This window comes from Ranitomeya variabilis, chromosome 6, assembly GCF_051348905.1.
Source record: "Ranitomeya variabilis isolate aRanVar5 chromosome 6, aRanVar5.hap1, whole genome shotgun sequence".
Classification (NCBI taxonomy): Eukaryota; Metazoa; Chordata; class Amphibia; order Anura; family Dendrobatidae; genus Ranitomeya; species Ranitomeya variabilis.
The window spans coordinates 425,440,639-425,584,817 of NC_135237.1; the positions used below are offsets into that span (position 1 = coordinate 425,440,639).

The window sequence follows — 144,179 nt, forward strand, 5'->3', positions numbered from 1 at the left end:
TTTGCTTGTTAGACATATTTTGAGCCTGTAATAGTTGGAGCACCATGCTATTTTACGGAAAAGATAAAGTTTATAACTCTTGTAAATTGTCTTTTGCCATTGTATACCCGTTTGCATCTTCCTCATTCACTTCGTTCCTTGCCTCCCAATAAATCTACCCTTTGTTGTTTGCACCTCATCTTGTGTACAGTAGTCTTCCTGCACCGTGGTGATCCCCTGGCCATCGCTTGACTGACGCAAGCTCCAATGGGACCCACAAACTGGTGCCTGAACACAGTATGAAAGCACCCTAAGGCGACAAAGTTCAGTTCTACAGTTTTGTGTTAGTTACATGTCTCACAGTGATAAAACCTCCTCTTATTAAAAATAACCTCTGTAAGCAGATTCTCACGCAGACCAGTGTCTGGCCCATAGAACTTAACCCCTTAATGACCACCGATACGTCTTTTAATGGCAGCAGTTAAGGGGTCTTATTCCTCAGCGTCGCTTTTTAATAGCGCTGAGAAATAAGTGTACAGCGCCCCCAGTGTCAGAAAATCTCCGGGGTCTCGGCTACCGGGAGTAGCTGAATCTCTGGAGAACATGATTCAGGTTGGATTTTACCATTCCCTGTCACGTGATTGCCATTATTCACCGAATAACAGCGATCACACAAAAAAGGCCAATTTTGAATAAATTTCTCTCTTCTCTGATATTGTCCAGCATATCAGAGGAGAGAGAAATGGGGTCTCCCCAGCCTACCTGGTACCTTCGCCATCCCCGGATCCTCCTGCTCCATCCCCCAGCCCTCCGCATCATCTTCCTGAAAGAAAATGGTGGACGCATGCGCAGTGCGCCCACAGAGATCTGCCGGCTGGTACTCGGCGACAATAGGAGATTTTTCCTATTGGTTCATTTTGATTACTGTGATAGACCCTATCACAGTGATCAAAATAAAAAAATAGTAAATCAAACCCTCCTTTGTCACCCCCTTAGATAAAAATAATAAAATAAAAAAAATTGTAATTTTTTCTCCATTCTTTGCAGTTAGGGTTAGGGTTGGGGTTAAAGCTATGGTTACGCTTGTGTTAGGGTTGTGTTAGGTTTAGGGTTGGGGTTATGTTGGGGTTAAGGTTGTGTTGGGGTTAGGGGTTAGGGTTGTGTTGGGGTTTAGGGGTTAGTTGGTGTTAGGGTTTTGTTGGGGTTGTGTTGGGGGTAGGGTGGTTTTGGGGTTAGGGTTAGGGTTGGGATTAGGTTTAGGGGTGTGTTGGGGGTAGGGTTGGGGTTAGGGCTGTGTTAAGGTTGAAGTTAGAATTGGGGATTCCACTGTTCAGGCACACCAGGGGGTCTCCAAATGTGACACGGTGCCCGCCATCAATTCCAGCCAATTTTGCATTTAAACAGTCAAACGGTGCTCCCTCCCTTTCGAGCCTTGCCATGCACCAAAACAGTGGCTTTTCCCCACATATTGGGTATTGGCATACTCAGGAGAAATTGCACAAAAAATTTTGTGGTCCACTTTATCCTGATAAAATAAAAAAGTTTGGGTCTAAAATAAATTTTGCGTGGAAAAAAGTTAAAAGTTAATTTTTTCCTTTCATATTGCTTTGGTTCTCGTTAAGCACCTGAAGGGTTAATAAACTTCTTGAATGTTCTGTCATATTGACCCCTCAAAGTCACTTCAAATGGGAGGTGGTCTCTAAAAAAATGGTTTTGTAAATTTTGTTGGAAAAATGAGAAATTGCTGATCAACTTTTAACCCTTATAACACCCTAACAAAAAATTATGTTTCAAAAATTATGCTGATGTAAAGTAGACATGTGGGAAATGTTATTTATGAACTATTTTGTGTGACATAACTCTCTGATTTAAGGGCATAAAAGTTAAAAGTTTGAAAATTGCAACATTTTCAAAATTTTTGCCAAAGTTCCATTTTTTTCATAAATAAACGCAAGTCTCATCGAAGAAAATTTACCACTAACATGAAGTACAGTATGTCATGAAAAAACGTTCTCATAATCAGTGGGATTCATTGAAGTATTCCAGAGCTATAGCTTCATAAAGTGACACTGGTCAGAATTGTAAAAATTGGCTTGGTCATTAAGGTCAAAATTGGCTTAGTAACTATGGGGTTGACAGCTCATTAACATATAAGAAAAATATGGATATCTCTGGGATAAGACATTAGATCACAGATATCAAGGTATCAGTTTATTCAGCTTCCTATGATCTACATCCCCATATAGATGGCTTAGGTGGGTTGATCCTACTGACAGATTCCCTTGAAAGAGCTGTAAAATGTTTCTTATCCTATCTTTTTTGTATACCGTATATTTGCAGATATAGGGCGATATCAGTGGGAAAATAACAGAAATACAAATGATAAACAATAATTTAAAACAAAAAATAATAGGAGGGAAAAATTGAAAAACATAAATCTTGCTCTGACACTGGTATTGACCCCCTTCACATTAAAGTAGTATGGAAACACATTTTGACTCACCTGTGGTAAATGACAAATGAGAATCTCCTGTGATTAATTGTCGGTGCCCATGTGACATGAATTAGCCAATGAATGATGACTTCAGTGCTTTAAATAGCCACATGGTAGGAGATGTTTCTTTGTCACAATGGTGAAGACAAAGAAGCTGCCTGAGGACATCAGAACTGATGAAAACACAGGACTGCCAAAGGATTTAAGGCCATCTCCATAGACCTTGGTATCCCAGCAATGTTATTAAGAAGTTTGCCAAGCATGATCAGTGAAGAATCTCCCTTGACGTAGGGGAAAGATGAAAATTGGCAAGAGATGTCTTTGAAGGTTGGTGCGAATGGTGGAAAAAACACCACATCCAAAGGCCTGAAGGCAAACCTAGAACAGTCTGCGGTCATGGTTTCAACAAGTATCATACGCCGCACACTAAACCAAGCAGAGCTTTATAGGCAAAGGCCAAGGAAGAACCCAATGCTGAAGAAATTACATAAAAAGGAACAACTGATCTTTGCCAAAGTATACCTTGACAAACCATAACCCTCCTGGGAAAATGTTCTGTGGACAGATAAAACAAAAGCAGAGCTATTTGGCAATGCAGAGCAAGTGTTAGGACTGGCGGAACGCAACAAATAATATTTAGAGAGGATATGAGGTGCGTTCGCAGTCCGGGGTCCACAGTGCTGAAAGGACACCTGCTGCTCGGTAATGGCAGACTAGATGGTGGTATAATGTGAATAAATACACGGGTTAGCTTCACCCGGTATGAAGTAAGCAAACCCTGTTACGTCACAGGGCTGCGATACCACACAGAGAGCGCAAGTAAAGGGTCACAGAACTCTGTCCGAAGACACAGGGAAAGAGTTCCTCAAGATCTCTTACGCTTGACATCGTTACTGTGGTGTCAGGGGTAGAACTGAACTAATAATAATAATTTATCTCACAAGAGTGCGTACAACGCCGCTCTGGTGGATGCCACTAACCACCCTAACCAGGGCCCGGAAAGCGCACTAAGCACAAGGCGCCGCACTCACGGTCACTGCTGAGAGACGCTGATTTGTGTGCTGGATGTGCAGAGTAGCATTGTCTGGCACTAGGTAGCTTCCACCATTCGTGAGCAGGCAACAACACTAGGGATGGGAATGATTTGGAGCTTTCATCCATCGACAAGCATTCATCTACACACACACAAGTAAATAAGTTTTACACTAGCGCATGGCCGAGCGGCCATGCAAACCTTTTATAGCAGTAGTACTCCAGGACCTTCCTGATGGTCCAATAGGAGCCGCAACAGGACCTGAGCATGTGACTCTCAACCTCCAATGGAAGGTCGTCCCGTGGGCATGCTCAGTATGGGAAAAGCAGGACTTAGTCCAAGAAAGGCCTGCTTGCTGCTGATCAGTGCTGGCTACAAAGGCAGGGCCTGGAAAGGCAGCAGTAACCATTCGCACAGTATCAGCTTGAGCCAGACGCTGGAACCGACGTCTCCGCCGAGCAGGTTCCACTGCGGCTGGAGGAGAATGGGAGACCGCAGCAGACATGGTTCGAAATTCCCCCTGTGCAGCGGCGGGAACTCGACACCTAGTAGCAAGTTTGTTTAAAGACAGCACAATGAGGCTTAGAAGGAAAAGAACACCCTACCAACAGTTAAGTATGGTAGAGGATCCATAATGCTGTGGGTTGCTTTGCTGTGACTGGTACTGGAAACCTTGACCATATAACAGGAATCATGAAGTCAGAGAATTATCAAGAGATTTTAGAGTGAAATGTCCTTATCAGTGTAAGAAAACTTGGTTTGAGTCAAAAATCATGGGTCCTCCAACAGGACAATGACCCAAAGCACACATCCAAAAGTACACAGGAATGGTCAAAAGAAAAAATGGACTGTTTTAAAATGTCCAGCAATGAGTCCTGACCTTAATCCCATTGTAAATCTTTGGGGTGAGCTGAAATCTGCCATTGGGAAAAAGAACCTTGCAAACTTTCAAGAGCGTGAACAAACTGTAAAGGAAGAGTGGGAGAATACACCAGCTGAGAAGTGCAAGGTAATTGATGGCTACAAGAAACGTTTGCAGTCTGTCATCAACGTCAAAAGGTGTGCAATGAAGTATTAATTAGGGGTGCCTTTATTGCTGTACATGCTGTTTATTCTTTGAAATTGCAACATGTAAGTTGAAAAACAATGTTTTTTTGTAGTATTACTTTGGACCACTAATTAAAAAATCCTGAGGATATAACTTTGGTACATTTCCATTTATTTCTGAGGCTATTGTGCAGGATTGAGGGCATCTCCAATAGTATAGTCACCACTGCTAGGGATATGCCAGGCACGTGTCCCTTCACAACGATGCACGTTTCACCTTACTTCTTCTGGGGACAATTTTTAATCCATTATTAAAATACAGTGCACCAGTTCAACTTTATGAAGTATTTAAATTAGAATTTGTTTTGTAATGTTTTTGTGTAAAGGTACCTGGAAAGTTGTCTGTGTGACAGCTCTCCAGCGACCACACAGCGACGCTGCAGCGATCGGCATCGTTGTCTAGATCGCTGCAGCGTCGCTAAATGTGACGGTACCTTAATGCAAAATAAACCTATAAAATGAAGAATGTCTGCAATGTTACAGTATATTTTCCAATAACGTCTATCAGTTTATGTCTTATTGACACAAGATTGCCACCACGACTTCCATCTCACTGTTAAATATGTCAGTAACACAACACCTGGATATCTATAAAGTTCTTTATTAAAAATGTCCTTTTGCATTTACCTTTTAGAGTCGTGTCACTTCCCTTTCTCTTTGTGAGGTTGGCAGCCACTCTGCCTTCTATAGCAAAGTACACACATGCATAATTACTTTATCTCTTATTATAAAGTAATGTGTTTGCCCATTTACTACAAGCTACAAGTGATTTCCTGAATCTTATCTTCATATCTTCATATCTCACACCAGCACTGTTTAGCTATGAGGAATTCTCAGGACTCTTGGAAGGGTGTGAAGATAGGCAATGCACTGTAATAGAGAGGAAACATTCACTTCTCAATGTAGAATAATTATTGCAGTCTTGCATGTGTGAAAAATAATTGTAAGCACCATCATATGTCAAATTTGCTTCCAAATATTTCAATTGTTTTGGGATATTTTTTTACCAATTATAATCCATATGTGTAAGACGTAAAAGGACTTACTTGGACCTTAGAACAGCTGTTTGGTTTTACACCACCAAATCTGTGCCAGTGACTATAGCATTATGCACATAAGTCGATGTTTTATATGCAAATATCTTTTGGGCTCAGTCAGATGATCCCCTTTTGTGGGTTGCCTATACTATTTAAATCAAAAGTAGTACAGCCCCTAGGAATTTTCACTGCATTATGTTAGGGGAAGAACCCTCAAAACTTCTGGAGCAAGGTAACTTGAAATGAGAACAAAATTGAACTTTTTGGCCACAACCATAAACATTACATTTGGAGAGAGGTCAACAAGGCCTATGATGAAAGGAACACCATTCCTACTGTAAAGCACGGAGGTGGATTGCTGATGTTTTAGGGATGTGTGAGCTACAAAGGCACAGGAAACTTGGTCAAAGTTGAAGGAAAGATGAATGCAGCACGTTATCAACAAAGATTGGAGGCATATTTGCACTTATCAGCCCAGAAGCTGCACATGAGATATACTTGGACATTCCAACATGACAAAAATCCAAAACACAAGGCCAAGTCAACCTGTCATTGGCTACAGCAGAAAAAAGTGAAGGTTCTGGAGTGGCCGTCTCAGTCTCGTGACCTCAATATCATTGAGCCACTCTGGGGAGATCTCAAATGCGCAGTTCATGCTAGACAGCCCATGAATTTACAGGAACTGGAGGCTTTTAATAAAGAACCTCATCCACAACTACCGCAAAAGACTTCAAGCTGTCATTGATGTTAGAGGGAATACACGGTATTAAGAAATGGGGTATGTGAACTTTTGATCAGGGTCATTTGGATGTTTTGGGTTGTCATTATGATTTAAAAAGAGAAAACACAGTAGTTTTACAATAAATGGCTTTGCCCAACCACTAAACATGAGTGGAGAAAAAGTTTTGGTGTTAACTTTCAAATTCTCTGAAAAAAGGCCAAGAAAGCAAAAATTCTGCCAGGGTATGTAAAATGTGGAGCACAACTGTACCATTGTGCAGACAGATTTTTTAAATTTAGGTCCCCCTACTGTCCTGTTGATTCTGTAGAGTGTTGCAGTGAGACTAGTTTTCTGCCAATCACATCTTTAGTTACCTGATCTTACCTGTACTTTGTTGCTGCCAATTACATTTTTTCTGAAGGACCAGCCCTTCTTACTACAAAAGTGTGGTCTCTGCAAAGTAAAGTGACATCTACAGTACCTATTCATTTCATTTAGTAATTTATGATTCTCAAATAGCCATTTCAGGTAACTAAAATAATGTGAGATACCCATGTTTTACCTTCTTGGACATATGAATATTTGATTATTTATATCATAATAATTATAATATTTGAAAAAAATGTTTTTTTTCTGTAAGTAAAGCTGGTTTCACATTTGCGTTTCCCTGATCTGCGGACGGCTGCGGACTTCCTCCGTGAAGCCCTGCCCTCGGCTGCACCTCCGCCGCTAGCTCCGCCTACTTCTGCATGCGGCCCGCATGCGGCCTGCGTACCTATCTTTATCATTAGGTACGCAGGTTGTGCGGCTGTATGCGGAGGCTGCCGCATGCGTCGTTTTGACGATGCGGCGACCAGCGTAGGACGCAGCCTGTAGCATTTTTTTTTTCCGCATCGTCAAAACGACACATGCGGCAGCCTCCGCATACAGCCGCACAACCTGCGTACCTAATGTTAAAGATAGGTAGGCAGGCCGCATGCGGGCTGCATGCAGAAGTAGGCGGAGCTAGCGGCGGAGGTGCGGCTGAGGGCGGGGCTTCACGGAGGAAGTCCGCAGCCGTCTGCAGATCAGGGAAACGCAAATGTGAAACTAGCCTAAAATCCACTTTTTGCAGTTAAATAGATTTATTAAATTCACATGGCACAATCGTACCATGTGGCCATAAAACTGGGGTCAGTTATCTCAATGTCTCAGTGCCTGAATAGACCCTGTATGACCCCTCCATTTATGGAAAAAAAGACTACTGTGACGTTACATTAGTTTAGGACCACATTAGCAGTGGCCTGTCAAACAGAAATCAAGAGCGGGTCAACAGGCAAACTTATAGTGAAAGACAAAGCCAAGCCCAATAAAGATGGATAGAATATGTTCAGGTTTTTTTTTTTTTTTTTTAAAAAGGGCATTCTCTGTATCTACCTGGAAGAACAATTAAATAATTTAATGCTCTTTAAACGTTGTGATGGTTAACGCAGTGAACAGGTTCAAGATGGACCTCGATGCTTTAATTGTAAAATCTTATATTACTAGTCAGCGGTAAAAGATTTCTGAAAATGGTCCATATTTTCTATCTTTGAATTCCACCTCGCTTTTTTCCCAACTCTCCACCCTCTTAATATAACAGGGTTTTCTATGGATCAACATCTTAGGCTTATAGCTTGAACATGATGGAGTTGTCTTTTTCAACCTTTTTTTATCTATGTAACTATACACAAGATCTCCTGTATCAACTGTTTATAGAGCTTTGTACTTTGGGCTATCTATTATTGTTTTTACTGCTTTCTGCTTAATGTAAAAAAATAAAGTTTTTAAATGTTTTGACAAGTAATAATTTTAAGCCCCTTCATCATTTTATCTGTACAAATACAGCTCGTTCTTGTAAGACCGATATGTCCTTCATTAACGCTAAGTAGGCCTAGCGTTTTATCATATGTTGTGGAAATCCAGTATTTACTTTATTGTTTCCTGACCTTCTGCTTTGGGTTATTTCTTTCTCATTTTTTATGCACACAAGTAGGTGACTTTTCCTTCTTTTAATAAGTGTCCTTTATGTGTAAATGGCACTGATAGATGGTTCATAAATGTGTCATTGGAATTTTGCTGAATTGTCCATGTACAGTACTAATGATTACCTATCATTAACACCCAGCACATGCCATCTGCCCAACCCCATTTATTTAGCGTTAGTGTCTAAAGTCTACAACCCTTTCCCTTGAAAACTGAAATAAATTACCAATGTCACTTGCACAGAAAGCTTTGTCCTGCAGACAAAATGTAACAAGGTCATGGAAGCCGGACGCTTCCGTATCTAATTAAATGCTTCCTGTAAGTCTTTGCTTCTTGTTGGGCTGGAATATGAACTGTAAGAAACCCTTTGCCTTAAAACCTGCTTCCTGTTTAACAAGATTTAACAAGTCCGACCAAATATACGCAACAACACAAAACCTTTCTAAATACGTCTGTGCGACGCTCATTCTGTCCCTTCTCAGTCTGCTAACATCAGTGATTAAGTGTGGCAATCCTTTTAACACAGGCCAAGGTGCAAACATTCTTTGCTCAGACTGAGTCAGTAGAGAAACCAGTGAAAGGTTTATTTAAGATGCAAACATTATAAAGTATTTATCAAGAGCAGGCGAATATGGACGTCTGGCAACCAACAAAGAAGTCATGGACCGAATCCTTAAATGCGGGTTTCTGGTTTTATGTTAATAAAGCTTATTTAGCATATGAATGAAAAGTTACACAGCTTTCCAATATACTTTGCCTTTCAATTCCAAACCTTTTCATGTCTGTTGTGAGTGATTGAGATCATTCACAGGCTTTAAGGAAAGTGGAGCCAAATGCTTATACGCCTAAACTAACAAACATGACAGGTGCTCAACATCCCTGGGTTCGGCGCCACCTCCCTGACACTGCTCGGGTCTCTGCGTTTTGGCTGCAGCATTGACATTGCATCGCCAACACTGCAGCCAATCACTGCCTGTTCTGAGGTAGATGGTCTTGAGCCTTGTATAGCCGCTGAGCTCATTGATTGACCGCAGTGGTGATGAGATCTGGCAATGTGAAGTTACTGCTGTAGCCAAAATGCAGAAATCAAAGCAGCAGGGAGCTGGCGCGGGACCTCGGGAGGGTGAATATCTCTTCCCTTTGTTATTTTAAGTAAATATAGTGCTGCTTAAAAGTTTGTGAACCCTTCTGAATAGTCCTTATTTCTGCCCACATTTGACCGATTTTCACATAATTCCTAAAAGTAAACAGAGAACTCAAACTAATCAGTAAAAAATATTAAACTTTGTAATTTTTTTATTGAGCAAAATGATCCAATATCACGTTTGTGTTTAGCAAAAGTATGTGAACCTTCGCTTTCAGAATCTGGTGGCACCCCATTGTGCAGCAATAACTGCATATAAGCTTTTCCAGTAATTGATGATTAGTGCTACACATCAGTTTGGAGGAATTTTAGCCATTTCTGCCTACAAAAAACCTTCATCTCTGTTATGTTAATTTATTTTCTTGTATAAACTGCTCGCTTCAGGACCTTCCACAACATTTCTATAGGATTAAGGTCAGGACTTTGACTAGGCCGTTCCAAAACTATAATTTTTTTTCTACTCTATCCAATCTTTTGCAGAATTTGGATTGTAGTCTTTACCCACTTTCTCTTGAGATTCTATTTATTCACAGATGTCCTGACATTTTTCTTCAGAAATTGCTGATTAAATTCAAAATGATTCTATCAATGCTAGCAACTAGTCCTGGCCCAGATGCAGCAAAATAGGTTCAAACCATGCTACCACTATGTTTCCCAGACAGTATGAGGTTTTTCTCATTTAAACCAAAAAGCTTTATTTTGGTCTCATCTATCCACAAAAGAATGTTTCAGTAGCCTACTGGCATTTCTAGATGATCGTTTGCAAATTTCAGCCAGGGAACAATGCTCTTTTTGGAGAGAAATGGCTTTCTTCTTGCAATACTGCTATGTACATTATTCTGGCAAAAATGGAAGCTGGTATGTTTAGGTGGTCTACACTGCAGGGATTAATGAATTAATAGCCTTGGGATTCCAAAACAGTTTTTACTAACACCAACAGGTTTCTGCCTTGGACCTGCGCCTTTCTCAAGGTATAAACAAACATTTTTGAAATTATACCTCTGGAAGAACTTTTTCTGGCAGCCACAGGGCAGCAGCAGCTTTCCATGCCTTCATAGGTGTTGTGCCTGTTGCACCTCTAGATGAGTGCTACCATTGATTATACCTATCCCTTACCAGACGATATTGCCCTATTTTGTGTGCACTTCTGTCCCTCTCCAGATCTTAACAATGTACATTATAATTCACTGTCCTCCTGATGAGACCTTTAGTTTCTTAGAGGGTACCTTAGGTTTCTTTGTCACCTATTGGACTAATAGATAATTTCCTTTTGGAATGGTCATTGTTAATTGATCAATTCTAAGAAGGGTTATAATGGTCTTGGTTTTCCTCCATTTGTATTCAATCTGTCTGACTCTGGAGTGGTGGCGGTCAAACTCTTTCGAGATGGTTTTGTAACATTTTCCAGCTTGATGATCATCAACAATTCTTCTTCTGAGCTCCACAGAAATCTTCATTGTTTGGGTCATGATACACTTCCACAAATGTATTGTGAAGATCAGACATTGATGCCTGTTTCTTAAATAAATCAGGCTGCCTGCTCGCCCATGGTTTTCATTTGATTGAAAATACTAGATTCTTATTTCACCTTCAAATTACCTGCTAACGCTAAAAGTTCACTAACAATATATTCACATAGCGCATAATATATGAAGATAAAGGGTTGTTATAAACAAGATAACTGATCAATTGACTTCTGTAAATCTGTGGTTAATCCACTGTTCTGTTGCCTTTAATGTAAGAAATATGTAAAAGTTTATGAAAGAAACATTACTAAAAAGCTATTTCACATAATTTGTCAGATTATCTGGCCATTCTTGTTTATTGTAAGCAAAAAAAATAATGCATCCTCAAAATTATTATTGTGATCCTGTTGGTTTTGTGTACAAGAATCGCATGTATATAGCCAAGGTAAGCCTTACTAGCTTTTCATTATAATAGTGTATATCTTATGACTATGCATACAGAAAGTGCATGTCAATGATTGATAAACTTGAGAGTATTGCTCTCTCATACATAACACAGTAAATATGTGCCAGCTCTGAACTTTTGTAACTGATGTCAACTGTGAGTACTATGGGAGCCCCTGCAGTCAAGAACTTCTAGTCATAATAAATAGAAGGACATTGTCTATTGAGAAAACTATTGTATGGTGATATCAGCCTGCATCATAGTCTAACCGTATCAAGGCCATAAATAACTACATTTCACATCAATTTGTTCCATCAGGTTGTGAAATAGAAAAGTATTATTTTTTTTTTCCTATAGAGTATTTGGCCAGACTGAACAGAGTTATCACGTAATTGTAGATACCCCAAATTTTTAAAATGATGTAAAACTCTTTTGATCTTCAACTTTTTTTGAACTTCAATGTGTTTTTGAGGACGTAATTAGTTTTGGTACAATACCACACACCTCTCCGGCCCTTCTACTCCTAATCATTGCCTGCCCAGTCCTTGTAAGTTGTAACATTTTCTGATCCCCGCAGCTCACGCTGAAATCCACAGACTTCTTATTAGAGCCGGAAGTTTTTGCTCAGTGTGAGAGGCCTGGGAATTTTAGCATTAGCTGCGGGAATCAGAAGATTCTATGGTGAAGAGCTAAGGGGCTGGGGAAATGAGTGGTGTGTGTAAGGATTTTTTTATGTATTTTTTTTACATATTACGTTTAACTTTATTATTATCACAATTCAAATTTTTGCACAAACAGGAAAATTTGAATTTTTTCTGATCCAATATTCTCTTGAACTGGCACATAACAATACTCTCCTCTACACAGTGGTTGCAGAGATAAGGAAGGAGAGCAAGGCTGTCTGTTATTACATGTCTCTCAGAAGCTTTGTTGATGGTGCATTTTTTTTCCAGGGGAAGAAGTGTATGCCCGGAGAGACAAAGCTCTTCTAATACTTTTTGGGCTAGAATAAATTAGAATCTAAACTTTTCCAAGTGAATACCTCTGCTACGGAAATGATAAATTAAAATATAAAAACTATATTTTACTCAACTCTACAACTACTATTCAATGATGTGGTCAGTTTACCTTGTTCATACTGGTGAACGATCCCCTTTAAACAAATCTTTCTTAGTAAAAAGTCCAAGTTTCATTGTAGATTGCAGAGGAGAGAGATTTACACTACAGATGAATTTGCATATCATTGAAACCAACTTTCTGTTGTAATTGATAAAATATGTTCACACTGACAAAAAGAAGAGATACTGCAAAATTTGAGAATTTTAATTGATATTGTTAACGTCAGTCTTAATGAACGGCTTGGTGTTGTATGATGCACCTAATTTATTTAAATGAGTTTTCCCACTAACAAAGTACATTTTAATCAATAAATCTTGGAGTAATAATAAGTTCCACAATTGTATGTGTTAAAAAATGTTATTGTGCTGAGATAATCTTATAAATGTGACAACCCCTTGAGAGAAAGTGATTGGAGCCATATAAAAGGGATGTTATGTGTTCCCCAGGATGTGTCTGGAAACATACTGAACCCGCTGGAGAGTGTTGTAATCACAGCCACAGCTGTGGTTACAACACAAAATAAAAGTAACTGTGGACTGGGTCAAATTATTTGACCAAGTCAGATTTAGGAAAACCTGATATGGCCTTTTATTTTTGGAAAGATCTGTAGGAAGGTAGTGGGATGGATCTTTCCCTCCAGTCCGGGCCTTGCAAGTGGCCCATGGCCACGATTCACATTTAAAAATGCAGATTAGGGTTGGATGTGTGATTGTTGTTTTCCCGTGCAGTAGAGCTGGAGATAATGTGTGTGTGCCTGGCTGTGTGAGGTTGAACACAGACCAGAGCCAGAAACTTGGGCAAAGCTATTACCACACCCAAGATTCCTACGATGGTGCAGGTGTCAGAGACTTGGGTAAAGCCATTACAACACCCGAGGCATCAAACTGGATACAGCTGTTACAGCTGCAAACTGGATGATAAATCTTTGAGTTTATTTTGTAATTTGGCAAATGAAGCCCTTCATGTTGAACTTACTTGGGTCACTGCCTCATTATAATGCTGGTGTGAAAGCTGGTGCCTTACACCCTTTAATATGAAACCCTTCATATTTCATGCTGTCAGCAATTGCACCACATGGGAGAGAAATGTCATAAGACCTGAGATAAAAAATAATTTATTTACACAAAAATAGTGAAGGCAACAAGAAGATCAGCAAAGCTTTACTTATCAATTAGAACACTGTAGCAAAAGGGATATTAAAATGTAACAAAGATGGAACTGCAACCATGTCACAGAGATTTCCAGGCCGACCAAGGAAGTTTTAACATCTAACCAGAAGCATCTTCTGATGAGAAGGGATTAAGAAAATTGACATGCAAATTTGCTGTAGTTAGATAAAGAAGTAGTAAGCTGGGTGTTTCCCATGACACAGTACAAAGTATACTGCAGAAGAATGGCATTCATGAGTGTCATTCACGAAGGAACTCTCTTCTAAAACACATGCCCATCTACAATTTGCCAGGTCTCATGCTGAAAAATATAAAGACAATTGGGACTCAATACTCTCGAGTGGTGACACCAAAATGTATGTCTTTGGAACTCATGGCTTCAAAGGTGAGGAGTACAAAGAAAAATGCATGGTGCTTACAGTGAAACATGGTGGTAGCAGTGTCCTTATGTGGGGCTGCATGAGTGCTGCTGGTATCGAGGAGCTACATTTCATTGATGGAATGATGAATTCTCAGATGTACTGTACTGCTCTATATTGAAAGAGAAGATGCTACCATCTGTCCATGCACTTGAGAGACGTGCAACTTTTCCAACGTGACAATAATCCAAGACACACATCGAAGGAGACTGTGGAATTTCTGAAAAAGAACAAGGTGAAAGTGATTCAGTTGCCAACTATGTCTCCTGATTTGAACCCAATTGAACACCTATGGGGAATTCAGAAGAGACAAGTTGAACATCACTCTCCATCCAGCATACAGCAGGGTTGGCAACTTTTTATTTTTTATGGACAGCTTATCAGAAAATCACGGACAGACAATATTTTTTACGGACACATTGAAAAACCATAATAAACATTTATGATTATACATAATACATATCTACAGCCCATAATTGTGATATGAAGATTCACTGTAAACAGTAAAATTACGATAATTACCGTAAAAAAAAAAATCTGTTTAAGTTTCTTCAGCCTCCAAAAAATCACGGACGCCCCAGAGTTTTTTTTTACTGACAGGGCAAAAAAATGCCCTATTTTTACGGACTGTCCAGGAATTTCAGGACAGTTGGCTACCCTGGCATTCAGTCTCTAAAAGAAGTCATTTTTGAAGAATGGAAAAATATAGATGCTGCAATATGTCGCCAACTTGTTCATCCCATGCCTAGAAGGTTTGGTGCTGTCCTTAAAAATCATGGAGGTCATACAAAATCCTAGATGCAGTTGTTGTTTTTTATGTGGGGTGTATTCATTTTTGAATCAACTAATTTAAGTAAATCTGAAAATTTTGCTATGAAAGGTATATTATTGACTTTACTTTCATGTTATGGGATAAAAACAATTTCTATGAAACTCGATCTTTCCCAAAATTAAAGAAATTGTCCCTTGCTCAGTAAGATACTGATTAAAATCTTCCATTTCAAAGGGGATATACTAATTTGTGTTGTGAACACTTTATATACTATATATATCCATAAATAAATATATATAAATAGATACCTCTTATGATATCAAATCATGGTTTCTTGTCTGTGACTGCTTAGAGGTATGCATTAGTCTCTTTTATTTGAAAAGCTTTTATAAGGTTGATAAAAATAAAAATAAAATAATCGTAGAGGGAAGTGTAAATTAGTGAACAGCTTCATAATAAATACTTAATAGGTGTTACAGCGCCAGTAACAGTGCTGGCATTGTTGGTTTGCTTGTTAAACTCGCTGTTTACTGTGGAAAGAAAAGCTGTAGCCTCTGTCAGCAGAGCCAGGAATAATACTACCAGAAACAACAGGTTTGTTGTCTTGAGTGAAACCTGCAGACCATATGATGTCACACAATGATATAATGTTCTTGGAAGAATAGCAAGCTTACGCCACACAGGACTGCTGACATTGAGAAGCCATGCTGTTCGAGGGGGGACATATCATTGGTGCAACCTGTGCAGGCGCACAGAGGCCCAAAAGGTAAGTGGGCCCATTTCTACACACAAAGCAGGTGCAATTTTGCATTTTTAGGAGCTTTTGGGCTGCAAAGGGCCCCTATATTATTCTTGCACAGGGGCCCTCTTCTTCCTGTGTCCGCCAGTGTGCTGTTCTGTGTTCTTCCCTTGTCACATAGAAATCCTTATTTAAAAAAAAACACCATATAACATCTAATGGGAAGGGGCCACTTTGAAATGGTCAGTTTGAAAATTTATGGAAAGATATTTATTTTTCTCAGTTGAAAGGAAATGTAATGTAGAATGAGGAAACGGATGTGTGAATGCAGGGCTGTCCTTACTGTAAGGAGATGGACAGATTGCCCACATTTACATTTCTCCTTGAAGAACATATGTATTGTTGTAGAAGTATTTTGATATGTAATGTGGACTGTGAAATGTGTTAATGGTGTGTGCTGTTTGACAGTAGGGAAGGTAAGAGTTAATGGTTGGGACTAGTCCAAAGTGGAAGGGGCTAAGCTGAAGGGTAAGAATTAATGTCCTGTTAGAATGTCAGAAAAGGCCCAGTGTGCATACAAAAAAGACCTAAGGTCTGATGTGAGCAGTGCCACATGACCTGGGTAACCCTAGCAAGAGTGGTAACAAGAGATAAAGGATAGCGATATCCTAGTGGAGAGCAACAGGGAGAAGGGACAGAAAGAACAGAGTGATAAATCGGAGACAGTTCGTGAGTCAGGACACCTAGCAGTACAGCTCAGAGGATAACTCACAGAGCTAACGGGCCTGGAAGGGACAGAGTACATAAAATGAAGAGAGTGACCTAGGCAAGAGTTCCAAGGCATCAGTGATGGAGAAGTTAAGTACCAACCATACTGGCAATATAGTTTCCTAGAGGGGAAAAAAGATGCAGAACTGCAGGTTGAGTAAAGAGTCTTGATAACTGAACTATTGGACAGGGTTGTGGTGAAGAATAAAGGAACATTGAAGTATAGGACAAATGAGCAAAGAGGAAGAAATTGAAACTGCGGGAAAATGCTCTGTATTGTAAAGCAATGTCCATCAAGTTGTGTGCCTTCTATTTACTGTATATAATCCCTTCCAAGTTATTGTTGAGTAAATAGTTTATGTTTGACTGGTGATCTCCCTCATTAAACTGTTAAACATCTGGTCCTGGTAATGCAAAGCCATCGGTTACATGCAGCCTACGAGAGATGTAGCGCCCCCACAGCACAAGCCCACACACCCAGCCAGGACACCCATCTTCATGTAACGTGCAAGAGACAAATACCTCGCCCACAACTAGCGCCCTGAACCGAGTTACAATTGGTGCAGTCAGCAAGATCGAGTCTTGCAGCTATAAGAGCAGAGTTATGCGGAGAAGACTTGAGTTATATAAAGGATAGCGACCATTACATGGTCTAAGATGCCACTGAGCACGAACTTTGTAATGGCGGTTAGTGTCCCCGTCCTATAGATTGAAGAGGTACCATAGACTCTGATGAAAAGGGCTACCCTTAAAGAGAAAAACTGTGTTGTTGGCTTGAGGGGAGCCAAATTAACCTGAAGGACTCATGTCAAGTTAGGAGGAAAATAAAAAGGACTCGGATGGTCATGATTCCAGAGTAATAGCCAAGTAGGACCGGCGCTGTGTCTCTCAAGTAAAAGAAAAATACTTATCTGGTCTGGTCTAAGTAATGTGCAAAAGTGTGTTGCTGTTTTGCAGGTCCTGGATGGCCAAAGAACGCCAACATTAAAAAAGGCGGAATGTAAGGAGATGGACTTATTGCCCGCATTTCTGCTTGAAGAACCTGTTTATTGTTATAAACGTATTTTGATGTGTAATGTGAACTGTGAAATGCTTTAATAGTGTTAATGGTGTGTGTTCTTTGACAGCACAGAAGGTAAAAGCTAATGGTTGGGACTAGCCCAGAGTGGGAGGGGTTAAGATGAAGGGACAGAGGTAATGTCAGAAATGGTCTAGTTTGCATATAAAGAAGACCTAAGGTCTGATGTTAGTATCTCCGCATGGTGTGGGTGTCCCTAATGAGAGAGGAGACAAAGACAAAGAATAGCGAGTGTTGTGAAATTGGATTTTGGGCTCCCCCGGTGGCCACTGGTGGAATTGAACTGGTGTGCATCATCCCCTCTGTTCACCTGTTTCCATCAGGATGTGGGAGTCGCTATTTAACCTTGCTCCTCTGTCACTTCCATGCCGGTCAACATTGTAATCAGAAGCCTTTCTGTGCATGTTCCTGCTGCTAGACAACTCCCAGCTAAGTTGGACTTTAGTCCTCGTTTGTTTTTGCATTTTGTTCCAGTTCACAGCTGTAGTTTCGTTTCTGTGTCTGGAAAGCTCTTGTGATCTGAAATTGCCACTCTGATGTTATGAGTTAATACTAGAGTCTTAAAGTAATTTCAGGATGGTATTTTGATAGGGTTTTCAGCTGACCATGAAAGTGCCCTTTCTGTCTTCCTGCTATCTAGTAAGCGGACCTCAATTTTGCTAAACCTATTTTCATACTACGTTTGTCATTTCATCTAAAATCACCGCCAATATATGTGGGGGCCTCTGTCTGCCTATCGGGGAAATTTCTCTAGAGGTGAGCCAGGACTATATTTTCCTCTGCCAGGATTAGTTAGTCCTCCGGCCGGCGCTGGGCATCTAGGGATAAAAACGTAGGCAACGCTACCCGGCTACTGTTAGTTGTGCGGCAGGTTTAGTTCATGGTCAGTTTAGTTTCCATCCTTCCAAGAGCTAGTACTTATGTTTGCTGGGCTATGTTCTCTTGCCATTGAGAACCATAACAGTTTGACCGGCCAAAAAGGGTTAAATTAATTGACAGAGAAAGGAGAGAAAAGAGAAGTCTGCTGAAGATTTTTTTTTTTTCCCTTCCCTTCAGTTCTGAGTGTGCTTGTAATTGTATCTCTTGCAAGTCTGCCTATATTGCAGCCTTTCTCTCTCTCTCTCTCTCCTTCTAATCCTGGAATGGCTCTGTGTTCACCTGTTTAAAATGGATATTCAGAGTTTAGCTGCAGGTTTGAATAATCTCACCACGAAGGTTCAAAATTTACAAGATTTTGTTGTTCATGTTCCTATATCTGAACCTAGAATTCCTTTGCCTGAATTTTTCTCGGGGAATAGATCTTGCTTTCAAAATTTCAAAAATAATTGCAAGTTGTTTTTGTCCCTGAAATCTCGCTCTGCTGGAGATCCTGCTCAGCAGGTCAGGATTGTGATTTCCTTGCTCCGGGGCGACCCTCAGGATTGGGCTTTTGCATTGGCTCCAGGGGATCCTGCGTTGCTCAATGTGGATGCGTTTTTTCTGGCCTTGGGGTTGCTTTATGAGGAACCTCAGTTAGAGCTTCAGGCGGAAAAGGCCTTGATGTCCCTATCTCAGGGGCAAGACGAAGCTGAAATATACTGCCAGAAATTCCGTAAATGGGCTGTGCTTACTCAGTGGAATGAGTGCGCCCTGGCGGCGAATTTCAGAGAGGGTCTCTCTGATGCCATTAAGGATGTTATGGTGGGGTTCCCTGTGCCCGCGGGTCTGAATGATTCCATGACAATGGCTATCCAGATCGATAGGCGTCTGCGGGAGCGCAAACCTGTGCACCATTTGGCGGTGTCTACTGAGAAGACGCCAGAGAATATGCAATGTGATAGAATTCTGTCCAGAAGTGAACGGCAGAATTTAAGACGAAAAAATGGGTTGTGCTTCTATTGCGGTGATTCAACTCATGTTATATCAGCATGCTCTAAGCGTACTAAGAAGCTTGATAAGTCTGTTTCAATTGGCACTTTACAGTCTAAGTTTATTCTATCTGTGACCCTGATTTGTTCTTTATCATCTATTACCGCGGATGCCTATGTCGACTCTGGCGCCGCTTTGAGTCTTATGGATTGGTCCTTTGCCAAACGCTGTGGGTATGATTTGGAGCCTCTTGAAACTCCTATACCCCTGAAGGGGATTGACTCCACCCCATTGGCTAGTAATAAACCACAATACTGGACACAAGTAACTATGCGGATTAATCCGGATCATCAGGAGATTATTCGCTTTCTTGTGCTGTATAACCTACATGATGTGTTGGTGCTTGGATTGCCATGGCTGCAATCTCATAACCCAGTCCTTGACTGGAAAGCTATGTCTGTGTTAAGCTGGGGATGTAAGGGGACGCATGGGGACGTACCTGTGGTTTCCATTTCATCATCTATTCCCTCTGAGATTCCTGAATTCTTGACTGAATATCGTGACGTTTTTGAAGAACCTAAGCTTGGTTCATTACCTCCGCACCGGGAGTGCGATTGTGCCATAGATTTGATTCCGGGTAGTAAATACCCTAAGGGTCGTTTATTTAATCTGTCTGTGCCTGAACATGCTGCTATGCGAGAATATATAAAGGAGTCCTTGGAAAAGGGACATATTCGTCCTTCGTCATCTCCCTTAGGAGCCGGTTTTTTCTTTGTGGCTAAGAAAGATGGCTCTTTGAGACCGTGTATTGATTATCGGCTTTTGAATAAAATCACGGTTAAATATCAATATCCGTTGCCACTGCTGACTGATTTGTTTGCTCGCATAAAGGGGGCCAAGTGGTTCTCTAAGATAGATCTCCGTGGGGCGTATAATTTGGTGCGAATTAAGCAGGGGGATGAGTGGAAGACCGCATTTAATACGCCCGAGGGCCACTTTGAGTATTTGGTGATGCCTTTTGGTCTTTCAAATGCCCCTTCAGTCTTTCAGTCCTTTATGCATGACATTTTCCGTGATTATTTGGATAAATTTATGATTGTGTATCTGGATGATATTTTGATTTTTTCGGATGACTGGGACTCTCATGTCCAGCAGGTCAGGAGGGTTTTTCAGGTTTTGCGGTCTAATTCCTTGTGTGTGAAGGGTTCTAAGTGCGTTTTTGGGGTTCAAAAGATTTCCTTTTTGGGATATATTTTTTCCCCCTCTTCCATCGAGATGGATCCTGTCAAGGTTCAGGCTATTTGTGATTGGACGCAACCCTCTTCTCTTAAGAGTCTTCAGAAATTTTTGGGCTTTGCTAACTTTTATCGTCGATTTATTGCTGGTTTTTCTGATGTTGTTAAACCATTGACTGATTTGACTAAGAAGGGTGCTGATGTTGCTGATTGGTCCCCTGCTGCTGTGGGGGCCTTTCGGGAGCTTAAGCGCCGCTTTTCTTCTGCCCCTGTGTTGCGTCAGCCTGATGTTGCTCTTCCTTTTCAGGTTGCGGTCGACGCTTCTGAAATCGGAGCTGGGGCAGTTTTGTCGCAGAGAAGTTCCGATTGTTCCGTGATGAGACCTTGTGCCTTTTTCTCGCGTAAATTTTCGCCCGCCGAGCAGAATTATGATGTTGGGAATCGGGAGCTTTTGGCCATGAAGTGGGCTTTTGAGGAGTGGCGTCATTGGCTTGAGGGGGCTAGACATCAGGTGGTGGTATTGACTGACCACAAAAATCTAATTTATCTTGAGTCCGCCAGACGCCTGAATCCTAGACAGGCGCGCTGGTCGTTGTTTTTCTCTCGGTTTAATTTTGTGGTGTCCTACCTGCCGGGTTCTAAGAATGTTAAGGCGGATGCCCTTTCTAGGAGTTTTGAGCCTGACTCCCCTGGTAACTCTGAACCTACAGGTATCCTTAAGGATGGAGTGATATTGTCTGCCGTTTCTCCAGACCTGCGGCGGGCCTTGCAGGAGTTTCAGGCGGATAGACCTGATCGTTGCCCACCTGGTAGACTGTTTGTTCCTGATGATTGGACCAGTAAAGTCATTTCTGAGGTTCATTCTTCTGCGTTGACAGGTCATCCTGGAATCTTTGGTACCAGGGATTTGGTGGCAAGGTCCTTCTGGTGGCCTTCCCTGTCTCGAGATGTGCGAGGCTTTGTGCAGTCTTGTGACGTTTGTGCTCGGGCCAAGCCTTGTTGTTCTCGGGCTAGTGGATTGTTGTTGCCCTTGCCTATCCCGAAGAGGCCCTGGACGCACATCTCGATGGATTTTATTTCGGATCTTCCTGTTTCTCAGAAGATGTCTGTCATCTGGGTGGTGTGTGACCGTTTCTCTAAGATGGTCCATTTGGTTCCCCTGCCTAAGTTGCCTTCTTCTTCCGAGTTGGTTCCTCTGTTTTTTCAAAATGTGGTCCGTTTGCATGGTATTCCGGAGAATATCGTTTCTGACAGAGGAACCCAATTCGTGTCTAGATTTTGGCGAGCATTCTGTGCTAGGATGGGCATAGATTTGTCTTTCTCGTCTGCTTTCCATCCTCAGACAAATGGCCAGACCGAGCGGACGAATCAGACCTTGGAGACATATTTGAGGTGTTTTGTGTCTGCAGATCAGGATGATTGGGTTGCTTTTTTGCCTTTAGCGGAGTTTGCCCTCAATAATCGGGCCAGCTCTGCCACCTTGGTGTCTCCTTTTTTCTGTAATTCGGGGTTTCATCCTCGATTTTCTTCTGGTCAGGTGGAATCTTCGGATTGTCCTGGAGTGGATGCTGTGGTGGAGAGGTTGCATCAGATTTGGGGGCAGGTAGTGGACAATTTGAAGTTGTCCCAGGAGAAGACTCAGCTTTTTGCCAACCGCCGGCGTCGGGTTGGTCCTCGGCTTTGTGTTGGGGACTTGGTGTGGTTGTCTTCTCGTTTTGTCCCTATGAGGGTTTCTTCTCCTAAGTTTAAGCCTCGGTTCATCGGCCCGTACAAGATATTGGAGATTCTTAACCCTGTGTCCTTCCGTTTGGACCTCCCTGCATCTTTTTCTATTCATAATGTTTTTCATCGGTCATTGTTGCGCAGGTATGAGGTACCGGTTGTGCCTTCCGTTGAGCCTCCTGCTCCGGTGTTGGTTGAGGGCGAGTTGGAGTACGTTGTGGAAAAAATCTTGGACTACCGTGTTTCCAGACGGAAACTCCAGTATTTGGTCAAATGGAAGGGATACGGTCAGGAGGATAATTCTTGGGTGACTGCCTCTGATGTTCATGCCTCCGATCTGGTCCGTGCCTTTCATAGGGCTCATCCTGATCGCCCTGGTGGTTCTGGTGAGGGTTCGGTGCCCCCTCCTTGAGGGGGGGGTACTGTTGTGAAATTGGATTTTGGGCTCCCCCGGTGGCCACTGGTGGAATTGAACTGGTGTGCATCATCCCCTCTGTTCACCTGTTTCCATCAGGATGTGGGAGTCGCTATTTAACCTTGCTCCTCTGTCACTTCCATGCCGGTCAACATTGTAATCAGAAGCCTTTCTGTGCATGTTCCTGCTGCTAGACAACTCCCAGCTAAGTTGGACTTTAGTCCTCGTTTGTTTTTGCATTTTGTTCCAGTTCACAGCTGTAGTTTCGTTTCTGTGTCTGGAAAGCTCTTGTGATCTGAAATTGCCACTCTGATGTTATGAGTTAATACTAGAGTCTTAAAGTAATTTCAGGATGGTATTTTGATAGGGTTTTCAGCTGACCATGAAAGTGCCCTTTCTGTCTTCCTGCTATCTAGTAAGCGGACCTCAATTTTGCTAAACCTATTTTCATACTACGTTTGTCATTTCATCTAAAATCACCGCCAATATATGTGGGGGCCTCTGTCTGCCTATCGGGGAAATTTCTCTAGAGGTGAGCCAGGACTATATTTTCCTCTGCCAGGATTAGTTAGTCCTCCGGCCGGCGCTGGGCGTCTAGGGATAAAAACGTAGGCAACGCTACCCGGCTACTGTTAGTTGTGCGGCAGGTTTAGTTCATGGTCAGTTTAGTTTCCATCCTTCCAAGAGCTAGTACTTATGTTTGCTGGGCTATGTTCTCTTGCCATTGAGAACCATAACAAGCGAGATTCTAGCGGAGGGCAAGAGGGAGAAGGGACTGAAAGAACAGTGATCATTTGGAGATGTGTCCTGGGTCATGATTACCAGAATTTAAAACTCACAGAACTATCGAGCTTGGATGGGACAGAGTACGTAAAACGAAGAGAGTGTCATGGATGGAGATTTCAAGGCGTCAGTGACAGAGAAGTTAAGTACCAGCCATACTGTCAATATAGTTCCCTAGAGGGGAAAGAAGACCCACAGGTTGAGTATAGGACTCTTGCTAACTGTACTGTAGCACTAAGATGGCCTGAGGTGAATTAGAAGGGAACTTTGTAGCATAGGACAAACGAGTACAGAGGAAGGAATTGAAACTGTCTGTGGGAATTTCGTATTGGAAAGGAAACGTTCATCAAGTTATGTGCCCGCTATTTAATGTATACAATCCCTTCCAAGTCATCTTTGAAAAAAAACTTTATTTTTGACTGGTGGACTCCCTCATTGAACTGTCAAACATCTGGTCCTGGCAAACAAAAGTAATCGGCTATATGCAGCCTGCAACGGCATAGCACCCCCAAAGCACACGTCCATACACCTAGCCAGGACTCCCACCCTCATGTAACGTGTCGGGGCACAAGAGATGAGTACCTCGCCCACGGCTACCCCCGTGCTATGTTACATAACTTTGCAGGATTCTCTGTGCAGTGCCTTATTTATCATTCTATATACGATTTATGGACAAATACAAATAATGGTGATAACCATTAATTTTTGGCATACCCCTAGATAGTTCCCAAAGAGCAGAACCATATGACAAATACCACTTCCTCACATGTGCTTAAGATGCAATGCTATTCAGTACCTTTTAACATAAACTATGTTTTGGGGTACATTTTAAACATGGGATCTTATAGGTGATGGATACCAGATATACATCCGTCATAAGCATTGATTAAAAAAGACGTCATAGAAAGTGTTTCAATAACTTTTTATAATGCATCAATTAGAAGGGTGGCATTATAACCTATAAATGATGGATGCCTATGACTAAAAGTGGCTTTTCATTGCCTAGCAGTTTTGAGGTTACAGACAGCCATGGAGACCGGTAATGTGTCCTTATCAAAATACTGACATATGTCTGGTGGGATTAGAAAAGATGGACTTAACATTACAGAACAGAAAGCAGCACTGCTGACCTCGGTGACTCTACAGTGATATGGACATGGCTAATTGGGGTGGTCTGACACACCTCAGACAGCAGTATAATAAATAACTGCAAGTCCTGCAGACTGTGTATTACAAGGAATTCATGGAGACAACCACAAGGGTGATGACATGGGAAATGTAGACTGGGATCACTCTCTTGTGGGACAATGCATCTTAAGTACCCTGCAATATCACACTCATTTGACATCCTATGAGTGACGCATATAATGTATATAGTGACAGACATTAAAGGAACTTCATCATCATCAACTTAAAAATGTTGATCTACATCCAACTCAATGCACTGATCTTTAACTTTTTGGTAATATTTATACTGAGGCACAAATAACACTATCCTTTCTTCTTAGAAATCTAGTTTTTCACCCTCAATTAAAATTTCCAAGATAAAAAGTAGACCGTGGTCATTAGACAAGTGTTGATGGGCTACATGTAAGCCAATTTTCAATCATCTAATGGACCGTTTAGACAGGACAACCCAAATTCTATCCACACAGAATTATTGTTGATATGATCATTCTGTGCTCATTGGTTAGCATCCTCATCGACGCCACATGTCCTGTACTGCTGAGAGTAATGATTTTTAACCCGGCTAAAAAATAATCACACTAAACAAACAGGAATTTTGCTTGTTTGTCCTGTAATTGCCGATCGGTTTAGAGGGGCCGATAGTTGGGAGTGAACATTTCTACAAATGCTTGTTCACCAATTCATCACATCAAAATGAGTCTTATCTCTGGAAGGCCAAGAACAATCCGATAATTTATTTGAGAATTGTGCAATACACTTTTTTTTCCTGAAAAAGGGACTCTAGAACACTTACTAATGAGTTCCACCACCGTTCACAGAGCATTGCCGGGGGCTTCAGCTTCTTGGCATGACAAACAGATTGATATTTATTTTGCCAAAATGTACAAACAGCTGTCTGATGATTTTTCTACAATTAATTACTTATCTATTTAAGATAAATGGACAGAGTTCTCAACTAATTAGAAAAAGTAAACCACAAGTGAAAAAAAATTATATGGAAAGGTAGGAAATGTTACTTGGAGCCAAGAAAAAGGAATGCAAAGAATTATGTTTGTGTTTATTTATTCCACCTGAATATAGAAGTGACACAAAAAAACTCCATGTCTATGGGTCCAAGACATCAGAGATAAGTGAAAGCTTCATATTTTTTTCATTCCATCCTGATGATTCTGAGAATGTTTTCTCGACATATTGTACTTCATGATAGTGGTAAAATTTCTTTGATATGACTTGCGTTTATTTGTGAAAAAAATGGAAATTTGGCGAAAGTTTGCCAATTTTCCAAATTTGAATTTTTCTGCCCTTAAATCACAGAGACATGTCACACAAAATAGTTAATAAGTAACATTTCCCACAGGTCTACTTTACATCAGCACAATTTTGGAACAATTTTTTTTTTGTTAGGAAGTTATAGGGGTTAAAATTTGACAAGGGATTTCTCATTTTCACAACAGAATTTACAAAACCATTTTTTAGGGTCTACATCATATTTGAAGTCACTTTGAGGGGTCTCTATAATAGAAGATACCCAAAAGTGACATCATTCGAAAAACTGCACCCCTCAAAGTGCTCAAAAACACATTTAAGAAGTTTATTAACCCTTCAGGTGCTTCACAGGAATTTTTGGAATGTAAAAAAAAATGAACATTAGATCCAAATGTTTTTATTTTGACAAGGGTAACAGGAAAAAATGGACTCAAAAATTTGTTGTGTAATTTCTCCTCAGTACTCCAATACCCATATGAGGGAGAAAACCACTGTTTGGGTGCATGGCAGAGCTCGGAAGTGAAGGAGTGCCATTTTGACTTGAATGTAAAATTTCCTAGAACAGTTGGCGAACGCCATGACGTGTTTCAAGAGCCTCTGATCCCCCACAAGTGACACCATTTTGGAAACTAGACACCTCAGGGAACTGATCTAGATGTGTGGTGAGCAAATTGAACCCTCAGGTGCTTCACAGAAGTTTATAACGTTGAGCCACGTGATCATTGCCATGGTGACCTGAAGTCATCATGACAACATCTGGGTCACCAGAGCTAGCAAAGTTGCTTGATCGTGCTCAGTGCATGTGCAGCACCCCAGGTGAAGGTAATGTCATGCGCAGAGGCAATGGAGTTCTCTTTACCAGGTAAGGCACACGCATGCAACACATTCTGAATCCAGGCCAGGAGGGGGAGCTCAGGACCCGGATTCAGGGGAGCTTCCCTAGGCTATGGTTCCTGACCTAGAGGAGGAGCGAGGGAGTTGGTCCTTGAAGACCAAGGAGAACAGACGTCCAGGAGAGACGCAGAGCAGACAGAGAGGCCTGGCAGCCACGAGGGAGCTGCAGCCTCTGGAAGGAGTGAGAGAACCTGAAGGGTTGTTGTATGTGGAGTAGCCGGAAGGGAAGGAGCATAGGAGAGGAACAGAGCTCAGAGGGGAACTGTGGCAGGGCAACCTCAGAGCTGAAGCGCAGTAGCCCGGAACCGGGAGCCCAAGGCTTTTGTGGTACTCTAGGACACAGAGCAGAACTGGAGGGCACGACACTACACGTTACCTGCCAGCACCATGCCTGAGACGCAGCAGCACCTGAGGAGCCCGGGGCATGTTATAGTCCCTGTAAAAAGGCTCAAGCTGCCCATCATGCAGGTACCTGTCCCAGGACAGGGGGAAACTGGAGGACCCTGTAGGAAGCTTCAGGCAGCAGGGACCTCACCTTTAATGGCATTAGTTGGAAAGGCTCATGGACCTCTATTGGAGAAGGGAACCCTCTGTTGCCACTGAACCGGCAGGACCACCATCATCCATGCCTGGTACTCTGGACTGTGGCCTGTCACCCATAGTAAACCAGGTAAGGACTTACAGCTTGTCTCCTCCATTTATTTACTGGCTATACCATCCACGCCCTACACCATAGGACCCCTGTGGACCCCGCTTCACCTGTGGGAAGTGTAACACCTGTGCTGCCGCAACATCCCCCAGGGGACCCCCTTTAATGCAGTGTCGGTCCTACTACTGACCAAACTCCACAGGTGGCGTTACGACAAACTTTGAACATTTTCCCCTTTAACGTTGAGGCCCAGGGCCACGGACTGGGTCGCAGCCACCATGACATCCCCCTTGCGACCGGACCCGGTACCGAGTACCCCACTGCCCTGGGGGCGACTCACATGATGCAGGCTATACAAGAGATTAGCCTGCAAAAAATTCAAATCCCATAGTGAGACATAGTAAAAAAGTAAAATAAAAAAGTGAAAAAAAAATTGTAAAAATATATTAAAAAATTATAAAAAAGTTATATATATATATATATATATATATATATATATATATATATATATATATATATATGTTTTACCCATAAATAAATATTTTTATGGAAAAAAAAATATAAACAATAAAAGTACACATATTTGGTATCACCGCATCCAAGATGACCCGACATATAAAACTGTCAAACCAGTTAAAACTTGCTTTATCATCAAAAGGGGAAACAAAAAGTGGAATTAAACGCGATAAAAAAGACGTATATAAATAAACATAATACCGCTGACAACGTCATCTTGTCCCGCAAAAAACAAGCCATCATAGAGCTCCATCAGCAGAAAAATATAAAAGTTATAGCTCTCAGAATAAAGCGATGCCAAAATAATTTTTTTCTATAAAATAGTTTTTATTCTCTAAAAAAATGGTAGCAATAAAAAACATCAACTCCTTCCGCAAAAGACAAGCCCTCACATGACCCTGTCGGCAGAAATATGAAAAAAGTTTAGCTGTCTAAATATGGCAATGCAAAAACTAATTTTTGCAGAAAAATGTGTCTTTTAGTGCATGACAGCAGCCAAACATAAAACCTGATGAAAACCTGGCATCATTGCAATTACACTGACCCAAAGAATAAAGTCGTCTAATCACTTATAACACACAAGGAATGATGTAAAAAATAAATTTAAAAAATTCTTCACCTACTGTTGATTTGTTCATTCTGCCACCCAAAGATCGCAGTAAGGCTCAGCTCACATTTACCTTGCGCTCAATGCTGAGCGCTTACACTGGGGTTTCCATGTAAGTCTCTAAAATACATGATTCAGACGGAACCCCCTGCAGAAGATTCCCAATAATGTGGCAGATGGAGACACTGTGGACGCTATCTGACCTGTGATGCAATGGTGTCCGTCTTTTAAGGCGTGCATAAAATTGCAGTCGGTCATAGTTTTGTGCACTTCTGAAAAGAACAACACTGCTGAACAGAGGCCAGAGTGACTCTGCTGCCTCATTATAGTGAATGGATCCCTCTGAGGTTTCATCTGAATCATATTAATCAGAGATTTTGGTGGAAACTCCAATGTAAGTGACCAGCGTAGAGCTCCGGATAAGTGTGATCCCAAACATTATGTAAAATGTTCCCAATAAAAGCTTCAACTCAATCCACAAAAAAGCAAGTCCCCACTCAGGTCTGTCATCTGTTAACAGAAGTATAGGGGTTTCCAAGTAACTAGTAGAACAAAGGCTCTGGAAAAGCTAAATGGCTTTTTACCCTCCAAAAGAAATTCAGCAAATTTTGTGCTCCCAAATCCCAATGCCCCCTCCCTTCTGAGCCCCAGTGTGCATAAACAACATATAGCATCCGCATATTTGGCATTTCTGTAGCAATGAGTGCCTGTCTAATTTATTGGTGTTTGTCTCCAGAAGCATGAGCTGGGCACTACAACGTACTGGTGACTACAGCATACTGATCACTACAATGGCAGTTGCAAATTTCACTCAGCAACATTCACTGCTGCTTGTTTCTGGAAAACACCCATGGAGTCAAAATCATCACTATACATGTAGATAAATTCCCAAAAGGGTATATTTTCCAAAATGGGGTCATTTTAGGGAGGGGATTCTGCTCTCCTAGCACTTGGTGGCTCTGTATATGGAGCCACAAACTATTATAGGAAAATCTGTGAATAGCTCTCAGTTCCTCCCGAGTCTCTCTGAATGGCTAAGCAGTAGTACTGTACAGCCATATATGAGGTATTGCCACATTCAGTAGAAATTGTGGGACAAATTATGGTGCAATTTTTACCCACTTCTTGTGTGAAAATGTAAAATCTTGGGCTAAAACTACCGTATATACTCGAGTATAAGCCGAGATTTTCAGCCCATTTTTGGGGGCTGAAAGTCCCCCTCTCAGCTTATACTCGAGTCATACCCAGGGGTCGGCAGGGGAGGGGAGCGGGGGCTGTCTAATTATACTCACCTGCTCCTGACGCGGTCCCTGTAGGTCCCTGCTTCCCCGGCGCTGCAGCTTCTTCCTGTACTGAGCGGTCACATGGTACCGCTCATTACAGTAATGAATATGCTGCTCCACCTCCCATAGGGGTGGATGTTATGATCCTGGTGGTAGGATCTCAAACTGACCTGACACATATACCCTGAATATATAGGACAAGTTCTGGGGATGTGGAAGCTATACTGACCGCAATCCTGATCCTATCCAAACACACTAAAGGCAGCTGTGGAGCGTTACCTGAAAACCTAGACACCTCGTCACAGCCTGAGAAACTGACTACCCCTAGAGAGAAAGCAAAGACCTCACTTGCCTCAGAGAAATATCCCCAAAGTTTTAGATAGCCCCCCACAAATAATAACGGTGAGTTAAGGGGAAAACACAAACGTAGAGATGAAACAGGTTTAGCAAATGAGGCCCGCTAATACTAGATAGGCAGATAAAGATAGGTGTCTGTGCGGTCAGTACAAAAACTATCAAAAGTAAACCACGCAGAGAATACAAGAACCCCCACACCGACTCACGATGTGAGGGGCGCACTCTGCACCCCAGAACTAACCAGCAAGCAAAAAATCACATGAAAGCAAGCTGGGCTGAACTCATAATATAATGAGAAACGTTTTCAAGGAAATAATGAGAAACTGAACAAGCAAACTTAGCTTCTCATAGCAGGAGACTGGTCACAAGAAATATTCTGGAGGGCACAGGATCAGGACTGAATACACCGACAGCAGGCGACAAATAAAGGTCCAGGTGAGTTAAATAGGCCCAGCCTAGCAGGAGATGAAACAGCTGAGCCCAGCCATATCGCTAAAGGCCACCAGAGGGAGCCCAAGAACAAACTCACACAGTACCACTCATGACCACAGGAGGGAGCCCGAGAACGGAATTCACAACAGTACCCCCCCCCCTTGAGGAGGGGTCACCGAACCCTCACCAGAGCTCCCAGGCCGATCAGGACGAGCCAAATGAAAGGCACGAACCAAATCGGCCGCATGGACATCGGAGGTGACAACCCAGGAATTATCTTACTGACCATAACCCTTCCATTTCACCAAGTACTGAAGTCTCCGTCTCGAAATACGAGAATCCAAGATCTTCTCCACCACATATTCCAACTCCCCCTCGACCAAGACCGGAGCAGGAGGATCAACAGAAGGGACCACAGGCACCACATATCTCCGCAACAATGACCTATGGAACACATTATGAATGGCAAACGATGTTGGGAGGTCCAAACGAAAAGACACAGGGTTGAGGATTTCCAAAATCTTATAAGGACCGATGAAATGAGGCTTGAACTTAGGAGAGGAAACTTTCATCGGGACATAACGAGAAGACAACCATACCAAATCCCCCACACGAAGTCGGGGACCCACACAGCGACGGCGGTTAGCAAAGCGCTGAGCCTTCTCTTGGGACAAAGTCAAATTGTTCACCACATGGTTCCAAATCTGCTGCAACCTATCCACCACAGAATCCACCCCAGGACAGTCAGAAGACTCAACCTGACCCGAGGAGAAACGAGGATGAAAACCAGAATTGCAAAAGAAAGGTGAAACCAAAGTAGCAGAACTAGCCCGATTATTGAGGGCGAACTCAGCCAATGGCAAAAAGGTCACCCAATCATCCTGGTCAGCAGAAACAAAACATCTCAAATAAGTTTCCAAGGTCTGATTAGTTCGTTCGGTTTGACCATTCGTCTGAGGATGGAAGGCTGACGAAAAAGACAATTCAATGCCCAACTTAGCACAAAAGGATCGCCAAAATCTGGACACAAACTGGGATCCTTGTTATGACCCCAGTGGACAGGGTTTCAGAGGAACGTGTAAGTCTGCAAGATACAAAAATCCAGCTCATAGGGCTGTGGTAACTGGGTTGACCAAATAGCTACTCCTAACGCCAACACTAGAAGTAGCCGGGGATCATGCCTACGGTGATCGCTAGATGACTCGCGCCAGCCGGAGAATCTAACTACCCCTAGGAGAAGAAAACAAAGACCTCTCTTGCCTCCAGAGAAAGGGACCCCAAAGCAAGATACAAGCCCCCCACAAATAATAACGGTGAGGTAAGAGGAAATGACAAACACAGAAATGAACCAGGTTCAGCAAAGAGAGGCCAGCTTACTAATAGCAGAATATAGCAAGATAACTTATCTGGTCAACAAAAACCCTATAAAAATCCACACTGGAGATTCAAGAACCCCCGAACCGTCTAACGGTCCGGGGGGAGAACACCAGCCCCCTAGAGCTTCCAGCAAAGGTCAGGATACAGATAGGAACAAGCTGGACAAAAATACCAAACAAAACAAAAGCAAAAAGCAAAGAAGCAGACTTAGCTTGAAAAACAGGAACCAGGATCAGAGGACAAGAGCACAACAGATTAGCTCTGATTTCAACGATGCCAGGCATTGAACTGAAGGTCCAGGGAGCTTATATAGCAACGCCCCTGAACTAACGGCCCAGGTGAGGATATAGAAAAAGACAGACGCTCCAGAGTCAAATCACTAATGACCACTAGAGGGAGCAAAAAGCAAAATCACAACAGTACCCCCCCCCTTAGTGAGGGGTCACCGAACCCTCACCACAACCACCAGGGCGATCAGGATGAGCGGCGTGAAAGGCACGAACTAAATCGGCCGCATGAACATCAGAGGCGACCACCCAGGAATTATCTTCCTGACCATAGCCCTTCCACTTGACCAGGTACTGAAGCCTCCGCCTGGAGAGACGAGAATCCAAGATCTTCTCCACCACGTACTCCAACTCGCCCTCAACCAACACCGGAGCAGGAGGCTCAGCAGAAGGAACCACAGGCACAACGTACCGCCGCAACAAGGACCTATGAAACACGTTGTGGATAGCAAACGACACAGGAAGATCCAGGCGAAAGGATACAGGATTAAGAATTTCCAATATCTTGTAAGGACCAATAAAACGAGGTTTAAATTTGGGAGAGGAAACCTTCATAGGAACAAAGCGGGAAGAAAGCCACACCAAATCCCCAACACGTAGTCGGGGACCCACACCGCGCACCGCGGCGGCGGTTGGCAAAGCGCTGAGCCCTCTCCTGTGACAACTTCAAGTTGTCCACCACAAGATTCCAGATCCGCTGCAACCTATCCACCACAGAATCCACCCCAGGGCAGTCAGAAGGTTCCACATGACCCGAAGAAAAACGAGGGTGGAAACCAGAGTTGCAGAAAAACGGCGAAACCAAGGTGGCGGAACTAGCCCGATTATTAAGGGCAAACTCAGCTAACGGCAAGAAGGTCACCCAATCGTCCTGATCAGCAGAGACAAAACACCTCAAATAAGCCTCCAAAGTCTGATTAGTTCGCTCCGTCTGTCCATTAGTCTGAGGATGGAAAGCAGACGAAAACGACAAGTCAATGCCCATCCTACTACAAAAGGATCGCCAGAATCTGGAAACGAACTGGGATCCTCTGTCTGACACAATATTCTCAGGGATGCCGTGCAAACGAACCACGTTCTGGAAAAACACAGGAACCAGATCGGAAGAGGAAGGCAGCTTAGGCAAAGGAACCAAATGGACCATCTTGGAGAAGCGATCACATATCACCCAGATAACAGACATGCCCTGAGACACCGGAAGATCAGAAATGAAATCCATGGAGATATGTGTCCAAGGTCTCTTAGGGACAGGCAAGGGCAAGAGCAACCCGCTGGCACGAGAACAGCAAGGCTTAGCTCGAGCACAAGTCCCACAGGACTGTACAAATGACCGCACATCCCTAGACAAGGAAGGCCACCAAAAGGATCTGGCCACCAGATCTCTGGTGCCAAAAATTCCTGGGTGACCTGCCAACACCGAGGAATGAACCTCGGAAATGACTCTGCTGGTCCACTTATCAGGCACAAACAGTCTGTCAGGTGGACAAGAATCAGGCCTATCAGCCTGAAATCTCTGCAACACACGTCGCAGATCTGGAGAAATAGCTGACAAGATAATACCATCCTTAAGAATACCAACAGGTTCAGCGACTCCAGGAGCATCAGGCACAAAGCTCCTGGAAAGAGCATCGGCCTTCACATTCTTTGAACCTGGTAAATACGAGACAACAAAGTCAAAACGGGAGAAAAACAATGACCAGCGGGCCTGTCTAGGATTCAGGCGTTTAGCAGACTCGAGATACATCAGATTTTTGTGATCAGTCAAGACCACCACACGATGCTTAGCACCCTCGAGCCAATGACGCCACTCCTCAAATGCCCATTTCATGGCCAACAACTCCCGATTGCCCACATCATAATTTCGCTCCGCAGGCAAAAACTTCCTAGAGAAAAAGGCGCAAGGTCTCATAACAGAGCAACCAGGGCCTCTCTGCGACAAAACGGCCCCTGCTCCAATCTCTGAAGCATCCACCTCAACTTGAAAGGGAAGCGAGACATCAGGCTGGCACAAAACAGGCGCCGAAGTAAACCGACGTTTCAACTCCTGGAAAGCCTCCACGGCAGCAGGAGCCCAATTAACCACATCGGAGCCCTTCTTGGTCATATCCGTCAAAGGTTTCACAATGCTAGAAAAGTTAGCGATAAAACGACGGTAGAAGTTAGCGAAACCCAAGAACTTCTGAAGACTCTTAACTGACGAGGGCTGAGTCCAATCAAGAATAGCTCGGACCTTGACTGGGTCCATCTCCACAGCAGAAGGGGAAAAAATGAACCCCAAAAAGGGAACCTTCTGTACACCAAAAAGACACTTTGAGCCCTTGACAAACAAAGAATTTTCACGCAAAATTTTAAAGACCATCCTGACCTGCTCCACATGCGAGTCCCAATTATCAGAAAAAACCAGAATATCATCCAGATAAACGATCAGAAATTTATCCAGATAGTTCCGGAAAATGTCATGCATAAAGGACTGAAAAACTGAAGGGGCATTAGAGAGCCCAAAAGGCATCACCAAGTACTCAAAATGACCTTCGGGCGTATTGAATGCGGTTTTCCATTCATCCCCTTGCTTAATGCGCACAAGGTTGTACGCACCACGAAGGTCTATCTTGGTAAACCACTTGGCACCTTTAATCCGGGCAAACAAGTCAGACAACAGCGGCAAAGGATACTGAAATTTGACAGTGATCTTATTTAAAAGCCGATAGTCAATACAAGGCCTCAAAGATCCGTCCTTTTTAGCCACAAAAAAGAATCCCGCACCAAGAGGGGAAGAAGACGGACGGATGTGTCCTTTCTCCAGAGACTCCTTGATATATGAACGCATAGCGGTATGTTCAGGTATCGACAGATTAAACAGTCTTCCCTTAGGAAATTTACTGCCTGGAATCAAATCTATTGCACAGTCACATTCCCTATGAGGAGGCAATGCACTGGACCTGGACTCGCTAAAGACATCCTGATAATCAGACAAGTACTCCGGAACTTCCGAAGGCGTAGAAGAAGCAATAGACACAGGCAGGGAATCCTCATGAATACCACGACAGCCCCAACTAGACACTGACATAGCCTTCCAGTCAAGGACTGGATTATGGGTCTGTAACCATGGCAGCCCCAAAACAACCAAATCATGCATTTTATGTAGAACGAGAAAACGTATCACCTCGCGGTGTTCAGGAGTCATGCACATGGTAACCTGTGTCCAATACTGCGGCTTATTTTCTGCCAATGGCGTAGCATCAATACCCCTAAGAGGGATAGGATTTTCTAATGGTTCAAGAATAAAACCACAGCGCTTAGCAAATGACAGATCCATAAGACTCAGGGCAGCACCTGAATCCACAAACGCCATGACAGGATAAGACGACAGTGAGCAAATCAAAGTTACAGACAGAATAAACTTAGGATGCAAATTACCAACGGTGACAGGACTAACAACCTTAGATATACGTTTAGAGCATGCTGAGATAACATGTGTAGAATCACCACAGTAGTAGCACAAGCCATTCCGGCGTCTATGAATTTTCCTCTCATTTCTAGTCAGGATTCTATCACATTGCATCAAATCAGGTGTCCGTTCAGACAACACCATGAGGGAATTTGCGGTTTTTCTATCACATTGCATCACATCAGGTGTCTGTTCAGACAACAACATGAGGGAATTTGCGGTTTTGCGCTCCCACAACCGCCGGTCAATTTGAATAGCCAGGGACATGGTATCATTCAGACCTGTGGGAATGGGAAAACCCACCATAACATTCTTAATGGCCTCCGAAAGGCCATTTCTAAAATTAGCGGCCAGTGCACACTCGTTCCAATGTGTCAGCACGGACCATTTCCGAAATTTTTGGCAATACACCTCAGCCTCGTCCTGGCCCTGAGACATAGCCAGCAAGGCTTTCTCTGCCTGAATCTCAAGATTGGGTTCCTCATAAAGTAAACCGAGCGCCAGAAAAAACGCATCAATATCAGCCAATGCCGGATCTCCTGGCGCCAACGAAAAAGCCCAATCCTGAGGGTCACCCCGTAAGAATGAAATAACAATTTTTACTTGTTGAGCAGAGTCTCCAGACGAACAAGGTTTCAGGGACAAAAATAATTTACAATTATTCCTGAAATTCCTAAACTTAAATCGGTCTCCTGAAAACAGTTCAGGAATCGGAATCTTGGGTTCAGACCTAGGATTTCTGGTAACATAATCTTGTATACCCTGCACACGAGCGGCAAGCTGGTCCACACTTGTAATCAAGGTCTGGACATTCATGTCTGCAGCAAGCTTAAGCCACTCTGAGGTAAAGGGGAAAAGAAAAGAAAAAAAAAAAAAAAAATGAGAGAGGGAAAAAAAAACTCAAAATTTTCTTTCTTATAATCCCACTTCTGCAATGCATTAAACATTTAATACTGGCCTGGCATACTGTTATGACCCCAGTGGACAGGGTCTCAGAGGAACGTGTAAGTCTGCAAGATACAAAAATCCAGCTCATAGGGCTGTGGTAACTGGGTTGACCAAATAGCTACTCCTAACGCCAACACTAGAAGTAGCCGGGGATCATGCCTACGGTGATCGCTAGATGACTCGCGCCAGCCGGAGAATCTAACTACCCCTAGGAGAAGAAAACAAAGACCTCTCTTGCCTCCAGAGAAAGGGACCCCAAAGCAAGATACAAGCCCCCCACAAATAATAACGGTGAGGTAAGAGGAAATGACAAACACAGAAATGAACCAGGTTCAGCAAAGAGAGGCCAGCTTACTAATAGCAGAATATAGCAAGATAACTTATCTGGTCAACAAAAACCCTATAAAAATCCACGCTGGAGATTCAAGAACCCCCGAACCGTCTAACGGTCCGGGGGGAGAACACCAGCCCCCTAGAGCTTCCAGCAAAGGTCAGGATGCAGATAGGAACAAGCTGGACAAAAATACCAAACAAAACAAAAGCAAAAAGCAAAAAAGCAGACTTAGCTTGAAAAACAGGAACCAGGATCAGAGGACAAGAGCACAACAGATTAGCTCTGATTTCAACGATGCCAGGCATTGAACTGAAGGTCCAGGGAGCTTATATAGCAACGCCCCTGAACTAACGGCCCAGGTGAGGATATAGAAAAAGACAGACGCTCCAGAGTCAAATCACTAATGACCACTAGAGGGAGCAAAAAGCAAAATCACAACAGATCCTCTGTCGGACACAATGTTCTCCGGAATACCATGTAAACGAACCACATTCTGAAAAAACAGTGGCACCAAATTGGAGGAAGAAGGCAACTTAGGCAAGGGTACCAAATGGACCATTTTGGAAAAACGATCACAAACCACCCAGATGACAGACATCTTCTGAGAGACAGGAAGATCCGAAATAAAATCCATGGAAATATGCGCCCAAGGCCTCTTCGGGACAGGCAAAGGCAAAAGCAATCCACTGGCACGAGAACACGAAGGCTTGGCCCGAGCACAAATCCCACAGGACTGCACAAAGGAACGCACATCCCGCGACAAGGAAGGCCACCAAAAGGATCTCGCCACCAAATCCCTGGTACCAAAAATCCCAGGATGACCTGCCAACACCAAAGAGTGAACCTCGGAAATAACTCTACTGGTCCATCTGTCTGGGACAAACAGTCTCTCCGGTGGGCAACGGTCAGGTCTATTGGCCTGAAACTCCTGCAACACCCGTCGCAGATCAGGAGAGATGGCAGACAAAATCACCCCCTCTTTGAGAACACCAGTCAGTTCAGAAACTTCCGGGGAGTCAGGTACAAAAACTATCAAAAGTAAACCACGCAGAGAATACAAGAACCCCCACACCGACTCACGATGTGAGGGGCGCACTCTGCACCCCAGAACTAACCAGCAAGCAAAAAATCACATGAAAGCAAGCTGGGCTGAACTCATAATATAATGAGAAACGTTTTCAAGGAAATAATGAGAAACTGAACAAGCAAACTTAGCTTCTCATAGCAGGAGACTGGTCACAAGGAATATTCAGGAGGGCACAGGATCAGGACTGAATACACCGACAGCAGGCGACAAATAAAGGTCCAGGTGAGTTAAATAAACCCAGCCTAGCAGGAGATGAAACAGCTGAGCCCAGCCATATCGCTAAAGGCCACCAGAGGGAGCCCAAGAACAAACTCACACAGTACCACTCATGACCACAGGAGGGAGCCCGAGAACGGAATTCACAACAGGTGGAGCCACATATTCATTACTGTAATGAGTGGTAACGGTGACCGCTCAGTACAGGAAGAAGCTGCGGCGTTGGGGAACCAGGGACTGCACAGCGCCAGGAGCAGGTGAGTATAACGGGGAGGGGAGCGCTGCGCGATATTCACCTGCTCCTCGTTCCGGGCGGCTGCTCCGTCTTCAGCATCTTCTGCAGTGACTTTCAGGTCAGAGGGTGCGGTGATGTGGTTAGTGCGCGCCCTCTGCCTGAACGTCAGTGCAGAAGACACTGAAGATGGAGCGGCGCCGGAACGAAGTCAGGTGAATATTGAAAGTGCCAGGGGCCTGAGCGACGGAGAGGTGAGTATGTGATTTATTTATTTTTTATCGCAGCAACAGCAAATGGGGCAAGTGTCTGTATGGAGCATCTTATGGGGCCATAACGTTTGTGCAGCACTATATGGGGCAAGTGTCTGTATGGGGCCATAATCAACGTTTGTGCAGCACTGTATGGGGCAAGTGTCTGTATAGAGCATCTTATGGGGCCATAACATTTGTGCAGCACTATAATGGGGCAAGTGTCTGTATGGGGCCATAATCAATGTTTGTGCAGCACTGTATGAGGCAAGTGTCTGTATGGAGTATCTTATGGGGCCATAATGTTTGTGTGCAGCATTATATGGGGCAAATATCTATATGGAGTATCTTATGGTGCCATAATTAACGTTTGTGCAGCATTATATGGGGCAAATGTCTGTATGGAGTATCTTATGGGGCCATAACGTTTGTGCAGCACTATATGGGGCAAATATCTTTATGGAGCATCTTATGGGGCCATAATTAACATTTGTGGAGCATTATATGGGGCAAGTGTCTGTATGGAGCATCTTATGGGGCCATAATCAAGGTTTGTGCAGCACTATATGGGGCAAATATCTATATGGAGTATCTTATGGTGCCATAATTAACGTTTGTGCAGCATTATATGGGGCAAATGTCTGTATGGAGTATCTTATGGGGCCATAACGTTTGTGCAGCACTATATGGGGCAAATATCTTTATGGAGCATCTTATGGGGCCATAATTAACATTTGTGGAGCATTATATGGGGCAAGTGTCTGTATGGAGCATCTTATGGGGCCATAATCAAGGTTTGTGCAGCACTATATGGGGCAAATATCTTTATGGAGCATCTTATGGGGCCATAATCAACATTTGTGCAGCATTATATTGGGAAAATGTGTCTATGGAGCATCTTATGGGGCCATTATTAACCTTTATGCAGGATTATATTGGGCATATTTTAATATGGAGCATCTTATGGGGTCATCGTAAACTTTATGGAGCATTATATGGGGCTCCTGATTCAATATGGATATTCAAAAACACTTAACCTACTGATGTCTCAATTAATTTTACTTTTATTGGTATCTATTTTTACTTTTGACATTTACCGGTAGCTGCTGCATTTCCCACCCTAGGCTTATACTCGAGTCATTAAGTTTTCCCAGTTTTTTGTGGCAAAATTAGGGGGGTCGGCTTATACTCGGGTCGGCTTATATTCGAGTATATACGGTAAATTTTGGTGGTAAAAACGTAATTATTTTTATTTCACTGCAAAACAGTATAAAATTCTGTGACACACTTATGGTGTAAATATGATCACTGCATCACTAGATGAATTCGTTGAGAGGTCTGGTTTGTAAAATGGGGTCACTTATGGGGATTCTGCTGTGCTGGCACTTCAGGGGCTCTCCTGGTGGGTCATGGCATCCGCAAGCCATAACAGTAAAATCTGCACTATAATATAGTGCTCCTTCCCTTCTGAGCTTTACACTCTGCCTGAAAAGTACTTCCTGACTACATGTAGGGTATAGGCGCACTCAGGAAAAGATGGAAAAATTTGTAAACATTTCTCCTATGAGCCCACAGAAAAATTAAAAACTTGGTGATAAAATAACATTTTAGTGGTAAAAATTATTTATTATTTCTTCACCGCTCAATGGTATAAAATTCTGTGAAGCACATATGGTGTTAATATAATCACTGCTCCCCTAGATGAATTCATTATGGAGTTTAGTTTGTAAAATGAGTTCACATATGGGGGGTTCATGTTGTTCTGGCACCTCAGGGGCTTTACCAATGTGACAGGGCACCATAAAACCATTCCAGCAAAATCTGAACTCCAATATAGCTCTTCTTCCCTTCTGAGCTTTGCATTGTGCCTAAAAAGTAGTTTTCCCACATATGGGGTATTGGCGTACTCAGGAGAAGTTGCACTACAAATTGTATGGTGCAATTTCTCCTGTTACCCTTGTGAAAATAAAAAAATTAGGGCTAAAATAACATTTGAGCGAATATGTCCGTAAAACGATCGCCAAACAAATTCTGCATGAATATGGCACATTCGGATTTGTGATCGGTAATACAAGCATTTTTCTTAAAATCAGAAAAAGTCGGTAATATTTGGTAAAAGATAGAGTAAAAGCCGGTAATTCATGTGCCGCGTTCAATAAAATAACATTGTTACAGGTTAGAATAGGATAGAATAGATACACACACATAGAATACATATACAGGTATATATAAATGTCAGTGACACACACACATATATATATATACAGTATGTATATAGTACATAGATAGAAGAAAAGCCAGCAATTCATCAGTCGCAGTAATGCAAAATCACAGCAGGAGCCGACAGGATAGAAGAGTTGGAATACACACAGTAAATACATATAGAATAGGTAGATATGCAGATGTCTGTGACAAATAAAATTAGTACAGTGTGTGTGTGTGCAGCTTACTGTACATGTAATAAAAGATTATTTTTCTAAAAAAATGGTGTGGGCTCCCACGTAATTTTCGTAACCAGCAGAGGGAAAGCTGACGGCTGACGGCTGGGGGCCGATGTTTATAGCCTGGGAAGGGGGTAATACCCATGAAGCTTCCCATTCCAGGCTATTAATATCAGCTCACAGCTGTATACTTAGCCTTTACTGGTTATTAAAATGGGGGACCCTACAAGAAATGACGTACAGTCCCCCTATAATTAACAACCAGCAAAGGCTATGCAGACAGCTGCGGGCTGAAATTAAGAGCCAAAAAAGCGGCCATGGATACTGCCCCCCCCAGACTGAAAACATCAGCTCTCAGCCACTCTAGAAAAGGCACATCTATAAGATGTGCCAATTTTGGCATTTAGCCTCCCTCTTCCCACTTGCTCTGTAGCGGTGGCAAGTGGGGTGACAGTTGGGAAGGTTGATATCACCTTTGTATTGTCAGGTGACATCAAGCCCCGAGATTAGCAATGGAGAGGCTTCAATAAGACGCCCCCATTACTAACCCCATAGTCACATTGTAAGAAGAAACAAACACCCAGAAAAAAAGTCCTTTAATTGAAAGAAAGACACAGACTACTTTAATAATCTTAATTAAACCATACTTTCAACCTCGCTTAATTCCACCAAAACCCTCATTCTCCTGTAATAAACCAAAAATAATACCATACCTGTCTGTCGTTCTGTCCCACGCCATAATCCATGCTTGGGGAGAAATAGCTTTCAGCCTGGATGTTGCCCAGATGCGACCATCCAGGCTGAGAACCACTGATGAATGAACTGCTGTGAGCGCAGCCTCAGTGATTAGCGGTGACATCACCGAGGCTCCGTTCCCAGCTGGGCTGAACTGCAGTGACCTCGGTGAGATCCCCACTAGCAATGTGAGAAAGTCGCGTGGTGCAGAGGCGAGTTTTCGGGAGAATTTCACTGCGGTAAATTTCAACTGCGATGAACTCGCCCCTGCACCGTGCGACTTTCTCATGGTGCTTGCGGGGATTTCATCTAATAAATGCGCCTTTTCTGGGCAGCTGTGGGATGCTATTTTTAGGCTGGGGGGTCAAAATCCATGGCCCCTTACCAGCCTAAGAATAAGAGCCCCCAGATGTCAGCTTTAGCAAGGCTGGTTGTTAAAAATGGAGGGGGGACCCCACGCCATTTTTTAAATTATTTAAATAATTAAAAAACAGTGTGGGGACCCCTCTATTCTTCACAAAAAACCTTGCTAACACTGACAGCTGAGAGTTGCAGCCCCCAGCTGTGAGTTTTGCCTGGCTAGTTTCCAAAAATAGGGGGGAGCCCAAGCAGGTATTTTTTTTAAAATTATATATTTACAGTGCAGGAGCATCTGATGAATATTCCCATCATCCGCTCCTGCTTTCGCTGTTATTAACGGCAGCAGGTGTCAGATGATGGGAACGGTTGTCTCATCAGCTGACACCAGTGACCGGAGGTAAACTGTATACCTCTGATCACAGCTGAGCATTCACGCTCTTTTGACAGTGTGGGAACTGCAATTCTTTGACCGGCGGGGATAGTTTCACCGCCGATCTGAAGCGGTGTTTGCTGCGCTGTCAGGCATATGACAGCATGTCAAACACTGTATTGTCGGGCCCCCCATTCAAGTGAATGGGGTTCGGGTCCGCTCTGCTGGTTGACAGGCTGTATGGAGGCATCCTGCAGCCTGCCATCTAGATGTAGCAGAGCTGACTGTGAGGTCACATCCTGCTGTCCTTGACTTTCCTGCAGCACATACGTTGCAAGAAAAGTCAACCTGCATATTTGCAGCATTTCTTCACCATCCATTCAAGTCAATGGCTGAAAAACCATGAAATAAGCTGAAAGAAGTGACATACTCAGTGTAAAAAAAGCGCTGCAAAGCACAAAATCCTGATGACAAAAAAAAAACGTGTGTGCATGAGATTTCTGAAATCTCATAGGCTTTTTATGGTACTGTAAAATAACAGCTGAAAATTAGCACAAAAAATGCAGCAAAAAATGCAGCAAAAACGCCCAGTGTGAACTTACCCTAACACTGGGCCGAGTGCTATGCAATGTTTTCTCGCATAGCACTCGCCCGTATCCTACGGTAGTGTGACGCCAGCCTTCATCAGCCGCTCCTGTGCTGTAAATAAATAATTTAAAAAATAAAATCCTGCGTGAGTTCCCCTGTATTTTTGATAACCAGCCAGGCAAAACTCACAGCTGGGGGCTGCAATCCTCAGCTGTCAGCTTCAGCAAGGCTGGCTAATAAGAATGGAGGGGTCCCCACACCATATTTTTTAATAAGTTAAATAAATCATTTTAAAAAATGGCATGAGGTCCCCCCATTTTGACAACCAGCCCTGCTAAAGCAGGGGCCATGGATATTGCCCCCCAGCCTAAAAATAGCAGACCACAGCCACCCAGAAAAGGCATATTGATTAGATGCACCAATTCTGGCGCTTTGCCCAGCTCTTCCCACTTGCACTGTAGCAGTGGCAAGTGGGGTTCATATTTGTGCGATTGATGTCACCTTTCAGATGACATCAAGCCCCAAAGTTAGTAATGGAGAGGCATCAATAAGACGCCCCCATTACTAATCCCATGGTCACATTGTATAAAAACACACACACCAAGAAAAAAAACCTTTAATTGAAATTACACAGACTCCTTTAATAATCTTGGTTAAGCCATACTTACAACCTAATTCCACCGAAGCCCTCGTTCTCTTGTACTAAACCTAAAATAAGATTAAAACAACACTATACCATACCTGTCTGTCGTTCTGTCCCACGCCGTAATCCATGTCTGGGGAATTAATAGTTTTCAACCTGGACGGTGCCAAGATGCGACCATCCACGCTGAAAACTATTAATCCCCAGACATGAATTATGGCATGGGACAGAACGACAGACAGGTATGGTGTATTGTTGTTTTTATTATTTTAGTTTTATTACAGGAGAACGAGTGCTTCTGTGGAATTAGGTGTTAGGTCGGTGAGTATGAGGCTGGGGTCACACATGCGTGTTTTACGGACGTAAGAGCGCAGAAACTACGTCCGTAAAACACGCATTACATACGGCACAATGATTCTCAATGGGTCTAGTCCTATCAGGCGTATATTACGGATCCGTAATATACGGCATTGTACGGGCGTAGAAAATCGCAGCATGCTGCGTTTGTCAGCGTATCGCGCAAAAAATACGCCAATGAAAGTCTATGGGAGAGCGTATAATACGGAATGCTTACGGACCATGCGTGTGCCTTGCGAGAAATACGCAACTTACTGGCAGATGTCCTGAAACGTCCAAAGGCCTCAATCAGGCAGGTGAGACATGCTAATTAGCTGAAAAAGCCAGACAGTGAACCCGGAAGTCTGCTGCACGCCTCCACGGAGTGATATTCAGCATGGCCAACATTGTGAACGCGGACATGCTTATCATTTTGGTACAAGAGAGGCCTGTCATCTGGGACCAAAGAGACCCAAATTATGCCAACAGGGCACTAAAAGAGGCAGCATGGAGGAGCGTTTGTGTGGCCCTCTTCCCACATTATGACCAGCAGCCACGTGCGGCACAGCGACAGATAAGTAAGTACACCCATGTTTGAAATGTAATTTTATTGGGAATCATCAGGCGCTTACTACTTTGATTTTCTCATCAAGAATGGCAGAAATCTTCATGAAGGAAATAGAAAGCCCACTAGTAGATACATGGTGTTGTACATGATAACCGGTTTTCATTAATAATTACAATCGGTGGCCCTTTTACTACACAGTGTTTCCCATTATTTGTCCTTTCTGTGATGGAGGTTATTGGACTCTGGCCTTGTGGCCTTGCTTGCTTTTTTTTTTTATTTTATATTAAATGTGCTCCCCAAATGCCTATTTGGATGCTCCACTTAAATCTGTCTAGTCAGTTACACCTTTTGTGAGCTCTCTGCTTAATGGGCTAATGAATGTGTGTATTTTTTGTGGTTTCAGTGGGTGATGTTACAACAAAGTGGCGGAGTATCCGCGATCAGTACAGGAGGGAGAGGCAGCAGCGGGAGAGAAGTGGAGCCGGGGCACCTCCCAAAAAAAAGAAATACATCTATTTTGACCGGCTCAACTTTCTGAATCCCAGCATGGACCTCAGGCCGTAAGTAACCACCTCAATTAATTTTTTGAATATCTTTTTTAGTGTAATTTTTTTGGGGCAAAATTTTGTACCTAAAACATTGTTCTTTTTCAGAACTCAGTCTAACCTCACTGACAGGGAGACAGGGTCTGACTCGGAACTGGTCATTGACCCAGTTGGTGAAGGTGAAGAGGTGGCTGGTCCATCTGCTGCTCCCTCTGGCTCCATCCCTCCTGGATCCTCCTCATCTGGTCAGGCAGCTCCATCTGCATCCATACCACACCAAGAGGACCCACAGTTTGCCTCTTCCGCCGCAGCATCATCAGCAGCACCACCACCTAGCCAGGATGACCCTGGAAATAGCAGCAGCCCGACTGTTGCCCTGGATCCATCCCCACAGGCTGCAGTAAGACCACAGCGTGCACGCCACAGAAGACAGCTGATCCAAAGCCGCCAAAACGTGGATGCTGGGGTCATGAGCTATTTGGCACGTGTCCGAGACGATGATGGGGAGGAGGGTTTTACCAGGAGCCTTGCCCAGTACTTAAGGTCCATAGAGCGGGAGTTAAGGCTTCGTGTGAGAGGCTGTTTTAAGATCCTTGTGGACGCATGCACCCCCCCAAATAACCCATACAATCTCATGCTGATGATTGAACAGTGGCAGATGTCACCTGAAAATGTTCTGCGGCCTCAGAGATTACAAGGCCTGGCAGCTCCACAAGGATCTGAAGCACCCCCTCCACGTCAGCCAACACCTCAGCCCCAACCCACAACAAACACACAATGGCCACCTCAGCAACATATGGCGGGATATCATCAAACATCCCAATATGGCCACTTGTCCACACCCAGTGCTGGAGGCTGGTCCCAACCTGGGTATGGACAATATGGTCATTTTGGTTTGGGTTATGATTCCCGGCCATATGGTCATCCCCAGCAGGGGTATCTCCAAAATCCACGCCCCACTCTTCCAAGTTCCCAGCATCATAGCTGGGCTAATGTCCCTCAGGCCACTACAACATCTGCACAGGGTGCTGGACAATTGGGCCTACAAGTGCCACCTGGTGCAGACACTGAGCAAGCTACTTCTCCTGCACCAACCTACCAGGACTTGTAATTTTTTTGTTTTTTTGTTTTTTTATGTTACTTTAAACTTTTTTTAAATTTTTTGTTAATATGATTTTTAGACACAACTTTCATTTGTATTGTCCCTACAGAGCATTGTTTATTGTGGATGTAGTACCAAGTTTTGGATGACAACAAAAATAGGCCTTTCTTAGGCTAAAAAAAAGGTTAGGACAAAATAATAACCTAGACATTTCAAAAAGTTATACAGTAAAACGTTTGATTATTACCAATCACCGTCTGGATGCGCTGTATTCATTCTTCAATCACACACACATGATATGCTGATAACCATATGTGAAAAAATAAATTACAACACACAGAGTTTTAAACTTGGTTAACACATACTTTATAGAGCTAATTAATTACACATGCAAAAAGGAATAGTCTTGCCAGGGAGTAGCACCTTCAGGAGTCAAAAAATAATTTGTAAAGATATCACGAACTTTAAGACCAGAAAGTGGACGACGCGGAGGAGGGACATATGGGGTAGGCCTACTAACATTGTTCATGAGGTTATCTTCAAAATTTGGCGAGGAACAATCATGTATTCTTGTGAAATTATGTAGAATTACACAGGCTTTTATCACTTTGTTGATTGAAGCCTCACTCAGCTGGATGGCAGACTGAAGAACACGCCATTTGGCAACAAGAATCCCAAAGGCGCACTCAACCAGTCTCCGTGCCCTGGCAAGTCTCAAATTAAACACCCTCCGCCGGTGGTCAAGGTTGCGCCTGGGGTAAGGCCTCATGACGTGCCTCGACAGTTGGAAGGCCTCATCTCCAACCAAAACAAAAGGCACTGCTTCCGCATTTGAGCCTGGGAGTTGTTGTGGTGGTGGGAGGTTCAACTGGTTGTCACGTAGCCGCCGACCCATTATGGACGAATTGAAGACCCTAGAGTCTCCAGTTCGCCCATAGGCCCCAATGTCTACAATTATAAACCTGTAGTTACTGTCAGCAACTGCTAACAGAACTACAGAGAAAAACTGCTTGTAATTGTAGAATTGGGAACCAGAGTTCGGCGGCTTACGCACCCTGATATGTTTCCCATCCACAGCTCCAATGCAATTAGGGAAGTCACAATTATTTCTGAAACCTGTGGCGATTTGAATCCAATCGTCCTGTTTTGGCTCAGGCAACACAGCTTCATGTAGTTTCTGCCAGATTTGGGAACAGGTTGTCCTAACAATGCCTGAAATGGTCGACCGCCCAATCAGAAACTCCAGGTGTAGACCCGCATAGGACAAGCCTGTGGCCAGGAAGCTGCAATACAATAAAAAGGGAAAAAAAAAAAACATGAGGACGACGAAAAAAGGAATAAGCACAAGTGTATATTTCATTTACTATTCAATTATTTACAGTATAAAAAGTTTCAATAGAAAATCTAAATCGACTTGAAGCTTGACAACATTCTTTTATATGTGCTTGTGGCTTCATGTCCAAGTGAAGTTAATGAAACCTAGTAGGACACCACACATTTTGAACCCCCAAAAAAACCAAAAACCGTATTTGCAAATGTGGAATACCTACCGTAAGGTTAGGAGCAGACGCTCCTCAGCAGAGATGGCTTTTCTCATCCAGGTGTCCTGAAAGGTGAGGCCAGGACGTAAGATCGCCAACAACATGTCAAAAGTCCGGATGGACATACGAGTATACTGGTAAAACTTGTCTGGATGTGCCCTCAAAGCTGAATATAGTCTCGGGAAATGGCCTTTACTCTGGCGTTGGGACAATATAGGATGTACCCACAATCTTTGTCTCCTCCTTCGCGGATCCACGTTGCCCTGATATGACTGGCCAAAGCGACGAGACAACACCCAGTGAAGCAACACCCGCTGAGTTGTGCTTAAATACACAGGGTCAGACATGTTTGTAATCTCAAAGCAACACAGCCAAAATATGCTAGAGAACATATAGGGCAGATGGGAGGGCTACACCTGTTGTAGAGGGCTTAAATAGTGTGGTTAATGATGGTTTAAATGATTTGCAGGCCTGAAAACCGTTAAATGTCCATTTTGTCATGGTGCGTGATAAATACGCCATACGGATCACATACGGATTACACACGCACAAGCACATGCGCAAAATACGCGACCACACCTAAGCAACGCAGTAACTACGGAAGTCGATTACGGAGACATTTTGGCGTATTGAACGCGTAGTACGGACGTATAATACGTGGCGTATTGTCTTACGCCATGTGTGACCCCAGCCTAACTGTGTTTGCTATTTATAAATAAAATGGAAAACTGTGCTTAGTCTTATTTTTAATAAAGAACTTTATTCTGGCTGTGTCTTTATTTACCATACAACTATAGGATTAGCAATGTATAAGTGTCTTATAGACGCCTCTCCATTACAAATCCATGGATGGATGTCACCGGACAATACAAAGGTGACATCAACCCCACAAATATGAGCTCCACTTGCCATGTCTACAGGGCAAGTGGGAAGAGCCGGGTAAAGCGCCAGAATTGGCGCATCTAATAGATGTGCTTTTTCTGGTCAGTTTTGGGCTGCTATTTTTAGGCTGAGGGGGACATAACCATGGCCCCTTACCAGCCTGAGAATACCAGCCCCCAGCTGTCAGCTTTAGCAAGAATGGTTGATAAAAATGGGGGGACCCCACTCTGTTTTTTAAATGATTTATTTAAATAATTAAAAATACAGTGTGGGGACCCCTCTATTCTTGATAACCAATCTGGCTGAAGCTGACAGCTGAGGGTTGCAACCCCTAGCTGTGAGTCTTGCCTGGCTGGTTATCAAAAATACAGGGAAGCCCACGCAGGTTTTAAAAAAAAAAATGTATTTACAGTGCAGAAGTGGCTGATGAATACTCCCATCCGCTGCTCCTGCTCTCACTGTTATTAGTGGCAGCAAGTGGCAGCTGATGGGAGCTGTAGTTGCGATCACAGCTGAGTGCTCACGCTGTCTTCTGACAGCGTGGGAATCGCGGCTCTCTGACTGGCGGGGATGATTTCACCACCGATCAGAAGCACTGTGCCGGTGTTTCACATGCTGTCACGCAGCTTGGGAAACACCAGCTTTTGTGCTGTGTATGTTTGGCTATATTCGGCAATTTAATCAAAGATTAAATCAGCGAATATTGCAAATTAGGCGATCGTGAGACGAACCGAATATAGTTATAAGCTTCTGTGAAGCACCTGGGGGTTCAAGGTGCTAACCACACATCTAAATACATTCCTTGAGGGATCTAGTTTCCAAAATGGTGTCTACTGTGGGAGTTTCGACTGTTTAGGCTCATCAGGGGCTCTCCAAATGGAACATGGCATCCGCTAATGATTCCAGCAAATTTTACATTCAAAAAGTAAAATGAAGCTCCTTCCTTTCCTAGCCCTGCTGTGTGCCCAAACAGTAGCTTTCTCCCACATATGGGGCATTTGCATACTCAGAAGGAATTGAACAAGTTGTATAGTGCAATCTCTCCTGTTACCCTCATGAAAATGCAAAATGTCCGGCTAAAAAACATTTTTGCGGGGAAAATGTGATTTTTTTTTATTATCACAGCTCAACGTTAAAAACTTCTGTGAAGCACCTGGGTATTTAAGGTGCTCACCACACATCTAAATACATTCTTTGAAGGGTCTAGTTTCCAAAATGGGGTCACTTGTGAGGGGTTTCCACCGTTTAGGCACATCAGGGGTTCTCCAAACGGGACATGGAGTCCACTAATGATTCCAGCAAATTTTGCATTAAAAAGTCAAATGATGCTCCTTCCCTTCTGAGTCCTGCTGTGCACCCAAACAGTGGTTCTTTCCCTCACATGGGGTATCGGCGTACTCAGGAGAAATTGCACAACAAACTATTACCTGTTACAAAGTGCAAAGCTAGGAGAAAAAGATAAGGAGGACAATGCATTAATTCTCGTCAGGTATCTGCTTCTTCTCCTCCCTCGGGAGGCTGTGGGGACTGCCTCCACTTACTTCCTGGAGCCTGATTCCCAGGTTCCTGGCCTGTAAGTTACCCGGCTTTGTGTCACCTGGAGCGGCTGACAGCCCCCTTTGTCACCTGGTCCATTGCCTGCTTCTGCATAGGAGGTGGGGAACCACAGGAACAGTCCGATCTCTCGGGGGTGGTAGCCCTATCTCGACCTGCCTTGAGGAGCCTCTCCTACACCCATTCATTTCACAGGAAGGGTTCATTCTGCTCCCTTCCTTCTCAAATCAAACCCATCCCATGCCAGCAATGTCGTCCCTCCATTTTCAGAAACATGACCCTGGTTCCAGCCGTCACCTCTTGCAGCCTTCAAGGCAAGTGTTCAGTCTCTACTGTCAAGTTTTGGTACTTTGTGGCTAGCAAGCCCGCTAGCATATCTCTAACCTCCTTCTCTCTTCCGTCCAGCCTAGGCTCCGCAGTCTGCTCACCAGTTGCTGGATCCTGGCTCTCCTGTCCCCAGTCTTCAAAACCATCGCCATGGAGGCTGCGACCTGGGTTCGGACCTTGGTGGTTCCAAAAAAGCGTCTGGTTCCGGATCCCAGACGCCTGCAACCTCTGCTGTTGTGCCAACTTAGTCTGGCACCAATATTCCTCCTATCACTACCGCAGAAGTCTGGCGCAATTCTGCCATCTTTGCAGCCTTGTCGCCCACTAAGCATGTTACACTGTATGGATTACTAATTAAATCCAGAATTTTTTAAAGTTTTTTTTAGGTTTATATACTCCTGTTATGTAACACTAACCACAATAAACGCTTTGGATAACTAATTGAATCCAGAAAAAAATGTTGATTTTTTTGGAGTGTTACATACCACCGTAATGTAACACAAAGTACAAAATACTCTATGGATAACTAATTGAATATAGAAAAAAATTTGAACAGTTTTTTGAGTGTTGTATACCACCATAATGTAACAAAAAACACGCAATACTCTATGGATTACAATAAGATATTTTTTTCACCCCAAAAAAGAATGTGATCACGTGTAGCAGCTATATATTTAGCAACGGACTGCAAAGCCCTAAGGCCTGCCTAGAGGCTGTATTCTGCCACTCTCCCTCCTCCTGCAACTGTCCCTAGGCTAAATGCAGAATGTATCTGATACAAACAGCAAACCACAAGATTAGCCCTTATTGATAGGCCGGCGTCACACTAGCGAGTTTTACGGACGTATGAGCGCAGAAAATACGTCCAGAAAATACGCATTGCACACGGCCCAATGATTCTCTATGGGGCAGCTTCTATCTGTTACAGGCGTAGAAAATCACAGCATGCTGCGTTTGTCAGCGTATTGCGCAAAAAATCCACCAATGAAAGTCTATGGGGGCGAGAAAATTACGGATTACACACGGACCATGCGTGTGACTTACGAGAAATACGCACCGGTGTTCTCTAGAAAAGCCGGCAATTCAGTGCGGTGTACAGTAAAATCACACTGACAGAATAGAATAGGTAGGATAAATGTGTACACATAGAATAGGTATATATATATATATGTCAGTGAGACACACATATATTTATATTTAATTCAGCGCTAGATAGCAGAAAAGCCAGTAATTCAATTGCCGGCTTTTCCTATCTCCTTCACAAATCCGACATGATATGAGACATGGTTTACATACAGTAAACCATCTCATATCCTCCCTCTTCCCACTCCCGTGTAGCGGTGGGATATGGGGTAATGAAGGGTTAATGTCACCTTGCTATTGTAAGGTGACATTAAGCCAGGTTAATAATGGAGAGGCATCAATAAGACACCTATCCATTATTAATCCAATATTAATAATGGGTTATTAAAACACACACACATTATTAAAAATTATTTTAATGAAATAAAGACACATGGTGTTTTAATATTTTATTACACTCTTAATCCACCTGAAGACCCTTGTCACCTGAAATAAAGTTAAAAAAAACCAAACAACAATATTCCATACCTTCCGTCGTTCAGTCTTGTCCCACGCTGTAAATCCATCTGAAGGGGTTAAATCATTTTACACCCAGGAGCTCTGCTAATGCAGCTGTGCTCCTGTCTGTAAAACTTGGTGAATGAATGGAATGCAGGGGAATGTACTGTAGTTACCTCGAGTCGCGGTGATGCGCCCCCTGCTGGATGAACTCATATGAACTCGAGCCTGGGAACTTTTCAGAATATTTTCCGAGGCTTGAGTTCATATGAGTTCATCCAGCAGAGGGCGCATCACCACGACTCGAGGTAACTACAGTACATTCCCCTGCATTCCATTCATTCACCAAGTATCTGAGTATCACAGAACACATTCGCTCATCTCTCATTGTGATTTAATAGCATAATTAACAAGTGATAAAAAAAATTGTCCAACTTTTCTGGATGAAACCCTGCATGATTTTTTACATGGTCGCGTTAACCTACCAGAGAGTGCTTCTTTAAGGATCTGAACCGCCACACCCAAAACAGTTTTAATTGTTGGCCTATAGCCTGAAATGTCACTTATCTGGTGCATATATGGCATAAAATAAAATGAAATATTGCCATCATACACCAGAGTACTGTCCTCTAAGTGATGGCCATTGATTTCAATCTGCCACTTTTTTAATTCATTTTTTATACTAATCCATAAGGCTTGGGCTGCACATATGTCGATACACTTGCCATAGAATTCACTGCAAGTTACATGCAACATGCGATTTGTTTGCAACATCTCTGTTTATTTACAGCAAAATCAGAGCTATAAAATAGTTATGACTTTTCTGAGAATTTCCGTCTTGGTGCAGCCTCAGCCTAATAGAAGAGGCAAAACATTTGAGAGTCCAAAAGACTCAAAATTTGATTTTTGGATCCTTAAATATGAAAAAGTGAAAAGTATAGGCCTCCACAAAAAAAATTCACAGGGTTGAAAGCATACAGACAGAAAATATGTGGGAATATGAAGCTGCTATACATATAGGCTGAGATATCTATGACCATATCAACTTCTTAGGATTAACTTCGTTTTAAAATTGAAATGGTTGCCAATATCAGAAGTATAAAATGGCATAATATATAATTAAATATGAAATCTAAACTTTTCTTCATAGTTGAATATGACTCAAAAGTAGAAAAAAGATGGATGTCATAGTTTTCATTACAGTACACCCTCAAACAATGCACAAAGAAACAGCCAAATGCAGTGTTTGGTATTTCATTTCTTTACAAAGTAAAAGAAAGGAAATGATCAAACAATGCAATGACAATAAGATAATTTCTAATTATGTAGGATAGATTATTCAGCTAATGAATCCAGTGCCTGCGAAGAAGCAATTCATATATAATTAAGGTATTATAGCATGATTTTCAAAATCATTGGGGCTGAAATCATGTTTATATTTTTTTTATTCTTAAATTATAAACATGAAGAAATCCTAATTATTAAAATATTAATCATAATTATATCTACTAAGTGTGACAACATTATTATTATTATTATTTTATTTTTTCTAATATTATTATATTTCGCACATTTTCTACATTAGTAGTAGCTATAGTAGTAGTGGTATTTAAAAGTACATTTATCTGCCGCTACCTGACAACCTTCTCCACTCACTCACTCTATTAGATGTCATATCACATAGCACCATGCATTATCAGGCAGAGACTAGAAATCATTTACTGTTGAGATGGTAACCACTGACTGCCATTGTCTTTCAGGATATCATTACATTATACACACAACCGTAACATTTTCACCATTACCAACTATTCTATCAATGCATCTGGCCAACAAATAGCTAATTCTGCAGACAGGATAATGAAAAGGAAAAGAAGAGAAATGAAACGTGACTGTAGTATGTGTGGAGGAGGGGGAGATAAAGCCTGGAGTCAGCTCTTATCAGCCGGTGCAGGGTATAAAGTAGGTGAGACACACAGCATGGAGGAGAGTGCCCAGGCTCAGAGACAGCAACCCTCACCTCTAGCAGCAGGGCTCATGCCTCTCCTGCAACCTGCTCTGCTAGAAAACATATATATGTATAATAACTCGGATGCCACATCTGATATACTGATATATATATATATATATATAGATAGATAGATAGATAGATAGATAGATAGATAGATAGATAGATAGATAGATAGATAGATAGATATATATATATATATATATATATATATATATATATATATATATATTCACACGGGGCATATGCTGATAATGTATGTGTAAGCCCCAATATCTCATCATATGTGTTTGGTTATTTCTGTAATTATAGTTATAGTCATAAATAATGTGTTCCACAAAACTAATGACTATATTTGTTTTATATATATATATATATATATATATATATATATATATATATATATATATATATATATATATAACATACACACAAATATATATATATATATATACATATATTTGCACACATAAATGTATATACATACACACATATGTTGATATTTATAAACATAGATTATATATGCATGTTATACGCATACACACACGCAGATTCTGTATATATACGCCTGTGATTGGAGTGCTTGAGAAGGTGTGTGCTATGGGGGGTGATGGAGATCCCCCTCTAGGTGTCTGGTGCCTGTGATGAGAGATGAGTGATAACTCCAGCACCATGGGGCTCAGGTACGGGCTCCAGCGCCAGGGTGACAATCCCATTAGTGCGGCCCCTGCTGAGCCCCAGCACATAGTGGCATTTGTCCCTATACATTGTATATGGTAATTCCTGGTAAACAGACGGCTAATCATCAGCCTTCACTCTGCTTGTATATATGGGGGTGTCTGCAGATAACGCGGCCGGGTCACTGTGCGGCACAGGGCTTATCACTGGGCTGCACGGCCTCAGACACACCGACGGCAACACTGCGGCTCCCACCTCTCCCCCACCCCAACTGCGACTTTACTGTTGGGCAATAATGGGGTCTAGGACAAAAATGGTTTATTTGTTTAATTTAATTAGACATGGAACTAATGAAAATCAAGAATTTCCTGGAAGGACGCAGTGCAGGGTGGAAGGTGCAAATCTCCTGTCACATCAGATCAATGGTGTATAATTATTCCTAAACCGTGACCTCAGCATTACCTGTGATGTGGGCAAAATATCATATATCCATGACACTAAGCCCACATCGCAGATAAGTGTGACACATGTAGAATTATATATATATATATATATACACATATTGATAGGATACTTTTGCTTACATCACAGTCATTTCAAACTTCAGAAGCAAATAGAAATCTGCAGTTTTAGATTCCTACAATGTAACATCAAGTGATCATGATATATTATTCTAACTTATAAGTTTATTTTTTCAGTATTACTTTTTTTTTGTACAAAGTAACCCCTGACATGTTGGTAATTACTAACCTCTTTCCTTATTTCTTTTATACCGCTTACTCCGTATTACTATCTGTAAACTTATAGGGACAGGATCTTTTTCTAATGTGCACAGTTTACATGGCAGCTGTCTCGCTAAATTATAGATTGTGTATAATATGATGATGATTACAATTAATTTATCTATGTCTTTTCTGTAAAAGAGAAAAAAGAAAGAAAGAAAGAGAAAGAAAGAAAGAAAGAAAGAAAGAAAGAAAGAAAGAAGAAAAAAAGAAAGAAAAAGAAAGAAAAAAAGAAAAAGAAAGAACATTTTGTCTGATATTATTAGTACTTTTTCTCCGGGAACCGCTTTTTCGTATGCATCTAGTCCTATTTGTGGGACATTGTACAGTTTAATTTCTGCTATAATATTGAAAATAATAGAAGTTTATGTTTTTTTGTGAGGATTTTCATTATTTCTTCTACAGAAAAGAAAGTGTTTCAAATGTTATTATTTCATAGTAACCGTGCCCTCCAGATAAATGATTAGAGAGCAGACTTTTGTTTCTCCTTATCTTACAGCAAACCACATAAATAAAGGTGAAATCAGCAGCCTGTGGTCTTGTATGTAGATCAGAGTCTGAGATGGAAAAACACAGTCCAAAATTTGCCTGGAAACTACGGAGTTAAATTGCACAGGTTCATCCTTATGCAAGAGACTGATCAAAGATTATGCATAATCTTACAGGTAGACTGTGCTCCAAAATATACCTCCAAAGCTGAGACGTTTAAGGTACTGATATTATTATTATTATTATTATTATTATTATTATTATTATTATTATTATTATTAGCCAAAATTATTATTATTTCAATACAACCATATTACAAAAAGCAGAACCATATCTTGATTGTGTAATTGTACAATGCTAGGGAATAATAATAATACATTTTATTTATATGGCAACAACATATTCGGCAGCACTTTACAGTTCAGAGGTTACTTGTTCTGACAATATCAGTCATTACAGAGCAGCACAATACAAGTGGCTGTAATTGTGTTCACTTTATGCTGATTCAAGAAATAACAAATAAAGCAATTCCATTGTTTAGCAATCTGTGTCACATGCCATTTGTGTAATTTTCCTAAAAGGGAGTGAATTACCTGCCTCTGCCTGACTATGTGTAAAATACTAGTTTTATCTGGAATATTTGGAAGTAAACAATATTCTGCTATGTGCAATGAAATAAATAATGAAATGATATAATGAATCTCTGGGACGATTCAATATACCACAATAATTCAGTTATATTGTATATTTATATATTTGTAAGTATATACTATTGTATTGAAAGATGATTTCCTATCTCCCCATCTGCCTATTCACCAGAGGACATACATCATAGCAGTAATGTAATAGTAAGAATAGCACAAAATAATAATATTAATATAGGCAGGTTTACAAAAAAATTGTTCTCTTCAATCCACCACAATAACATCAATTCATGTATAAACATACAAGGATTAATATAGAATTACCTTCACAATAATCAGATTCTACTAGGAATTAAATCCAATTTGCAACAAAACAAGATAAAATACACACGAAGACTCAGAAAATGAAGCCTATCAAAAAAAGTTTAAATTATATTTGTATCCATTTCAAAAGACCCAATGCATATTCTTATGTGTGGGAGTCAGACATTAATGATGACATTTATATTATGTGTGATGTATCCTGTAGATACCTGATCTAGTGCTCATTATACTCACCCCTCACTTATGTATCATAGCAATATGAGGCTGGGATTTATGTAGAAGGAGCCCATGTGCTACAGAGGGCTGCTCCTATATGGTGGGTGCTGGTGACAGATCTGCTGCTGATAACCTCAGCTACTTTATATGAAGCCACTTTCCTGCTGCTCCAAAACATCACTATGTCCACATAGGAGATAACTAGTAGCTGCTCCCCAGGTGTCAGGAGACCAACAGTCTTCATGGTGACTCTCTACCTGTCCATTGCGAGACGTGGCACAATCTAAAATTCAATTATTAATATATATATATATATATATGTAACGTATATATATATTCACACACACACGCGCTCACACACAAACACACACACACACATACACACACATATAAATACACACATATACATACACGCATATACATACACACACCACACACACACAAAGACATATACATACACACACACATATATATACACACACACATATATATACACACACACGCACACATATACATACACACACCACACACACACACACATATACATACACACACACATATACATACACACACATACACACACACACATACATACACACACATATACACACACACATACATACACACACACACATATACACACACATATACATACACACATATACACACACATATACATATACACACACCACACACACATATACATATACACACACCACACACACACAAAGACATATACATACACACACACATACATACACACACACACATATACACACATATACATACACACACATATACACACACATACACACACACATATACATACACACACATATACACACACATATACATACATACACACACATACATACACACACATATACATACACACACCACACACACACAAAGACATATACATACACACACATATACATACACACACACCACACACACATATATCACAGTTTCTTTCCAAAAGGTGACATAACTCACATCTCTGCTGCTACCAAATAATGAAACTTCATAAATGATAATGATCAATGCATATTTTTGTCGATTTCCCCAGTCTTGAGCGCCATATGTGTTTGCTTACGCATATAAATATTTCGGGCTGCAGTAAGTGGGCTGTAAAGCTATTAGAATGGCTTTGATCAGTAGTCATTAGTGTGTTTGTGTAGCCCCTGGTTGGCTCCTATACACACAGTGAGCAGCAGCAGTCAGTGTGTAGGTGGCATGTGAGGAGCTGGGGCTGGCACCCTGGAGAGAGCAGGAGTCCGGTCCTGAGTGGCTGCAGTTTGCAGGCAGAGCTGTAAGAGGCGCCTCCTCCTCACACTGTGCACACACTTCTGCTCGGCACACTGGCGCTCTGACCGCACTCGGGAGACCCATGGACACAGCTCTGCATTATTAGGTTTGCACCTTTCCTTGCTTTCTTTTTAGACTGGTGGATTCTGGTTTTGGATCTTTGGGATCTGGGTTTTGGTTGGTGACTGTTCTGCAGATAAGGGGTTAAGGTGTAGTAATGAGATAAAGCTGCCACTTCCTTTCTGCTTGTTCCTTCTTCTCAGGTGAGAGCACAGCCCAGACACGGGGCAGCGGTGAGCTGGGAGAGCTGCACTCTTTCTGAGACTCACAATGTTGATAGTGGAGAGCTGCCATCCCTAAGGTGTGTTGGAACATGTAACCAAAATGTAAACCTTGGGAGGCCCTACGTAAATGGTGCTGCCTGGCACGGACCTACTCCTGAAGATTGGCTTCCCCAGACTCTCCCCTCCCATAGGACTGAGTCAGAGAGTGCGGCTGGAAGCTGAGCCCCAGCTCCTCCAGGAGGGGAGAAGAGCCGAGCTCCGCAGAGCCTCCACATGGTACTGACAGTTACTGGGGCGCTTGGCCTGGTGCGCCCCTCTGTGTTCACCCCCGTCATTGAGGACTTGTGTTAATGTAATCATTGTCCAGGGGGCTTGTTAATGAGTCTGATCCGATTTACTTCTCCTTTGCATTGCACCATCTGATTATGTTTCCTTTGTCTAGAAGCAGATGATTAATTGAATTAAAGGGATTTCATTGTCCAATTTTCTACTCTGTTTTCTAACCTTGTTCTTCTTTGTTTCCTTTTTCATATATCCACTTTATGGGCTGTGCTTTAAAGGACTCGAGGTTCCAAGTCCCCATTTCTTTCCAGCTCCCTACCTGGATGGACCTTCCTGAAGACGCCTGGTCCGATGTCAGGAGGCTCAATGTGGGGAGCTCTTTTTATCCAATCAAAGTAAAAGGAACTGACAGCTCCTCATCGTCGCCATCACCCAGCTCACAAGGAGGAGAGCTGAGCTCCACCAAAGCCCACCACCAGCCTGACACGGACAGGAACCATCCAGCACAGGAGGGCAGGTCGCCCACCGCCGCCCACCACTTTGGGGTCACTCATCTCTCCAGCTTGCCCAATCCGGAAGATATTATACTTTTTAGGGATTTGGATCACATCAACAAACTGATTCTGCCCAACAGAGACTCCAGGTTTAGCGCTTTGCCTGAACCACAAGGGGATATGTACCAAACTTTGGCCATCACTGCGGCTCAGGGGCCGGTCAGCTATGATGGATCTCCTGGAAGTTTTATGCACTCCGCTGCCACTTCTCCAGTTTATGTGCCCACCACCAGAGTTGGACCCATGCTTACGAGCATCTCCTATCTGCAAGGGACCGGACCTTCTCAAGCCCCCCACTCTGTGAACAGTCACTCGGTGTGGTCCCAACCGACCTCGGAGAACTCCTCATACAGCAGCAACAGTCCACACACGTCCAGCAGATACCACTACTCTCCCAGTCCTCCTATGGCCAATGGAGGCAACAGGGAAAGTGGCTACAACAATGCCACCATCAACGTGAATGGCAGAGATCAATACACACCTCTTGCTAGATCGCTCAATGGATCTTACCCTAGTCCCTACACATCATACATGACACCACCTCTGACTTCAGCCTGGCCCACTGGACCATTTGATAACTCCATGCTTCACAGTCTTCAAGGCAGACCGACACCAATCCCTATGAGAGGGCATCCTGGAGGTAAGGCCAATCCCTATGATAGAGCAAGTTGCTGTGCTGTGCTCTGTATGTTCACATCTTAACATTAAGCGACATATGGATGTGTAATGTTGCAATAGTCTCCTTGGAGAAAAAAATGGACTCTTTGTTTTATGTTAATGGTTAAACCTAGGCTAAATTGCATAATGGCCACATAGCCTAGCTGGTTAGGCAAATTTTACTGCACGCAAGGAAATTACCCTGTGTTGTAACTGATTATTGTACAAAAGGAAGATGCAGAATGCTAAACCCGAGGAATTGTATGGATTCTAGATTCCATTTAATTTCAATCAAAAGGTGCCAGACATGTCCTAAAGTGGATCTTAGGCAGCGACAAACAATGACAGTACCTGCACTGGTGTATTACCAGCTGGAGCTACACTTTTTCCATTTTGTCACAATGCCACATAAATAGATTATTTCTACATACTGCCTAATGTTTAATTAAATAATAATCCAAAAATACTGTCGGTAGAAGCTGAATATTTCCCCCAAGGTTGTAAACTGGGGCTAGAAGCAATGTAAACCTTCAGTGACAGAGCATTCTTCATCCTTTCTGTTATCATGTCAGGCTGTCTTATCAGATTGATTAGACCACTTTAGTAGAAGATCCTATGAAATAACAGGAGGGATGAAAACTTCTCCAATGTGCCATGTGCCACATGGCTGAGTGCACTCATGGATCCAGCTGTCACAGACATAACAAGCCATGCTAGCAATGCAAAACAGGAATGTGCAGCAGCAAACTCTTATTCACAATAATACAATACTGTATATGGAGAAAATATCACTGATGAATAACAATCACAATATTTATTATTAGTCCTCTTTTACATCTCTGCAGCCATCATGCTAGGCTCTTTCCCCCCTCTGGTGTGCCAGTGAAACTATAGGGGCATTTACATTCATCCAGCACATCAGTAGTAACCCTTCAAGGAGTTGGATCCAGAACACTACACCATGAGGTTTTTTTTTTCAATCCTCTTCACCAATTTCTTTAAAAAAGAAAAATGTTAGTAGTGAAATAACCCAATGACAACTGATGCTGTTTTGACATCAATTGATGCACAAAAAAATTATCCTGGTGGAACGGATAAATGGAAACAGAGTCTAATTGATACAATTATTATTATTATTAGAACAGGGTACAATGTGCTTTGCGATCTGAAGGCGATACAATAAATTGAACAAGTAGCAAAGACGTTTGATCACCGATCGTGCCCACTAACATGCCCAACCAAACTGAACCCAATTACTATATTATTGGTTCAGAGCAGATAAGCAGCTGCCAGGTACCAGGCACCGCTTATCTCCAAGGAAGAGCAGAGAAGTGTACAAATCAAACAGCTGCTTCCTTTTTCCACTTCACAGCTGGCATCAGTTGTCCATCATCCAGGCACCACAGTCATTGGTCTGCTGTCTGAATATAAAACCAATATTAAAGTACATAAAATAAAACGAATAGTGGAAATCCATAGCAAAACTTCAACTTAATTGTAAGGAATACGATGGAAAGAAAATGTATTGTATAATTGTCAGTATTGTACAGTCACCCTTTTTATTGTCTATTCGAAGGGTTATTGATGGGACGTATTTTTTTTTTACTTAAACCACCCATATACATTAGATTCATGATTAATGGCTGACGACACATAAAAAACAATGATCGGGCATGTTGGCTTGCAGACGTGTCTTGTCCTCCTTGCCCTATAAAGTAAAGCATCTGAGCCCTGTGTGTGTATTTAGGGGAGTCTGATTGGGGCTGCTGTCTTTTGTATATGTCTGTATGGTTATGTATGTGCTGCAAGCAATTTGGGGGTGATCAGCCTTATTTTTCAGGTCTGTCAATAGAATGATGCTACTCCTTTATATTTAAGAATAAGCTAATGTACCAAGGGATAATTGACAGCCTCATTGGCAGGCATTTATGTGCTTTTTTTCAAGTCCTGAAGAGAAGACTGTGCCATACCAGAGCATTCTGCGTTTTGGAAAATAAAAATCACAAATTGTAAAAAAAAAAAACCGCAAATATAATGCGGTGTTAGGAGAAATCAGGGTGAAACCTTTGAGAATGTTAATGAAAAACCGTGAAAAAAACTGCAACCTGTGTTCTGTATATCCAGCCATATCTGCTCAGTGTTCACACATCACAGGCTCTATTTATTGTGCTGGTAGAACCTGAAAACCAATTTGTGGGCATGTTTGTTGCTTATGTGCCCAACAGCAAAGTATCATTTCTAAAGATTCTTTTTATTTATTTTTCGGAAAAATTCAACAATTATTTCTGGTTCTAGAATTACAACAGTGATAATACAAAAAAAAGACTTGTTTAAATGTAATAGCATTTTTGGAACAAATTTACAGATTCACAGTTTCTGCTGCATTTTTTTTTGCTTTTAAAAATGTTATGAACTTAATAATTTATCAACTTTTGTGATTTTTTTTTTTCTTCATTCAAAAATTTCTACAAGCCCTGTTTCACAAAAGTGAAGAAAATCAGCTTAACAAAAAGAAATTACATTGTGGTGCCATTTATATTTAATTATTGGTCTAATGCAAACATCAGGACACTGTAGCTGAATAAAGGGAAAACAACAAGGAAACTTTTTTTGTTGTTTTTCTAAAAATGATGCTTGTGAAACTACCCAGGAGGGCTTCAAACATAAAATAATCCCTTCCCTGATTTATTTAGTGGAAGATGTTCATGCCTACATATAACCACCACTGTGCCACTGACTGGTAGTGAAAGTGGCCAGTATTTATAGCGATCAGCAGCTTTCACATACAGAGCATAAAAGCATTTTGTGTAGCAGCAAGATTTGGGGTTTTGAAATTCTGTGGCTATTTTTTTCCTTTTTTATTTTTTTTGTGCAACATCCTAAAGATCTGTTTTGTTTTGTTTTTTGTTTTTGTTTTTTTGTCTGTTGCTTTTTATACAGCTCATAAAATTTTTTTTTATTTACACCTGAAAAAGGGTACAATTCAAAAAGCGCCAAATAAAATACATTTAAAATATATTCCAAAGAAAAGTGCTTAGATCTGCAGTTGATATATTATAATATTATATATATTTGTTTTACTTCTCTAATTTTGTTTGTTACATATGTTTGATGTTTTAGTGTATCAAATACCTATTCATTACGGTTCATAATAATAATAATCATCATCATCTTTTTATTTATGGTTTATGTGACTGTCCATGTTAGTATTTGTGACCGTGGTACACAAAATGTAGAGACTTGTCTGATTTTGATCCACATAGTGGCTATGGTCACACTATTAGTATTTGTAAGCCAAAACCAGGAGTGGGTGATAAATTCAGAAGTGGTGCATATGTTTCTATTATACTTTTCCTCTTATTGTTCCACTCCTGATTTTGGCTACAAATACTGATGTAAAATACTGACCAAATACTGCTAGTGTGACGGCAGCTAGACAAGTTTATGGGTCTGTAAAAAAACACTGACAGCACATGGGTGCAATCTGTGTGCAATCCATGTGCTGTGTCTTTAACACTGTGGTAGATAGCCTAAAATTACAAAAACTTTTCCTATGTCCACACTTTGCATTTTTGTTGTGTATTTTTCAATGCAAAGTTTAAGCAGCTTTTGATGAGTTTCTGAAATCTCTGTGCTGGTACCGTGAAACGTAGCTAAAAATTTGCAGAAAAAAAATGCTGCAAAAATGCAACGTGTGAACATAGCGTAATTATTTTTTTTTCATTTGAGAAAACTCATTAATCAAACACTTGTGGCAGAAAATGAAACACTGATGAAAATTGAACCAGTATTCGAGTACAAGAATAATCACTGATGTCTGAATGAGGACTAAATTATTTGCTGATTACTAACAAAAACTCACAGAAAGGAAAATTCACACAAAGCAGAATTGTGTCATGAGTTTCCACAAATTAAAAAAATAGTTTATAGAGTTAGTTTCTCCATCATGCACATAGATTCCGAGAAGTTTCATGCAAATATATGGGACAGCTGGAGACATTTCTGTAGTACACCTACAATGTGTGAACTTACCCTTATATGTATACATAGTGTATCGGCATAACCATGGCAACCAGAATAAATACATCAATTGCGTACAATGCTGGTTACTTCTCAATGAGACATTATATACAAGGGTGATAGAATTGATATTAAAGTAGGACCTATTTTTTCACAGTTTTAAGTAAATTTTAAAACTTTTTTCAGCTGAAAGGCATTTTTTTTGCATTATGATTAGCTTTCATGTGCTTCAAATGATCCCATCTAATGTGAAAATATTTCTACTGCAAAACTGGTGATCTGCATCACAAATGCAACATGTAACAGTTTCTGACCCAGCTTCTGGAAGAATCAGGAACAATAGCTGACCTGCCAGATGAATGGGAACCATCAATAGAAACTAGGACCAGCTCCCACATCAGTTCCCCCCTCTGGCATTTCTGTTGCACGTTGCAGGAAAAATAGCTGGATAAGTGGCCCAACAAAGTCCTTTAGCATAGGAAACAAAAAATAAATCTAAACAAAAGAAAAATCAAAATGAATTATCCGTAAGTCCACACAAGGGCATATATAATATATAAAACCAACAAGAAGCAAAATGAGCAAAACCCTGCTGTAACTAAATAAGTAAAAAGCAGACGTGCATATAAATAACTGGAGAGTTCTTAGTAACACTGTTTTTGATCAAAAATAGCATAAAAGCCATCCCACCACGACAAGGTGACTCTGATTGGGACGGTCCTACACTGTCTAATATTAAAAACCTTACCATGTGTTATTGTGAAGGTACCTTTAGAATTGACCTCAGTGTGTGAATAAGAAATATAAACAAAGGAAAAATCAAACTGAATTATCCATAAGTCCACACAAGAACATATATAATGTATGTACATATATCTCCTTGTGTGAACTTATGTCCACAAGGAGGAGAAATAAACTTATAATGTATACATAAAACCTAGTATTATATAATAATATCATATAAATTTATTTTTTCTCCTGGTTTCTGGATTAGTAGTAAGTAGTAACATGTTAACATGGCATTATAAAAGGCACCAGATAATAACAGTTATACAAATAAACAGTAGCAGTTCTAGAAACAATAAGCACATTAGGAATTAGGAGGATGATAGGGATATGGGATTTTAGGGAGTATATGAGGGTTATAAAGAAAAGGTCAGAGAGCTCTGCTTTAGGGGTAGCAATTGTTGCATATTAAGGATGTATCTATATAGATTTATATAGGTTAAAACATTATTTGCTGTATTCCTTATTTAATATGATTTGAGGTTAAAGTAGTTGGAGAAAAAATAAATATAAATATGTGTGCGTGCGTGTGTGGGTGCGTGCGTGTGTGTCCCAAGAGCTGACCTGCCCCTTACAAATAGTGTCATTCTGATTTGGCCTTGGTGCATGTATGAAGTTGTTATGTTAGTCTGGTTTAATGCGGCACCTACAAAATATAACAGGTTCCCAATAAGGCCCCCTCCTGCTGAAGCTTTTAATCCCCCAATATGTCCCATATATTTGCTATTTCCCCCAATCTGCTAGGCAGGCAGGGTGCACAATGAAAGGACATATATCAGGACTGATTCCCCCAGCACAACTCCCTCCCAGCCTCACTGAGCAGGCTGCAGACTATGGTGCCACTTCCAGAGATTTATTAATGTGCAGCTCACTGACAGTCTGTTTATCATAAAATTCCTCAGAGATTCTTCTTACAGTCAGGCAGGATCAAGGGGGCAGACGATTTAAGACAAACCATTTTCCTTTAGTTATAGATAAGTGATTTAGATCACAGAAAATCATTTATTCTTTTCAGTTCAGATGATGGTATTTGAAATAATGCACGTATAGTTTACAAATATTGGTCAATTATCCTGTAGATAAACACTAAAATCATTTGTAACAGTAGTGTATTAGTACAAATTATTATAGGGTATCATTTTTTTTCCCCATGATTTTTAATGGTTATACCTAAATAATATCCGTACAGTATATGTGCTATTATGTATTTATAAACACTGAATATTTAGAGAGAAAAAAATACTACTAAGAAAACATATAGACATAGGGAATATTTAACATTTATAGCATCGATAACAGACGGAATATATATATATTAGTCCGTATATATATGTTATTTCGTCTGTTATCGATGCTATAAATGTTAAATGAATATATATATATATATATATATATATATATATATATATATATATATATATAAATAAATGTAATGGCTATAAGTAGGTGTTTAGATTTAATTTTATTATATAATATAAAATACATGAATTTTAAACGAATACTGGGGAGAATTGAATGAAGTCATATTTCGAGTTAATGTTTCATTGAACAGTGAATATGACTGCTGCTCGAAAGGTCAACTTCTTGTAGATCCTGATAGTTTAAACCTTGTATTTATATGTTATTTGTCATTGCACCTCATTGTGCAATATAGCAAGGACTCATCCAGGTTGTAACTGATAACTCCCATTGTCCTTGAAGTGTCTCTGCAATGCTAGAAATTGCAAAATCTTAAAGGGGTTGTCCACTACTTTCAATTAACCCCCCAATGTATCCCCCCGGGGCCCCTGATGAATTGTGTGATTACCTTCCGTTGCCGTTTTCGCCTGTGAGCGGCGCTGTAGCGGCGGCTGAGTCCGGGTCACGTGATCCCCAGGCTGCAGCCGCCGCTTATTTCCGCCGACGTCACGTCAATTTCCAGGCTCTGGAAATTGACGTGACGTCAGCAGCAGGCGTGTCCCAGCCGCACAGTCAGCAGTCACTCAAGAGTGACTGGGCTGTGGGCTGCCTGCGGGGCTGTGCTAGGGGCGGGCGGGACTTGCTGGGGGCGGGGCTAGGCAGGGAATACACGATGTGATGTGCGGGGCTCTGCGTGCCGGCTCCGGTATGTGCGGGCCGGCGCCGGTATGTGCGGGCAGCGCCGGCCCGCACAGCCCCGGCCCGCACATACCGGCGCGGCATGCAGAGCCCCGGCCCCGCTGCCTGCGGGGCTGTGCTGGGGGGCGGGCGGAGCTGTGCATGTGCTGGGGGCGGGGCTAGGCAGGGAATCCTCGATGTGATGTGCGTGGCTCTGCGTGCCGGTGCCGGTATGTGCGGGCGGCGGCGCCGGCCATCACATGCTGGCACGCAGAGCCACGGTCCGCACGTACCGGCGCCGCCCGCACATACCGGCATGCAGAGCCCCAGTGTCTCTGTGCAGGCATCGTCCGATGGGACTACAAGTCCCATCGGGCTCTACCTGCTACAGTGACAGTGAGTGACACATTAGCCAATGATGGGACAGTAGTAGTCCCATCATCCGGCTAATGTGTTGAATGTAAAAAAAAAAAACACATATACAGTACATACACACATACAGAACATGCGCCATGCGACGACGTGCAGCATGCGACAACATGCGCCATGCGACAACATGCGCCATGGGACAACATGCAGCATGCGACAACATGCGCCAACATGCACCATGCGACAACATGCACCATGCGACGACGTGCAGCATGCGACAACATGCGCCATGCGACAACATGCGCCATGCGACGACATGCCCATGCGACAACATGCAGCACGCGACAACATGCGCCATGCGACAACATGCGCCATGCGACGACATGCGCCAACGTGCAGCATGCGACAACATGCACCATGCGACGCCATGCGACGACATGTGCCATGCGACGACATGCAGCATGTGATGACATGCGACGACATGCAGCATGCGACAACATGCGTCATGCGACAACATGCGCCATGCGACGACATGCAGCATGCGACAACATGCAACATGTGACTTCATGTGACATGCCACATACAGTACATACATACAACATACATACAGTACATATAACATAGAGTACATACTCACCATCACTTGTCACTTTGATCCCCGAAGCCATTGTCATCTGTAAAAAATATTAAAATAATAAACAAACACTATACTCCCTGATCCGCAGAAATCCAATTAAAACGAGTGTCCCACGACGATCTCCCGTAGAGAGCAGGAGCATCAGGTGATGCAACCACTCTCTAGGGGCTCCAGGAACACAATGAGGGGAGGAAGGTATCCTTCCACAATGTATTCCCCACAATGTATTCCTACGCCCCTGTGAGAAAATAGTCCCTAGTCTCACTTTATGGTATGCTGTATGAGAAAGTTCCCACGCAGCTTTTTGCCATAAAGTGAGACCAGTGTATAGTAACCTCAGTGATGCACTGCAGGAGCCATTGTCTTTAAATACGTGGCACGTGGCACTTACATACGTGGCACTTATATACGTGGCACATGGCACTTGCATACGTGGCACTTATATACGTGGCACTTACATACGTGACACTTACATACGTGGCACGTGGCACTTACATACGTGGCACTTACATACGTGGCACATGGCACTTAGATACGTGGCACGTGGCACTTACATACGTGGTACTTATATACGTGGCATGTGGCACTTACATACGTGGCACTTACTTAAATACGTGGCACGTGGCACTTACATACGTGGCACTTATATACGTGGCACGTGGCACTTACATACGTGGCACTTACATACGTGGCACTTACATACGTGGCACTTACATACGTGGCACTTACATACGTGGCACATGGCACTTAGATACGTGGCACGTGGCACTTACATACGTGGTACTTATATACGTGGCATGTGGCACTTACATACGTGGCACTTACTTAAATACGTGGCACGTGGCACTTACATACGTGGCACTTATATACGTGGCACGTGGCACTTACATACGTGGCACTTACATACGTGGCACTTACATACGTGGCACTTACATACGTGGCACTTACATACGTGGCACGTGGCACTTACATACGTGGCACTTATATACGTGGCACGTGGCACTTGCATACGTGGCACTTATATACGTGGCACTTACATACGTGACACTTACATACGTGGCACGTGGCACTTACATACGTGGAACATGGCACTTAGATACGTGGCACGTGGCACTTACATACGTGGTACTTATATACGTGGCACGTGGCACTTACATACGTGGCACTTACTTAAATACGTGGCACGTGGCACTTACATACGTGGCACTTATATACGTGGCACGTGGCACTTACATACGTGGCACTTATATACGTGGCACGTGGCACTTACATACGTGGCACTTACATACGTGGCACTTACATACGTGGCACGTGGCACTTACATACGTGGCACTTACATACGTGGCACTTACATACGTGGCACTTATATACGTGGCACGTGGCACTTACATACGTGGCACTTACATACGTGGCACTTACATACGTGGCACGTGGCACTTACATACGTGGCACTTATACACGTGGCACTTACATACGTGGCACTTACATACGTGGCACTTAAATATCGTGGCACTATGTCATAAAATGTTCATTACACGGTTAGGGGTGAGGTTATAGGGGTAGGGTTAGGGTTTGGATCCCTTTATCACCCTGATGGTGGTGGGTGGTTTTTCAGTGTTTTTTCTGTTTTTTTTCTATAAAAACACATGCGTTTTTAACGCAAACAAACGCGCGCGTTCAAAAACGCATGCGTTGCCGAAAACGCGTCAAAACGCATGTGAAAAAACGCATGCGTTTTTAATGTTAAGTATAGGAAAAAAATGCATGCGTTTTTTAGCGCTAAAACGCAGCGTCCAAAAACGCAAGTGTGAAACCAGCCTCAGTGCCGGAATTGGCGCATCTAAGGCTACGTTCACATTTGCGTTGTGCGCCGCAGCGTCGGAGACGCAACGCAAACAAAAATGCAACAAAACGCACGCTAAAACGATGCATGCGTCCTTTTTGGCCGAAAGTTGGACGCAAAAAAAATGCAACTTGCTGTGTCCTCTGCGCCCAACGCTTGCGGCCAAAAAAACCCATGCGTCGCAAAACGCAGCACAATGCATGTCCATGCACCCCCATGTTAAATATAGGGGCGCATGACGCATGCGGCGACGCTGCGGCGCCGAACGCTAATGTGAACGTAGACTTACAGATGCGCCATTTCTGGGGTGGCTGCGGACTGGTATTTGTAGCCGGGGGGGGGGGACCAATATCCATGGCCCCTCTCTAGGCTATGAATATCAGCCCGCAGCTGTCTGCGTAGCCTTTCTGGCTATAAAATATAGGGTGACCCCACGTCATTTTTTTTGGGGGGTCCCCCTATTTTAATAGCCAGTAAAGGCTACGCAGACAGCTGCGGGCTGATATTCATAGCAGGCTACAAATATTGGCCTCGGCCGTCGGCTTTCCCCCTCTGGCACAGAAAATTGCGCGGGAGCCCACACCGTTTTTTTCAGTTTTTTATTAAATTAAACGCTCATTAAGCCCTGTTTCACACTTGCGTCGGCACGGGTCCATCGCTATGCGTTGGGCCGACGTACCGACGCACGTTGTGAAATTTGTGCACGTCGTGTGCAGCGGATGCAGTTTTTCAACGCATCCGCTGCCCATTCTGAAGTCCGGGGAGGAGGGGGCGGAGTTTTGGCCGCGCATGCGCGGTAGAAAATGGCAGACGTGACGGATGTGCCAACGGTCCGCCAAAACACGACGCATCCGTTGCACGATGGACGCGACGTGTGGCCATCCGTCGTGATCCTTCACTAATACACGTCTATGGGTAAAAAACGCATCCTGCGAGCACATTTGCAGGATCCGTTTTTTTCCCAAAAAGACGGATTGCGAAAAACGCAAGTGTGAAAGTAGCCTTATAGAAACATCGGCCTTTCTATTATATATCTATGGATATATCTATCTATAGATATATTTATCTATAGATATATCTATAGATACATAGATGTATCTATCCATATATTTGGGTGCTTTCACACATCAGGTTTTTGCCGTGAGGCACAATCCGGCGAGTTTTGAAAAAAACGGATCCATTTTTTTCCGACGATCCGTCTTTTTCTCATAGAGTTTCATCCGTTTTTTGCCGGATCCGTCAAAAAAAGCTGTTTCCGCCGGATGGAAAACACATACAGAGGAACGTTTTTTCTGTCCGGCGAAAAAACGCACAGCGACGGATCCGGCAAAAAAAGTATGAAACTGAGCTGTGAAATGATGAATCCGGCCTTGGAATCCGTTTTTTCATGCATGTTTCCATTCAAATCATGCACATTTTCCGTTTATTTACTTATTTCCAAAAACGGCATTAAAACCGCGCATAAACCGCACCAAAAAAAGCATCAAAACTGCACCAAAAACTGCATCAAAACTGCACCAAAAACTGCATCAAAACCTGGTGCAGTTTCGCAGTTTTGGTGCGGTTTTGATACAGTTTTTGGTGCGTTTTTGATGCAGTTCTTGGTGCGGTTTCGGTGCGGCTTTTTCCGCAGCATGTGCACAAGTCTGCGGCTCCCATAGACTTACATTGGTTGTACACTACACTGCGGATTTGATGCAATTCAGTGCAGCAAAAAACGCTGCGGATCTGCAATCAAATCCACAATGTGTGCACATAGCCTTAGCATTTAGTGAACCTAGCCAAAAAGCCAAGCAAAAAACAAGCGTGGGATTGCACTTTTTTTGCCATTTCATTGCACTTTGAATTTTTTTCACATTTCCTGCTACACGACATGCTAAAACCAATGATGGCGTTCAAAAGTAGAACTTGTTCTGCAAAAGATAAGCCCCCACATGGCCATACTGACAGAAAAATTATGGCTCTGGAAAGAAGGGGAGCGATAAACAAAAACAAAAAAGCTCCAGGGGGTGAAGGGGTTTAGAAACATGGATATGGACATACCTATGGAAATAGACATAGATATATCTGTATGTATCTAACTATCTATCTATCTATCTATCCATCTATCTATCCATCTATCTGTGTGTAATGGAGTGTGGGTTGGACAAATGTAAAAGAGGAGGTTGGACAGAAATGACATCACAAATCTTTTTGAAGCTAGAGGAGGGAGAGGAGGGAGGGGTTGGGGTGTGTTTTGGAGTGGGTGTGCTAGGTTCAGGCTTAGTAGCAGTGCAATGCATCATGGAACTTGTAGTATTAGAGCACAATGACTCAGGAGAAAGGAAGTTGTCGATTAACTCCATGAGAGCTGAATCCAGCACTAAAATGTGCTGCTACAGCATGATAAAAGGTAATATTGCTAAAATAAACACAGTAGATGTTTTCAGTGGCACATAATAGCAAGATTTATGAAAGAAAAAAAAAAAGGTTATAGTAGTGGACAACTTCTTTAAAGTAGAATTGTCTTGTATGGAGAATATACCGGTATTTCCCTTTTTTCAGAATGTAATCAATAGCTAGATTCATGAAAGTGAGCACATAAGGCATAGACATTAGATGTAATTGCCAGGATCTGCTGGTCTGTACAGATAACTGGACTTCGGTGACACAGACATTATAAAAATTCCTGGGTTTATCCTATCACATGATGAAAAACAAGAAGCTATATAATAGTTAAATATATTGTAATATGCAATCACTATAACGGATTGCATTAGTTCTACAGTAACAGCCAAAATTGGATGCATCATAGATTTTGTTTTATGACACAAGTCAGCTGTTACATCAAGAAGATGTCATATATTATAATAAAAAGATAAAAAGGAAGAGAAAAAAACATTAATTTAGTTAATGTTTTTTTTTTCCATAAGTGAAAATGTATCTATTTACAGATAGTCATATAAACAGTATTTGCTTGCTTCTTTGATGTTTTCTTACATATGGCAGATGACTTTCTATGGATATTTTTCTCCTCTTTATTGTATGGATCTTGCCTAATATAGTGTTGCACCATAATCCTATAAAGAATATCATCTCAATATTTGTGTTACTTAAATATTTTTGTCACATGTACTCGAAAATATATTCTATAATTTACGACAAGTGGTAAATTTACTACATATAATTAAAAAAGATTTTACACACCCACGTATATATACAAATATTATTTTTTCATTATATTTATATGTATTAGCATTATATCAGAAATAAATATAGACATTTTTATTATAATAATGTATTACAGAGATAAGTAGAATAAACCTACACTACAATTACATTGATGCACAACATATGTGCATACATAGGAATACCATGAATTTATAAAATATACAGCATTGTTATCAGATGGAATATGAATATTTAATAGAATAATCTTTCCCGCCATGACCAATTTAAATTTTTGCTCTTTCATTTTTTTTCCCCTTCCTTTTTTCAACTTTTCTATATATATTTTTTCTATAATAGCTTTTAAATTAACACAGTTGGTCGGGGGACGAGTTGTAGTTGTAAATGACACCATTTGCTTTACCATGTAAATTAATGAAAAACTAAAGAAAAGATTTCAGATGTGATGAATCAGAGAAAAACAATGTAATTCCAACATTTTTCTTTATGGTGTTCAATGACTGGTAAAAAATTACACAATTCTCCAGGTCAGAGCCATAAGTGTGATTGATACCTAACTTGCATAGTTTTCTTTTTAATTTTTTTTATTTAAGATGGTGAAAAAGTTTAGGCACATACTGTATGTATAAAAACAAAAAACAACTGGTTTGTTTCACCAGTGTATGAGACCCATCATTTTTTCATCTTTCTACACATAGTACTATGTAAGGGCTTGCATTTTTTTTTGTATGGAACAAAGTTTACTTTTTTATCACTTTTGGGCACACACAATGTTTTGATCACTTAATATGACATCTTTTTTAGGGAGAGGTGTGGTGACTGAAAAGCCTCAATTCATTTTTCCCTCTATACCACATGTACCGTGCAGGTTAACAAATTTTATACACTGATAGATCAGGAGTTTACAGTGATACAAAATATGTGTTTTTTTTTATTTCTTATTTTTTAAACCGGAAAAAGGGATGTGATTTGAATGTTGTTAGTTTTTATTTTTAATTTTATTTTTTATTCTTTATTTTTTAGTCCCAGCAGTAGAGAAAAAGATTGTTTTCCTATGAATCCCAGCCACAGACATGGCTGGACAGCCTATCGTTACATTACCATTGTTTTGGCAGTTGATAAACGGTTAGCACTGTGAGGCTGCCGTCACACGATCAGTATTTGGTCAGTATTTTACATCCGTATTTGTAAGCAGATACCAGGAGTGGAACAATTAGAGGAAAAGTATAATAGAAACATATGCACCACTTCTGGATTTATCACCCACTTCTGGTTTTGGCTACAAATACTGATGTACAATACTGACCAAAAACTGATCGTGTGACGGCAGCCTTACTTTGTAGCACTGTGTTCCTGGTTCAAATGCCACCAAGGACAACATCTGCAAGGACTTTGTATGTTCTGACCATGTTAGCGTGGGTTTCCTCCGGACACTCCGGTTTCCTCCCACACTCCAAAGACATACTGATGGGGAATGTAGATTGTGAGCCCCAGTGGGGACAGCGATGATAATGTCTGTAAAGTGCTGCGGAATATGATGGCGCTATTTAAGTCAAGCATAATAAATGCTGTTACAGGCAGATACTAGATGTGTAATATAGCTGACAATTGTTAGGTGTGGTGCAGGCTCCCTTCCCCAGCTCGCTATATAGGACACTCCAACACTGATAACAGCTGATCGGTGAGGGATGCCGGGTGTTAGACCCTGGCTGATCAGATAGGTCATCATTGAAAAAGTAGTGGACAACCTCTTTAATGCTTTAGATAGGTTAACAACATCAGATCCACATGTTCTCAGTGACTGGTTTCATAGATATATTTATTATATTACACATACTCCTTGTAGTCTCATATTTGCTGGAATTCTTCAGATTTGGTCAAGGACTTTTTTAATCACATTGGTCATATGAGAGTGGTCTTTGTATTGATGGCTGCTCTTTCTAGGCTGGTTCTGTGCTGCTCAGTGCGGTGTATAATAACATCTCTTCTCCTTGCAGATGTGCTGGATGAGCTGCCGGAGAGCCGGGAATGTGTGAACTGTGGCTCTGTGCAAACCCCGCTATGGAGAAGGGATGGTACTGGCCATTACCTGTGTAATGCCTGCGGCCTGTACAGCAAGATGAATGGCCTGAGCCGACCCCTCATCAAACCCCAGAAGAGAGTGGTGAGTGATCTCATATATTATTATAACCTGTATTATTATTATAAGTAGAAATGAGCAAACCCAAACTTTACAGTTCAGGGTTCATACCGGACGGTGCTGAACTCTTCTTGAAGTCCATTTTAGTGTTTGGAGTTCCGGGAGGTGAGAGAGAGGAGAGAGATTCCTAAATCTAAGCAGTATTATTAGTCAGATTGAGTTACGTTAATTGTGAATCATGTCATCCCCATACTCATAACCATTTTCTCTATTAATGAATTACTATCAAACTGTATTGTATTTCAAAGGTCATAAATAATAAAAAAAATGTGAGCATTGTTCTTTGTGCTTACATTTATTCATTTATAATTTGGGGAGGGGGGAAATTTCTGTGATATATTTATCCAATTGAGTTTACACACATAATATATATTTCTGATATGGAATAAGGATTATAATTGTGACCCACATTATAAGGCCGGTGTCACACTTGTGAGTGTGATGCGAGAAACTCGTGCGAGTCTCTCACATCAATACCCGGCACTGCCGCCGGCACTCTGGACCAGAGCGTGTGGTTGCATGTATTTCTATGCAGCTAAACGTTCCGGTCCGAGTGCCGGCGGCAGTGCCAGGTATTGATGTGAGAGACTCGCACGAGTTTCTCGCATCACACTCGCAAGTGTGACCCCGGCCTAGCCTCAGTCTATAAAGGGTTGTTCTAATCTGTCTTCAGGTGTGCACCGCACCTCTGCATCCTGGTTTCAGTGCCAGATTAAACTTTGTAGAGGCCCCTAGGCAGTCAAAATCTTGGGGCCCCACCAGCAAATTATTTCCTTATGCTTTTTAAACATGCTAACAACTATTTTAATGCACCAATTACATTTTATTAAACAGAACAGAAATGAAGTTAATAAAATTACATTATAACCCAGAAAAGGTAATTAACAAAAGTTAACCTCAGATGAATACTATATATATATTTATATTGGAGCATTTTTAAATTTTAACATTTAAGAAATTGAGGCAGTTAAGGTGTATTGTGACAGATCACTGTCCATTCTATTTGCCCCACTCTATGTCCGACTGTTAGGACAGTTGCCTGTTGTTGTGTTTCCCGACTTGTCCCAGACCTGTCACTTTTGTGCAGGGTACACTTCTGTATTGTTGGGGCTCAATACTGTGCTGTATCAGCTGTTGTGAATTTTGTGGTACTGAGTTTAAACTTGTAAACATATGGGATAATAATGAGTTTTGTTATACAGCGGCACCATATTCTTCTGCTTTTTACAATTCAGAAGATGCATGTACAGCACAGACAAAATTGGACATTTGAGGGAAATAAACTAAATAAGGATTCAATCTATTTAAATTGCATGTCCCAAGCTTGGACCCATGTAAAGTGACTGCAGACTGCTAAATCGTGACAGCATGTGGTGTGCATGCTATCCTGATTCCCAGTATCCCTGGTGCAAGAGGCCGATCATGTGATAGAATGTGTATGTGATCTTCATACTTGTGATAACATGCCGACTAGACTTGGAAAAGACTTGACAGAAGCCGGGTGAGACTAGTCAGCACATGACCATAAGTATGCGAATTTTCCACATGCGATTACATAACTGCCCATTCACACCAGGAATACCGGGGATTAGTGAAAGCATGTGCACCATGCACTGTCATCATATAGTGACAGCAGACTTTTGTCCCAAGTACAGACAGCTTCTTTAAGTGAAGATCCTGCTTGCAAGAGCTTACAATCTATGCATAAAAAGTGGTGACACAAAACATAGAAGTGTTCATTCCATAGTCCAGCTTTTTTATACTATATAGGATGGTACACATAACGCTGCATGATCCCCGTACTAGCCAAAAATGAGGTGTATTAGACTGCAGGACCTGTAAGAGAGCAGCAAATTAATCTGAGATCCACAATAATAATCCTACACGACTTCAGAAATAAAAAGAATCCCAATTGTATTCTTTTTAGTTATATTGACCATAATGAAGCAGAATCTGCAGTAATGTTGTGCAGTTTTCAGCAGTTCTGGCAATCGGTGATTATTCAGTGATTAAGTTGAAGGCCATTAGAAATAGTCCCACCAAATGTATGATATGGCAAATGCAATTATATGCCAGTACTTCCATTAAAAACGACACCTCACAATATACAGTACTTTGTAATAAAGATACAAAAATCTGGTTTCATACAGAATCACAGGGGTCTTCTCATTAAAGTAGCACTCAAGATTTTTAGTTTTTAGCTCCACTCTATCACTAGTCCTCTATTATATATAATTCAGTTAGTATTACCTTATTTAGTTTTCCCTTTTTATCTGGGAATTCATGGGGTACGTCACCAGTCATGTCAAGTGACCATATGTTGAACCCTTGGGAATTAATTGGGTCTGTTATCTCTTCACTGGGTCACGATTTCAGTTACCAAAACTCCTTATATGATGCAATTGCATGGCAGGCACCACACACTTTCTCCATGGGTAGGGGAAATTAAACACATATCACAGTTATTGATGAAGATTACACAGCTAGTGTCACACAGTTATAATGTAGAAGATCCAGAGGTGTATCTAGGGTTTCTGACACCTGGGGCAAGAATTCATTTTGGCGCCCCCAGGACATATGTGATTTGCACACTTAGTCATGTACCCACGAGCTCCTCTCCCTAATGCTCTCAATGATCAGTGAAAAACTGAGAGAAGCAGGAAGAGAAGCTCATTGCCACAGGACCATAAGTGTGAAAGTCGCATATGAGTGACGTGTCCATGTGACGACTACTGGAACCTGCAGAGCTGAATCCTGACATTGCAGGCTACTGAATTCTCACAACTAATGCACTGCACACTTTTAGGATTCTCCCTTGCTGGTGGACAGTCATGTCAGCACAAGTATGTGATTTGTATACTTCTGACCACATTCCGACTAGACGTGCCCGGCCTCACTCAGTTCATTTTCATAGAGTGAGGCCACACATGTCTAGTCAACACATGACCGCACGTATGTAAATCGCCAGCACGAGAGAATCCCGACAGCGTGCAGTGCGCACTGTGAGAAGTCAGAAGTCTGCAGTCACATTGATTGACTGTAGACTCATTACAAACCTGGACATCCCCTTTAAAGCTCCTAACATAAATAAAAACATGAGTTGGTTAGCATCACAAACAACATTTACATCCAGGTACCTTATAGATGACATCGTCTCTGGAGTCGTTCTCCTTCCTTTCTTCATCTTGTCCAGACCCCATGATGAGTTTTCTCATCCACAGCTCATCTCTGCAGACTTCCATTTTCTCCGCTCTTTTGCAGAAAATCTCCACATGATGCCCTTAAAGATAGAAGTGTCATTATAATGCCCCTGAATAAAAAATTGCCCCTCACTATATTGTCTGCACAAAATATAACCCCCACATTGTCCCTCTTATGTCTACATGCTCTTTACACTGACCTCTCCTTTCCATACCGGCCCCCTCTTCACACTGTCCTCTCACACTGTGTCCCCCTATAGGGCCCAGTATTTATACTGTACTCTCATCACACTCCCCCTCCTTGGTATACTGTCCCCTCCTGGCTGTGCCCTTACACTGTCCCTCCATGCTACGCCCCCACTACTCAGTTTCTATTCTGTGCCCACTCACTTTTCTCCCCCCATACTGTCTCCTCACACTATTCCCCTCCCTCCTCATACTGTCTCCTCTCACATCCCTCCTGTTCACCATACTGTCTCCTCATATATTTACCCCCTCACTTTCTATACTGCCTGCTCACCTGACTCCCCATACTGTGTCTGCACACGTCCATCACCCTCATACATGTTTCCTCATACATGCCCTCATTCCCCCTTTCTGTTTCCTCATATATGCCCCCTATCTCCCCCTTTGCTCTTAATTTTGTGTCCTCAAATCTCCCCCACACATTAAATCCCCCATCCCCACTCCAATTCTCCCCCGCACAATAAATCCCCCCATTCCCCACACAGCCCCTCATCACCCCATCTCCTTATCCCCCCCACAGCCCCTCAACCCCATCTCCCCCTCATCACCCCCACACAGCCCCTCATCATCCCTCCATTCCCCACACAGCCCCTCATCACTCCCCCATTCCCCACACAGGCCCCCACTATCCCCCCATTCCCCATACAGCCCCCCCATTCCCCACATCCCCTCATCTTCCCCCCATTCCCCACAGGCCCTCATCATCCCCCATACAGACCCTCATCATCCCCCATACAGACCCTCATTATCCCCCCATTCTCCACAAAGGCCCTCATCACCCCGTTTCTCCACAGAGCCCCTCATCATCCCCCCATTCACCACACAGGCCCTCATCATCACCCACACAGCCTCTCATCCCCCCATTCCCCACACAGCCCCCATCACCCCATACAGCCCCTCATCACTCCCCTTCTCCCCCAAAGCCCCTCATTATCACCCCTTTTCCCACACAGCCCCTCATCATCCCCCCTTCTTCCCACACAGCTCCTCATTATCCCCCATTCCCCACACAGCCCCTCATCATCCCCCCATTCCCCACACAGCCCCTCATCATCCCTCCATTCCCCACACAGCCTCTTATCATCCACTACACAGCCCCTCATCATCATCCCCCCATTCCCCACACAGCCTCTTATCATCCACTACACAGCCCCTCATCATCCCCCCATTCCCCACACAGCACCACATTATCCCTCCATTCCCCACACAGCCTCTCATCATCCACTACACAGTCCCTCATCACCCCCCCCATTCCCCACACACCTCGGTAATCTCACACGGCTCCATGCTGCAGACCCTCAGTCCTCTAGCAGCCTCAGCAGCTTCCTGCTATGGTGTCTTCACTGGAATGGACTGAAGGAGGCCCCGCCCCTTCTGGTGACATCATTACCTCCCGAAATCACCTCCATTCTCGTCACTGCAGTCAGATCTTCAATTGTACTCGTGTCTGTAAGATACGAGTACAATTGAATACTGGGAGCCGGCGCGCTGCAGCTTATCTGTGCCGGCTGTCAGCTTGACAGTCAGCACAGAGAACAGCTGACTCCCAGTCCAGGGGGCGGCAGAATGCAGCTGCAGGGGAGACACTGTGGACCGCCACATTAGGCGGGCCGACTGCGCCCCCCTGTCAGCTGCGCCCGGGGCCCAATCCCCCGGCTGCCCCCCCTAGATACGCCACTGAGAAGATCACAGCTCCGCCTTCTGACTATATATTGATGAGCAACTAGCTCATTTAGGAAAACATAAAGGAGAAGATGATCACTCTGTCATCCCTTCAGGCAGACATCATCATGTAATGCTAATCTGATATATTATGGTGTTTATAGCTGAGCATTGAGGAAAAAACACAGAATAAAAGCTCAAAATAAATTTGTTGTCCAAATGGAAGATAATCGTAGACTGATCAACATGTATAAGACAAGTTTAAAGTGTGACCAACAATTGGGTGGGAGTGCAGTTAGAGAAGCAAGAAAAACCTGGGGCTGTTTCTTTAAATACCTGATTTGTGTTATTCAAGGTATATCTGCAACACATTGACATTTTTAAAATCCTGAAACCCCTGGGAAGATAGTAATAATATTAATAATAGCATAAGGACTCAGATGTGTTATGTAACAATGGACGGCTGCAACTATATACAGGCTGGTGTTACGGAACTGCAACACAGAACTAGGATAGAAGGGGGAAAACTGACCCTGCACTGAGACTAGGCTGATACCCTACGATGGAGTGGGCGACCCATTCCTTGTGAATAGACCCACCGACGATCCTAGGTTAATCTCAGCGAAGACCTATAGATAGGGGGAAGGAGGTCACTGAAAGATCTAAGGACTGGGTATAAAAAACAGGTCACCTCCTAATAGAAAACACAGAGAAGGCTGCAGAAACCAAACAAAAACAGAAACGAAGGATAGCAGAACTGGGGGTCCCAGAACTGCACAATATCAAACACAGAAACTATCAAAGCACCTAGCCAGAACTCTAGCGGATTAACACTGTTGTCCAGCAAGGACTAGGAGGCAGGTGCTGGGTAATAAATGGTGATACAATCACCTGACCTAAAACAACCCAGCACCAGGGGAAAAAGACCAGCAGCCACAAAACCACAACAAGATGGTGGATGGTCAAAAACAAAACAGATTCTAACAGTTGGTGCTGCATATAATAACTGCCTACCTACCTCACTACCAACTGGTTGGCACTTTACTAGGGAGGGTCAATGGAAAAATTTGAATGGCACTTGCAAAAAAAACTGTGTAGTAACCTCAAAAACTGGCTTCCTCAGTGTCCCACCTCACAGTTCTAAAAGCACTCCTATATAATATACTGGCTATGTTTTTTAATTTACTGGAATGGTTCTGTTGAATGGTTTAGAAAAGTTACTTTCCTAGAAAGGATCTGGTATCAGGCAGGGCAGTGGTTCTTGTTAACTATAGCTGTATCCAGTCTATTTGATGGCACATTACTTTTTCAATTTATAAATACATTTTACAGGGTTTTTATCCAATATAATAAAAACACTTGTACAAAGTGTAAAATGTTTGCCTGGCAGTGTGATTAGGCACCACGGGTTGTGTTGTTTTATCATTTGCAGCAGTAGTAGCATCCATTTGTGTAGGCGATCAATAGCAGATATCTCAGATTTTGAAACAAAAGCAGACATGCTAAGACAGATATGTTCATATCTGTATACAGAGAAACAACTAGAAATCCATAAAATATAATTTTGGAGCAGCACATGATGGAGGCTGCTATTTTGCATGCTGCATTAATATCCAAAGCACTTTTAGAGATAGATATTACCAATAGGATCATAGCCTAGACCTGATGAGTTTTCTCAACTAGACGGCTTATAGTAATTAGCATTAATAAAGCTTGTGGATAGAATTATAGCATAAAATAACATCAAGCTTTCACATATAATATAATAATAATAATAATAATTTTTATTTATATAGCGCCAACATATTCCACAGCGCTTTACAAATTATAGAGGGGACTTGTACAGACAATAGACATAACAGCATAATAGAAATCACAGTTCAAAACAGATACCAGGAGGAATGAGGGTCCTGCTCGCAAGCTTACAAACTATGAGGAAAAGGGGAGACACGAGAGGTGGATGGTAACAATTGCTTTAGTTATTTGGACCAGCCATAGTATAAGGCTCGGGTGTTCATGTAAAGCTGCATGAACCAGTTAACTCCTAAGTATGTAGCAGTACAGACATAGAGTGCTATTAACTGCATAAAGTGTATGAGAACATGATACGAGGAACCTGATTATGGTTTAAGTTGTTTTTTTTTTTTTTAATGGGCCACACAGGGATAGTTAGGTTAGTGCGTTGAGGCGGTAGGCCAATCTGAACAAATGAGTTTTTAGGGCACGCTTAAAACTGTGGGGATTGGGGATTAATCGTATTAACCTAGGTAGTGCATTCCAAAGAATCGGCGCAGCACGTGTAAAGTCTTGGAGACGGGAGTGGGAGGTTCTGATTATTGAGGATGCTAACCTGAGGTCATTAGCAGAGTGGAGGGCACGGGTAGGGTGGTAGACTGAGACCAGAGAGGAGATGTAGGGTAGTGCTGAGCCATGGAATGACTGGCACAGGGTAGAGGCATCGGTGCAACGGTTGGTGAGGAATATATGCATCTTTAAAGCATTTACAGGACCTTTGGATAGATTATCAATATGTGATCAGTAGACACTTTCCTTTCAGTAGTGTCTGGTCAGATTTGTTGTGAACATTGGGGCTCATTTGTTGTGCAGATCACCTGAGATTTCAGAGGTTGGAACTCTAGTCAGTCACTGATGGTCTATCTTATGAATGCAGGATGGATAAGCCATTTGTATGAAACCGGTAGCCTCCTTTCTGATAGTGTTTGACCCAGGCTGTAGTTTGTTAAAAAACAACAATCCACACATTACTCACCTTCCCCGGGTCCTCTCCACTGTTGCTCCTTGTGTCTGGCATATGTCATGACATCAGTTCAGCAACCAATCCGAGCTCAGAGTCTCTGTCCATGTAGGCGCGGAACTCTCCCTTCTGAGCTCACTGATTGGCTGCCACGCTGGAGACAATGTGAGCAGCAACAGAGAGTTACGGTGGACCCGATGAAGGCGAGTTCAGAGCAGATTGTTGTTTTTATTAAAATGCAGCCAAAGTCAAACATTATCTGAAAGTGGACAACCCTTTTAATTGCCCAGAGAACCCATTGATCCATTAGTTGTATGGAAAATGTTTTGCAAAGCCACCCAGAATGTTGTGATCTCCATATTCTCTTGGCAGCCTTTTGTCCAAAATCTTACAAATCTTACAAACAGTTGATGGTAAATTGATATCAGTATAGAGAAGCATACGAAGATATAAATTAAAGAACTGTTTATGTTCCTGTATTTACCCTTAAATTGTTTTAATATGTCCTTTTGTAACTTTGCCATCATTATTGAACCCACTTACCTTTGTGTCTGTAAGGGACTCATTGTCCATTGTGCGCTCAGCACTCATAAAGCTGTGTTAGTTTTGTTATATGACTGCTGTACCTTGGCTCCAAACGGCTGGCTATAGAGTCATAAAGGGCTTATTTGTAACGTGGACCTTGCTGCCAAAAGTTCACTTGTAGTTTGAGAACAGATTAAGAAGAGATCACACATTGACCATATGGCATTTATTATTCTGCGCTTTAGAACAAGCTGCCTACTTTTTGTCAAATACAACATAGTTATTAATGTGTAAAACTCATCCTAGAGTAATGTTATAGAAGCAAACTGCTACATACACTACCACTCCTTTATGACATTTCTCTGATGGGCCAATAGATAGAACTTACATTGGACATGGATTACCAAAAAAAAGTCTGAAACATAAACACGTTTGCTTCAATTTTTACTGTTTTACGGTGTTGGAGTTGTGACTTCTTTATGCTTTTTGCATCAGTATTTATCAAGAGACTCTAATGCTCGAATCCCAATTGTTTTTCTTCCCAAAATAAACGGGCCTTAGACCTAAGTGCAATACAACTTGGGGGTCTTCCAGACAGATGTTCATCAATACATGTAAAATTATGGTGGGCAACATCGGCACTGAGAGCACCTGCGGTGCCCTATTTTACCTGGACTCACGGCTCAATGATTGCATAAGACGTTTTACATTACTGAATCCAGATCGATCCCTATCTCTTCTTTATTACATTTATAAGGACCTTTATCTCTGGTGTTTGAAAACAACCATTAACTTTATAGATCGAGATAAGACATCTTTAATGTATTATTACACACAGGTGCATTGATCTTTTTTTTACTGTGGTTAATTAGATTTGTGAGAAATATGTAAGACTGTGGCAACTAATAATAGTTCAACAATTGCCTTATTAGTCAGATTAAATTTATATCTTAGGTTTTTTTTTATACACAGCCGTCTTCGAGGAGAATTGGACTGTCTTGTGCCAACTGTCACACCACAACAACAACATTATGGCGCAGGAATACGGAGGGCGAGCCTGTATGTAACGCCTGTGGCTTGTACATGAAATTACATGGGGTACGTTCCACTTTTTCTTACTATTTTCTATTTTACTACAGGTTCTAATTAGGTCAAAAGAGCATGTAGCATTTTGTGGCTGTTAGCTCTTTAACACCAATGTAAAAAGAAGGGAATAGAGAGAGCTGTGTAAGTCGGGGCATCTAGGACCTCCCCTGCGGTTCCTAGAGGAGTGAACTGCATCTATCAGATATTTTTGGCATCATTTTCAGTTGTAAATCTCTAGGACGGACATAAAGTGGGACATTCTCTCTTTTATGTATGTAGAAAGAATAATTTTGCATTCCTGATATTTCAGGTTCCTCGACCGCTCGCTATGAAGAAAGAGGGAATTCAAACTAGAAAAAGAAAGCCAAAGAATCTAAACAAGTCAAAGTCCTCTAGTAATGGTAGGTCACACATCACGTGCATAAAAGCATCTCTATAAGCAATGGCACAATTCTTCTATATTTGGAGCCTGCGTTAATTTCAAGCTTTTTTATATATATACAGCTCTGGCAAAAATTAAGAGACCACTGCAAAATGTTCAGTTTGTCTGATTTTTTTTTTTATAGGTATATTTTTGAGTAAAATGTCAATTGTTCTTTTAAAAGTCTATAAACTACTGACAACACGTTTCCCAATTTCCAAACAATTAATTTGGTATTTTTTTTCTGAAAAGGAGAAACGGTCAAAAAAAAACAAAAACCCCAGTGCTTTCAGACCTCAAATAATGCAAAGAATACAAGTTCATAATTATTTAGAAACAACAATATTAATGTTTTACCTCGGGACGAGTTCAGAAATCAATATTTTGTGGAATAATCATGATTTTTAATCACAGCTTTCATGCCTCTTGGCATGCTTTCCACGAGTCTTTCACACTGCTTCTGGCGCAAAAATGTAAGCAGTTTTTCTTTATTTGATGGCTTGTGACTATCCATCATCCTCTTGATTACATTCCAGAGGTTTTCAATGATGGGGTTCAGGTCTGGAGATTGGGCTGCCCATGACAGGGTTTTGATGTGGTGGTCTCTTAATTTTTGTCAGAGCTGTAAATGTAAAAATCTCATGGATCTACAAGGGAAGTGTCTGCAGCCAAAGTCCATAGATTACATTTCTATTCTATTCTTTTCATGGGCAGACATTTCATTGGTGCAACCTGTGCAGCTATACAGGGTCCCAAGAGGTAAGGGGGCCCATTTCTACCTGCAAATCAGGTGCAATCTTGCATTTTTAAGAGCTGTTGGGCTACAAAGGTTCCTTTATATTGTTCTTGCACAGGGGCCTTTTCATCCTGTATCCACCGCCAGTGATTCTATTACTATATTTTTATTCTAATTTGAATTTCATCAGTCATTTTACATCATCAAGGTGTGCACTGCCAATACACTGTCAATACACTGCATTTCTCTTACTGATCCATTAAATCTTTTTAGATCATATCTTAAAACAACCTTATTAAAATAAGAAAACTACAGTAATTACTTTTATTTTGTTTTGCGCTTTTTACATCTAGAACTGTACATCTTTTACATCTTTTTATCTTTACAACAACAAAAAAACTTCTTAGTGTAAAAACAACTCTATTACAATGAGGACCCCATAGCTAGAGAGGTAGAACCGCAATGGAAAAAGTCACTATACAGTACAGTGTGCTTGATAGTAATACGTTAATATGCTTCATCAGGGCTGGCCGTTCCATTCTTTAAAGCACCACCCCAAAATTTTTTTTACATTTTACTGCTGGATTGGTGCTTTTGGCCTAAGATCCCTGACCACACTCTCATACTTACCTGTCACTGTCTTCCCCTTTCATCGCTGCTGCTCCCGTCAGTCTCCGGCAATTTCTGACCTGCTGGATTGCTCTAGAGTTTCATGGAGCAACCGGAAGGTTACAACTCAATACAAGTCTATGAGAGCCTTGTTTTGGCTTTCATAGACTTACATTGAGAGCTGGTGACCGTTACTTCTGACGCCCGGACAGTCAGAACTTGTGGTCACAAGATGGTGGGTGGTGCTGAAAAAGCGTGAAGACACCTGAGGGTGAGTATAAGAACGTCGGCAGAGGGCTTACATTTAAAGCGCCACTCCAGTGCTGAAAAAAAAAATGCTGCAATGGTGCTTTAAATGTATCACTATGATATATACATCATGCTGCCACAAGAGAAAGTTGTCTGTCTATACTTTCTATTGGCATAGTTTACAGCCAACTTCAGAGCCCCCAGTTCAATGGAAGGAGAAAAAGGTAAGCTTCCTTTAGTGTGAAACCTTTCAGGCTCTGTTTACAATGTGCATTGGAGGTTCCAATAGGAAGCTGCAACACAAGTCCTGAAATTTGTAGTAGGAAATAGTGCATGACGAATACCATAGTTGAAGAATAATTATATTGTTACTAGATGATGGCCCGATTCTAACACATCGGGTATTCTAGAATATGTATGTATGTATATAGCAGCCACGTATTATATAACACAGCCCATGTAATATATAGCACAGGCCACGCAGTATATAACACAGGCCATGCAGTATGTAAAACAGGCCACGCAGTATATAACACAGCCCACGCAGTATATAACACAGCCCACGCAGTATATTACACAGCCCACGCAGTATATAACACAGCCCACGCAATATATAACACAGCCCACGTGATATATAGCACAGCCCACGCAGTATATAGCACAGCTCACGCAGTAAATAACACAGCCAGCCCACACAGTATATAACACAGCCCACGCAGTATATAACAGCCCACGCAGTATATAACACAGCACACGCAGTATATAACACACCCACACAGTATATAATACAGGCCACGCAGTATATAATAGTGGCCACGCAGTATATAACACTGCCCACATAGTATATAGCAGCCACGCAGTATATAACACAGCCCACATAATATATAGCACAGCCCACGCAGTATATAACACAGCCCACGCAGTATATAACACTGCCCACGTAGTATATAGCAGCCACGTAGTATATAACGCAGCCCACGTAGTTTATAGTAGTGTGGGCACCATATCCCTGTTAAAAAAATAATTAAAATAAAAAATTGTTATATACTCACCCACCGGCGTCCAGCGAAGCTGTCCCGATGCGCACGGCTGCCGCCAGCTTCCATTCCCAGAGATGCATTGTGAAATTACCCAGATGACTTAGTGGTCTCGCAAGACCGCTAATTCTTCTGGATAATTTTGCAATGCATCTCTGGGAACGGAAGCTGGCGGCAGCCGCACGCGCATTGGCGAACGACGGAAGGTGAGAATAGCAGGTTTTTGTTTTTTTTTAATTTTTTATTTATTATTTTTAACATTAGATTTTTTTACTATTGATGCTGCATAGGCAACATCAATAGTAAAAAGTTGGTCACACAGAGTTAATAGTACCGTTAACGGAGTGCGTTACACCGAGGCATAACGCGGTCCGTTAACTCTGCCATTAACCCTGTGTGAGTGCTGACAGGAGGGGAGAATGGAGCGGGCGCCGGGCACTGACTGGACGGAAGTAGGGAGGGACTAATTCTCGGCCGGGCTGTGCCCGTCGCTGATTGGTCGCGGCCTGGCGGCCGTGACCAATTTGCGATGCGGGATTTCCGTGACAGACAGACGGAAGTGCCCCTTAGACAATTATATATATATAGATATATAAAGGGGTTTTCCACTTTTAGAAAAGTGGATCTCTTAACGTTGCCTTTCATGTACAATAACAAAAGAAAATTGTACTCACAGTCTTTGGCTCCAGAACCTGCTCACTGCTGCTGGTCCTGTCTTAGTGTTTTGGCTGCAGTGGTGACATTACATTGACAACTCATATCACTGCTGCAGCTAATCACTGAGCTGAGAAGCTCATCTGAGGTAGACCGCACCAGCCGCTGAGTACAGTCATTGTCTGCAGAGGTAACGTGAGTTGTGACATCACCAATGCAGCCAAAACACTAAGCATCAGTGGAGAGACGATGCTGGAGCAAGGAATGGTGATTGATATCTGCTTTTGTTAAAATGACAATCAATTTTAGGGGTCCACGTTTCTTCTGTAATATATGTAGTGATGACAGGGCAGAGATTCTAATTTCCTATAGCTTTTCTGATATTTATATACAATACTAATGTAATATTTAAACCAAATCCTATTTGTTCACATGATTTGCAGGTACTGGTAGCCACCAAATTCCTATGACTCCGACTTCCACAACGTCATCCACAAACTCTGATGACTGTGTAAAAAGCGGTTCTCCTAACAATCCGGGCACAGCTTCTGGGGTAAGTGTCATAATGATAACACAAGAATATAAGTGGTGTCTTATCTCTCTCGCTATCTTATCTTGGGGAAGTTATCTCCACAAACATTTAGCTTTCAATGTCTGATAGCATGTACGCAAGAAAATCAGAAGCCATAACCAAGCCAATATAAAAATAGGATTACTTGTCAATTTCAGTACCTCACATCGAAGTCCATAGTTGCACATCCATAGTCGTACAAAAAAATTGAGTTTTTATTAATTCTGGATTTATTAAAAACAATAACTAACATTCTTGTCAGACACATTGTGACCTTAGCCACAAGCATTTATCAGACATCAGAAGTTGTTCACACGCTGGAATTCGGCTTTATATTTGTGATCAATAGTAACCCTTTCTGATAGGCAAGTTTCACACAACAGGTTTATATCTCATACGTCAATAACAGTTTCTGGGTTGTTTTTTTCAGTGTTTGGACCCATTTTTGGTCTGTGTAGGTTTTCACAATCATTGCTGCATCCATCGTACTGTATAAAGAAAAAAAAATCTTAGCATTTTCGACCCTTTTAACAGTAAACTATAGATCTGTTTTTTTCCTCATGTGGCCATTAACATGTGAAGAGGCACATTAATTGTAATGAATCAGTGATCTACCGTATTTTCAAAAATATGGAATAGCACTTGCAGCATAAAAACTGATATGTGAAAGCTCTCACTTAGAGGATCATTATTTCCCTTAAAGGAGATATTCCTAGCCTGAATTTACTAAAGAGGAATAGTAACTAGTGATGAGCGAGTATCCTCGGTCTCCCCGAGAATGCTCCGGTGGTCTCCCGAGTATTTTGGCGTGCTCAGAGATTTAGTTTATGTCGCCACAGCTGCATGATTTGCGACTGCTGGACAGCTTGAGTACATGTGGGGGTTGCCTGTTAGGGAATTCCCACATATATTCAGCCTGACTACAAGTCGCACATCATGCAGCTGAGAGGATGAAAACTAAATCTCCGAGGACTCCAAAATACTCGGGGAGAGCCGAGCAAGAATGCTACTCTCCCATCATTAATAGCAGCACATCCTACATTTATGTCAGGGTCTGTAAGGGTTCCTGTATGTTAATGTCCTATCCCCTGGGCAATTTTCCATTTTTCTTCATCCCCTTCCTGCAAACTTTTTCATTTTTCAAACCATATGAAGGTTGTTGCTTTTTTCCGAAACTAGTTGCACTTTTGAATGACACCATTCATTCTGCCACGTAGTGTACTGGAAACAGGAAAAAATACCAAGTGCGGTGAAATTGCAAAAAAAAGTGCAATTCCACAATGTATTTTTTTATTTACCATGTTCAATATATGGTAAAAATGACCTGTCAATATGATACCAAACATGTATAGTTTTTTTTTTTATTTAAATGGTGAAAAAAAATTTCAGAATTGTTTGTTAAAAAAATCACTTTTGTCACCATTTTCCAAGACATATAACATTCTTATTTTTCGGGATCTGGGGTTGTGTGAGGGATTATTTTTTGCACACTGAGCTGAGATTTTTGCTGATGCCATTTTGGGCTAGATATAATGTTTTGATTGTCTTTAATTGCATTTTATTGTGAAGCTGTGGTGACCAAAAAATTAAATTCTGTCATTTTGATTTTTTATTCTTATTATGCGGTTACCCATTGGACTAATTTATTTTATATTTTGATAAACCGGACAGGGCAAAAGGGAGGTGATTTGAATTTTTGTGTTTTTTCTTTCTTTTTTATAACTTTTTTCTATTTTTCAATGTATTAGTCCCTTTAGGAGACTTGACGCTGTGATCGTCAGATCGCTTGCGATATACATAGCAGTGCTCCAGACCTGCTATGTATTGCAAAAATCACAATCTTCTATGAACATTGGCCACAAAAAGGCATTCAAAGGAGAAAGAAGTATCGTAATGACAGGCCCGGTGGTCTTCAGTTGACCCCTGGCTGTCATGACAACTGCGATCATGTGATAGGCATGCCAATGGGCTGGATCAATGACGCTCTTCCTGTATGCGCTTCCTAAATTCCACTGTTAGTGATTGACAATGACATTACCGTATCTGGTTAACAGCAGTGGGTAGATCCGAGATCCAGAGGCACTTGATAGCTGATTAAAGCCATCTAGTGCAGGGAAAGCCATCAAGTGCTGGGAAAGATGTGTGCTCATCATCAAAGGCAGGGACACGTCGATGGCGTAAATATACGTAATCAGTTTTGAAAATAGGTAGGGTAGAACTGAGATAAACATTCTGAGAAATCTTTACTGGCAACTAAAAGTAAGTATTTTTCTGTAAGTGTAGGTATCTATACTCTTCCTATGTAGTCATCAGCAATGTGGATCACACAGTAGGAGCCATATATCTTACAATGACCCCAACCATTACAGTATTGGGAACCCTAGCATTGGGAAATCCAAAAAGTTTGCAATTTTCTTCAGAATATAAGGAATCTTTTAAGCAGACGATTAGAAAAAAAAACCAAATTTTGCATCATTAGATTTTTTTAATCAATATATTTGTTAGTTATTATGGGGTTTTACAATTTTGTAAACTCTTTCTCCCCCGGCTGCATTTAAAAAAAAAACCCAAACTGCTTCCCGAGGCCATTGCTCTGTCTCCGCCACAGTCTGTCATTGTCTACAGCGCTGCAGCCAATAGCTTTGCACAGTGGCTTTGCCTGTTCAGAACTGCTAAGCTCACTGATTTGCTGCAGCGCTGTCAATATGACATCAGTGCTGCTGACAATAACAGAAAAAGGGGACAGTGGTGGAGACTTAGCGGTGCTCCCCAGGAGGAAGAGAAAAGCTTGTTTTTTTTAGCAAAATGAAGCATAAGTACGGATGGGTGTTTTCCAAAACCATAAAACCCCTTTAAATATGATACTTTTTATTATATTATTATTTATTATTATAGCGCCATTTATTCCATGGCGCTTTACATGTGAGGAGGGGTATACATAATAAAAACAGGTACAATAATCTTGAATAAGTCTCCCACTTGCACACCACCTCCTCACCTCTCCCCCTATCTGTCGGAGTCCCACAAGGTTCAGTCCTAGGGCCCCTGCTCTTCTCCATTTACACCTTTGGCCTGGGACAGCTCATAGAATCTCATGGCTTTCAGTATCATATCTATGCTGATGACACACAGATCTACATCTCTGGACCAGATATCACCTCCCTACTAACCAGAATCCCTCAATGTCTGTCCACTATTTCATCCTTCTTCTCCGCTAGATTTCTGAAACTTAACATGGACAAAACAGAATTCATCATCTTCCCCCCATCTCACGTGACCCCCCCAACGAACCTATCCATTACAGTAAATGGCTGCCCACTCTCCCCAGTACCACAAGCTCGCTGCCTCGGGGTAATCCTTGACGCTGATCTCTCCTTCAAATCACATATCCAAGCTCTTTCCACTTCCTGCCGACTTCAACTCAAAAATATTTCACAAATCCGTTCATTCCTCAACCAAGAGTCTGCAAATACCCTAGTCCATGCCCTCATCATCTCTCGCCTTGACTACCGCAACCTCCTGCTCTGTGGCCTCCCCTCGAACACTCTCGCACACCTCCAATCTATTCTAAACTATGCTGCCCGACTAATCCACCTGTCCCCCCGCTATTCCCCAGCTTCTCCCCTCTGTCAATCCCTTCACTGGCTCCCCATTGCCCAGAGACTCCAGTACAAAACCCTAACCATGACGTACAAAGCCATCCACAACCTGTCTCCTCCATACATCTGTGACCTCATCTCCCGGTACTTACCTACACGCAACCTCCGATCCTCACAAGATCTCCTTCTCTACTCCCCTTTTATCTCCTCTTCCCACAATCGTATACAAGATTTCTCGCGTATCACCCCTACTCTGGAACCCTCTACCACAACACATCAGACTCTCACCTACCTTCAAAAAGAGCCTGAAGACCTACCTCTTCCGACAAGCCTACAACCTGCAGTAACCACCGATCGACCAAACCGCTGCATGACCAGCTCTATCCTCACCTACTGTATTCTCACCCATCCCTTGTAGATTGTGTGCCTTCGCGGGCAGGGTCCTCTCTCCTCCTGTACCAGTTATGACTTGTATTGTTTAAGATTATTGTACTTGTTTTTATTATGTATAACCCTCCTTAAATGTAAAGCGCCATGGAACAAATGGCGCTATAACAATAAATAATAATAATAATAATAATAATAATAACAATACAAGTTGCAACTGGTACAGGAGGAGAGGGGACCCTGCCCGGAGGGCTCACAATCTACAAGGGATGGGTGAGAATACAGTAGGTGAGGATTATATTTTGCGAGCCTCATAGTATATCAATTTAAATAAGAACTATTTGGATTATAGCCATATATATAAAAGAGCTCAGTAAAAGTAAAGGAATGCTGAAAGAATTCAGTGTTTAGGGCACTAAATGGATTTATTGCAAAACAGTTCCCAGTACTGAAAGACTCTGGCTTAGATCTATTCACTAGAAAGTGGCGTCAGCAAATTCATCTTCATACCATAGATATTTTATCTACACACCCAAACCCTGCACACAATGACGTTTCACTATCAAAAGCAAAAATATAGATTCTCCTGTTAGTCCTGAGGCTAGAACAGCAGGAGATGATCATTACAATCATTATCATCATCAATATTAAGATTTTTACTTCTATTCTTGATTACTTTATTTAGATCACTGAGAAGTGAAGACGTGCCAGCTCTCCTCTGAAGGGCATATGAACATTATAACTGAGCCAGGTTCATAGTAATGCCTATAGTGTTAAACCTGTCAGACATCCCCCTATACATTGTACTGCATATTGTCGCAGCATTGTAGTGAACGAAGCATAATAAATTCTCTGGCTCCATGATTCCATGGCTGGTTGACACTATTATTACTTTATCTCGGTGATCTTTTTTATCAGATAACCAGCACAGAAAAAGCCAACAGTTAAGTATCAAGAGTCCATATTGGACCTCAACCCCCCAACAAAAATACTCAGAGTAGGTGGCATCAGTATATATATCCATAGACACAGTAAAGTATATATCACAACTTTTAAACACAAGGAAGAGGATTTTGCCTCCCACAGGGAAATAACTCCTTTCCACATAATTTGATACCCCACAGTCAATTTCCTCACACAATGTACGGTACTCCGCAATACCGCTCACATCCACAATATACCAACCTCACAGCAAGCCCCAAAAGTATGATGCCCCAATACTGACCCCTTACATTATAATGTCTGCACAGCAATCCTCTCACCCTTCACAACATGAGGTCTTTACAATTTCCCCATACATGCCATACATAGTATGATACCCCCTTATTACCCTTACACAGTATGATGGTCCCACAGCCACCAACACAGTAAGATGCACCCACGCTGAACCCCACAGAAGACTTTTCAGCAATCTCATTATCATAACAGACAGGATTACCATGAATATTAACTCTTCTATACACAGTAGATGACACAAGAGCCATCTTTTTACAATAGGTGATGTCACAACTCCCCCTGCTTCCACTCCCTTCATTATACCCTTCGCCCTTATGGGATCAGCTACGTATTCCTCCTATCTTCAGTGCATATCAGAATAGGTATACATCAGACATTGAGACGCTCGTAAGTAACCAATCCTCTCCTCTCGGAAGCCGCTCCTTTCCTCGGGTGGTCACTGTCAGGAGGCAATGAAGAAAGGGAGGCCGGCCTTTGCACTGTACGCACAGCTGACTCCTGCATTGTCAGTGCACATGCACAATGCTGTGGTTAGGGCTCAAATGAAGACTGTCAATCAAAATCATGGAACTGCTCAGCATAGAAATTGTGGGGGGCAATGAGCTTTTGGCTACACCAAAGGTGCACCAAATCCCCCTCACTTGCACTTGGAATAAAACAAGTTTTAAAACTAGTTAAGCGATGAAATATGTACGGCTTTTAAAATGATTTTAGATGATTTTACAATACAAACTTCATCAATTATCAAATAAATCTCTTGGCTCTGATGAGGCTGTTGTACTTACTTTTAAAATTCTTGTCTGCATAATTTTAATATTAAATTAAGCATTATAGGAGTCACATAAAATACTTATGACAATATCAGGTGTGAACACATTTTAAAGGATTATACAGCTATTCTTACTTGGCTTTCAAAGAAAGTACAAAAGGCTCATCAGGTCCAGCTGATCTATTTAATGCTGTATGCAGTTTGCAGTTTGAAATCTGTTGACAGAACACAATCGATGACCTATAAATGGCATTATAACACTTCATATTATTGGCCGATTACTGTAATTCCATAGTTATTAGATCCTTCTTGCAAATCTTGATGCCATAATTTACAATGACAACTTAAGTATAGCTGCATGGAATTCCTACCAGAGAGCGCCTGATTCGTCTGGCTGTGTGAACTCCTCAGAGAAGAAAAACACATATCTATCTTTTGTTTGGAGTTTGGAATCTTTTTACTAAAAGTAACAGTTTTTGTTAAGCAACATAGAAACTATCTTTCTTCTAGAGAAAAAAATGTAGATTATAGGTCGCATTCTAAACCCTACAGATAAATACCAGCACATTAAGACAATTTATTAAACTGATGCCCCATATATATAAGTAGTGTGCCACCCTAAAGTGCTGCATGCTTCAGATTCATAAACAAGGTGAACAACATATTGATGAATTTGCCATAGGCTAGAAAAAAAACATTTGTCACTGTTTCCTACCTAAGTGGCATACAAATATTGATAAAGTTGCCTTAATGTGTTTGCTATAATGGCTTATGCTTTATTGCCATATTTTATGACACATTTACACCATTATATTACACCTCTAGTGTCCTTATAATGCAAATATCACCAAGGTGCACTATTATTTCATTCTATTGTAGATTAAAGTCCATGTTCTTCCGTCGATAGCATATATGCTATCGCTTTACATACCTTAAAATAAATGTAAAATGTTTGTGAATATAAATATTTTATTACTATATAGTATCTGTTGTTCTTTTTGTTCTTATTATATATTGGATCCTCATAGAAACAATAGAAACAAGGACAGCTTTTCTAATTACTAAGCATGAAGCTTACCAAAGCAAATGTATAACAATGACAGTTTGTAACAACTTTTTTGAGAGATGACCCAATGATTAGTTTTATCTATACACACACACACACACACACACACACATATATATATATATATATATATATATATATATATATATATATATATACACACTGTATATCAAGCTCATGATATATGAACAAATTGTTGATAGGTGAGAATACTACTTATTTCGCTGGATTGGGAGAGTGATTTTTATACTAGACATCCAAACACTGACATGTACATGTTTATATTCAGTGTATCATCTTCTATAGTCGCTAATAGTATTTTGAGTGGTATTTTAAGGTGGTACCATTTTCTATTGTGAGAAGTAAGCTATGGACTGGTAGGCCAAGGTCCCAGGGAATTTCACTCTTTAGTGAAACATACAGTGAGTGACTTGTGAAAGTATTCACCCCCTTGGCTTTTTACCTGTTACATTACAACCTGTGTTTAAATATTTTTGTAATCCAATTTGTGTGTGATGCATCAGCACTAAATGGTCGAGGTTGGTGAAGTGAAGTTAAAAAAATACAGGCATAAATTAAATTGATGTGATCAAATAACTACGTCATGTGCATATGTATTCACCCCTTTTGCTGTGTAGCTAATAAAAATTTCTGGTGCAAGCAATTCCCGTCATAAGTCACATACTTATTGAAAGGAAGTCCACCTGTGTGCAATTTAAGTGTCACATGGTCTGTCACTATACACACACACCTTTTCTGAAAGGCCACAGAGGCTGCAATACCATTAAGAGACTCCACTAACCAACAATACCATGAAGACCAAGGAGATCTCCAAATAAGTCAGGGACAAAGTTGTTGAGAAGTCTGGTTTGGGTAAAACCAAACCCAATCTCTGATAATACCCTGGAGCACCATCAAATCCATTATCATCAAATGGAAAGAACATGGTACCACAAAAAATCTGTTTCCAAGCAGAGACTGGAGTATCTCTCCATACAACCACAATAAGCCATACACTCCATAGAGGTGGCCTTTATGTGAGAGTGGGCAGAAAAAAGCCATTACTTACACACAAAAATTGTAAGGTTCATTTTGAGTTTGTAAAAAGACATGTGAGAGACTCCCCAAATGTATGGAGGAAGATAATGTGGTCAGATGAGACCAAAATTGAACTTTTTGGCCACCAAGGTACATTAAATGCTATTTCTGGTGCCAAACCAACACAGTTCATCACCCAAGAACACCACTCAAACGGTGAAACATAGTAGTGGAAGTATCATGCTGTGGAGATGTTTTTCGGCAGCAGGGACAGGGAAAATGGTCTGAGTCGAGGGGAAGATGGATGGTGCGAAATTGAGGGATATTCTTAAGCAAAACCTGTTTCAGTCTGTCAGTGATTTGAGACTGGGACAGAGGATTACCTTCCAACAAGACAATGACCCAAAGCATTCTCCTAAAGCAACACTCGAGTAGTTTAAGGGGAGACGTGTAAATGTTTTGGAGTGGCCTAGTCAAAGCCCAGTCCTTAATCCAATTGAGAATCTGTGGTCAGACTTGAAGATTGATGTTCACCAGAGGAAACCATCAAACTTGAAGGAGCAGGAGCAGTTTTGCCTTGAGTAATGGGCAAAAATCCAAGTGGCAACATGTGGAAAGCTCAGAGAGACTTATCCAAAGTGACTTGCAGCTGCAGTTGCAATAAAACGAGGCTACAAAGTACTGACATTTGCTGGGTGAAAAGTTATGCACACTGAGGTTTTCAGTTATTTTGTCATATTTGTTGTTTGCTTTACAATAAAAAGAAAACTAAATGTTCAAAGTTGTAGGCATGTGCTTCACATAAACTGATGCAAACCCTCAAAGAAAATAGTGAAGTTCCAGGTTATGAGGTAGCAAAACATGAAAAATGCCAAGGGAGATGAATACTTTCACAAACCACTGCAGATACAGGGCTGCTTTTATTGTATGCTCATTATTTTTTAATCATTTTCTCTTTGTAAATGTTTTCTTTCATATTATACTGCAGGGCCTTTTTTAGAGCACATAAATCCCTAAGCACTAAGCAGTAAAAACATGCCCATTAGTAGCCCTTTTACATTTTCCAATTATTCTCATTATTTGATTGCTTCTGAGCAATCATAGTGATAGTCAGTGTTAAGAAAGGGGAACATCAATGATCAAACTTTATTTTTGTCCTTCAATTGTGATTCCATAAAAATTATTATCAGTGCTGCACTAGATAAATGTACATGCAGTTCAGTGACACGTACACAAAGAAAGCATTACTTACACCACAAAGCTGATGGAAAAATCGCTAAAGAAATGACTACAATATTGTCTTTGAATATTAAAAATATACTGAGACTAAATTCAGTGATAATATAGTGGTCCGGCCACTCAGGCGGTCTGCAGGGAATGATCACACCAATCAGTCACAGTCAAAGGCTCAACAAATAATTATACAGAGGGACTCACCGATTACGTCTTTTTCTATTGGAACTGTCAAAGTTCACTATCTTCTCTATCTTGCACAGACCCCATTATGACTTCTAACTACTCAACTGCAGAGCTTACAACCTCCACATCTAAGGCCTCTTTCACACTTCCGTTTTTTACAATCCATTATGTTGAAAAGACGGATCCTCTGCAGATTGTAAAAAATGGATGCACTGGGTCCGTTTTTTTTTTACGGATCTGTCGAGGCTATGTGCATGTTGTGTATGCGTCTTCGCTGTTTTTTTCCGCTTTGAAAACGCATACACAACACAACCCATGTTAAAAATAATTAAAAAAATTAAAAATCATGATATTATTTCCTTCCGGCATCCCCCACAGCCTTCCCGTGGCGCCCGCAGCCTTCCTGGTGCTCGCGATGCTGCCGGCAGTACCCGTTCCCAGTAATACCTTGCGAGACAATGACCTGTGATGACGTAGCAGTCTCGAGCATGCTCAGTTGCAAAAGACGGCATCCGTCGCTAGATTCCTGCTTTTGACAGTCAGCAACGGATCATGTGTTCATAGGCTTCCATTATAGCCATCGACGGACAGCCCAGGATCCGTCGCTGAGCGATTTTCCGACGCACACAAAAACGTTTCTATGTGCGTTGTCTCCACTTGACGGACAGCAATTTTGCGACGGATCCAGCGCACGACGGGTGAAACGGAAGGCCATCCGTCACAATCCATCGCTAATGCAAGTCTGTGAGAAAAAAACGGATCCAGCAGAAACATTTGCTGGATCCGTTTTTTCACAAAACGACGCACTGTGGCGGAAAAAGAAAGACGGAAGTGCGAAAGAGGCCTTAGTTTCACTCACTTAAAGCAGGTCCCCAACGTCTCTAGTACTAGTCTGCTGTTACCTCTAATGAGTCTGCTGTGATGCTAAGTGCCCCCCAAAGACTGCACGGCAGTAAAGAAAACAGTGTCTCTCTATTGCTGTGGTAGGGGGTTATTGTTGACTGTTTTAGGGGCTCATCATGACACAGCACAGCCAGGGCCAAGATGTAAGTTTTTGGAGTGGTAATGGCCTAGAGCTGCTTTGTCGTTTGATTTCAGTTCTACACATGCTGTAGGTAATATTGTTCTAGGTTGAAGTTCCTGACAGCTAACTGATCAGAAGGGGTAGAAAATTGTCCAGTCCATACTAGAGGGGGTCTAGTGGTGGAGGAGCCTAGCAATGGAGGGGTTTTGTATACAGGCAACAAGTCCCACTGTATGCTAATGTTGCAGCCTACCACTGTGAGATGTGGACAGAGTATTAGCTACACCAGGTTCTAACATACTGTGTGGATTAATATGGCACGCATTAAAATAAATTTGCATAGTGAGACACGCATACATACCACACACACAAACTCTCTGGATGGTGTATTGTTTCAGTCTTCAGCCATTTCTAGCTGTTCCATCTTCTAATAAAATGGACTTCTAAAACTTACTGGAATTGCTCTTTCTAAGGGCTTGTGTGCATGACCAATTTTCTCGAACGAGTGCTATCTGTGATTTTCACAGATAGGACTCGTATCAATGATATCCTCTCTGGCTGTGCTTTGATGTTTCCGATTTTGATCTGAGTGTCGGATCAAAATCGGCAATGCAAATGTATGTGGAAAAAATCAAACCGCACTTGAATGACATCGGTCTTGTGTACCTATCCTAACTATTAGTGTTGATCAGAGGGGCCCCAGTCAGTCAAAAATACTGACGTGCAGCCCCCGAACAGCTCTCAAGTGTGCCGCCCTAAGCACTGGACCTACAGTGCCAAGTGGCAAATTCCTTATTACCCTGTGTATCCTACTTGACTGTTAAGGTAAAATCAGGTACATATCACAGCTTTTGAATGGTATTAGTAATGTTACCGGTCATGCTCCTATGATTCACTTATGTCTAGCTTTTAATATTTTTCATTTTCTTTTCAAGGTTGGGTCATTGTTGATGTCTTCTCAGCAAAGTGGGAGCACCAGCCCAGATACCAATGCACTAAAATACACAGGGCAGGATGGGCTGTACTCAGCTGTCAGTTTAGGATCCTCATCTGAAGTTGGCGGTTCTGTGAGGCAAGATTCTTGGTGTGCCTTGGCTTTGGCTTGAGAACTGTTGGAATGGTTTGGGTATCAGTATGCCTCCTCCTGATACTTGTTGAAGAATATTTGCAGACTTCTGATCCTCATACATCCATGAAGAACACTTTCTTATCCTTAGTGCCTTGGTTCATGTAGAGAGTTGTGAACATTGTCGATCATCTATGCAAGAGGAATGATACCAAGAGATACATGTCATACTTGTTCAAAGAAACCATGCTGAATGAACTTCCTAACCTGGATGGATGCAAAAACTGCTCTTCAGAAGAAGGCCTTTATACTCCATCACACATCGAGAAATGCTGCCTTGTGAAAAGACACTTGACCCAATTTTATTTTTCAGGCTTCCGGGTGGTGACTTTCACCATAAGTGGTTCATCTATGGTAACTGGCTCAATCACTATTTCTTTTGTCATCTCAAGAAGTTCTGCTGTCACTCCTATTGCTCCTCCATTAAGCAGATGGCATGTCATCCTGTACAATACTAACCCGGTAATTTATATTGTGGTGAAAAAAAATCCCTAGTAGCAGCATAAAACTTAGCATTACTTACTTGACTTAATTGCCAAATGATCTTGTGAATGAACAGATCTTCCTGGATGTCAGGTTGCCTATTGCAAACCCACAGATATAACTGAATCACAATCACAAATTAAATAAATAAACCTGTTAAGTTGTTTTTTGTTATTAAAATAACACCACCATGAAACAGATCTTATAAATACATTTTAGCAGTGCTTCTGTGGAAATCAGCAGTCTAAAGTTGGCCATACATATCACCAATCTCTCCTGACTCCCTCATACACATGAACCATCAGCTGATCCAACCATGCATGAGTGCTTTATGTGGTGAGGAGAGTGAGCTGGTGCCAAGCAAAAAAGCATTAGCTTATCTTTAGGGAGAACATAAGAATGGGGGTTGAAATCAGAAGTGCCCAATCCTTCTTCCCCTCCAATCCACCCGCTCCCGCCATCCTCCTATGATCTGTCAGGGTGGAGCTTGAGGGACCCATATACATTAGATGATTTTCCGGTCCTGTAGAAATCGGTGAGTTTGGCTGACTTTAATATCTAGCGGAGCCTTTACAAGGAAGGAGAAAGTGAACACATGGGATGTCAATTAATGGAAAGTGACCATCATTAAAGTGGGACTTTTATTACAAACATGACTACTGCAGCCCAGCCCAGATGACTATTGAGATCCGTAGCAATGTTGAAAATTCATGTTCTCCCTCCTTATCAAACTGCCATGGGGACAACTCTGACAAGAGATTTACAGGCACTGTTGCATGGTGGTACAAGTCTAGTAACAAAGATCAAGCTTACAGTTCCCTTTAAATAGAACTTTTCATCAGTTTTAGCATGTTAGATTGGCCAAATCATGGAATGATTCCCAAATAAAATGTTTTGATTTTTTAATTTCTCATCTCTTGCAAGTATATTATTTTGTACAGCTTAGGTTTTGATTTCTGATGAATCCAAATTTGTAGTAGCAGAGATTTTTTTGGGGGGCATTTACTTCTCCCCATGACACTTGACCAGTCGTCATAAGCAGGGGGAGAAACAGATGATGCCCCCAGAAGGTCAGAAAAACATGTTTTCTTCTGTGATAAGTAATAGCACAGGGCCCTGCTCTCAACACTAATCTCTGCACCTACTGTAAAGAGCAGATCTGCGTGTGATTACACTCGGCATTAAACCCCTTTTTTCATCTCACATCCGTCAGTGGGGGGAGGGGAATAATGCAGATTTATACGATTGCAAACAACTCTGCAGCTCTGCTTTAATCCCCCCTTCTCCCACACTGACTGCCTTCAGATGAAATCTGTAAGAGTGTCACATTTCTGGGTCCCATCAGAGTTTACGTTCAAACCTCTCAACAAAATTGGGTCCTATGTACTGACAGGGTCATAGACTATAATGGTGCCGACAGAGTGAACGTTAGCTCTGTTGTGCATAATCTTCAGACATATATGCCTACTGGAGTTTGACAATCAGATGTAGTTCTGCGTCTGGGTGTGTGTCTCCAGTAAGTGTATACGCCTGAGAATTATGCACTACAGGGCACACATTCACTCTGCACCATTATAGTCCATGGCCACATCAGCAGATACGCCCGAATCCCATTTTGCAGGGGGTTCATACATAAGCCACGGGGCCTCCAAGCGTGTGACAGTGCAATGTGAAAGCACCCTTAGTGTTAGTAATCACAGTTGGCTATGCTATATGCCACACAGTAGCTACATAGATCATTACATGTCTCTTAGGAGAAAGCTTGTTCAAGCTTCTTTAGGGGTGTGTTCTTTTTTTTCTGCCTGTTTTTGATTGGACAACATCATGCAGGGGAAAAAACACATATTCCCAGAGACAAATCCCAGAGACAAGCCCTGCCCTGGAGTTATCATAATTTATAACAAGCTAATATCTGCACAACAAAGATGACAAATAATAAGAAAAACTAAATGTTATTCATCTCTGCAGCCACTATTCCATGGGGTAGCCAGCTTATCACAATAAAACTGGTCGTCTTTATTGTTGTGCGGGCAGGAATGGTGGTTTAATCAGTTTTTTATTTAAAAAAAATATGTCTACAGCCAAATGTGGATTGGGAAAATACCAAGCAATAACACAATTGGAGTACTTTTGGGGTATGTAAGCAGGTATCACTTACTATATGACCTAAGAAACTCAAGATTGAAACCTACTATATGGGCCATCCATTCTTCTTTTATTCTTTCAATGTAGACTGCATCATTCACACAATTTCATCGTTTTGCTGTATTTTTCTTGAAGAAAACCAATTGTCACTTAGGTTCAGTTGTCACCAAAAACTTGTGAGACTAGGTCTACATTCTGTTGACTGTCACCCCAGCTAAGAGTGGCTTCTAGGACAGTGGAAGATAAGGTTTCGGGAGATATTTTTTCCTTGTTCCTTCTTTTTAGATCCTGCTCCCATTTATGATGAAAAAAAGCAGAAATGAGAACAGATCTCCTCAACTTGAGGAAAACCTAACCGAAGTGACATCAACCACACCAATCTAGGTTTCTAAAGTGTTCCAATTACCGTAACCAACATTCTGGTGGAGGGTTTATCGCTATTTGACGTTTATGTATGTGACTGGATTGCTCAGTCTCTATGTGCATACAGGGTAGCAAATGATATGTTTTCTTCCACAATACAATGTTTTTGTATAGAGAAAAGTGCAATTGTCATTGCAGCAATCAGTGTTGAATCATTTACATAAGATTTAACAACTTTTTGTATGGAATGTATACATTTTAACTTAATGGTACTTTAATAATTTAATAATAATAATGTTAAGCTGGCATTTTTATAACTTTCCCATGTCTTGACCGGCGCCCCAGTCCCTCCCTCAACAAGATTTTAAATGAACATTTTGCATTTTTTTTTCTAATTGTAATTTTCTTTCAAGAACAAATATTCTCAGGAAAATGGTCTTTATTATTGAACTTTATAAAAAGAATGCTAATAACCCCACTACCTATTTGCTGTTGAATATGTGCAAAGTGCAACACATGTTAAATTTTAAAAATGTTTATGTGTTAAATATGTACATAAGGTAAAGAACCACACTTGTGTGACTGGCACATTGCTAAGTTAGTTTTATGTTATTTTTTTTTTTGGTCTTTTTTTTTATGGGATGTTGTTTGAAACGTTGCCATAATAGAGCTTTAAAAATAATAAAAAAGCCTATTGTTTTTATCATTGCTTGTGCTTTACTTGAATCCTTGAACTATGCTACCGTGATGCAATGAGTGCTTGCATAGCTGGAAAAAAATCCTTTCTCAAACCTACATATTACGTCAATTGGTTTGTTTTATAAGTTAGGGCATTTTTTTCACGTGCCGTGTTTGTGTTGCTGCAATGTTTGTAGCTGGTCAAAAAAACGACGAGGTCAGCCCTTTGACTAACTTTGTAGCTAAAATACTGTATGGTTTTGCAATAAATTAGAGAAGGGAATAATATATCAAATGTGGTCAAATATAGCTTTAAAAACAAACCCCTGGTATTTCAAAAACACGTGATAATAGCGCTGTTTTATAGGCTGTAGTAATCAAATGTAGAAAAACATATCACTAAAGCCTTGACATTTTATTAGATAGAATCAATCTTGTGCTACATTCCCATGATGAGTTTTTGATGTTGCATATTTTCTGCACCTATTAAATAAATTTGCTTACTTGGGCTTTTTTTTTACATGCATTCATCACATTTTTGACTGTGTTTTTTGGTCTCTTGTTGGTGTGTCAAGATTTAAATTAAGCTGCTTTGTTTTTTATGCTTCCTTGTATTTTAAAAGGAATATTCAGAAGTTAAAGTCAGTTCAAAGGTAGGGAACTAGATTATTACAAGGGATGGAAGGCCTCTCATATGATGAGAGGTTGCAGAAGTTGGGCTTGTTTAGCTTAGAAAAAAGGCGCCCCAGAAGGGGATCTCATTTACATGTATAAATACACGTGTGGTCAGGACAAGGGTCTGGCATCTAACTTATTCCAAAAACCATACTAAGGACCACGGGATACTCATTACAGGTGGAAGAAAGACTATTGAGGCAGCTAAACAGGGAATGGTTCTTTACAGTTAGATCAGTCAGACTGTGGAATGCCCAGCCACAAGAGGTAATAATGGCAGACACAATAACAGCCATTAAAAAAGGGTTTGATTGAATTTATGGAGGCCTAGCTCAGAGATGTGCTTAGAGGAGAAGCACTGTCTCGTATGTTCGCAATAAAACAAGCACACAGAGTGCCTTTCAGACCTACTCCACCAGGGTCTCCACCAACACCCTTTGTACTGAAGTTATTGCACTATAGCGATAAAGACACAATCCTGTACAGAGCATGTGACAGTCCTAATTTATCCATTGATAATATTAAGGTGGCCATCTTCCCTGACTTCTCTGCTGAAATGCAGAAATGCATAGCACAATTTACACATGTCAAGAAAAGGCTGCGAGATATACAACTCCCATACTTGATGATGTATCCTGCACGCCTAAGGATTGTAGTATCAGGAAAGGTGCTCATTCACGACTCTCCTCGGAAAACAACAATGGTAAGACAATAATGAAGCTAAATTGAGAGTGGAGAAATCCGGTCTCCCTTAAACATTTTGTTACTATATAGTATGGATAGCAGGAATCTCTGAAATGGTTCCGAAGGACTTTCTTCTCTTTTTTTTGTCAAAATATTTTTTTTTCTTTTTGACAAAGAGTCCTTTCAGTCAGGCTCTGGACTTATAAAGTCTTCCAATCTCCTCTCTGGGGAGAGATGTCCATATTGTTTGACTGGTTGTGTTTATGTAGTAGATTTTATGTTTGGTATATGTTAAAAAGGGGTACGGTACATGCAAAAAAAGAGGGTTGGATGGAAAAGAGCTTGGGGCGGTCTAGTGATTATTATGTCTTACTGCTCTTATATGGCTAAACCTGTAAATATTATAGCATGAAATGTGGGGGGTAGGGTTGAGCGAAACGGATCGGACATTTTCAAAAGTCGCGTTTCATATGACGCTTTCCCCGCCATTTTTTCAGCCAATGAAGGAGTGTGGGCAGCGTGATGACATAGGTTCCGGCTTGCTTTGTGCGGCGTCACAGGGGGTAAAACCGCCATCTTAACGTTTGGGATATAGCGATTTGCACAGTGAAACACAAACTTTGCAGGGACGGAGGAGAGAGAGAGAGAGAGAGAGAGAAAATATCCATTGACCTGCACTGGGTTTCGTGTTTCGGTTGGCCCCCGACTTTTCACAATAATCGGCCGATTTCACACGATCCGACTTTCGAGACAGTCGGGTTTCACGAGACCCGACTCGATCTTAAAAAAGCAAAAGTCGCTTAACCCTAGTGGGGGGCATGGGAGATCCAACTAAGGCTGGGTTCACACTGCGTTAGTGTGACCCGTTTAGCGGACTACATTACACCGCGGCATAACGCGGTGTAACGTAGTCCGTTAACGCCACCATTGAATGCAATGGCGGACGCATCGCTAGCGCATGCCCACAATGGGCGTGCGCTAGCGATGTGCCGTCATTGAGTGACGGACCCTGAGACGCGGGCTGCAGCGTTTCCGGGTCCGTCACTGCTAGCACAGATAGAGCTAGCAGAGCTCTATCTGCGCTAGCGGAATGCAAACGCCGGCACTTGCGCTAGCAGCAGCCCGTTAGCATATGTGCTGAATGGGCTGCTGCTAACGCAGTGTGAAGTAAGCCTAAGAGGTGTGCTATATACATGCGGCTACATCAGTATCAATCAGCTATTGTCTGTCTTATTGAAGACTCATTTGGTCCATGAGACAAAAAAAGTAACAGAACATGCATAGGCCATTCTTTCTCCTTGGTATACTCTTCTCACTCTAGAGGGGTAAGTGTCTTGAATCACAAATTGATCCCATTTAAATGTCTTAAAACTGTTATGGATGCTGAGGGATGATACGTTGGTTTATTATGTTAAACTTACGGTATCTTAGTAGCCGTATATATACCTCTCCATATGAAGATACAACTATTAAAAAAAATTATACTTTACATTAGAATTACCTATGACACCGGCTCTGTAGATAGGGGATTTGAACAACTATATTCATCCACATTGGGATAGACTACAAACAGGTAATATACCTGCTTCGGCTTCTTCTACAGGGATGTCCAGGTTATTAGCTGAAACTGGATATGTAGATATGACGAGAAAGAGAAATCCTCTAGTTAAACAATATTCATGCTAATCAATATGACATCATTCTTTATCACGGATTAATCTTACAATTGAAACAGAATCTCTGTTTCCGTTAATCCATGAAGTGGAATATCTACCACGGGCAATCTCAGACCATTATCTGATTCGTGTGCACATGAAAACAAGGGAAACGGAGGCAATGAGATATATGTGGCGATTGAATCCACACTGGCTCATGTTGTTAGGTAATTCTATAAAGGAAGAACTGAAAGTATTTTTTAAAATACAGTAAATGAGGAATCAACATCAAAAATAATATTAAGGGATACCATGAAGGCGTAGAGGAATATTTATAAAAAATAGTTTTAGATGCAAAGCTAGAAATAAGGAACTCAAGCAAACTCACCAAAATGATGTACAACATGCTGAAGGTCAATATATTTTAAATCAATCAGTTGGTACTGGACAGGAATTAGAAGCAGCCCAGGAATTATTTAATGATCATTTTTAATAAAACAGACATTTTTGGAACAGTGGGAATGTGCGAGGCATCTTTTGTCTGCCATAGTTAAATCACAAGAGAGCCTATTTTCTTTCGGTAGATTATGGAAAATGGGGACATAATAATGGGTAATGATAATATACTAAAGACCTTTGATTCTTACTATATCAATATATGAATCCAGGCTTAATATCAATGGGGAAGAGCTTGGGTCATTTATAGATGGAATAAAATTAACTACATTTTAAAAGGAAAGTAGCTCCCAATTAGAAAACCCATTAGCAATAGCTGAACTAGATGAAGTCCTACAATCCCTGGCAAATGAAAAGGCGCCCGGATCCGATGGACAGCCATGTGAATTGTATAAAAAACATAAGGAGCATTTGATTATTTGATTCCCAAACTACTGGAAACTTTTAATGAGGTCATAAAAGGTGGGTGGTCAAATGCCAAAATCCATGAGTGAGGCAAATGTTTTGGTCCTTTTGAAAAAGGGGAAAGATACACTGTGCCCTGAATTATATTGCCCCATCTTTTTTTATCAGCTGACATCAAAATTATTACGAAGGCCATAGCAAACAGACTATTTCACATAAATAATTATGGAGGTTATCCATCAGGATCAGTCAGGCAATAAATCTGCAAAGACTTCTTATTAAAAAATCAAATGTAATAATGGGACTTAACTATCCTACAGTGGGGAAAATAAGTATTTGATCCATTGCTGATTTTGTAAGTTTGCCCACTGACAAAGACATGAACAGTCTATAATTTTAAGGGTAGGTTAATTTTAACATTGAGAGATAGAATATCAAAAATAAAATCCAGAAAAACGCATTATATAAATTATATACATTTATTTGCATTTTGCAGTGAGAAATAAGTAATTAATCCCTCTGGCACACAAGACTTATTACTTGGTGGCAAAATCCTTGTTGGCAAGCACAGCAGTCAGATGCTTTTTGTAGTTGAGGATGAGGTTTGTGCACATGTCGGGAGGAATTTTGGTCCACTCTTTACAGATCATCACTAAATCATTAAGATTGTCAGGTTGTTGCTTGGCAACTCGGAGCTTCAACTCCCTCCATAAGTTTTCTATGGGATTAAGGACTGGAGACTGGCTAGGCCACTCCATGACCTTAATGTGCTTCTTTTTGAGCCACTTCTTTTGTTGCCTTGGCTATATGTTTTGGGTCATTGTCTTGTTGGAAGACCCAGCCATGACTCATTTTTAATGTCCTTGTGGAGGGAAGGAGGTTGTCACTCAGGATTTTACAGTACATGGCTCCATCCATTCTCCCATTAATGCTGTGAAGTAGTCCTGTGCCCTTAGCAGATAAACACCCTCAAAATATAATGTTTCCACCTCCATGCTTGACAGTGAGGATGGTGCTCTTTGGGTCATAGGCAGCATTTCTCTTCCTCCAAACACAGTGAGTTGGGTTAATGCCAAAGACCTCAATTTTTGTCTCATCTGACCACAGCACCTTCTCCCAATCACTCACTGAATCATCCAGGTGTTCATTGGCAAACTTTAGACAGGCCTGCACATGTGCCTTCTTGAGCAGGGGGACCTTGCGGGCACTGCAGGATTTTAAACCTTTACGGCATAATATGTTACCAATGGTTTTCTTGGTGACTGTGGTCCCAGCTGCTTTGAGATCATTAACAAGTTCCCCCATGTAATTTTAGGCTGATCTCTCACCTTCCTCAGGATCATGGATAGCCCACAAGGTGAGAATTTGCATGGTGCCCAGATCAATGTCGATTGACAGTCATTTTGTATTTCTTCAATTTTCTTACTATTGCATGAACAGTTGTCTCCTTCTCACCCAGCATCTTACTTATGGTTTTGTAGCCCATTCCAGCTTTGTGCAGGTCTATGATCTTGTCCCGGACATCCTTATAAAACTCTTTGGTGTTGCCCATGTTGTAGAGGTTAGAGTCTAACTGATTAATTGAGTCTGTGGATAGGCGTCTTTTATAAAGATGACTATAGATGAATGAATGGGTTAATGTGGATATAATTTACGCTGCTGAATAATTGTAGGTCAAGACGTATATCGCATAAAGGATGGTGGTTTATTTATCGCGTTTCAAAGTCTAAGTGACTTCTTCATCAGGAAATACCACACAAATACCATTGGTATATGTCTGGACCTACAATTATTCAGCAGCGCAGATTATATCCACATTAATCCATTCATTCATCTACAGCATGGTCACTTGCTGACCCGTGGATCTGCTGCAGCGGATAACTTTATATGCTTTATCAAAAGCTCTATCCGGTGAGTAGAATTTGATTATATCAATTTGATTTGCATTAGATAAGACCCTATTTGCACTGATCTCTCCAACAGCATTCCTTGGATAAAGGTGACTATGTAAGACAGCTGTCTTTAATGCAGGTAACGAGTTGATTAGGAGCATCTAACTGGTCTGTAGGAGCTACAACTCTTAATCGTTGGTAGGGGATCAAATACTTATTTCTCTCTGCAAATATCCAGAGGTTTTCAATGGGGTCCAGGTCTGGAGATTGGGCTGCCCATGACAGGGTTTTGATGTGGTGGTCACTTAACTTTGCCAGAGCTGTATATGCTTGTACGAACCTACCCATAGTCTGGGAGTTGAGAGTGACACTTTTTACTATATACAGAATTTAAATATTACTGTATATAGTACATCACATTATCGTAGGTTCAAGTAATCTAGGGGGGCTAAAAAAAAAAAGTTGAAAAGTCGAAAAACATAAAAATGTGAATCTCCCTCCTTTTTTCCAGTTAAACATAAAGAAATAAAAAAATATATACAGCTCTGGCAAAAATTAAGAGACCACCACATCTAAACCCTGTCATGGGCAGCCCAATCTCCAGACCTGAATCCCAAGCCATCAAGCAAAGAAGAACTGTTTACATTTTTGCATCAGAAGCAGTGAGAAAGACTGGTGGAAAGCATACTAAGACGCATGAAAGCTGTGATTTCTGAACTCTTCCTGAGTTGAAACATTAGTATTTCTTAAAACATTAGTTTTCTTTGCATTATTTGAGGTCTGAAAGCCCTGGGTTTTTTGGATTTTGACCATTTTTCTTTGTCAGAAAAAAAATACAAAAATTATTGCTTGGAAATTCGGAGACATGTTGTCAGAAGTTTATAGAATAAAAGAACAATTTACATTTTATTCAAAAATATACCTATAAAGAGAAAAATCAGACAAACTGAACATTTTAGTGGTCTCTTAATTTTTGCCAGTGCTGCATTATGAACACAATAGGATAATGCTATAAAGAGGAAAAAAGTGAAACACCAGAATTGTGGGTTTTTAGTCTCCACAATGCTCAAAAAAGCAATATAAAGCAATCAAACCATAATATCTATCCCAAAATAGTATAAATAAAAATAACATCTCACCATGCAAAAAATAAGCCTTCACACAGCTTCATTGATAGAAAAATAAAAAAGGTATGCATCCTGCAAAACGATGGCATAAACATTTTTTTTTCTTTAACAAAATTTAGAATTTTTTAAGCTGCTAAAATAATAAACAACTATAAAAATTTGGTGTCACTGTAATGGTCTTGACCTGGAAAATAATGTAGTCAGGTAATTTTTAATAGACAATTAATGCCGTAAAATAAAACCTAAAAAAAATGTGTGTGCAAAACTCACTGCGACATATCCATTTTTCTGCCATATCACGGATGAAAAATTCCAATACAAGTCTATGGGTTTGTGAAAAACATGTACAGCACATGAATGGCATCAGCGTGCCATTTTGGTGCCATCCGTATTTAACATTGCAAAGGATAGGAGAAGCTTTGTAATTTATTTATTTATTCATCTGTCAAAAACACTCATGACACACTAATATTAAAAACGTACACTACTGTTCAAAAGTTTAGTGTCACTTAGAAATTTCCTTATTTTTGAAAGAAAAAACACAGTTTTTTCCAATGAAGCTAACATTAAATGATTCAGAAATACACTCTATACCTTGTTAATGTGGTAAATGACTATTCTAGCTGCAAACGTCTGGTTTGTAATGCAATATTTTCATAGGTGTATAGAGGCCAATTTCCAACAACCATCACTCCAGTGTTCTTATGGTATTTTGTGTTTGCTAACTGTGCAAGAAGGCTAATGGATGGTTAGAATACCCTTGAAAACCCTTGTGCAAATATGTTAGCACAGCTGAAAACAGTTTGGCTGATTAAAGACGCTATAAACCTGACTTTCCTTTGAGCTAGTTGAGAATCTGGAGCATTACATTTGTTGGTTCCATTAAACTCTCAAAATGGCCGGAAAAAAAGAACTTTCATGTGAAACTCAACAGTCTATTCTTGTTCTTAGAAATGAAGGCTATTCCATGCTAGAAATTGCCAAGAAACTGAAGATTTCCTTCAACGGTGTGTACTACTCCCTTCAGAGGAGAGCACAAACAGGCTCTAACCAGAGTAAAAAAGAGAAGTGGGAGTCCCCACTGCACAACTGATCAACAAGACACATACATTAGAGTCTGTTTGAGAAATTAATGCCTCACAGGTCCTCAACTGCCAGCTTCATTAAATAGTACACGCAAAATGCCAGTGTCAACATCTACAGTGAAGAGGCGACTCAAGGATGCTGGTATTAAGGGCAGAGTGGCAAAGAAAAAGTCATATCTGAGACTGGCTAATAAAAGAAAAAGATTAATATGGGCAAAAGAACACAGACATTAGACAGAGGAAGATTGGAAAAAAGTGTTATGGACAGACAAATCTAAGTTTGAGGTGTTTGGATCACACAGAAGAACATTTGTGAGATGCAGAACAACTGAAAAGATGCAGGAAGAGTGCCTGACACCATCTGTCAAGCATGGTGGAGGTAATGTGATGGTCTGGGGTTGCTTTGGTGCTGGTAAAGTGGGAGATTTGTACAGGATAAAAGGGATTTTGAATAAGGAAGGCTATCACTCCATTTTGCAACGCCATGCCATACCCTGTGGACAGCGCTTGATTGGAGACAATTTCATCCTACAACAGGCCAATGACCCAAAGAACACCTCCAAATTATGCAAGAACTATTTAGGGAAAAATTCTAAATCTGTAATGGAGTGGCCAGCGAAGTCACCAGATCTCAAACTCATTGAGCTGTTGTGGGAGCAGCTTAACTGTATGGTATGCAAAAAGTGCCCACCAAGCCAAACCAACTTGTGGGAGGGGCTTCTGGAAGCATGGGGTGAAATTTCTCCAGAATACCTCACCCAAATTAACTGCTAGAATGCCAAAGGTCTGCAATGCTGTAATTGCTGTAAAGGGAGCATTCTTTGACGAAAGCAAAGCGTGAAGGAGAAAATTATTATTTCAAATAAAAATCTTTTTTTTTAACCCGGTCAATGTCGGGACTAGATTTTCAATTCATTTGGCAACTCATTTGATTAATAAAAGTATGAGTTTTCATGGAAAACACAAAATTTTCTGGATGACCCTAAACTTTTGAACGGTAGTGTAAGTGCAGATTTGATGGTAAAAACGGACACATGGACCATACACTGATGACACACTAATCCAAAACACTGATGACACCAGTAGTATTTTTCATGTACTGATGTGTGAATGAGGCCTAAAGTCGTTTTTAATTAGTGCTTGATCCTATCTGCCCTTTAAATTCTAAGTATTTAGCCCAGGAAGGTTAGGGTCCATTCAAAGAAAGGTCACTATGTGGGGGCTGGTGGGCTGATGAATTAACCAATTTGTCCACCAAGAACCTTAATTTTATAATTATATTGTATATGGCAGTAATGCAGTTTGAATTTCATATTTTCAATATTTCCACACATCTTGGTGCCTACAAAGCATGCACTAGTTTCTTCAGTAAATCAGATGAATCTCGCTCATTCAGGTCTATTGGTGCCCCCAAAAAAATACGGAGCCACAGTATAAGGCTACGTTCACATTTGCGTTGTTGGGCGCAGCGTCGGCGATGCGACGCAACCAACACAACGCAGCGTTTTGCGATGCATGCGTTGTCATAAGATCCTACAGATCGGGACTTTTGGCGCAGGGAAAACGCTACAAGTAGCGTCCCCTGCGCCCTGTCTTGTGCGTCTATATGACGCATGCGTTGTAAAACGCAGTACAACACATACCGGCGCATGTCCATGCGCCCCCCATGTTAAAGATAGGGGCGCATGACACATGCGTCGGTATGCGTTGACGACGCTGCGCCCAACAACGCAAATGTGAATGTAGCCTAACGGGATTTTTACGGATACATTGCAATTCTTGAACACAGGAAACAGTAAATTGTCTTTTAAAAGAAAAATATAGATAAGCAAAACATTTTTAAATCTCATCAAGGACAGGTGTCACCAGTTTGTACCTCGATGTTAATTCTTTCTGACTACCAGTATATCTGAGATATTGCTACAGTCATGGAGAACAAAACATGCTTTGGCAGCATTTTTTGCCTCTAAATAAAGTCATCTCCAGATAAATATTCTTTTGCCAAGTGGTGAGAGAGGTGGTTGTTGTGTACACACGGCTACCTTTGTACCAGGTTTGAAGCACATGAAAGCAAACACTTTCCTTCTCCCAGTGGTTGGAAGCACTTTGTTTAGAGTGATATGATCAATGAGTGCTGAAGCCTCCTTAACCACATTCTTCATAGTTCCTGCAGAAGTGACCCAGAGTTCAGGTGGTGGGGAACACTTCTGAGTACCTGTATGGAGAACATTACCCACAGTTAACTGTACACCGTCTTTGAAATTAGAATAAAAAAAACCCTCTTGAAGTTAGAAAGGAAATATTTTACATTTGATTAAATAGTAATATGAAATACTGTTCTAGTAAGGGGTACATTATCTATCTATTAACGGTGCCTTTAAAAAGTACCCCGTGAACGTTCACATTTTTTTTCACGCTACATTCACAAACTTAAATTTATTTTACTTGAATTTTATGTGATATACCAACACAAAGTAGCAAGAATTTGTAAACTGCAATTAAACTTACAATAGTCATTCAGCAATATTTAATATTGCAACTTGAGGGATGACTGTACATCTGTGTATCATTATTATGATTTCTCCAAGTCTTCTTGTTATTGCTCAAATCTAAAAAAAATTGGACTTGCTAAAAAAAGTTTTCTATAAAAACATGCAATGCCAATAGATTCAGCAAACAACCACACTACTTTCTTTGGCTCCACTTAGGTGAAAAAGGCATAATGTTTTCCTTACAAGAGGATATATTGTTACGTGCATGCCGCTAGGTTCAGATAGGGGCGGGACAGGTCTCATTAATTTTTTAGAATTTAGAAATCTGGGGGAACCGTTACTCAGGGCAACCATGCACTACAGCTTCCTCAGGCGCAAGATGGATCTACTTGCTCACACAGACACAATTGATAGAGTCCTCATGAACATGAACACTGTAGTTTAATGTCACAGCTAGTGTTGAGCATTCCGATGCTGCAAGTATCGGGTATCGGCCGATACTTGCTGTATCGGAATTCCGATACCGGGATTCCGATACTCTTGTGGTATCGGGTATCGGGTATCGGAACAACATTAATGTTAAAATGTGTAAAATAGAGAATTAAAATAAAAAATATCGCTATACTCACCTGTCCGACGCAGCCGGGACCTCAGCGCAGGAACCGGCAGCGTTGTTTGTTTAAAATTCCCGCTTTTACATGGTTACGCGAAGTCCCGGCTTGTGATTGGTCAGGGCGGCCATGTTGCCGGGCCGCGGACCAATCACAGCAAGCCGTGACGAAAATACGTCACGGCTTGCTGTGATTGGTCCGCGTCCCGGCAACATGGCCGCCATTAACCAATCACAAGCCGTGACGTCACGGGAGGCTGGAAACGCGCTCATTTTAAAAAGGGCGCGTGTCCAGCCTCCCGTGACGTCACGGCTTGTGATTGGTTGCGTCGCGGTCAACCAATCACAAGCCGGGAGGCTGGACACGCGCCCATTTCAAAATGAGCGCGTCCAGCCTCCCGGCTTGTGATTGGTTGATCGCGGCGCAACCAATCACAAGCCGTGACGTCACGGGAGGCTGGACACGCGCCCATTTCAAAATGAGCGCGTCCAGCCTCCCGGCTTGTGATTGGTTGATCGCGGCGCAACCAATCACAAGCCGTGACGTCACGGGAGGCTGGACACGCGCCCATTTCAAAATGAGCGCGTCCAGCCTCCCGGCTTGTGATTGGTTGATCGCGGCGCAACCAATCACAAGCCGTGACGTCACGGGAGGCTGGACACGCGCCCATTTCAAAATGAGCGCGTCCAGCCTCCCGGCTTGTGATTGGTTGATCGCGGCGCAACCAATCACAAGCCGTGACGTCACGGGAGGCTGGACACGCGCCCATTTTAAAATGAGCGCGTGTCCAGCCTCCCGTGACGTCCCGGCTTGTGATTGGTCAGGGCGGCCATATTGCCGGGACGCGGACCAATCACAGCAAGCCGTGACGTAATTTCGTCACGGCTTGCTGTGATTGGTCCGCGTCCCGGCAACATGGCCGACCTGACCAATCACAAGCCGGGAATTCACGTAACCAAGTAATAGCGCGATTTTTAAACAAACAACGCTGCCGGTTCCCTCGCTGAAGTCCCGGCTGCGTCGGACAGGTGAGTATAGCGATATTTTTTATTTTAATTCTTTCTTTTACACATTTATATGGTTCCCAGGGCCTGAAGGAGAGTTTCCTCTCCTTCAGACCCTGGGAACCATCAGGAATACCGTCCGATACCTGAGTCCCATTGACTTGTATTGGTATCGGGTATCGGTATCGGATTGGATTCCGATACTGTGACGGTATCGGCCGATACTTTCCGATACCGATACTTTCAAGTATCGGACGGTATCGCTCAACACTAGTCACAGCACATCCAGTACAATTCAAGTCCCTTAAATGCTGGCTTCATAAACAGTACAGCTGCTTCTTAAAGGCACATTGACTAATAGTCTATTTGGTAGCACAGTTTAGCACAGATCAAGGCTCTTTAAAAGGCACAGTAGTACACAGCATTTCTTCTAGAACAGTGAGATGAAGGAGGGGGGGGGTGTTGCTGAGGGACATGATCCCTGTTACACAATTCCTTCCAGTCCTTATCTTCCTGCTCCTCATAAACTTTCTCAACTAGCAGTACAGGGGTTAGCCCAGCTTCAATCTTAAATGGAAACGTGTGTCCCTATGGTTCACTTGCCTGAACTTTTGCGAGAGACAGATCACACACTACTCATCCCTTCAGCTGCTGCCAAAATAGTAAACAAGTTCCCCACAATCCTCCCCCTGGGGCTCTGCTAATCACTCCATGACTCCTGTTACTGTGTTAACCCCTCTAGTTGTTGGATGCTTTTGACGCAACAGCATTCAGCACTACTTTTGCACATTCTTCCCTCCTTTTTGACTGTTGTCCTCGCCATTTGCCTTAATTGATCAATCTGACCAATTCTAAGACAGTGGTGGCAGTAGTGTCGCTTTATATTCATACTGGCATAACATTTGTAAACATTAATAATTAACAACCTATTCTTATGACCTTTTACTTGTAGTACTCCTGTAAGAAATCGACAATTAAAACAAACAGCATCTCTTCAGCTAGAGCTTTTAGTACGTCTTCATCCAGCTCCCTCTCTCACTGAGCCTTAACAGTTCTGTGCTTCTACAAAATCTTTTAAGGAAAATTAGAGCATGAAAACAAGTCTTTCCACCAGACAACAGTTTCCATACTGCCCACTGAAGTGGGCTTACCTGGTCCATGGGCAGGGATATCTGTTTCCAATGGATAGTCCTTGGCACTCGACTCGGGTCACCAAGTGTCTCATATGTCAGCATGGTGGGTTGTTCCTCAGATACAATGGGTTCTTCGGTTGCAGGAGTTTCTTATGCCACACTCATTTCTCATACTTCCTCAGATGCTCTGTAAGTTCCTGTACTCCTTCTGAATCATCTGTTTCCACACAGTCTGGTAATACCGCTCCTCCTGAGTGTCGATTGGTCTCTGCAGTGATCGATGTTCGATCATCAGAACTGAATTTGACTTCATCTGTACTCTGTACTAACTCTGGAGCCATGGGACATAGTTCCCTCTCCTGAGGATAGTACATCCCTTTCCTTGCTGGTCCAAGACATACAACAATGTGCTCTTCATTGGAACTCTCAAGGTCACTATCCATCTACGGATCTTCAGTCTGTAGTAGTCCCTTAGTCAATCTCAGTCGATATTGGTCTACTTCTGGGGAGTCTTGTGGTGGGAGATAATCACAGTGTAGTAGTAAATTCATATTGACTATTCTGGTTTTCTTGTCCCCTGTTTCCAATCAGATTTCATACACTGGACTGTAATCGGCTTTCCTCCTTACCACCACATACACCTTGTCTTCCCAGTATGAATGAAGTTTTCCTGGGCCACCTTTTTCATGTACGTTCTTGACTAACACTGAACTTCCCTGTGTTAATTCTGCTCCATAACATTTTCGATCATAGTACCACTTACTCTTGCCTTTGGTTAGCTACTTTGCACACTATGTAGTATGCCTCTGTCATCCATTCCTTCCATTTCCGAATGTACTCCGGATATGTTTTGTAAGTCTCTGACACCGGAGTGTCGAACATGATGTCAATTGGTAGTCTTGGCGATCGTCCATACAATAGGAAGAAAGGTAAGCAACCCATTGCCTCACTCTTTGTAAAGTTATAGGCATGGACCACTTTTGACAGAGAACTCTTCCAGTCTTTCTTCTCCTCAGCGGTTAAAGTACGCAACATTGACAATAATGTCCTGTTGAAACATTCCTCTTGTCCATTACCGTCTGGGTGATAAAGTTTTGTATGTGATCTCTGAATTCTACAGTACTTTTCTAACTTGGAAAAGAGCTGGTTCTCAAATTCTCTTCTTTGGTCATGGTGTAACCTCGTAGGGAACCCAAACTTCAAAGCAAAATCATTGAAGATCTTCTCTGCCGCTGTTCGACCAGATTTATTTGTGGTGGCACATGCTTGACCAAATCGAGTAAAATGGTCCATGACCACCAAGATGTATTCATAACCTCCCTTGCATGTCTCAAGATGTAAAAAATCTATTGAGACCATCTCAAATGGATACGTAGTCTGGATGTTACCCATAGGTGCCTGGGCTGATGTGTTGGGACATTTATCTTTCAGACACCCACACTCCCTGGTCATGTGCCTGTCAATGTCTCTCTACATATATGGCCAGAAGAAATGTTCACAAATTAAGTTTGTTGCCCTTTCCACTCCCAGGTGTCCCATGTTTTCATGGAGTTCTTTGAAGACCAGCCTACGGAATACTCTGGGTAGTACCAACTGCTGGTTTTGTACTCTCTTACAATACAAGATACCATCTTCACTGAGATAGAGCTTGTCCATTCTTTAACTAAAACCGATACTGCTAGTCGCTCATTATCTCTCTCCCGTTTACTTGAAAACTGATTTTTGTCCATATAAGGTAGTATTCTGCCAATTATCTGATTTTCCTGTTGTGCTCTACGGATTGTTCGTTTTGGTAGTTGTTAAATGGACAGGGAGTGATCTTGTTCTTTCGCTTTCGCTTTCCACCATCAACAAACACCACAATGGTGTGTCTTCCTCTTGATGAGCTTGTACTGCTTGGGTAGTGCTCTCAATAGCTTCCAGACTGACTTCCTCCGAGCATTCTTTCATGAACTCCTCAGGCTCTAGTGGCATTCTCGACAATCCATCAGCATCCACATTGCATTTCCCTCGCCTGTACTTAATACTGAAATTGAATTCAGCTAGGTCAGCAACCCATCTCTGACCTGTCGCAATCAGTTTGGCTGTAGTGAGAACATAAGTCAAGGGGTTATTGTCTGTGTAAACCTCAAACTCTTTGCTGTACTAGAGATAATCTCTAAATCATTCATAGATAGCCCATTTCAATGCCAGGAACTCCAATTTTCCAGAATGTACATGGTAATTCCTCTCAGCGTCTGTCAATGTTCTGGAACCATAATTGATGACTCTCAATTTCCCATCTTGATGCTGATACAGGGCAGCTTCCAGTCCAACTTGAGAAGCTTCATAATGAAAAACAAATGGTATGTTGAAATCAGGATATCCCAATATGGGGGGTTTTACCAGGTAATCCACTAGCTCTTCCAATACCTTCTGGTGGTCTGATGTCCAGATAAGAGACTGCTGGGACGAAACAGCATTATTTTTTTTAAGTCCGGTCCTACCCGTGTTCTTCTTTTTCTCCATGGGTGTTGTTGACTCTTTCATCCCCCAAGAGGAGATATAGTGGGGCGGCAATCCTGGAGAAATTCTGGACATAAGTATGATAGTAGGAGAGGAATCCTATGATCTGCCTCACCTCCCCAACAGTAGAGGGTCGCTTGTCTTTTAAGGTTTGTACCAGAGCGATTTCTGCTGAGTCCATGTTATGCCCTTCTCTGGACACAATTTTTCCTAGAAATTGGACTTGCCATTTGAACAGTTCACACTTCTTTGGGGTCAACTTAACTCCGTGTTGTTGATACCGCTGAAGTACGGTCCTCACGTATTCAACATGCTCACAGAAGGTTTTGCTGTATACCACATTGTCATTCAAGTACGGCTGACAAATATCATCCCTCAATCCTTCTAAACATGTCTCCATGCGCCTCTGGAATTCTGCTGGAGCTGAACTGAGCCCAAACGGTATGCAGATCCACTCATATAATCCCCATGGTGTGATGAATGCTGTCAAGGGTCTACTGGACTCCTCAATAAACCCTTGGTGGTATGCCTTACACTGATCGAGGACAGAGAATCAGGTACTTCCTTATAGGCTATTCAGCATATTTTGGATCTTTAATATTGGGTGTCAGTCAGGTACTGACTTTCAGTTTAGTTCCCAGTAATCAAAGCAGAGTCTCAATGTACCGTCCTTCTTCCTAACACAGACAATAGGAGAGAAATAAGACGACTTCGACTTTTGCACCCAACTTCTGTTGATTAGATCTTGTAAATACTCTTTCACTTCATGGTGTAATAGTTTTGGCACCGACATTAGTGTTGAGCGATACCGTCCGATACTTGAAAGTATCGGTATCGGAAAGTATCGGCCGATACCGGCAAAGTATCGGATCTAATCCGATACCGATACCCGATACCAATACAAGTCAATGGGACACCAAGTATCGGACGGTATCCTGTATGGTTCCCAGGGTCTGAAGGAGAGGAAACTCTCCTTCAGGCCCTGGGATCCATATCAATGTATAAAAGAAAGAATTAAAATAAAAAATAGGGATATACTCACCTCTCCGACGCAGCCTGGACTTTACCGCCGTAACCGGGAGCCGTTGTACCTAAGAATGCGCGCTTGAAGGGCCTTAGATGACGTCACGGCGCTCTGATTGGTCCATAGCGGTCGCGTGACCGCTACGCGACCAATCACAAAGCAGTGACGTCACATAAGGTCTTTCAAGCGCTTGAAATACCTTAGAAGACGTCCGCAGCTTCTGATTGGTCGCGTAGCGGTCGCGTGACCTCTACGCGACCAATCACAAAGCAGTGACGTCACCTAAATTCTTTCAAGAGCTTGAAAGACCTTAGGTGACGTCACTGCTTTGTGATTGGTCGTGTAGCGGTCACGCGACCGCTACGGACCAATCAGAGCACCGTGACGTCATCTAAGGCCCTTCAAGCGCGCATTTTTAGGTACAATGGCTCCCGGTTACGGCGGTAAAGTCCAGGCTGCGTCGGAGAGGTGAGTATATCCCTATTTTTTATTTTAATTCTTTCTTTTACACATTGATATTAATCCCAATACCGATTCCCGATACCACAAAAGTATCGGATCTCGGTATCGGAATTCCGATACCCGCAAGTATCGGCCGATACCCGATACTTGCGGTATCGGAATGCTCAACACTAACCGACATGTAACGTCTGGTTACTGGGGTCGTGACTTTCAAATTGATTTTCAACTGCAGCAACAGAATACAGCCTATATCAGAGTCACCTTTAGAGAGTGCATGACACTCTTCTCTCAGCATCTGTTTTGCTACCGCTAGATTTTCAGCACACAAGTGTTCCAGGGGTACTGAGGGATCCCAGGATCCCAAGGTAGGTCACACAATGTCCTCCCTTGGGTGACTCCTGTTCCTTGGTGGGGGAACTGAATTCATGATAGACCCCTGGGCGTGTCTCACACTGGCATGATATACCGCTTTGATGGTTTCTATGTGACCTAACAAAGTCTTGGAATCAGTCTAATTTTGTGTTTTGTGGTATTCATCACCAGCACTGTCACTTGGGTAAAACCACCAGTAAGAATCATAAGCACAGTCTCACCTTGACCTAGGCCTTCTGGAAGTTTGGCGGAATCTTTTGGCAAGAACAATCTCTTCTGGACTTTTCTTCCCGGTTCCACCGGACTCATTCACCGACATAAAGCACTATTTTAGCCAATAGAATGAAATACCACAATAAAACTTAACATTTACTAATATTCAATACAAATACATAAAATACATAAAAATACAACACACACACGACCTAAAAAACGTCCTTTGTTTGGCTGCAAAGATACAGGGTGCACGAAATCCCTGATACACCAACTGTCTGTGCCCTACCTTGCCGCAGAGGTTGGCACCCTAAGTCCTGCGCAATGGCGCCCCCACTCAACGTAGGCTCTCCCTGACTGACCCTAATAGGCCCTGTCATGCAGAAAAAAGGTCAAACAGCAGACCATCCAATTCAGACAAACAAATACATAGAATCGCTACGATAGATAATGTGCTCATATATTGCACAACGGCCCGTGCAAGATAGCGTGCTTATTAATGTTGAAAATATTGGACACTTATTGGTTATTGCACATATTCCCAATGGCCCGTGCAAAAACAAGTGCGATTATTAATATCAATGTTGTCGCACATTAATTGATTATTGCACATACTCCATATGATTATTAGATACTATGCACAGTACCTGAATACACCCTACCTGCCTGCAGGGGTTGGCACCCTATAATCCTGCACCCCATTACCACACATAATCCCGCTCCCCACCACATTACCACAGATAATCCCGCCCCCACCACATTACCACACATAATCCCGCCCCCACCACATTACCACACATAATCCCGCCCTCCCACCACATTACCACACATAATCCTGCCCCCCCACCACATTACTACAGATAATCCCACCCCCACCACATTATCACACATAATCCCGCCCCCACCACATTACCACAGATAATCCCGCCCCCCACCACATTACCACACATAATCCTGCCCCCCACCACATTACCACACATAATCCCGCCCCCCACCACATTACCACACATAATCCCGCCTCCACCACATTACTACAGATAATCCTGCCCCCCCACCACATTACCACACATAATCCAGCCCCCCACCACATTTCCACTCATAATCCCACCCCCACCACATCACCACACATAATCCAGGCCCCCCACCACATTACCACACATAATCCCGCCCCCCAACACATGACCACATAATCCCGCCCATCCACCCCATTACAACACATAATCCCGCCCATCCACCCCATTACAACACATAATCCCGCCCCCCCACCCCATTACGACACATAATCCCGCCCCCACCCCATTACCACACATAATCCTGCCCCCCACCCTATTACCACACATAATCCCGCCCCCCACCCTATTACCACACATAATCCCCCCTCCACATTACCACAGATAATCCCGCCCCCCACCACTTTACCACACATAATCCTGCCCTCCACCACATTACCACACATAATCCCGCTCCCCCACCACATTACTACAGAAAATCCCACCCCACCACATTACCACACATAATCACGCCACCCACCCGATCACCACACATAATCCCGCCCCCCACCACATTACCACAGATAATCCCGCCCCCCACCACATTACCACACATAATCCTTCCCCCCACCACATTACCACACATAATCCTGCCCCCCCACCACATCACCACACATAATCCCGCCCCCCAACACATTACCAAACATAATCCCGCCCCCACCACATCACCACACATAATCCCGCCCCCCAACACATTACCACACATAATTCAGCCCCCCACCACAGTACCACACATAATCCCGCCCCTTCACCACATTACCACACATAATCCCACCCCCCACCACATTACTACCCATAATCCCGCCCCCACCACATCACCACACAATCCCGCCCCCCACCACATCACCACACATAATCCCGCCCCCACCACATTACTACCCATAATCCCGCCCCCACCACATTACCACACATAATCTCGCCCCCCCCACCACATTACCAGACATAATCCCGCCCCCCCACCACATCACCACACATAATCCCACCCCCCACCACATCACCAAACATAATCCTGCCCCCCCACCCCATTACCACACACAATCCCGCCCCCCCACTACATCACCACACATAATCCTGCCTCCCAACACATCACCACACATAATCCCGCCCCTCCACCCCATTACCGCACATAATCCCGCCCCCAACACATTACCACACATAATCCTACCCCCCACCACATCACCACACATAATCCCGCCCCCAACACATTACCACACATAATCCCGCCCCCCACCACATCACCACACATAATCCCGCCCCCCAACACATTACCACACATAATCCAGACCCCCCACCACAGTACCACACATAATCCCGCCCCTTCACCACATTACCACACATAATCCCACCCCCCACCACATCACCACACATAATCCCGCCCGCTCACCACATCACCACACAACATAACCCCACCCCCACCACACCTCCACACAAAATCCGGCCCCCCCACCACATCACCACACATAATCCCGCGCCCCCAACACATCACCACACATAATCCCACCCCCCAACACATCACCACACATAATCCCGCCCCCCACAGCATCACCACACATAATCCCACCCCCCACCACATCACCACACAATCCCGCCCCCCCACCACATCACCACACATAATCCTGCCCCCACCACATTACTACCCATAATCGCGCCCCCACCACATTACCACACATAATCCCGCCCCACCACATTACCACACATAATCCCGCCCCCCACCACATCACCACACATAATCCCGCCCCCCACCACATCACCACACATAATCCCACCCCCAACACATCACCACACATAATCCTGCCCCCCCACCCCATTACCACACACAATCTCGCCCCCCCACCACATCACCACACATAATTCTGCCCCCAACACATCACCACACATAATCCTGCCCCCCCACCCCATTACCACACACAATCTCGCCCCCCCACCACATCACCACACATAATCCCACCCCTCCACCCCATTACCACACATAATCCCGCCCCCCACCACATCACCACACATAATCCCGCCCCTAACACATCACCACACTATTGTTATTAACTTCCTTTTAAGTTAATTTACCACCTGCGTAAGCGATATTGAATGTTGTCATTATTTACTTTAGTTTAATCACCAGCAGTGTTAATTAGATAGCAATAAGCGTGCTGAGCGTTAGCTGGATGGAAACATCTAGTATCACATAAGTCAGGATCCATCTTTAGGATACCCCAATATTTCTGAATCACATTTTTAACCTTGTGTGCTTGGTCATCGAATGTACCTATGATTCTAAGATCATTCACATCCTCTCTCTTTTTTGACAAGCAATGAGGTTCTCTCCTTAGTGCCTGAAAATGTAAAGGCCTCATTAAGGACCCCTAATGGGTATCCCCTATCCACAAATTTATCTCTCAAGTCTCTCGCCTGATGGGAAAAAAACAGAATCAAGGGAACAATTTCTTATTATACGTAAGTATTGACCTTTCAGTATACCCCTCCTGTTATGATCCCAATGGCAAGGATCTCAGAGATTACAGCAAAGTCTGCAAACATAAATACCAGCTCATAGGGACGTGGTAACTAGGCTGACCATATACCTGATCCTAGCACAAACACTAACAGCAGCCGGGGAACGTGCCTACGTTGATCCTAGACGTCTCGCGCCAGCCGGAGAACTAACTAACCCTATCAGGGAAAATAAGACCTCTCTTGCCTCCAGAGAAAAGACCCCAAAGTAATACAAGCCCCCAACAAATAATAACGGTGAGGTAAGAAGAAAAGACAAACGTAAGAATGAACTAGATTTTAGCAAAGAGAGGCCCACTGACTAATAGCAGAAAATAGTAAGATGACTTATATGGTCAGCAAAAAACCCTGCAAAATATCCACGCTGAATATCCAAGAACCCCCAAACCGACTAACGGTGAGGGGGAGAATATCAGCCCCCTAGAGCTTCCAGCAATATCAGGAATCACATTTTGTACAAGCTGGACAAAAATATGAACAAAGCAAAATAACAAAAAATAAGAAAGCAGGACTTAGCTTATCTTGCAAAGAACCAGGACCTGAAGACAGGAGCAAACAGAAATGAACTGATTACAACGATGCCAGGCACTGGACTGAGAATCCAGGAAGCTTAAATAGCAACACCCCAGGCCTAACGAAGCAGGTGAGTACCAACCTGGTAAAAGACAATCCAAGTGCCAAATCACTAGTGACCACAAGAGGGAGCCAAGAAGTATAGTTCACAACAGTACCCCCCCTTTAAGGAGGGGTCACCGAACCCTCACCAAGACCACCAGGGCGACCAGGATGAGCAGCGTGGAAGGCACGAACCAAATCGGCCGCATGAACATCAGAGGCGGCCACCCAGGAATTATCCTCCTGACCATAGCCCTTCCACTTAACCAAATACTGAAGCCTCCGTCTAGAGAGACGAGAATCCAAGATCTTCTCTACCACGTACTCCAACTCGCCCTCAACCAACACCGGAGCAGGAGGCTCAACAGCAGGAACCACAGGCACAACGTACCGCCGCAACAAAGACCTATGGAACACGTTGTGAATGGCAAACGACACCGGAAGATCCAAACGAAAAGAAACCGGGTTAAGAACTTCCAAAATTTTATAAGGACCAATAAAGCGAGGCTTAAACTTAGGAGAGGAAACCTTCAGAGGGACATACCGAGAAGACAACCAAACCAAATCCCCAACACGAAGTCGGGGGCCCACACCGCGGCGGCGGTTGGCAAAACTCTGAACCTTCTCCTGTGACAACTTCAAGTTGTCCACCACATGATTCCAAATCCGCTGCAACCTATCCACCACGGAATCCACCCCAGGACAGTCAGAAGACTCAACATGACCCGAGGAGAAACGAGGATGAAAACCAGAGTTGCAGAAGAATGGCGAAACCAAAGTAGCGGAACTAGCCCGATTATTAAGGGCAAACTCTGCCAATGGCAAGAAGGTCACCCAATCATCCTGGTCCGCAGAAACAAAACATCTCAAATAAGCCTCCAGTGTCTGATTAGTTCGCTCCGTTTGACCATTAGTCTGAGGATGGAAGGCAGATGAAAACGACAAATCAATGCCCATTTTAGCACAAAAAGATCGCCAGAATCTGGACACAAACTGGGATCCTCTGTCGGACACGATATTCTCCGGAATGCCGTGTAAACGAACCACACTCTGAAAAAACAAAGGAACCAGATCGGAAGAGGAAGGCAACTTAGGCAAGGGTACCAAATGGACCATCTTGGAAAAACGATCACACACCACCCAGATGACAGACATTCCTTGAGACACCAGGAGATCAGAAATGAAATCCATGGAAATGTGTGTCCAAGGCCTCTTCGGGACGGGCAAGGGCAGAAGCAACCCGCTAGCACGAGAACAACAAGGCTTAGCCCGAGCACAAGTCCCACAGGACTGCACAAATGACCGCACATCCCGTGACAAGGAAGGCCACCAAAAGGACCTAGCCACCAAATCTCGGGTACCAAAAATTCCCGGATGCCCTGCCAACACCGAGGAATGAACCTCGGAAATGACTTTGCTGGTCCATTTATCAGGAACAAACAGTCTGTTGGGTGGACAAGAGTCAGGTCTACCAGCCTGAAATCTCTGCAACACACGTCGCAAATCAAGAGATATGGCCGACACGATTACTCCCTCTTTAAGAATACCAGCTGGCTCCGAGACTCCAGGAGAGTCAGGCACAAAGCTCCTAGAAAGAGCATCAGCCTTAACATTCTTCGAACCAGGCAGGTACGAGACCACAAAGTCAAAACGAGAGAAAAACAATGACCAACGAGCCTGTCTAGGATTCAGGCGCTTAGCAGACTCTAGATACATCAGATTTTTGTGATCAGTCAAGACCACCACACGATGCTTAGCACCCTCGAGTAGTGTTGAGCGATACCGTCCGATACTTGAAAGTATCGGTATCGGAAAGTATCGGCCGATACCGGCAAAGTATCGGATCCAATCCGATACCGATACCCGATACCAATACAAGTCAATGGGACTCAAGTATCGGACGGTATTCCTGATGGTTCCCAGGGTCTGAAGGAGAGGAAACTCTCCTTCAGGCCCTGGGATCCATATAAATGTGTAAAAGAAATAATTAAAATAAAAAATATCGCTATACTCACCTGTCCGACGCAGCCTGGACCTCAGCGAGGGAACCGGCAGCGTTGTTTGTTTAAAATTCGCGCTTTTACTTGGTTACGTGAAGTCCCGGCTTGTGATTGGTCAGGGCGGCCATGTTGCCGGGACGCGGACCAATCACAGCAAGCCGTGACGAAATTACGTCACGGCTTGCTGTGATTGGTCCGCGTCCCGGCAACATGGCCGCCATTAACCAATCACAAGCCGTGACGTCACGGGAGGCTGGACACGCGCGCTTTTTAAAAAGCGCGCATGTCCAGCCTCCAGTGACGTCCCGGCTTATGATTGGTCACGGCGCCATGTTGCCGGGACGCGGACCAATCACAGCAAGCCGTGACGAAATTACGTCACGGCTTGCTGTGATTGGTCCGCGTCCCGGCAACATGGCCGCCATTAACCAATCACAAGCCGTGACGTCACGGGAGGCTGGACACGCGCGCTTTTTAAAATGGGCGCGTGTCCAGCCTCCCGTGACGTCCCGGCTTGTGATTGGTTGCGCCGCGGTCAACCAATCACAAGCCGGGAGGCTTGTATAATACATCAGCTGAGAGGTGATACATGGGAATGTGAGACACATCCTGCAAATTCGACCAAACTTATTATGCAATAATTGATGTTTTGACAACATTGGCAGTTTCCCCTTGTTTGGTTTAGTTCATCCTCACTCATTTTGTGCGCCGCGGTCAACCAATCACAAGCCGGGAGGCTGGACACGCGCGCATTTTAAAATTTTAAAATGGGCGCGTGTCCAGCCTCCCGTGACGTCCCGGCTTGTGATTGGTTGCGCCGCGGTCAACCAATCACAAGCCGGGAGGCTGGACACGCGCGCATTTTAAAATTTTAAAATGCGCGCGTGTCCAGCCTCCCGGCTTGTGATTGGTTGATCGCGGCGCAACCAATCACAAGCCGGGACGTCACGGGAGGCTGGACACGCGCCCATTTTAAAATGCGCGCGTGTCCAGCCTCCCGTGACGTCACGGCTTGTGATTGGTTGCGTCTCCCATGTGACTGCGACGCAACCAATCACAAAGCCGGGACGTAATTTTAAAATCCTTAAGGACCTGAAATTACGTCACGGCTTGCTGTGATTGGTTGCGTCGCCCATGTGACTGCGACGCAACCAATCACAACGCCGGAACGTAATTTTAAAATCCTGAAGGACCTGAAATTACGTCACGGCTTGCTGTGATTGGTTGCGTCCCGGTCACATGGGCGGCACGCAACCAATCACAAGCCGGGACTCACGTAAAGGAAAGAAAAGCGCGAATTTTAAACAAAGAACGCTGCCGCTTCCCTCGGTAAGGTGCAGGCTGCGTCGGAGAGGTGAGTATAGCAATATTTTTTATTTTAATTCTCTCTTTTACACATTTTTACATTAATGTTGTTTCGATACCGATACCCGATATCACAAAAATATCGGATCTCGGTATTGGAATTCCGATACAGCAAGTATCGGCCGATACCCGATACTTGCAGTATCGGAATGCTCAACACTACCCTCGAGCCAATGACGCCACTCCTCAAATGCCCACTTCATGGCCAACAACTCCCGATTACAAACATCATAGTTCCGCTCAGCAGGCGAAAACTTCCTAGAGAAAAAAGCACATGGTCTCATCACAGAGCAACCAGAGCCTCTCTGCGACAAAACAGCACCAGCACCGATCTCAGAAGCATCCACTTCAACCTGAAAGGGAAGTGAGACATCAGGCTGGCACAAAACAGGCGCCGAAGTAAACCGGCGCTTCAGCTCCTGGAAGGCCTCCACGGCTGCAGGGGCCCAATTAGCCACATCAGAACCTTTCTTGGTCATATCCGTCAAAGGTTTAACAACGCTAGAAAAATTAGCGATAAAGCGACGGTAGAAATTAGCAAACCCCAAGAACTTCTGAAGACTCTTAACAGACGTGGGCTGAGTCCAATCATGAATAGCTCGGACCTTGACTGGGTCCATCTCCACAGCAGAAGGGGAGAAAATAAAACCCAAAAAGGAAACCTTCTGCACTCCAAAGAGACACTTTGAGCCCTTCACAAACAAAGCATTATCACGCAAAACCTGAAACACCATCCTGACCTGCTTTACATGAGAATCCCAATCATCCGAGAAAACCAGAATATCATCCAGATAAACAATCATAAATTTATCCAGATACTTCCGGAAGATATCATGCATAAAGGACTGAAACACTGAAGGAGCATTAGAGAGCCCAAAGGGCATCACCAAGTATTCAAAATGACCTTCGGGCGTATTGAATGCAGTTTTCCATTCATCTCCCTGCCTAATACGCACAAGGTTGTACGCACCACGAAGATCTATCTTGGTGAACCACTTGGCACCCTTAATCCGAGCAAACAAGTCTGACAATAGTGGCAAAGGATACTGAAACTTAACAGTGATTTTATTCAGAAGCCGATAGTCTATACAAGGTCTCAAAGACCCGTCCTTCTTGGCCACAAAAAAGAATCCCGCACCAAGAGGGGAAGAGGATGGACGAATATGCCCCTTCTCCAAAGACTCCTTGACATAAGAACGCATCGCGGCATGCTCGGGTACAGACAAATTAAATAATCGTCCCTTAGGAAATTTACTGCCAGGAATCAAATCTATAGCGCAGTCACAGTCCCTATGAGGAGGAAGATCACTGGACCTGGACTCACTGAATACATCCTGATAGTCACACAAATACTCAGGAACCTCTGAAGGAGTAGAAGTAGCAATAGACACCGGCGGAGAATCGCAATGAATTCCCTGACAACCCCAACTCGACACAGACATAGCCTTCCAATCCAAAACAGGATTATGGGTCTGTAACCATGGCAGACCTAACACGACCAAATCATTCATTTTATGCAGAACAAGAAAACGAATCGCCTCCCGATGTTCAGGAGTCATGCACATGGTCACTTGTGTCCAAAACTGCGGTTTATTTTCCGCCAGTGGCATAGCATCAATTCCTCTGAGAGGAATAGGAATCTTTAAAGGCTCCAGGACAAAACCGCAGCGCTTGGCAAACGACAAGTCCATAAGACTCAGGGCAGCACCTGAATCCACAAACGCCATAACAGGGTAGGAAGACAATGAACAAATTAAAGTCACAGACAAAATAAATTTAGGCTGCAAATTACCAATGGAGACAGGACTGACAACCTTGGTTAGGCGTTTAGAGCATGCTGATATAACATGTGTAGAATCACCACAGTAAAAACACAGCCCATTCTGTCGTCTATGATTTTGTCGTTCGGTTCTAGTCAGGATTCTATCACATTGCATTGCTGGATCGGGGTTTCTATCACATTGCATTGAAACAGGTGTCTGTTCAGACAACACCGCCAGAGGATTAGCGGATTTGCGCTCCCGCAAACGCCGATCAATCTGAATAGCCAGCGCCATAGAATCATTCAGACTTGTAGGAATTGTGAAACCCACCATCACATTCTTAATGGCTTCAGAAAGGCCATTTCTGAAATTTGCGGCCAGAGCACATTCATTCCATTGAGTAAGCACGGACCATTTCCGAAATTTTTGGCAATACACTTCGGCTTCATCCTGGCCCTGAGAGATAGCCAGTAGAGCTTTTTCTGCCTGAATTTCAAGATTAGGCTCCTCATAAAGCAATCCGAGCGCCAGAAAAAACGCATCAACATCCGCCAATGCCGGATCTCCTGGCGCTAACGAGAAAGCCCAATCCTGAGGGTCGCCACGCAAAAAGGAGATAACAATTTTAACTTGCTGAGCTGAATCTCCAGACGAACGAGGTTTCAAAGATAGAAACAATTTACAATTATTCCTAAAATTCCTAAATTTAAATCGATCTCCAGAGAACAGCTCAGGAATAGGTATCTTAGGCTCAGACATAGGACTGCAAACAACAAAATCCTGAATGCTCTGCACTCGTGCAGCAAGCTGATCCACACTAGTAATCAAGGTCTGAACATTCATGTCTGCAGCAAAGCTTACAGCCACTCTGAGAAAAAGGGGAAGGAAGAAAGAGGAGAAAAAAAAACTCAGAACTCCTTTTCTTTTAATCCCACTTCTGCAATGCATTAACTATTCATAGGCCTGGCATACTGTTATGATCCCAATGGCAAGGATCTCAGAGATTACAGCAAAGTCTGCAAACATAAATACCAGCTCATAGGGATGTGGTAACTAGGCTGACCATATACCTGATCCTAGCACAAACACTAACAGCAGCCGGGGAACGTGCCTACGTTGATCCTAGACGTCTCACGCCAGCCGGAGAACTAACTAACCCTATCAGGGAAAATAAGACCTCTCTTGCCTCCAGAGAAAAGACCCCAAAGTAATACAAGCCCCCAACAAATAATAACGGTGAGGTAAGAAGAAAAGACAAACGTAAGAATGAACTAGATTTTAGCAAAGAGAGGCCCACTGACTAATAGCAGAAAATAGTAAGATGACTTATATGGTCAGCAAAAAACCCTGCAAAATATCCACGCTGAATATCCAAGAACCCCCAAACCGACTAACGGTGAGGGGGGAGAATATCAGCCCCCTAGAGCTTCCAGCAATATCAGGAATCACATTTTGTACAAGCTGGACAAAAATATGAACAAAGCAAAATAACAAAAAATAAGAAAGCAGGACTTAGCTTATCTTGCAAAGAACCAGGACCTGAAGACAGGAGCAAACAGAAATGAACTGATTACAACGATGCCAGGCACTGGACTGAGAATCCAGGAAGCTTAAATAGCAACACCCCAGGCCTAACGAAGCAGGTGAGTACCAACCTGGTAAAAGACAATCCAAGTGCCAAATCACTAGTGACCACAAGAGGGAGCCAAGAAGTATAGTTCACAACACCCTCCTCAAGCTTTCTGGGTGATGGCTCTCCCAGCATAACAAATTATTAGTAGCCGTGGGCTTATAAAAGGTTTCAGTAACAATCCGACCTGTACTGCTCCTAGAGATTTTTAAATTCAAGAAATTAATAAATTCATATTGGAATTCATAAGTGAGCCTAAGGCCGATCTCGTTGTCATTTAGTTCATCGACAAAATTGGAGAATGAGGCCACATCACCTGACCATAGAATTAGTACATCATCTATGTACCTACCCCAGAATAATATCTGGGGTTTCCACCAGTAGGCATCATTCTCCCCAAAGACTGACTGGTAGTGTTGAGCGATACCGTCCGATACTTGAAAGTATCGGTATCGGATAGTATCGGCCGATACCCGAAAAGTATCGGATATCGCCGATACCGATACCCGATACCAATACAAGTCAATGGGACACCAAGTATCGGAAGGTATCCTGTATGGTTCCCAGGGTCTGAAGGAGAGGAAACTGACATCGCGGCTTGTGATTGGTCGCGTGGCGGTCACGTGACTGCTCACGCGACCAATCACAAGCCGAGACGTCATCTAAGGTCTTTCAAGCGCTCATTCTTAGGAACGGAAGATGCCGGTTACATTGGTAAGGTCCAGGCTGCGTCGGAGAGGTGAGTATATCAATATTTTTTATTTTTATTCTTTATTTTACACATTAATATCGATCCCGATACCGATTCCCGATATCACAAAAGTATCGGATCTCGGTATCGGAATTCCGATAAGCAAATATCAGCCGATACCCGATACTTGCGATATCGGAATGCTCAACACTACTGACTGGTCCTCCAGCCCAGGAATAAGTTTACATAGTTGGAGGCACAGGGGCTCCCCATAGCAGTACCCCTGAGCTGGTGGAAGAACCAGCCCCCAAACGCAAAAAAGTTATGTTTGAGTACAAATTCAAGCAGTCCAAGAACACATTGATTGTGTCGAGACAAGTGTGTGCCCTTTGATCTCAAGAAAAAATTAACTGCCTGTAGTCCCTTATCATGTGGAATGTTGCTCCACACTTCACTCTCACTATTTGGTTTGCAGGGATGATGGTTGGGCACAGGCCTACCTTGACTTCTTTCAGGTCCATTGTATTATGTGCTTTCTTTACTCTATCAATCACGTTTTCTGACAGCCCGTTGGGTATGGCGAGCGATGTGGCAATTGCATCTACCATCAGTGTCCCTGACTTGTGTTTCATCATAACCTCACTGATTACATTATAACCCAGGATAGGAAAAGGTACCAAAATTTCGATGGTGTTGCTGTTCTTCGTGGCCATGAGTTGGCAAGTCACTTCCACCCAGCCCATGAAAGGAATTTCGGTCTGGTTGATGGCTTAGCCATGGAGTTCCACTGGTCCTAAAAGTTCCTTTAGCTACAGAAGGCAGGCATGTGGCAGGTAGCGCCTTCTCCATTCTTCATTTAAAAGGCTCGCTTGGGCTCCTGTGTCCCACAGTAATTTTACCAGGAGTCCTTCTAGCTGGCACTGTATATAGCACCTTTAACCTATTAGGTTGATGAGGCTATCTTTACTGACCAAGGAATCCTCCTCCCAGGAGAATGATGTTAGACCTCTGCACTGGGCATTAAGTAACTGATGCCTATGTCTCTCTTGCAGCTGTTGAAGACGGGAACACACTTGGGGATAGTGCTGATGCAGCCGTTTTACTTCATGCGTCGTTCAGGGGTTGGTGGGATTTGGATTTGCTTCTGGGGCTTCCTCCGTGTCACGGTTACCAGTTGCCCCGCACTGGCAACCTCCTGTCTTTTAACCCAAACGACCGTGACCATTGGCATTCCATGGCATAATGTCCTTCCTCACCACATCTTCAACAGTGGACACATACCGCACTGATTTGATGAAGGACACGCCTCGCAAGCTTCTGTTTTGGAGCCCACTCCTAGGTCAGAAAGATACAGATTCAGGCCTTGAATGAATCAACTCTTAAACAACCATCAACTCAGCTCGCAGTTCTACTATTACTTCACTCTGGTTCACTTGTCTGAACTTTTGTCAGAGACAGATCACACACCATTCATCCTTTCGGCTGCTACCAGAATAGTAAACAAATCCCCCACAATCCCCCTGGGGCTCTGCTAACCACTCCCTGACTCCTGTGACTGTGTTAACCTCTCTAGTTGCAGGATGCTTTTGATGCAACAGCACTCAGCACTACTTCTGCATGTCACAATATGCAAAGGCAAGACATGAAAATAGTCCACAAGCAGTGTAATTTCCAAAATGGTGTCACTTGTTGTGGGCTTCCACTGTTTGGCCACATCAGGGGCTCTGCAAATGTGACATGGTGTCCGCTATCAAAGCCAATTTTGCACTCCAAAAGTCAAATGCTGCTCCTTCTCTTCCAAACCCTGCCGTGTGCCCAAACAGTAGTTTTCTATCACATATGGGGTATCAATGTACTCAGGAGAAATTACAGGACAAATTATATGGTCAATTTTCTCCTGTGTTACCCTTGTGAAAATGAATAATTAGAGGCTGAAGCAACATTTTTGAAGGAGAAATATATTTTTTCATTTTCACGGCACAATATTATAAAATTCTGTGAAGCACTTGTGGGTTCAAGGTGCTCTCCACACCTCTAGATAAATTCTTTGACGTATGAAGTTTCCAAAATGGGGTCACTTGTGGGGGATTTCCACTGTTTAGACACATCAGGGGCACAGCAAATGCAACATAGCATCCACTATCGATTCCAGCCAAATTCTAAAATTCTAATGGCACTCCTTCCATTCCAAGCCCTACCATGCGCCCAAACAGTAGTTTTCCACCACATATGGTATATCACGGTACTTAGGAGAAATTGCACAACAAACTTTATGGTCCAGTTTCTCCTTTTACTCATGTGAAAATCATTAATGTGGGGCTAAATGAAGATTTTTGCGGGAATAATGTGATTTTTTATATTCACAGCTCAACATTACAAAATTCTGTGAAACACCTGCAGGTTCAAGGTGCTCACCACACCTCTAGATAAGTTTTTTAAGGGGTGTCGTTTCCAAAATGGGGTCACTTGTCAGGGATTTCCACTGTTTAGACACATTTACAGCTCTGCAAACGCGACATGTCATCCGCCATCAATTCTAGCAAATTTTGCGCTGTAAACATTGAAGGATGCTCCTTTATTTCTGATCCCTGCGATGTACCCAAACAGTAGTTTTTCACCACATATGGGGTATCCAAAAATAATGATGCGCACACTGTAAATTAAAGTCAGATAGGTGCAGGCTGAACACCAGACAGTCCAAATATTCGTAAGAGAATCAGCCGCACTCAAATGGTTGAAAATTATGCGTGTGCGGGAGCGATCCTGGATGGTTCCCAGGGTCTGAAGGAGAGGAGATGCTCCTTCAGACCCTGGGATCCATATTTATGTAAAAAAAAGAATAAAAATAAAAAATATGGATATACTCACTCTCCGACAGCCCCTGGCTCTCAGCGGTGCAAGCGGCAGCCTCCGTTCCTAAGAATGCATTGAACGTAGGACCTGCGATGACGTCGCGGTCACGCGATTGCAACGTCATCGCAGGTCCTACGCTCAATGCATTCTTAGGAACGGAGGCTGCCGCTTGCACCTCTGAGAGCCAGGGGCCGTCGGAGGGTGAGTATATCCAAATTTTTTATTTTTATTCTTTTTTTTTTTTTAACATGAATATGGATCCCAGGGCCTGAAGGAGAGTCTCCTCTCCTCCAGACCCTGGGAACCATACGCACCGCACACGCCGTATAAGATGACTGGGCGTATAAGATGACCCCCGTCTTATACGGCGAGTATATCCCAAATTCCATATTTTATATGGAAAAGTTGGGGGTCGTCTTATACGGCCAGTCGTCTTATACAGCCGAAAATACGGTACACATTTCTTGATGTCAATTATTTTTATTTGCTATCACCAAGTGGAGATGTGATAAATCAGCAATCCCTCTATTACTAATCTAGCATGAGGCAAGAGGTTAGGCTATGTGCACATGTTGCAGATTTGACTGTGGAATTTTCTGTGCAGAATCTGCATTTCTTGGCAGAAACGCAGGTCAGAATCTGCGCCTTTTTTTGGTATGTGCACACGTTGCAGATTTTTGTGCAGATTTCTTCCTTTTTTTACCCCTGCAGATTTCTATTATGGAATGGGTGCACAAATGCAGCAGATATGTGCAAAAGAAGTGACATGGTCCTTTTTTTGAATCTGCTGCATTTTCCGTGCAGATTTTTCTGCACCATCAGCACAGCATTTTATTTTTGCCATTGATTTACATTGTACTGTAGATCACTTGCAGCTTTTCTGTGTGGAAAAAAAGCTGCAGATCTGCATTAGATCTGCAACGTGTGCACATACCCTTAGGGTATGTGCACACGTCTGGATTTCTTGCAGAAATTTCCTGAAGAAAACCGGAAATTTTCTGCAAGAAATTCGCATTTTTTTTTGCGTTTTTTTTTTGCGTTTTTTTTTTTTAGCATTCTGCAAGCATAATTAGCTTGCAGAATGCTAAAGTTTTCCAGCGATCTGTAGCATCGCTTGGAAAACTGACTGACAAGTTGGTCACACTTGTCAAACATACTGTTTGACAAGTGTGACCAACTTTTTACTATAGATGCTGCTTATGCAGCATCTATAGTAAAAGATAGAATGTTTAAAAATAATAAAAAAAATAAAAAAATGGTTATACTCACCCTCTGCAGACAGCCAATCTCCTCAGCGGCGTCCGTTCCTGTAGATGCCGGTGTGGTTCAGGACCTTCGATGACGTCGCGGCTTGTGATTGGTCGCGTGAGTCACATGAGCGGTCACGCGACCAATCACAAGACAGCGACGTCATCGCAGGTCCTGAACCACACCATCTTTAGGAACGGAAGAGAGAGCATGCACCGGAGAGGCAGGAACACTTCGGGGGCCATCAAAGGGTGAGTATATCACTATTTTTTATTTTAATTCTTTTTTTTTGACCAATTATATGGTGCCCAGTCCGTGGAGGAGAGTCTCCTCTCCTCCACCCTGGGTACCAACCGCACATAATCTGCTTACTTCCCGCATGGTGGGCACAGCCCTGTGTGGGAAGTAAGCAGATCAATGCACTCCTAGGTGTGCGGAATCCCCGCAATTCCGCATTTTTAATGAACATGTTGCTTTTTTTTCCGCGATGCGATTTTTTCGCGGAAAAAAATGCAACATTTGCACAAAAAATGCGGAATACCCTGTAAATAATAGGAGGCATATGTAAGCGTTTTTTTCGCGTTTTTATCACGTTTTTATAGCGAAAAAACGCGAAAAAAACGCGAAAAATCCTGAACGTGTGCACATGGCCTTATAGTCTTATTCAGAATTAGTTGAAACTCTAAATAACTGACTTCTATAAGACAGTTTTCTAAACATATTCTGTAATCTGTGCAGATGTCATTGTGAAAGGAGGGCGAAGAGAATAACTGTGAATGGCAGGTACTGTGTTTATTTAATATGCTTTAATGTGTTGCATTGCACAGCAATAGTGAAATACCTACTACTAACTACAGTATATACCATAGATTGTCAGCCCATTATAGCAGCATCTGTTCCACTTCTGCACCAGTCTGTTACAATTAGTTTGTTTACCATACTTGTATATTTCATATGCAGGGGTGTACATAGAAATCATGGGGCCCCAATGCAGAAGTTCTAATTGTCCTCCCCCCCTCCCCCCAAAAAAAAACACTTCGGCAGGGTCACAGAAGTGCATATCTCACAACTTTGCAGCCCTTACAAAGTAATTTTCCTCCTACTGAAGCCCATAGATTGCCTTTTCATTGTCTCCATAAAGTAAGATGGCAACAATAGTGTCCCCATGAAACACAGTATGATACCCCCACAGTGAATTCTGCCACGCTACTCTCCAAACACATGGTATGATGGCCCTACTGTACCCGCTCCCCCGGCAAAGTATTGTTACCCCAACACAGTATGATGCCTCAACTGTGATTGCATCACAGCCATCTATACAGTATAATGAGCCTTCATGCCATATAATGGCCTCCACACTTTCATTCAGTATGATGGCCCCAATACAACCATTCACACTGTATAATGACCCCCATTAGACCTCCAAACAGTTTAATTTCTCCCACCCAGCTCCCCAAATAGCAAACTGGCCCTTATACATCGCTTTACACAGCATAAAGGACCCCCCAAAAATCTTCATACTGCATAATTGCTTACATTCAGTATAATGGCCCCCACATAACCATCTTAACAGTATAACGGTCCCCACATAGCCCTGCAAACACAGCATAATGCCCCCACATAAACAGTATAAATGCACCCCCACATAGACGTGCAAACAGTATAATGCCCCCCATGTAGTTCTGCAAACAGTATAACGGCCCCAGCATAGTCCTGCAAACAGTATAGTGGCCCCCCACATAGTCCTGCAAACAGTATAATATCCCCCACACATACCTGACAACAGTATAAACAGTATAATGCCCCCCCATATATACCTGCAAACAGAATAATGCCCCCATACTTAAACCTGCAGACAGTATATAATGGGCCCCCACGTATAACTGCAAACAGTATAATGGCACCCCGCATAGATCTGCAAACATTATAACAGCCCCTTATCATATACTTGCAAACAGTATAGTGGCCCCTCAGATATACCTGCAAACAGTATAATTTCCAAAAACTGGCAAAAAATATATCAACCCTCTTCACATAAACCTGCAAACAGTTTTATGGCCCCTTCACATACAACTGAAAACAGTATAAAGACCCCCATATAGTCTTGCAAACAGAATAGTGGCCCCCACATAGCCCTCAGAATAGTATAATGGCCCCACATAGCCCTTCAAATAGTATAATGGCATCCACATAGCCATCCAAATAGTACAACCCCTGGCAAAAATTATGGAATCACCGGCCTTGGAGGATGTTCATTCAGTTGTTTAATTTTGTAGAAAAAAAGCAGATCACAGACATGGCACAAAACTAATGTAATTTCAAATGGCAACTTTCTGGCTTTAAGAAACACTAAAAGAAATCAAGGATGAAAAATGTGGTAGTCAGTAATGGTTACTTTTTTTAACCAAGCATAGGGAAAACATTATGGAATCCCTCAATTCTGAGGAAAAAGTTATGGAATCATGAAAAACAAACAAACAAAAAAACACTCAAAAACATCACTAGTATTTTGTTGCACCACCTCTGGCTTTTATAACAGCTTGCAGTCTCTGAGGCATGGACTTAATGAGTGTCAAACAGTACTCTTCATCAATCTGGCTCCAACTTTCTCTGATTGCTGTTGCCAGATCAGCTTTGCAGGTTGGAGCCTTGTCATGGACCATTTTCTTCAACTTCTACCAAAGATTTTCAATTGGATTGAGATCCGGAATATTTTCAGGCCATGACATTGACCTTATGTGTCTTTTTTCAAGGAATATTTTCGCAGTTTTTGCTCTATGGCAGGATGCATTATCGTCTTGAAAAATGATTTCATCATCCCCAAACATCCTTTCAATTGATGGGATAAGAAAAGTGTCCAAAATATCAACATAAACTTGTGCATTTATTGAAGATGTGCAGCGCCCCAGAGTCTGGTCGTTGCAGTAACATCGCTCTTCCACCAGAGGGAGTGATGGTACGTCTGATTGTACTAAAAGAGTTCACCTTGCCAGGTATCACAGTCACACATTACACTTCACACTCCGGCCACCAGGGGGAGCAAAAGGTCCTATCTACTAGGCCACTCCTCACACATTGGTAAAACTGGGGATTGGATAGGAAGTTAGGGAGAAAGCAGCCTGGGAGAGTTCCAGGGAGGACCTGTCAGGTGTGGGATCCTGACAGAGGCCTAGCAAGAGACAGATCGTTACGGAGCCACGCCTGCACTTCATTGCAGCGGTATCTTAAGAAAGGACAAGAAGCGAAGTATATTGTGGAGAAGTGAGAAACGAGATCACAGCAACAAAGGAGATAATACCGGGAGGAGTCGTGCCCTAAGATTGTGGCAACATCCTTCTGAGGCGTGTAGCCGGTAGCCGGAACACCAAGGGAGTACTGGCTCTACGCTTTACTTCAATCACGGCAGGGCAGTTGACTTTAGGTTGGCTGTCTCACCTTTTCACCTAAGCAGACAACGGAGTCAAATTGTGGGAGAGGGGCGTCTCTAGGGTCCCTATAAAATAGCTCCAGGCCTACCCCCGTCATACAGGTGCGTCCTATCCAAACTGGGGGACGGAGAGAGAGAACATCAGAAACAGATACAAGAGTTGTGAGGACTATCCCGTGGTGCTCAGCAGGGAGGTACTACAACACACAGGCGCAAGTAGGAAGGCTACTGATTTCCACCTGCAAAGGGAACTCTGGATGTGCCTTCGGACCGGCCGGTCTCAGGAAGCCCTGTTAGCAGTGCTCTGGATTGTGGATGTCGAAGTCTACAGTAAAAGGTAAAGAGACTGCAACCTTGTGTCCTCGTTATTTACCGCGACCTAAACCACCGCCCCCTACACCTTTAGTTGGACGCCCCTCAGCAGGGCCACGGACCGGGTCGGGCCACCGTGACATCCCCAGAACCGCAACAGAGGGACCCGGTACCGAGTAGCCCATTGCCCTGCATCTGGGGGCGCTCCAGATGTAATGACAGCCATCTCCCCGGTGCCTTTACCTGACATGAAGTCCCATATCATCAATGACTGTGGAAATTTGCATGTTCTCTTCAGGCAGTCATCTTTATAAATATCATTGGAACGGCACCAAACAAAAGTTCCAGCATCATCACCTTGCCCAATGCAGATTCGCAATTCATCACTGAATATGACTTTCATCCAGTCATCCACAGTCCATGATTGCTTTTCTTTAGCCCATTATAACCTTGTTTTTTTCTGTTTAGGTGTTAAAGATGGCTTTCGTTTAGCTTTTCTGTATGTAAATCCCATTTCCTTTATGCGGTTTCTTACAGTTCGGTCACAGACGTTGACTCCGGTTTCCACCAATTCGTTCCTCATTTGTTTTGTTTTGCATTATCTGTTTTGGAGACATATTTGTCATGATCTCTGCAGGCAGAGATCATAGCAAGCCCATAGAGGGACAAGCTCTCGGAAGATGGAACTATACTGACCATGAACTAAGCCTGCCGCGCAACTAGAAATAGCCAGGTAGCATTTCCTATTTATCGCTAGATGCCCAGCTCTGGCCTAAGACCTAAATAGCTAGCAGAGGGAAATATAAGACCTGGCTCACCTCTAGAGAAATATTCCAAAGAAGACAGTAGCCCCCCACATATAATGGCGGTGAGTTCAGATGAAACAACAAACGCAGCAGGAAAATAGTCTTAGCAAATTTGAGGTCCGCTTACTAGATAGCAGAAGACAGATAGTATACTTTCATGGTCAGCAGAAAAACACTAACAAAACACCATCCAGAGATTACCTTAAACTCTGGCATTAACTCATAACGCCAGAGTAGCAATCCCTGATCAACGAGAGCTTTCCAGACACAGTAACAAAACTTCAGCTGTGAACTGGAACAAATAGGCAAAACAAAACATGGACAAAAGTCCAACTTATCTAGTAGTAGTCTAGAAGCAGGAACAAGCACTGAGAGGCATCAGATAACATTGTTGACCGGCAAGAAACCACCAGAGAAATGAGCTTAAATAGCGACACCCACTACTGATGGAACCAGGTGAAACAGGAAAGAGGATGACAAGTCCAATTCCACAAGCGGCCACCGGGGGAGCCCAGAATCCAAATTCACAACAGTACCCCCCCCTCAAGGAGGGGGCACCGAACCCTCACCAGATCCACCAGGGCGACCAGGATGAGCCCTATGGAAGGCACGAACAAGATCAGAAGCATGAACATCAGATGCATTGACCCAAGAATTATCCTCCTGGCCGTAACCCTTCCAGTTGACCAGATACTGGAGTCTCCGTCTGGAAACACGAGAATCCAAAATTTTCTCCACAACGTACTCCAACTCACCCTCAACCAACACCGGAGCAGGAGGCTCAACTGAAGGTACCACAGGTACCTCATACCTGCGCAATAACGACCGATGAAAAACGTTATGAATGGAAAAGGACGCAGGGAGGTCCAAACGGAAAGAAACAGGATTAAGAATCTCCAATATTCTATAAGGGCCGATGAACCGAGGTTTAAACTTAGGAGAAGAGACCCTCATAGGGACAAAACGAGAAGACAACCACACCAAATCTCCAACACAAAGCCGAGAACCAACACGACGATGACGGTTGGCAAAACGCTGAGTCTTCTCCTGGGACAACTTCAAATTGTCCATAACCTGCCCCCAGATGTGATGCAATCTCTCCACCACCGCATCCACTCCAGGACAATCCGAGGATTCCACCTGACCGGAGGAAAATCGAGGGTGAAACCCCGAATTACAGAAAAACGGGGACACCAAGGTGGAAGAGCTGGCCCGATTATTGAGGGCGAACTCTGCCAATGGCAAAAAAGCAACCCAATCAGCCTGGTC

At 42.5% G+C, this 144,179-nt stretch overlaps 2 protein-coding genes and 1 long non-coding RNA gene across 6 annotated transcripts; 2 read left to right on the top strand and 1 right to left on the bottom strand.

Annotated features, from left to right (window-relative positions):
- Positions 1-13,659: 13,659 nt before the first annotated feature.
- LOC143782654 (uncharacterized) lies at positions 13,660-57,694 on the bottom strand. The gene is made up of 3 exons (XR_013217014.1): positions 57,602-57,694; positions 14,138-14,357; positions 13,660-14,019 (listed from the first exon to the last, which is right to left on the bottom strand). It is a non-coding gene; the product is annotated as an uncharacterized LOC143782654 (long non-coding RNA).
- On the top strand, positions 45,323-46,604 carry LOC143781215 (uncharacterized). The gene is made up of 2 exons (XM_077267701.1): positions 45,323-45,470; positions 45,564-46,604. The coding sequence occupies exons 1-2, from the start codon at positions 45,457-45,459 to the stop codon at positions 46,564-46,566; spliced, it is 1,017 nt and encodes a 338-aa protein (XP_077123816.1). The 5' UTR covers positions 45,323-45,456; the 3' UTR covers positions 46,567-46,604.
- A 1,216-nt stretch (positions 57,695-58,910) lies between the features above and the next one.
- Positions 58,911-104,879, top strand: GATA6 (GATA binding protein 6). 4 transcript variants are annotated; one of them, XM_077270353.1, is made up of 8 exons: positions 58,913-58,997; positions 59,155-59,252; positions 59,736-60,651; positions 75,565-75,731; positions 85,128-85,253; positions 85,552-85,642; positions 89,391-89,500; positions 100,992-104,879. In XM_077270353.1, the coding sequence occupies exons 3-8, from the start codon at positions 59,781-59,783 to the stop codon at positions 101,160-101,162; spliced, it is 1,536 nt and encodes a 511-aa protein (XP_077126468.1). In that variant the 5' UTR covers positions 58,913-58,997; positions 59,155-59,252; positions 59,736-59,780; the 3' UTR covers positions 101,163-104,879. The 4 variants fall into 4 exon arrangements, with proteins under 4 accessions (XP_077126471.1, XP_077126468.1, XP_077126470.1 ...); XM_077270356.1 differs by lacking the exon at positions 59,155-59,252 and having other exon boundaries at positions 58,911-58,997; XM_077270355.1 differs by lacking the exon at positions 58,913-58,997 and having other exon boundaries at positions 59,032-59,252.
- Positions 104,880-144,179: the final 39,300 nt, after the last annotated feature.

Coding starts and splice junctions, on each gene's coding strand:
- GATA6 (XM_077270352.1), top strand. Junction 60,652..75,564: donor TATGAGAGGGCATCCTGGAG/GTAAGGCCAATC, acceptor TTCTCCTTGCAG/ATGTGCTGGATGAGCTGCCG. Junction 85,643..89,390: donor GTCAAAGTCCTCTAGTAATG/GTAGGTCACACA, acceptor CATGATTTGCAG/GTACTGGTAGCCACCAAATT.